At 38.6% G+C, this 141,686-nt stretch overlaps 5 protein-coding genes across 5 annotated transcripts in view; all 5 read left to right on the top strand.

Moving 5' to 3' along the window:
* LOC102802590 (alpha-amylase 2-like) overlaps positions 1-17,919 on the top strand; it is a 23,447-nt gene extending 5,528 nt beyond the window's left edge. Inside the window, exons 3-4 of the mRNA XM_085501609.1 lie at positions 16,290-16,522; positions 16,671-17,919. Coding sequence (XP_085357735.1) covers positions 16,290-16,522; positions 16,671-17,806 — 1,369 coding nt within the window. The 3' untranslated portion in view covers positions 17,807-17,919. The remainder of the gene's footprint in view (positions 1-16,289; positions 16,523-16,670) is intronic.
* A 7,348-nt stretch (positions 17,920-25,267) lies between these two features.
* On the top strand, positions 25,268-59,115 carry LOC100368608 (mitochondrial amidoxime-reducing component 1-like). Its single transcript, XM_085501642.1, has 7 exons — positions 25,268-25,497; positions 26,855-27,046; positions 27,405-27,576; positions 28,820-28,960; positions 29,049-29,110; positions 58,653-58,727; positions 58,893-59,115. The coding sequence occupies exons 1-7, from the start codon at positions 25,268-25,270 to the stop codon at positions 59,017-59,019; spliced, it is 999 nt and encodes a 332-aa protein (XP_085357768.1). The 3' UTR covers positions 59,020-59,115.
* Positions 59,116-62,570: 3,455 nt separating this feature from the next.
* LOC102809401 (uncharacterized) lies at positions 62,571-83,769 on the top strand. Its single transcript, XM_006825721.3, has 6 exons — positions 62,571-62,842; positions 80,501-80,628; positions 81,039-81,151; positions 81,536-81,745; positions 82,024-82,165; positions 82,912-83,769. The coding sequence occupies exons 1-6, from the start codon at positions 62,592-62,594 to the stop codon at positions 83,019-83,021; spliced, it is 954 nt and encodes a 317-aa protein (XP_006825784.2). The 5' UTR covers positions 62,571-62,591; the 3' UTR covers positions 83,022-83,769.
* A 9,365-nt stretch (positions 83,770-93,134) lies between these two features.
* LOC102809292 (uncharacterized) lies at positions 93,135-128,638 on the top strand. The gene is made up of 5 exons (XM_006825720.2): positions 93,135-93,684; positions 119,968-120,098; positions 125,242-125,354; positions 126,351-126,569; positions 127,209-128,638. Exons 1-5 carry the CDS (start codon positions 93,482-93,484, stop codon positions 127,509-127,511), a joined length of 969 nt encoding a protein of 322 aa, XP_006825783.2. The 5' UTR covers positions 93,135-93,481; the 3' UTR covers positions 127,512-128,638.
* A 2,995-nt stretch (positions 128,639-131,633) lies between these two features.
* LOC144344223 (uncharacterized) lies at positions 131,634-140,491 on the top strand. The gene is made up of 6 exons (XM_078006304.2): positions 131,634-131,827; positions 134,898-135,025; positions 137,542-137,654; positions 139,073-139,279; positions 140,081-140,243; positions 140,400-140,491. Exons 1-6 carry the CDS (start codon positions 131,634-131,636, stop codon positions 140,489-140,491), a joined length of 897 nt encoding a protein of 298 aa, XP_077862430.1.
* Positions 140,492-141,686: the final 1,195 nt, after the last annotated feature.

The following is a 141,686-nucleotide window of genomic DNA, read 5'->3' as shown; positions in this document are numbered from 1 at the left end:
GAGTGAGGTGGGTGGTGATGGAGGAATGGTTGGTAAAAGCGAGGTGGGTGGTGAGAATGAGATGGTAGGTGTGAGTGAGGTGGGTGGTAATGGTGGAATGGTTGGTGAAAGTGAGGTGGGTGGTGGGAATGAGATAGTAGGTGTGGGTGAGGTGGGTGGTGATGGTGGAATGGTTGGTGAAAGTGAGGTGGTTGGTAAGAAAGATATAGTAGGTGTGAGTGAGGTGGGTGGTGATGGAGGAATGGTTGGTAAAAGTGAGGTGGGTGGTGATAATGAGATGGTAGGTGTGAGTGAGGTGGGTGGTGATGGTGGAATGGTTGGTGAAAGTGAGGTGGGTGGTGAGAATGAGATGGTAGGTGTGAGTGAGGTGGGTGGTGATGGTGGAATGGTTGGTGAAAGTGAGGTGGGTGGTGGGAATGAGATAGTAGGTGTGAGTGAGGTGGGTGGTGATGGTGGAATGGTTGGTAAAAGTGAGGTGGGTGGTGCGAATGAGATGGTAGGTGTGAGTGAGGTGGATGGTGATAGTGGAATGGTTGGTGTGAGTGAGGTGGGTGGTGATAGTGGAATGGTTAGTGAAAATGAGGTGGGTGGTGATAGTGGAATGGTTGGTGAAAGTGAGGTGGGTGGTGAGAATGAGATGGTAGGTGTGAGGTGGGTGGTGATGGAGGAATGGTTGGTGAAAGTGAGGTGGGTGGTGGGAATGAGATAGTAGGTGTGAGTGAGGTGGGTGGTGATGGTGGAATGATTGGTAAAAGTGAGGTGGATGGTGAGAATGAGATAGTAGGTGTGAGTGAGGTAGGTGGTGATGGTTGAATGGTTGGTGAAAGTGAGGTGGGTGGTGGGATAAGATAGTAGGTGTGAGTGAGGTAGGTGGTGATGGTTGAATGGTTGGTGAAAGTGAGGTGGGTGGTGAGAATGAGATGGTAGGTGTGAGTGAGGTGGGTGGTGATGGAGGAATGGTTGGTAAAAGTGAGGTGGTTGGTGGGAATGAGATAGTAGGTGTGAGTGAGATGGGTGGCGATAATGGAATGGTTACTGAAAGTGAGGTGAGTTGAGAGAATGAGATGGTAGGTGTGAGTGTGGTGGGTGGTGGTGGTTGAATTGTTGGTAAAGTGAGGTGTGTGGTGAGAATGAGATGGTAGGTGTGAGTGAGGTGAGTGGTGATGGTTGAATGGTTGGGGAAAGTGAGGTGGGTGGTGCGAATGAGATAGTAGGTGTGAGTGAGGTGGGTGGTGATGGTTTAATGGTTGGTGAAAGTGAGGTGGGTGGTGGGAGTAAGATACTAGGTGTGAGTGTGGTGGGTGGTGATGGTTGAATTGTTGGTAAAAGTGAGGTGTGTGGTGAGAATGAGATGGTAGGTGTGAGTGAGGTGGGTGGTGATGGTGGAATGGTTGGTAAAGTGAGGTGAGTTGAGAGAATGAGATGGTAGGTGTGAGTGTGGTGGGTGGTGATGGTTGAATTGTTAGTAAAAGTGAGGTGTGTGGTGAGAATGAGATGGTAGGTGTGAGTGAGGTGAGTGGTGATGGTTGAATGGTTGGTGAAAGTGAGGTGGGTGGTGCGAATGAGATAGTAGGTGTGAGTGAGGTGGGTGGTGATGGTTGAATGGTTGGTGAAAGTGAGGTGGATGGTGGGAATGAGATAGTAGGTGTGAGTGAGGTGGGTGGTGATGGTGGAATGGTTGGTAAAAGTGAGGTGAGTTGAGAGAATGTGATGGTAGGTGTGAGTGTGGTGGGTAGTGATGGTTGAATTGTTGGTAAAAGTGAGGTGTGTGGTGAGAATGAGATGGTAGGTGTGAGTGAGGTGAGTGGTGATGGTTGATGGTTGGTGAAAGTGAGGTGGGTGGTGCGAATGAGATAGTAGGTGTGGTGAGGTGGGTGGTGATGGTTGAATGGTTGGTGAAAGTGAGGTGGGTGGTGGGAATGAGATAGTAGATGTGAGTGAGGTGGGTGGTGATGGTGGAATGGTTGTTGAAAGTGAGGTGGGTGGTGAGAATGAGATAGTAGATGTGAGTGAGGTGGGTGGTGATGGTGGAATGGTTGTTGAAAGTGAGGTGGGTGGTGAGAATGAGATAGTAGGTGTGAGTGAGGTGGGTGGTGATAGTGGAATGGTTGGTGAAAGTGAGATGGGCGGTGAGAATGAGAGGGTAGCTGTGAGTGATGTGGGTGGTGATGGAGGAATGGTTGGTAAAAGTGAGGTGTGTGGTGAGAATGAGATGGTAGATGTGAGTGAGGTGGGTGGTGAGAGTGAGATAGTAGCTGTGAGTGAGGTGGGTGGTGATGGTTGAATGATTGGTGAAAGTGAGGTGGGTGGTGGGAATGAGATGGTAGGTGTGAGTGAGGTGGGTGATGATGGTTGAATGGTTGGTGAAAGTGAGGTGGGTGGTGATGGTGGAATGGTTGGTAAAGGTGAGGTGGGTGGTGAGAATGAGATAGTAGCTGTGAGTGAGGTGGGTGGTGAGAGTGAAATGGTTGGTAAAAGTGAGGTGGGTGGTGAGAATGAGATAGTAGCTGTGAGTGAGGTGGGTGGTGATGGTTGAATGGTTGGTGAAACTGAGATGGGTGGTGGGAATGAGATGGTAGGTGTGAGTGAGGTGGGTGGTGATGGTTGAATGGTTGGTGAAAGTGAGGTGGGTGGCGATGGTGGAATGGTTTTTAAAAGTGAGGTGGTTGGTGAGAATGAGATGGTAGGTGTGAGTGAGGTGGGTGGGTGGTGATGGTTGAATGGTTGGTGATAGTGAGGTGGGTGGTGGGAATGAGATGGTAGGTGTGAGTGAGGTGAGTGATGATGGTTGAATGGTTGGTGAAAGTGAGGTGGGTGGTGGGAATGAGATAGTAGGTGTGAGTGAGGTGGGTGGTGATGGTGGAATGGTTGTTGAAAGTGGGTGGGTGGTGAGAATGAGATGGTAGGTGTGAGTGAGGTGAGTGGTGATAGTGGATGGTTGGTGAAAGTGAGGTGGGTTGTGGGAATGAGATAGTAGGTGTGAGTGCGGTGGATGGTGATGGTGGAATGGTTGATGAAGTGAGGTGGGTGGTGAGAATGAGATGGTAGGTGTGAGTGAGGTGGATGGTGATAGTGGAATGGTTGGTGAAAGTGAGGTGGGTGGTGAGAATGAGATGGTAGGTGTGAGTGAGGTGGGTGGTGATGGTGGAATGGTTGGTAAAAGTGAGGTGGGTGGTGAGTGAGATAGTAGGTGTGAGTGAGGTGGGTGGTGATGGTGGAATGGTTGGTGAAAGTGAGGTGGGTGGTGATAATGAGATGGTAGGTGTGAGTGAGGTAGATGGTGATAGTGGAATAGTTGGTGAAAGTTAGGTGGGTGGTAAGGATGAGATGGTAGGTGTGAGTGAGGTGGGTGGCGATGGTGGAATGGTTGTAAAGTGAGGTGGGTGGTGAGAATGAGATAGTAGGTGTGAGTGAGGTGGGTGGTGATAGTGGAATGGTTGGTAAAAGTGAGGTGGGTGGTGAGAATGAGATGGTAGGTGTGAGGTGGGTGGTGATGGTTGAATGGTTGGTGAAAGTGAGGTGGGTGGTGATGATGAAATGGTTGGTAAAAGTGAGGTGGGTGGTTAGAATGAGATAGTAGCTGTGAGTGAGGTAGGTGGTGATGGAGGAATGGTGGTAAAAGTGAGGTGTGTGGTGAGAATGAGATGGTAGGTGTGAGTGAGGTGGGTGGGTGGTGATGGTTGAATGGTTGGTGAAAGTGAGGTGGGTGGTGGGAATGAGATGGTAGGTGTGAGTGAGGTGAGTGGTGATGGTTGAATGGTTGGTGAAAGTGAGGTGGGTGGTGGGAATGAGATGGTAGGTGTGAGTGAGGTGGGTGGTGATGGTTGAATGGTTGGTGAAAGTGAGGTGGGTGGTGATGGTGGAATGGTTGGTAAAAGTGAGGTGGGTGGTGAGAATGAGATAGTAGCTGTGAGTGAGATAGGTGGTGATGGAGGAATGGTTGGTAAAGTGAGGTGTGTGGTGAGAATGAGATGGTAGGTGTGAGTGAGGTGGGTGGGTGGTGATGGTTGAATGGTTGGTGAAAGTGAGGTGGGTGGTGGGAATGAGATGGTAGGTGTGAGTGAGGTGAGTGGTGATGGTTGAATGGTTGGTGAAAGTGAGGTGGGTGGTGGGAATGAGATAGTAGGTGTGAGTGAGGTGGGTGGTGATGGTGGAATGGTTGTTGAAGTGAGTGAGGTAAGTGGTGAGAATGAGATGGTAGGTGTGAGGTGGGTGGTGATAGTGGAATGGTTGGAGAAAGAAAGGTGGGTGATGAGAATGAGATAGTAGGTGTGAGTGAGATGGGTGGTGTGAGTGGAATGGTTAGTTAAAGTGAAGTGGGTGGTGAGAATGAGATAGTAGGTGTGAGTGAGATGGGTGGTGAGAGTGGTATGTTTGGTGAAGTGAGGTGGGTGGTGAGAGTCTGATTTTAAGTCAGAACAAGATTGCTCTGTAAGAGTGTGATGTGATAGTGGAATGGTTAGTGAAAGTGAGGTGGGTTGTGGGAATGAGATAGTAGGTGTGAGTGCGGTGAGTGGTGATGGTTGAATGGTTGGTGAAAGTGAGGTGGGGTGTGGGAATGAGATAGTAGGTGTGAGTGAGGTGGGTGGTGATGGTTGAATGGTTGGTGAAAGTGAGGTGGATGGTGGGAATGAGATAGTAGGTGTGAGTGAGGTGGGCGGTGATGGTGGAATGGTTGGTAAAAGTGAGGTGAGTTGAGAGAATGAGATGGTAGGTGTGAGTGTGGTGGGTGGTGATGGTTGAATTGTTGGTAAAAGTGAGGTGTGTGGTGAGAATGAGATGGTAGGTGTGAGTGAGGTGAGTGGTGATGGTTGAATGGTTGGTGAAAGTGAGGTGGGTGGTGCGAATGAGATAGTAGGTGTGAGTGAGGTGGGTGGTGATGGTTGAATGGTTGGTGAAAGTGAGGTGGGTGGTGGGAATGAGATAGTAGATGTGAGTGAGGTGGGTGGTGATGGTGGAATGGTTGTTGAAAGTGAGGTGGGTGGTGAGAATGAGATAGTAGATGTGAGTGAGGTGGGTGGTGATGGTGGAATGGTTGTTGAAAGTGAGGTGGGTGGTGAGAATGAGATAGTAGGTGTGAGTGAGGTGGGTGGTGATAGTGGAATGGTTGGTGAAAGTGAGATGGGCGGTGAGAATGAGAGGGTAGCTGTGAGTGAGGTGGGTGGTGATGGAGGAATGGTTGGTAAAAGTGAGGTGTGTGGTGAGAATGAGATGGTAGATGTGAGTGAGGTGGGTGGTGAGAGTGAGATAGTAGCTGTGAGTGAGTTGGGTGGTGATGGTTGAATGGTTGGTGAAAGTGAGGTGGGTGGTGGGAATGAGATGGTAGGTGTGAGTGAGGTGGGTGATGATGGTTGAATGGTTGGTGAAAGTGAGGTGGGTGGTGATGGTGGAATGGTTGGTAAAGGTGAGGTGGGTGGTGAGAATGAGATAGTAGCTGTGAGTGAGGTCGGTGGTGAGAGTGAAATTTTTGGTAAAATTGAGGTGGGTGGTGAGAATGAGATAGTAGCTGTGAGTGAGGTGGGTGGGTGGTGATGGTTGAATGGTTGGTGAAAGTGAGGTGGGTGGTGATGGTGGAATGGTTGGTAAAAGTGAGGTGGGTGGTGAGAATGAGATGGTAGGTGTGAGTGAGGTGGGTGGGTGGTGATGGTTGAATGGTTGGTGAAAGTGAGGTGGGTGGTGGGAATGAGATGGTAGGTGTGAGTGAGGTGAGTGGTGATGGTTGAATGGTTGGTGAAAGTGAGGTGGGTGGTGGGAATGAGATAGTAGGTGTGAGTGGGGTGGGTGGTGATGGTGGAATGGTTGTTGAAAGTGAGGTGGGTGGTGAGAATTAGATGGTAGGTGTGAGTGAGATGAGTGGTGATAGTGGAATGGTTGGTGAAAGTGAGGTGGGTTGTGGGAATGAGATAGTAGGTGTGAGTGCGGTGGATGGTGATGGTGGAATGGTTGGTGAAAGTGAGGTGGGTGGTGAGAATGAGATGGTAGGTGTGAGTGAGGTGGATGGTGATAGTGGAATGGTTGGTGAAAGTGAGGTGGGTGGTGAGAATGAGATGGTAGGTGTGAGTGAGGTGGGTGGTGATGGTGGAATGGTTGGTAAAAGTGAGGTGGGTGGTGAGAATGAGATGGTAGGTGTGAGTGAGGTGGGTGGTGATGGTGGAATGGTTGGTGAAAGTGAGGTGGGTGGTGATAATGAGATGGTAGGTGTGAGTGAGGTAGATGGTGATAGTGGAATAGTTGGTGAAAGTTAGGTGGGTGGTAAGGATGAGATGGTAGGTGTGAGTGAGGTGGGTGGTGATGGTGGAATGGTTGGTAAAAGTGAGGTGGGTTGTGAGAATGAGATAGTAGGTGTGAGTGAGGTGGATGATGATAGTGGAATGGTTGGTGAAGTGAGGTGGGTGGTTAGAATGAGATAGTAGCTGTGAGTGAGGTAGGTGGTGATGGAGGAATGGTTGGTAAAAGTGAGGTGTGTGGTGAGAATGAGATGGTAGGTGTGAGTGAGGTAGGTGGTGATGGAGGAATGGTTGGTGAAAGTGAGGTGGGTGGTGATGATGGAATGGTTGGTAAAAGTGAGGTGGGTGGTTAGAATGAGATAGTAGCTGTGAGTGAGGTAGGTAGTGATGGAGGAATGGTTGGTAAAAGTGAGGTGTGTGGTGAGAATGAGATGGTAGGTGTGAGTGAGGTGGGTGGGTGGTGATGGTTGAATGGTTGGTGAAAGTGAGGTGGGTGGTGGGAATGAGATGGTAGGTGTGAGTGAGGTGAGTGTTGATGGTTGAATGGTTGGTGAAAGTGAGGTGGGTGGTGGGAATGAGATGGTAGTTGTGAGTGAGGTGGGTGGTGATGGTTGAATGGTTGGTGAAAGTGAGGTGGGTTGTGATGGTGGAATGGTTGGTAAAAGTGAGGTGGGTGGTGAGAATGAGATAGTAGCTGTGAGTGAGGTAGGTGGTGATGGAGGAATGGTTGGTAAAAGTGAGGTGTGTGGTGAGAATGAGATGGTAGGTGTGAGTGAGGTGGGTGGGTGGTGATGGTTGAATGGTTGGTGAAAGTGAGGTGGGTGGTGGGAATGAGATGGTAGGTGTGAGTGAGGTGAGTGGTGATGGTTGAATGGTTGGTGAAAGTGAGGTGGGTGGTGGGAATGAGATGGTAGGTGAGTGAGGTGGGTGGTGATGGTTGAATGGTTGGTGAAAGTGAGGTGGGTGGTGATGGTGGAATGGTTGGTAAAAGTGAGGTGGGTGGTGAGAATGAGATAGTAGCTGTGAGTGAGGTAGGTGGTGATGGAGGAATGGTTGGTAAAAGTGAGGTGTGTGGTGAGAATGAGATGGTAGGTGTGAGTGAGGTGGGTGGGTGGTGATGGTTGAATGGTTGGTGAAAGTGAGGTGGGTGGTGGGAATGAGATGGTAGGTGTGAGTGAGGTGAGTGGTGATGGTTGAATGGTTGGTGAAAGTGAGGTGGGTGGTGGGAATGAGATAGTAGGTGTGAGTGAGGTGGGTGGTGATGGGGGAATGGTTGTTGAAAGTGAGGTGGGTGGTGAGAATGAGATGGTAGATGTGAGTGAGGTGAGTGGTGATAGTGGAATGGTTGGTGAAAGTGAGGTGGGTTGTGGGAATGAGATAGTAGGTGTGAGTGCGGTGGATGGTGATGGTGGAATGGTTGGTGAAAGTGAGGTGGGTGGTGAGAATGAGATGGTAGGTGTGAGTGAGGTGGATGGTGATAGTGGAATGGTTGGTGAAAGTGAGGTGGGTGGTGAGAATGAGATGGTAGCTGTGAGTGAGGTGGGTGGTGATGGTGGAATGGTTGGTAAAAGTGAGGTGGGTGGTGAGAATGAGATGGTAGGTGTGAGTGAGGTGGGTGGTGATGGAGGAATGGTTGGTGAAAGTGAGGTGGGTGGTGATAATGAGATGGTAGGTGTGAGTGAGGTGGATGGTGATAGTGGAATAGTTGGTGAAAGTGAGGTGGGTGGTAAGAATGAGATGGTAGGTGTGAGTGAGGTGGGTGGTGATGGTGGAATGGTTGGTAAAAGTGAGGTGGGTGGTGAGAATGAGATAGTAGGTGTGAGTGAGGTGGGTGGTGATAGTGGAATGGTTGGTAAAAGTGAGGTGGGTGGTGAGAATGAGATGGTAGGTGTGAGGTGGGTGGTGATAGTGGAATGGTTGGAGAAAGAAAGGTGGGTGATGAGAATGAGATAGTAGGTGTGAGTGAGATGGGTGGTGAGAGTGGAATGGTTAGTTAAAGTGAAGTGGGTGGTGAGAATGAGATAGTAGGTGTGAGTGAGATGGGTGGTGAGAGTGGAATGTTTGGTGAAAGTGAGGTGGGTGGTGTGAGTCTGATTTTAAGTCAGAACAAGATTGCTCTGTAAGAGTGTGATGTAAAAATTTTCTGACAAAATTGTTTCTCTTTTATTTTAATATTTATTTTATTACATTTCATTTATTTTATTTATTACTTGTTTAATAAAACATGGTTCCATACAATCATGAATGTATCTTGTCTATTATTGTGGTCACATAACATACCGTGGAATGCTTTATTTGCACTGGCATTTTATTTTCCGTGTTTTAGCAAGTCAATTTTCTGCAAAATAAATTCCAGCTTTCTCTATACGTTGCATTGAGTCTTAATACAACATAGTGAAAATTAGATCCACACAATGCCAGAAAGCTGTTTTCAGCAACAATAAATTCAAGAGAAAATAAAGTTGTTTACATTTTCAGCTTTTACACTGATATTCCATGTACTAATTATTCAATTTCAATGAAACTTGGTACATTGATGCTCCAGAACATTGCACAGACCCGTTCAGTTTTGGGTTAAAATCAGATCATAATAATTACCTAAATCATAATTTTTGGTTCTAATCACATTTCAATGAAACTTCGTACATAGATATTCTGTGACAGTACTTATCTTAATTCAATGAATCTTGCTACATATGTACTCTAACACAATGTGATGATCAAATTAATTTTAGGTTTATATACATCTATAATAATTACCTAATTTACATAATAATTTACTTTACAGCTTTGCACTGATTTAGTTTAATCATCACATTATAATGAAACATTGTACAAGTGCACCCTGAAACAATATACAGACCTAAATCTATGCATAATAATGTCAATGTCAACTAGTTGGTCACCAGTTAAACTTAAAGATCATGTTTTCTTTGTTGGAGGTTCGCAATCCATTTCAAAGTCACAACACAGAGAACACAGCGTTCTGGCGTTCGTCCAGGCACCTCAAGGTGTTGAGGGACGGTGGTTTAGGTTTGTGTGGCGAACGACAATCACCAAACGACCGACGCTCACAACTTGGATCCCGCCATTAACAAAAGCAATATTATGGTTATATCATTTTTCAGATGTTTTTAATTCGGTGTTTTTTCAATATTTTTTCGAAATTCAACTACTATATTTCCCTAAAAATCAAATACTTCCGGTTTCATGTATTTCCGTATTAAACCTGTAGTCAATTCATGTTCCTGGGCCACTTGGTTTAGCCGTGCATTATCAGCCAATATACCATTAAGTGCATATGCAAATGTTGTGTATGGACCAATAAAATCGATGGATCAATATGCTGGTATAATATAATAAGTTTTTTTCCAATTCAAATTTTGGTCCAGCAGAACATCAACATATGTAGTACACTCTACCTCACTAATAATTTGGTTTTAATTGTAAAACTTGCAAAAGTCGCTATTTTTATTTAAATAATATATATTCAATTTTTTTTATTGCCAATTAAATACAGTCGCATCAGTCAACTATTTGATATAACTTTTCATTAACATAATGTAGGTTAATAATGTTCTTAGATTGGAATGTATGAAATAAGCTGGTGCCGTCTGCAAACAGACCTTACGTCAGGTACCAGGGATCGTTACGTTCGCCACCTTTCGACCAAGCAAAACACACAGAATAGAATCGTGTCAACTGCTAATCTCAGTCGCCTTGTGGAGAGCTCGCCGAGGCTGGCTCGCCTTGCCGTAGAACTTACCAAGACTGACCCAGACTCCTTTATTCACTTCTCAAAACCTTAGCCAATTACAGGGGAGTTTAAAAGCTTAAGGCGTGGCCTCCAAACATTCAACTCGCATATAGCCAAGTAAAATTGTCGAATGCCTTTTCTAAGATCTAAACAAAATACATGAACTACATTCCCTTTATCAAATTCATCTAATACCCTTTGTACTAAAATTTTCTCTAAAGCCATACTGTTTGAATTAACAGTTAATTGTTTGTTGATTATTTTTCTCGAATAATGTACTTAGTTGGGGCAGTACTGAGACAGGGTCAAAAGGATTTGGGTAGCCTTTTCTATTTTAAGAGCATTTAGAAACGAGCATGTGCATTGTAAATATCGAACGTACGTGGTGAGATGTCATTTGCAAGATTTATCCCAACTCTGGCAAAAAAGTTATTGAACCCATTCACACTTGCATCTTGGTCATTCAGTATAGTCGTAACGTTGCTCTCAGAGTCATGGACATCCAGGTGGTCCGGTATTTTTGATTTTGTATGTCCTCTTCCTAAATTTCATTTATTATTTCCCAAGTTTTATTCGTTTTTTTCCTTTATATTCAACAAACTGATCTGAATAGAAATTGCGTTTCGCATCTCTTAGGACATTTGTCACATCATTTCTATAGCGTTTATTTTTAGCCACATTTCCCGCATTATAATTACGTTTAACCATTTTATGTTTTTTATTTATTGCCCTTTTTAACTCTATAGTGAGCCAGGGATGTTTGGGATAGTGCGTGAACAAATTTGTTTTGTACTTGGAGAGGCATGTTTCATATACATCATCAACACGGTTACTACCATACACGTTGGCCCAATCCTGACTTTCTAGTTCATTTTTAAATTTGATTATATCAAGATTGGAGTAGTCGTCGACGTGAAACGAGTACGCCCTCAAATAATGTGCCTGTTGTTCCAAATAAGTTGTTTAGTGATATCATTTTCATTTTCAGAAATTATCTTACTCCAAATTTGCAAATTACCTAGAATAACCTGATGGAGAGTACTTTAGGTTCAAAATAATATTGTAATACCTTCTAATGTTTAAACAGTTTTCATAGGTGGTCATGCTCATGACACAACCTTCTTATCCAGTTTATTCTTTGAGATACATATATAGCTTTTGTATCAGGTATCAAGAGTCTGCCACTACCAGTATCACCGGCCATGTTTTTTCTAGCTATCCTGTCAGACCTTTCCATAAGAATTTCTTAAATAACGAGTTAATTTAAGATACGTTAAGACAAGTAGATTTGATTTGATTCCATTTCAGTCCCCCATTTTCCAAAAATGTAGGCTTCTCTTCAGAGCAACAATTACATTACCAATATTACATTTTAAATGCAGCTAGTTGACACGAAAAGTGAATGTTTTTGATCTTTCGAACTTTTCCATACCTTAACATCTTCCCACGGTCTCCAGTCTTTATGAATCTGTCTTTCCCTTATTAGCTCTGCTGTCGACTTTGTCGAGCGGAGCTTATCACATGAGTGATTGTCCGTCGTCGTCCGTCGTCCGTGTCAATGTTTGACTTTTTCGACTTCTTTTTGAAAACTACAAGCCTGAATGCTTTGATACTTGGTGTATATGTACCTTGGGTAGACCTCTCTTAGGTTTGTTCATTTCATGATGATATCTTCAATTGTAATTGCTTTGATATTACATATATAGATACTACATGTGGACCTCTCTCAGATTTGTTAATTTCGTTGTGATATCTTCAATTACTAGTATCTAATTTTTATGAATGATTTTTGTACTTTTTGGTAAAAAGTGATATTTTCGACTTCTTGTTATAAACCACAAGTTCAATTGCTTTGATATTACATATATAGGTACTACATGTGGACCTCTCTCAGATTTGTTAATTTCGTTGTGATATCTTCAATTATCTAATTTTTATGAATGATTTTTGTACTTTTTAGTAAAAAGTGATATTTTCGACTTCTTGTTGAAAACCACAAGTCTAATTGCTTTGATATTACATATATAGGTACTATGTGGACCTCTCTCAGATTTGTTAATTTCGTTGTGATATCGTCAATTATCTAATTTTTATGAATGATTTTTGTACTTTTTGGTAAAAAGTGATATTTTCGACTTCTTGTTATAAACCACAAGTTCAATTGCTTTGATATTACATATATAGGTACTACATGTGGACCACTCTCAGATTTGTTAATTTCATGATGACATCTTCAATTCTCTAATTTTGATGAATATTTTTGGCATTTTTGGTAAAAAGTGATATTTTCGATTTCTTGTTGAAAACAGCAAGTCCGATTGCTTTTATATTACATATATAGGTACTACATGTAGACCTCTTTCAGATTTGTTAATTTTGTGGTGATATCTTCAATTATCTAATGTTGATGATTATTTTTGTCATTTTTGGTGAAAAGTGATATTTTAGAATTCTTGTTGAAAACCACAAGTCTAATTGCTTTGATATTACATATATAGGTACTACATGTGGACCTCTCTCAGATTTGTTAATTTCGTTGTGATATCTTCAATTATCTAATTTTTATGAATGATTTTTGTACTTTTTGGTAAAAAGTGATATTTTCGACTTCTTGTTATAAACCACAAGTTCAATTGCTTTGATATTACATATATAGGTACTACATGTGGACCACTCTCAGATTTGTTAATTTTATGATGACATCTTCAATTCTCTAATTTTGATGAATATTTTTGGCATTTTTGGTAAAAAGTGATATTTTCGATTTCTTGTTGAAAACAGCAAGTCCGATTGCTTTTATATTACATATATAGGTACTACATGTAGACCTCTTTCAGATTTGTTAATTTTGTGGTGATATCTTCAATTATCTAATGTTGATGATTATTTTTGTCATTTTTGGTGAAAAGTGATATTTTAGAATTCTTGTTGAAAACAGAAAGTCCCATTACTTTGATACTATACATATTGTTCATTTTCTAATGATATCTTCTGTTCTTTGATTGAAATGTGCCTTGCTAACAGCAGAGCTATCTCAGCTGACAGGCTGCTTGTTTCTAATAAGTAAGCACCTCTTGTCTCCTTTTTCAAAAGCATCATTGAGAGAATTCTGCTGACAAGCCAACGTTTCCCGGCGTTTTGTTCGCAGGAAAAGACATTACCGCATTATAAGATGCCTTTACATATATCTGACACTTCACCAGTTTTGAAATATTCAGATTTTGAAGAGAACTGTTTTGTGCATTTTTTATTTCATTCAATTTGGATGAATATAGTTGTTCATAAAAGGTCTTGATTTCTTTAGTAATATTTATTACCTTTTGGTTTTCGAGTACAATTTTATTTATTTGAGACTTTTTTTATTATCGTTTTACTCTTTGTAGAAAATACTTGTTTTTCTCTCCTAGTTTGTACCAATTGCATCGTCATCTCACTATACATCCCTCTGTGTTAATAGTATACTCGGTCGGGTTAAATATTAAATTTATTTTCCTCGCCACAAAAAAACGTAATACAATTATTTTGGCCTGACAGTTCATGTTCTTTTCATATTTTCTTGTTCTTTTTCAGTCACTGTAAAATGACATTGTCCTCTGTAAAATGTTATGTAATTACAATGAGTATACCTTGAGGCCGGAGGCCTACGGTATTATGAATAAATTTATTATATTCATAATATTTAATATTTTTACCACCTCGTGTGCAGCTTCTTAACCAATATAAAATTACACAATTCGTGTAACACGACTGGAAATCACGAATTAAAGCGTCGAACTCTTCCTTCGCATCCGTAGCGCCAGGTTTCCTTCTCAGTTGAACTTCAGAATTTGGTGTTAAACGCCGTGTTCGGCTATGGTAGTACATTGATCGCCAGATTTCAGGGTCATGCCAAGCCTAGATCGCCTTTGTTGGCAAGATCTCCACAAACAGCAACAACCCCAGAACCACGCTATCTCGTTTCTTGTAATAAAATCCATAAACCGCGTGACATACTCTTTCTACATCTGTTGAAGTCGGGTTCACACACATCGTTTAATTCTTTTTCTAATTGAGCTATTTCAGACCTGGGATTTTTAGCCTTCTCTTTTCTATATTTAATAGAAGTTAGCTTAATTTTGACCCAATCCACTTCAACCAATTCACAGGAGTTTGGATCGCGTAGTAGACTAGTATTAGTTTTCCAGTACGATGGTCCCCTTTCAATTTTCTTCCCATGGGCATTCCAATATTATAGCAGAATGGTCTGATATTGAACAGAGAAGAATGTAAACATTCTGTGTATTTATTTGTAAGTCATCTCTAATTAAAAAGTAATCAATCCTACTTTGTTTATATCGTTTCGATGTGAATTCAGCATTATCTGGATGTATTACTCCCCAAATATCAATTAATTCATAGATTTCCATGGTTTCATTCAAGATCACCTCCCCATATGATCTGGGAATCTACGTTGTATCCAGTCATATGCGTTCATCGTTTGGGGCATATGTGATTATCAAGGCTGTTTTTCTTTCTGCCACATGGGCATCTACAAATAAATCAACAGCCTCATTATGCACATCGGGACAGACATTCCTAAAAATGATAATAACCCCTCTACTACCAATGAGAAAAATATATATCGCCCTTAAACTGCTATTCCAAAAACGTGGCACATCAACTATTACTATGAGTCTCCTGTAACATTATAATGTTCGATTGTCCTTACCAATTCCCCCTCACAATTAAAGACAGTATTTTCATATTGGACTGCATTTTTGTAGCAATTTAACTTTCAAATTTATATGTAAACCAGGTTCTATTTCTTTTTTGAACGTCAACATTTTCTGAATAAGATAACCAGTAACAATTAAAACCGAAAAAAAGACAGAGGGAATAGCTATGAATTTTAATCAACAAGACGAAATCCACCCACGAGACGAATTGGTAAACTCATCAGACTTGCACATTTGGACACTTCTCATTTTGGTCAAAAACAAGAACAATACAAATGTGTTTTTGTTATTTAAACAGGTTTATTGTGGTCGTTCTATTCCAACTGGTACGCTATCTATGCTTTTATCACAAAAGTAATATAAACGCGTCTATTCATAACTTTAATGCACAAACTACTCATGTGGATATTTCAATCACATATGGAACGTTGCCAAGTTTACTCCAGGTGTTATAAATAGAAACGGTATAACTCTCATACATCTTATTTTAGCCCCTTTTCGGATTCACACTGTAAAAGATCCTCAAGTCATGTATTCAGTATATATGCTATTGTAGTTATTTCTGGATATCAGATTTGTTTAGCAGCTTTTTCCTGTACATACAGTCAAATAAATATCCTCTGTGCATCAAACGATATGCCATAAACTGTGAATCAATGACTTGTATGGACGGTTTGACCTTGGTCATTTCACGTTTAGCTTGGTCGTCTTCGGTATCACAAAATAAAAGTAACTATGCATACAAGTATCGGGTCAGCCTCAGAACTACAGAAACCCGGTTTCATACACTAAAACAGAGTCAAAACATGTGTAGCCCTTGTGATGATAAAATAATATATTTTATTTGTTTGGTTACATAACTTAATTAACCTTTGTTCTATCATTTACAATAGCCATTGTCGTATATGACTCTATATGAACATATTCGCCTGCATTGATGCCCAATCCTAACAATGTATAGAGTCAATTAAGCACGTGAACATGTCACTAATAACGCATAACTCAATACTGCATTGTCTTCACGTGACTCGCAGCATGAATTGACTCTAATTATCACTAATTATCAACATGAGTTTTGGTATTAGCAGACTTCAGTGTTCAGTGGAAATGTAACCGGTTAGTGACAGTCACGCCTACTAATTCACAAACAAACGTGTGTCTCTCAAGTTTCAACTCTGTGGTTAGTGGTGAATAAAACATTGTAACCAATTTAAATCTTCTGTTATGCTTTGATTAAAACTATCTCACATATGATATGAGTACTTATCTCACATATGATGAGTACTTTCCTCACATATGACGAGTACTTTATGGCCAAATTTTAGCTGTATGTTTAATCAAAATATGCAAATTTCTGAACACAGCCTCATATTCACGAATACCACGGAAATGTCAAATACATCGACATTAAAATGACATTACAAGTATTTCCAATTAAACCTAATTTTGTGGTTCATAGTAATACAAATTACATAAAAAAATATAAATTAAATTATACAATAATACAGTCTAGGTTTTTCATGTCACAACACCTGATCATATGCTTGATCATTACTGTTCATAATAGATGGTATCGGATCATATTTTCAGGTTCTTTGCACCATATTGGTTAGGTGGTGTACAGGTATCCCCTGCCAATGAACATCGTGTTGTAACAGAAGAGCAATGGCGACCATGGTGGGAACGCTACCAGCCTGTAAGTTATTCAGTGGTTAGTAGAAGTGGTGATCGAGCTGAATTCATTGATATGGTAAATCGATGCAACGCTGTAAACATCAATATTTATGTAGATGTTATATTCAATCACATGTGCGGAGATCACAGTAAGTTTGTTAATTTTTCGTGTCAATTTGTAACATTTATTAAATGATATGCAATAGTATTTAAAACATGCAAATAAAGACATAGTTTATGTGAAAACATGATGAATATACATAACAGTTTGTCAGTGGTTTATTCCTTCATTTTCAGTAAGTGGGTATGGTATCGATGGTAATTGGTATGATACGACCAACGATGCCCGCGATTTCCCAGCCGTGCCCTACTCTGAGTGGGATTTCAATGATGATATTTGCGACAAAAATATTGAGAATTATAATGATGAATGGGAAGTTCGCAACTGTCGATTAGTGGGTCTAGTTGATCTAAAACTCAGTAAAACGTATGTGCGCGATAAAGTAGTGGAATTCCTAAATGATCTGATTTCTCTTGGAGTCGCTGGTTTCCGTGTAGATGCGTGTAAACACATGTATCCCGAGGATTTAGAAGTCATTTATGGGCAATTGAACGACCTTGTCACACCGACATTCCCTTCTGGCAGTCGACCGTTTATTGTTCAAGAGGTGATAGATTACGGCGGTGAAGCAATTTCAGCAACAGAATACACTCACTTAGGTCGTGTGACTGAATTCAAATATGGTCAAGAGCTGTCAAACTGTTTCAGGGGCAATAATGATCTAAAATGGTTAGTCAGCTGGGGAGAACCTTGGGGACTTTTACCAAGAGGTGTCGCACTTTCTTTCATCGATAATCATGACACACAACGAAGCCATGGAGGAGGAGGCAATCCACTAACATATAAGGAACCCCGTGAATACAAGATGGCAGTTTCATTCATGTTAGCTCATGATTATGGTGTACCCAGAATAATGAGTAGTTACTATTTTACCGATAATGAGGCAGGACCGCCTTCACATCCAGATGGATCCACAAAAGATGTGACATGTTTCGATGAATGGGTATGTGAACACCGGTGGAGACAGATCACTGGTTCTTCGTGGTTCCGCAAGGTTACCCATGGTACTGGTGTTGACAATTGGTGGGACAATAATAGTAACCAGATTGCCTTTTCTCGTGGTAACCTGGGATGGTATGCTGTGAACAATGATGCATATGCCATGGACGCAACTATATACACTGGATTACCTGCTGGTACATATTGTAACCTGTATGTCTCATCCTACGATAAAGACACCAAAGCCTGCGTCGATAAGGAAAATGTTGGTACACCGTCTACTGTTACTGTGAAAAGTAATGGCGATGCCTCGGTTTATATACCCAATAACAGCAATCCTGTCATTGTAATACACGTTGATGCCACTGTATAATGAATGACCTGTAACATTATTGAGAGAACATATTTCGTAATCATTTATGGACATAAATAGATTATGTACGAAATATATGGTATCATGATGGTAATAAAAAAAGTCCAAACAGATCAATCGAATTGTGATTTTCCATGTCCATTCACATGATTGAACATATTGTATCTGTGTTAGTTCCACAGGTCGTAATCATAGGCAGCAGGCGCCCAGTTTTGTCATGCAAGTGAGAGGGCACCCACATAACTCACACTGGACAGGGGGTTCTTTCACTGCTATTATGGGGTAGACAAGGCAATAGTACTGGAAATGAAATACAAATACTCCAAAATATCGAGTTAAAGCTCCTGGCTTTAATACCTCTCTAAATAATTACAAGAAATAAAGCACAGAAAAATGCAATGAATAAAGGCACTAAAATAGGGGATTGCTTAGGGAAGTGTGTATTCATGATAACTCACAGTTCAAGGATGTAGAAATGGATGACAGCCAATGGCTTCTGCAACACAACAACGAAGAAATACAGGAGTCTTGCTTGCAGAGGAACGCTGGTGTTCTGGAGGGTACCACTGGAAGCAGGAGATCGCAGAGCAGGTCATACAAGTCTCACAGAATGATTGTTGAAACCTGTATCACTTGTCTCACAATAAACTAATATACACACAGGATACTAAGTTAAAATGATGGGCCCCATCTGTCCTCAGTCTGCCTAATTTATAGGCATGAATGGCCCAAATTCAGTGACACCACCTGGGATTCCACATGAGCCAATCAGAACGTGATCCTACTAGCAGCTGTGTCACGTAGGCAACTCAGTAGATCATAACCATCTTTTGTTATTCAAATAACAGAACACCTGGTAGATTCCAATTGTCCTTTCAAAGTTGTAAACACCCTTTGTTATGTAAATCACAAGCACACTTGATAGATTCCAACTGTCCTTCCAGAGTTAAAAACAAGTATGACCTGTCAATCACCTTTATGACAGTTATCATACGGCAATGCACACCGTTTCTTCCCATGATTCCATGCACATTTCTATTTGCAGGGTTTGAGATAATATGACAAAAATGATGCTGACAGTAACTGTGTACTACGTGCATACAAGGTAAAATAACCATACAATACAACCTGCTGATAATATTCCTCCATAACAGTAGTCATATCCAGGAAATAGTTGGGGCTGCAGTGCATCAGACTCGTTCTTTGTGCCCTTCATAAAATCCCGTGGCAAGAATATAATAACCTTCGGAAGTCTGGATATTCGATTTTCGAATATTAAAATAATGGCGATCCCATGATTCAATTCTGCGATGCCAGTTATCAACATTATTCAACATTTACGTACACCACCAATTAACAATAATATGCGATTTAAAAGTATCTCCAGTTATCGTCAGGAAGATTAGAGAATTGGGTCAAATTCTACACACCTCGTTACTAACAGCGCTATGACATGACTGAGCTAAAAAATAATTTACCTATGGTGTGTTTATGTGTTTGAGATTGCTAGACAAAACGAGTCGAGACTTTTCTGAGCACGTGGCTACCTACCAAATTTATTTTGTTTTAGTTATTAGAAAACAAATTATATTGTTTACATTCAAGCGAAAGGAATCCCGTCTTTGCTAGTCTAACTGCTGCAGAATGGTAGCTTACGTTACGGTAGCTTAAGTTAACGAACTGTCACAGTGCGTCCCTATTTGTCTATTCTCTGTAGAGATTTCATAAATTCAAGCAACTACATTTAGAACATGGGACTGCCAGACCAGAAGCTCAACTATGACAATAACATTTCTATGTGAGGACGTTGGATTTTTATATTCGGTCATATCGTTTCCAGAATAAATTCCAGCTCATTTCATTCCTATTTTAGCACATTCTGTTTAAATGTTACCCCAATTTCACTCCTATCACTATCCGTACTATTCCTATGTGTACTCATTCCACTATCCATACACGCATTCCTATGTGAGCTCATTCCACTATCCCTACAGCCATTTCTATGTGAGCTCATTCCACTATCCCTACAGCCATTCCTATGTGAGCTCATTCCACTATCCCTACAGCCATTCCTATGTGAGCTCATTTCACTATCCGTACACGCATTACTATGTGAACTCATTCCACTATCCCTATAGCCATTCCTATGTGAGCTCATGCCACTATCACTACAGCCATTCCTATGTGAACTCATTCCACTATTCGTATACGCATTCCTATGTGAGCTCATTCCACTATTCGTACAGGCATTCCTATGTGAGCTAATTCCACTATTCGTACAAACATTCCTATGTGACCTCTTTCCACTGTCCGTACACGCATTCCTATGTGACATCATTCCACTATCCCTGTAGCCATTCCTATGTGAGCTCATGCCACTATAACTACAGCCATTCCTATGTGAGCTCATTCCACTATCCGTACACGCATTCCTATGTGAACTCATTCCACTATCCGTACACGCATTCCTATGTGAACTCATTCCACTATTCGTATACGCATTCCTATGTGAGCTCATTCCACTATTCGTACAGGCATTCCTATGAGAGCTCATTCCACTATTCGTACAGGCATTCCTATGTGAGCTCATTCCACTATTCGTACACGCATTCCTATGTGAGCTCATTCCACTATTCGTACACGCATTCCTATGTGAGCTCATTCCACTATTCGTACACGCATTCCTATGTGAGCTCATTCCACTATTCGTACACGCATTCCTATGTGAGCTCATTCCACTATTCGTACAGGCATTCCTATGTGAGCTCATTCCACTATTCGTACACGCATTCCTATGTGAGCTCATTCCACTATTCGTACAGGCATTCCTATGTGAGCTCATTCCACTATTCGTACAGGCATTCCTATGTGAGCTCATTCCACTATTCGTACACGCATTCCTATGTGAGCTCATTCCACTATTCGTACAGGCATTCCTATGTGAGCTCATTCTACTATTCGTACAGGCATTCCTATGTGAGCTCATTCCACTATTCGTACAGGCATTCCTATGTGAGCTCATTCCACTATTCGTACAGGCATTCCTATGTGAGCTCATTCCACTATTCGTACAGGCATTCCTATGTGAGCTCATTCCACTATTCGTACACGCATTCCTATGTGAGCTCATTCCGCTATTCGTACAGGCATTCCTATGTGAGCTCATTCCACTATTCGTACACGCATTCCTATGTGAGCTCATTCCACTATTCGTACACGCATTCCTATGTGAGCTCATTCCACTATTCGTACACGCATTCCTATGTGAGCTCATTCCACTATTCGTACAGGCATTCCTATGTGAGCTCATTCCACTATTCGTACACGCATTCCTATGTGACCTCATTCCACTATTCGTACACGCATTCCTATGTGAGCTCATTCCACTATTCGTACAAACATTCCTATGTGACCTCATTCCACTGTCCGTACACGCATTCCTATGTGACCTCATTCCACTATCCCTGTAGCCATTCCTATGTGAGCTCATGCCACTATCACTACAGCCATTCCTATGTGAGCTCATTCCACTATCCGTACACGCATTCCTATGTGAACTCATTCCACTATCCGTACACGCATTCCTATGTGAGCTCATTCCACTATTCGTACACGCATTCCTATGTGAGCTCATTCCACTATTCGTACACGCATTCCTATGTGAGCTCATTCCACTATTCGTACACGCATTCCTATGTGAGCTCATTCCACTATTCGTACAAACATTCCTATGTGAGCTCATTCCACTATTCGTACACGCATTCCTATGTGACCTCATTCCACTATCCCTGTAGCCATTCCTATGTGAGCTCATGCCACTATCACTACAGCCATTCCTATGTGAGCTCATTCCACTATCCGTACACGCATTCCTATGTGAACTCATTCCACTATCCGTACACGCATTCCTATGTGAACTCATTCCACTATTCGTATACGCATTCCTATGTGAGCTCATTCCACTATTCGTACAGGCATTCCTATGAGAGCTCATTCCACTATTCGTACAGGCATTCCTATGTGAGCTCATTCCACTATTCGTACACGCATTCCTATGTGAGCTCATTCCACTATTCGTACACGCATTCCTATGTGAGCTCATTCCACTATTCGTACACGCATTCCTATGTGAGCTCATTCCACTATTCGTACACGCATTCCTATGTGAGCTCATTCCACTATTCGTACACGCATTCCTATGTGAGCTCATTCCACTATTCGTACACGCATTCCTATGTGAGCTCATTCCACTATTCGTACAGGCATTCCTATGTGAGCTCATTCCACTATTCGTACACGCATTCCTATGTGAGCTCATTCCACTATTCGTACACGCATTCCTATGTGAGCTCATTCCACTATTCGTACACGCATTCCTATGTGAGCTCATTCCACTATTCGTATACGCATTCCTATGTGAGCTCATTCCACTATTCGTACACGCATTCCTATGTGAGCTCATTCCACTATTCGTACACGCATTCCTATGTGAGCTCATTCCATTATTCGTACACGCATTCCTATGTGAGCTCATTCCACTATTCGTACACGCATTCCTATGTGAGCTCATTCCACTATTCGTACAGGCATTCCTATGTGAGCTCATTCCACTATTCGTACAGGCATTCCTATGTGAGCTCATTCCACTATTCGTACAGGCATTCCTATGTGAGCTCATTCCACTATTCGTACACGCATTCCTATGTGAGCTCATTCCACTATTCGTACAGGCATTCCTATGTGAGCTCATTCCACTATTCGTACACGTATTTCTATGTGAGCTCATTCCACTATTCGAACACGCATTCCTATGTGAGCTCATTCCACTATTCGTACAGGCATTCCTATGTGAGCTCATTCCACTATTCGAGCACGCATTCCTATGTGAGCTCATTCCACTGTCCGTACACGCATTCCTATGTGAGCTCATTCCACTATTCGTAGACGCATTCCTATGTGAGCTCATTCCACTATTCGTACACGCATTCCTATGTGAGCTCATTCCACTATCCGTACAAGCATTTCTATGTCAACTCATTCCACTATCCGTATACGCATTCCTATGTGAGCTCATTCCACTATACGTACACGCATTCATATGTGAACTCATTCCACTATCCGTACACGCATTCCTATATGAACTCGTTTCACTATACGTACACGCATTCCTATGTGAGCTCATTTCACTATACGTACACCTATGTGAACTCATTCCACTATACGTACACGAATTCCCATGTGAGCTCATTCCACTATCTGTACAGTCATTCCGCGTCCTTGGTGCTGAACCTCATTGTGAAGGTGAGAAATGAGTGACACATGACGCAGCTATCTATATGCACAATAGCTGGGTGCTCCATCATGTCTGGAATCTTCACTTTGCTTAAACAAACTCTCAGAACCCCATCATTATCTAGAAATTGGTTTAACTTACAAATGCTGCTATTTCCCTTTACCTTTGCTGATGTGTTCGTTTTATGAATTTCCTCAGCGAAGACTTCAGCTTGAATCAATTCTATGGTTATCTATCTTCTTCCTGTCCTTCTACCGTCCTTATTTTTCAACTTATGTGTGACTACGGTTGTAGTCCAACTCTAGTGATGAAGTAGTTGAAAATATTGTCACATGGGTTGGCTGATCGGGTAATTTCAGCACACTTTCCCACAAGTCTGAACCAATGTGAAGCTCATTTATGAAGGTTCTTCTATGCACAGAAGCCTGATTGTTTGGATCTTGTTGGCAATGTACACCAAGATAACTTGAGAATCTGTCTAGAAGGACTTTGAACATATTTGCAGAGACTAGTGCTGCTGTTAGCTATGAAGCTGGAATGATAATTAATTTGACTTTGACCTTCCATCAATTGAGGGATATTAACTACATTCCTGCACATCTCTCTGAGAATAAAAAGGGCAAGAAATACTAGTGAATCATGGATTCAACTATGGACAGGATATTCCGACGTGTACGCAATCGCTCTTTGTCTGTTTCTACACCCAACTGGATTCCTAAAGCTCTTTTTATTAATTTGTTACTTTGTTGATATTGCTGTTTTCTCACCATAAAAACCTTAAGTAGAAGTGATCATGTTCATGAACAAGAAACTATAGAAACATCTTCCATTTGTGACACATTATTATAGGTTATTTCTAAACCTGCACAGTACACCAAATAGTTGGGTAAGTCTGGTTAAGTCAGGATTATTATAGTTATTCAGTGAGATGTCAGTATGACGTGCAGAACAAACACTACTCTCCGCATACATCGTGGTGTGGCATGTATCAGATATTTTCTTTATCGCCCTGGCCAACAACCTCCACCACATCACTCTACTCTATATTATCGTCCATGAACTTCTTGTAGTCTGAGTAGAACTTGGGGTCAGTGGTAAATTTCTCTTGTTGGCGATTTATATGTATCACTGCTATTCACCTGTTATTAGGCATTGTTGGTCTTTCAAATTTAAAGGGAGCTGGCATACTGTTGTGACCATTTGTTCCTGGATACTGAACAGAATGTTCAGAAACAGAAGATCATCTTGAGAAATAGCTTTCTCTCCCTCGGCATTTTCTGAAAGGTTAGCCTCTTGGGCGTGTGCTAGGGACCTCCATCACTGTTACGCATACAAATTATCCATCAGGTAGTTTTAAATAATAATGTTTCTATTCACTACACATACATAGTACTTGGACATGATTCTACCTACTTAAAAAGAAGAAAAATGCAAATATTTAGTGTTTAATGACTCGAAATTATATACATTTGGATAATGATAAATGAAATTATTCTTGCAAAGTGTTGATCAGTTAGCATGCACTGATTGTTTCAAACAATAAGTGATTGGTAAGGAAAGGAATGCTTAGTACTACTACTAATCGAGTTATATTATGCACGTTATTTAAGAATATAAAATGCAACACTGATGTCTCATAGTTGCATCTGAAAAATAGAGTTATTTAATTTTTATTATTTAATATTCTATATTTCATCAACCTTTCACCTGATATTAAATACAATATAACTAATGATTGTACAACTAAGACAGGGTGTATATTCTATACCAAATAATGTGATAATAAATCGTACGACCTTGAACAGGGTGATCCAAATCGCGCATGAATCTGACTATTATTAAAATTGTTGACTAATATTATCAAGTAGTGGGATCTACCCAAAACAAAAAAAGGGAACAAATAAACCACGAATATGGGTCTCGTTTTATTAACTGGCAAACATTTTTACAGATAAACATTAAATCATCGATCATTGCAAATGCGTAACGCCCATTTATGAAAGAAACTTGAAAACTTATTAAATATATACTTCTAATTATTTACTCTACTTGATTAATGGGCCGACTATGAGTAGCGAATTTTCACCGATGACCTAACCTATAATTTACCTTTGAACCCGATAACTAAACACATGACCAATTTAGAACATATAGATCCGTAACTCACGATGTCCCATAGTTTTTTTAGTCGAGAAGTAGTGTTGGGAGTGTTGGCTACATGTGCAGGTATAACAGTTGGAGCGATACTTTATAAATCAGTCCATCGAAAAAGAGTTTACAAGTCTGTGGGCACGTTATCGAGAATTTTTGTACATCCCGTGAAATCGTGCCGTGGTTTACAGCTCCAGAATGCGTACTGCAGTAAAGTGGGACTGGTATGTGGCGTGCTCAAGGACAGGTAAGTGCGCAGGTCTGTGTTTCAGAGTAGGTCAAAAGTACATATGCAACGAACACAGAGGCGGCGGCACGAAATTTGGCATTGGGTGAGATCTGCTCACCAACCTTGCGCCGGGGGACATGCTCCCCCTTATCACCTTAAAAATTGAAATATAGACCCTCTGAAACGTTATTTCCTGCATTTTGAGGGACAAATTTCGCTGACACAAAGGGTTTCAGCTTGATTTTGGAAGGGCAACGCCGCCAATAGAACATAAGATATATTCACACACATATACATTTGCACTTAATTTATCTCTTGTGAAGCGGAGTTTGAATCAAAAATCTCCTTGGGAATATTTCTGATTGAGCAATTTATCGATATGCACACTCGTCTGAGGTGGTGGACTTTGATCATAATGTAAGGTTAATATTGCACCTGTTTATGTTCAGTAAGTGTAGTGCTGATAATAAATTACCGTGCTGCAATACACTATCAGGGGAAATTCTTTTTCCTCTCTGGGTTCTCCACACTTGCCAGGGGTGAATCTCGTCTCGTCTCTCTATCACGTCCCCTTGAGGTACGGGATCGGGAACGTCACTTAAACCTTACAGTCAAATAAGACACACACAACGAAATACGTTTCAACTCTCGTCTTAGTCGGTCAGTCGAGCACTATATAAGACACAGCGCCCTGGGGAAAAGTCCCCAAGACTATCGCAAGACTGACCCAAGACTCTCTGCTAGACTGCGTCAAGACTCTCCCCAAGACTCTCCAGGACTGCGTCTGTTCTCGTGTACTCGCCAAGACCAACTAAAACAACTTTATTCATTTTCAAAACCTTAACCAATTACAAAGCAGTAAAAAGACTCTAGGGCGTAACCTTCAATCATACAGCCAATCAAACTAAGTACTGAACACGTCATATCTTTTGATTAATCGTTCACTACATTAATAACTACGAATACTAAACGTCAGAAATAGTAGTCCGAATAGCGACGGTTATCTCGTAATTAGTTCCAAATCACTGAACCAAGTTCCGTCCAGAACCTCAAATGGCCTAAACGGTGCCAGATATAACACATCCATTCACTAGTAATCTAATTAAGTCGATTAACAGATACACAAAAACAAATTCATCACAACACCATTAAGTAAACCTATTTCAAGATAAATTTGAAAATTTGCAATATGAATACGGTGGTTCAAAAATGTATTAAGGGGTAACAGAAACTTCTAATCCTAATCTTACAGCGAATTAACTGGCTTTTCAGTTTCCCACTTTAAGAATTGGAAATATGTTTGTGTTATTCACACTGCAATCACAATGTGTGTATGGTTATAATGATTTACAAATAATAACCGTGTTTTATACAGGCATTGGATTATTCTGAATGAAGAGAATCAATTTCGGGGCATTAGCCACGAGCCAACCATGGCCTTAATATCACCGACCGCTTCCGAAGATGGCCGATATTTACTATTGGACGCCCCAAATATGTCGAGGCTTGAGGTGCCTATTGATACCAACACACTACCAGAACACGAAAGGAAAACTATTAGCTTCAGGTACTACATATCACATAGCTATACTGTTTGGCTATTAATTAAATCTATAGTCTTATATTTAATGGTCAATTTCCAAATGGCGAACTACGCAATCCACAACCGAATCATGTAAGTTGTTGCAATAGTCTACAATGCTTCGTCCAACAATGCGGGTGTTTACGTCACAGAGTCACAAATTATTACTGTAAAGGTTTGTAGGACACTCGTAAGAACATTCCCACATCGTGTTTTTAAGCAGGTCAAATATATGATTTCGAGAACCCTGATTTGTAAAACCAGACATCAGTCCGAAGATTACACAGACTACAAACAACATTCAACATTATTAAATAAGTAATAATTACTTCGTCAACGACAGGTTGTGGAGACAGAATGCTCAAGGTAAATACTGTGGGGCGAAAGCAGAGCAATGGTTGACGCAATATTTTGGGAAGCCGATGAAACTAGTACATGGTGACGATGATAATCTTATACGGCGCGAAATAGGGAAGGCTAGGCCTCCTATACAACTTGGAGAGGAGGGTGACTGCGTAAGTAAATTTTCCACAAAGATTGTCAATCTTGTTATTGTATTATTTTAAATGTTTTTTTTTTTTTTTTTTTTGGTGTGGTTTATTTTATTCAGTTGTTTCTGGTTTATTTTACTTTATTTAGTTATATTATTGTTGTTGTTGTTGTTGTTGTTTTTATTATTACATGGAAGAATTAATGTATCAATAGTTATAAACAAACACACCTTAACGATACTCGTTTTTTCTCACAGTTTTATTTAAGTTGTTAACAATGTATCAATAATTAAAGATTATGTTTTATACCATGTGCTGTAATTATTAATTAATTAATTAATGTGTCAAATTATAATCATTTTTTATGTGGGTTTGTGAAATTGTAACAGAGTGCCACGTTTCGTTCTGTAACAAGTGCAATAAAAAATGAAAACTAAAAATGTAAGCAATAATTTAATTAAATTAAGTTTTTCGAGATTGGGTTGTGTCAATGTGAATCCGACTGTGATGGCACAATATCGGCGGACTCAATTTCAAAACTAGGTTTTTGGACTTTATTTACTCCGAGATGTATTCGTACCCGAGTCAATAGCTATGTTATTTCCACGAACCCGGAAAACAACTACTCTGGCACAGGTAACCACGCAAATTGAAAAAAAGCGTAAGACGCAGGTTTCAAAGCTTCTCACGCGATGACAACCTTGTAGAGTTGAGTTAGTAATTATTTTGACACCATATCAAACTATATTTTTTATATTTTATAAATTCACTCTAATTGAAAATTGACGTTACGTAGATACAACCTTTATGTAGTCATGTGACTGTAAATACCTCCTTCACTGAAGATACAAATGAGTACTGTGGAGAAAGTGAAAGGGATACCACAATATTCTTTTCTTGATAATGTAGAATAAAACACGAAAAACATAACAGTCACAGCCATTTGGGTAAACTATTTTTTCTTTTTAAATTATATTGTTTTTTTTCATTTTCACCATAATTTCATTATTTCGTTTTCACATTTAAATAGTGAAATCTTTAGAATGCGTAAATTTGAAAAAAAAAACATATCCCTGTGACTGTTATGTTATATCAATTCTACAATCTCTGTGAAGAATGAAAAGATCTGTCTGCTGAGTAGTATTCATTTGATTCATCATTTTCATCAGAAATAAAACAAAGATATACAGTAATTTGCATATGAATAGAATAATGGTGTGAATGAGTGGCTACATTGATTATACAATTCTCTATTTTTATAATGTAGATGGTGTATCAAGAAGACGCCAGTTATATGCTGCACAGCCAGGCGTCTTTGGCAGACCTCAATAGCAAAATGCAAGAACCAATCACTGACAGAAATCTGAGACCCAACTTTGTTGTATCCGGAAGAGATGCGTATGATGAGGTAAGGTCTCAGGGCAACATTGTATTGTATTGATTATGATTGCCCGGGAAAGATGACATTAACCATGTTAAATTCCTGTCTATTGTAGGATAAATGGAAGTACGTGAAGATTGGCGAAGTCGTGTTGAGACGAGTGAAACTGGATGAACGGTAACCGTATTAATACGATAAACATAGCTGTGGGTCCATAGCTCGTTTTGTGTCGGTCCTTCGTCTTTGTGGTGGCTTTTCAGTCATTTCTGGTACATTTGGTGTCCTTGATTTTGTTAATTTTGGATATTGAAATGTTATCGACACAGAAGAGGTGTGGCTCCTTACAATGTTTTGAATAACATAAACGTGCAACGCCAAATGGCGTCGCAAATAATGTCGACAAAAGTACACCATTTCCTCATATCACGTGATCGAAACTGATACCAATCGATAGCATGTTTATTAAACACTCACCGACGCGAACATCGCGACAAAAATTCTTTTTCTGAAGTGGTTTTTCACGGGATTCAGGTCGCTAAACCGTACGTAACTCGTGTAACAGCCATTTTCTTGTTGTTGAACTCCCCACGCCAGGAAATCAGGTAGCCGGGTCCACTAACTTCCAAAGTGCTGTGGACCTCTTGGTATTTACTGTTGTTGTTCCTTACATCCTACATGCATAGAAAAACATGTATTGTACATTTCTCTTAAAAGACTGTGGACAGTATCTGAAGCAGGCATGTTCATTTTACGGGAATATCCATCGGGAATACCTATTCCAGTGACGTCATATTGTCCTCTTCGACCTGAAGAAAATCCCTGCCACCGGAGATATGTTTGATGTGAAACCCTGCATCGCGGAAAAAAGAACATCAAACTAATTGCTTCTGTCACGGTTTGACGAGAGTTAAATAAACATAACATCGACTGGCGATTGGTAATACGATCGATGGTGTGATTAATAATCTGTTTTTGTCGAATTTTATTTGCAATACCATTATTTGCGATACTTTTATTTGTTCCAACTCACTTATTAACATAGATAAATTTGAATAGTTGTTTTATGAATGTCGCGAACTATTATTGTGTCCCGTCAGTGTGTCTTCGCTTATCATGGGACACCGTGATGTAATGTTGCGACACCCAATGCTGCTTGTGATATCATGTCATAATGTTGCAACACTCCATGGTGCTTGTGACGTCAGGTTGTAATGTTGCGACACTCCATGATGCTTGTGACATCGTGTTGTAATGTTGCGACATTCCATTATGCTTGTGACATCGTGTCGTAATGTTACGACACTCCATGATGCTTGTGCCATCGTGTCGGAATGTTGCGACACTCCATGATGCTTGTGACATCGTGTCGTGATGATGCGACACTCCATAATACTTGTGATATCATGTTGTAATGTTGCGACACTCGATTATGCTTGTGACATTGTTTCGTAATGTTGCGACCATCGATGATGCTAATGACATCGTGCCGTAATGTTGCGACACTCCATGATGCATGTGACATCGTGCTGTAATGATGCGACACTCCATGATGCTTGTGACATTGTGTCGTAGTGTTGCGACACTCCATAATGCTTGTGACATTTTGTCGTAATGTTGCGACACTCCATAATGCTTGTGACATCGTGTTGCAATGTTGCGACGCACCATGATGCTTGTGATATCATGTCGTAATGTTGCGACACTCAATGAAGCTTGTGACATCGTGACATAATGATGCAACACTCTATGATGCAACACTCCATGATGCTTGTGGCATCATGTTGTAATGATGCGACACTCCATGGTGCTTGTAATATCATGTCGTAATGTTGCGACATTCAATGAAGCTTGTGACATCATGTCGTAATGTTGTGACACTCCATGATGCTTGTGACATCGTGTGGTAATGTTGCGACACTCCATGATGCTTGTGCCATCGTGTCGTAATGTTGCGACACTCCATGATGCTTGTGACATCGTGTCGTAATGTTGCGACACTCCATAATGCTTGTGACATTGTGTCGTGATGATGCGACACTCCATAATGCTTGTGACATCGTGTTGTAATGTTGCGACACACCATGATGCTTGTGATATCATGTCGTAATGTTGCGACACTCAATGAAGCTTGTGACATCGTGACATAATGATGCAACACTCTATGATGCAACACTCCATGATGCTTGTGACATCATGTTGTAATGATGCGACACTCCATGGTGCTTGTAATATCATGTCGTAATGTTGCGACATTCAATGAAGCTTGTAACATCATGTCGTAATGTTGTGACACTCCATGATGCTTGTGACATCGTGTGGTAATGTTGCGACACTCCATGATGCTTGTGACATCGTGTCGTAATGTTACAACACTCCATGGTGCTTGTGATATCATGTCATAATGTTGCGACACTCCATGGTGCTTGTGACATCGTGTAGTAATGTTACGACACTCCATGATGCTTGTGCCATCGTGTCGTAATGTTGCGACACTCCATGATGCTTGTGACATCGTGTCGTAATGTTGCGACACTCCATAATGCTTGTGACATTGTGTCGTGATGATGCGACACTCCATAATGCTTGTGATATCATGTCGTAATGTTGTGTCACTCGATTATGCTTGTGACATTGTGTCATAATGTTGCGACCCTCGATGATGCTTGTGACATTGTGTCGTAATGTTGCAACACTCCATGATGCTAATGACATCGTGCCGTAATGTTGCCACACTCCATGATGCCTGTGACATTGTGTCGTAAAGTTGCGACACTCCATGGTGCTTGTGACATTGTGTCGTAATGTTGCCACACTCCATGATGCTTGTGACATTGTGTCGTAATGTTGTGACACTCCATGATGCTTGTGACATCGTGCTGTAATGATGCGACACTCCATGATGCTAATGACATCGTGCCGTAATGTTGTGACACTCCATAATGTTTGTGACATTGTGTCGTGATGATGCGACACTCCATAATGCTTGTGATATCATGTCGTAATGTTGCATCACTCGATTATGCTTGTGACATTGTGTCGTAATGTTGCGACCCTCGATGATGCTAATGACATCGTGCCGTAATGTTGCGACACTCCATGATGCTTATGACATTGTGTTGTAATGTTGCAACACTCCATGATGCTTGTGACATCGTGCTGTAATGATGCGACACTCCATGATGCTTGTGACATTGTGTCGTAGTGTTGCGACACTCAATGATACTTGTGATATCATGTCGTAGTGTTGCGACACTCAATGATACTTGTGATATCATGTCGTAATGTTGCGTCAGTCGATTATGCTTGTGACATCGTGCCGTAATGTTGCGACACTCCATGATGCTTTTGACATTGTGTCGTAATGTTGCAACACTCCATGATGCTTGTGACATCGTGCTGTAATGATGCGACACTCCATGATGCTTGTGACATTGTATCGTAATGTTGCGACACTCCATAACGCTTGTGACATCATGTCGAAATGTTGCGACACTCAATGAAGCTTGTGACATCATGTCGCAATGTTGTGACACTCCACGATGCTTGTGATATCATGTCGTAATGTTGCGACACTCCATAATGCTTGTGACATTGTGTCGTAATGTTGCGACACACTATGGTGCTTGTGACATTGTGTCGTAATGTTGCGACACTTCATGATGCTTGTGACATCGTGCTGTAATGATGCGACACTCCATGATGCTTGTGACATTGTGTCGTAGTGTTGCGACACTCAATGATACTTGTGATATCATGTCGTAATGTTGCGTCACTCGATTATGCTTGTGACATTGTGTCGTAATGTTGCGACCCTCGATGATGCTAATGACATCGTGCCGTAATGTTGCAACACTCCATGATGCTTTTGACATTGTGTCGTAATGTTGCAACACTCCATGATGCTTGTGACTTCGTGCTGTAATGATGCGACACTCCATGGTGCTTGTGACATTGTGTCGTAGTGTTGCGACACTCAATGATACTTGTGATATCATGTCGTAATGTTGCGTCAGTCGATGATGCTTGTGATATGATGTCGTAATGTTGCGACACTCAATGAAGCTTGTGACATCGTGTCATAATGATGCAACACTCCATGATGATTGTGACATCGTGCTGTGATGATGCGACACTCCATGATGCTTGTAATATTATGTCGTAATGTTGCAACACTCAATGGAGCTTGTGACATCATGTCGAAATGTTGCGACACTCAATGAAGCTTGTGACATCATGTCGCAATGTTGTGACACTCCACGATGCTTGTGATATCATGTCGTAATGTTGCGACACTCCATAATGCTTGTGACATTGTGTCGTAATGTTGCGACACACTATGGTGCTTGTGACATTGTGTCGTAATGTTGCGACACTTCATGATGCTTGTGACATCAAGTCGTGATGGTGCGACACTCCATGATGCTTGTGATATCTTGTCGTAATGTTGCGACACTCAATGAAGCTTGTGACATCATGTCATAATGATGCAATACTGCATGATGCTTGTGACACCGTGTCGTAATGTTGCGACACTCGATGATGCTTGTGAAATCGTGTCGTAATGTTGCGACACTCCATGATGCTTGTGACATTGTATCGTAATGTTGCGACACTCCATAACGCTTGTGACATCATGTCGAAATGTTGCGACACTCAATGAAGCTTGTGACATCATGTCGCAATGTTGTGACACTCCACGATGCTTGTGATATCATGTCGTAATGTTGCGACACTCCATAATGCTTGTGACATTGTGTCGTAATGTTGCGACACACTATGGTGCTTGTGACATTGTGTCGTAATGTTGCGACACTTCATGATGCTTGTGACATCGTGCTGTAATGATGCGACACTCCATGATGCTTGTGACATTGTGTCGTAGTGTTGCGACACTCAATGATACTTGTGATATCATGTCGTAATGTTGCGTCACTCGATTATGCTTGTGACATTGTGTCGTAATGTTGCGACCCTCGATGATGCTAATGACATTGTGCCGTAATGTTGCAACACTCCATGATGCTTTTGACATTGTGTCGTAATGTTGCAACACTCCATGATGCTTGTGACTTCGTGCTGTAATGATGCGACACTCCATGGTGCTTGTGACATTGTGTCGTAGTGTTGCGACACTCAATGATACTTGTGATATCATGTCGTAATGTTGCGTCAGTCGATGATGCTTGTGATATGATGTCGTAATGTTGCGACACTCAATGAAGCTTGTGACATCGTGTCATAATGATGCAACACTCCATGATGATTGTGACATCGTGCTGTGATGATGCGACACTCCATGATGCTTGTAATATTATGTCGTAATGTTGCAACACTCAATGGAGCTTGTGACATCATGTCGAAATGTTGCGACACTCAATGAAGCTTGTGACATCATGTCGCAATGTTGTGACACTCCACGATGCTTGTGATATCATGTCGTAATGTTGCGACACTCCATAATGCTTGTGACATTGTGTCGTAATGTTGCGACACACTATGGTGCTTGTGACATTGTGTCGTAATGTTGCGACACTTCATGATGCTTGTGACATCAAGTCGTGATGGTGCGACACTCCATGATGCTTGTGATATCTTGTCGTAATGTTGCGACACTCAATGAAGCTTGTGACATCATGTCATAATGATGCAATACTGCATGATGCTTGTGACACCGTGTCGTAATGTTGCGACACTCGATGATGCTTGTGAAATCGTGTCGTAATGTTGCGACACTCCATTTTGCTTGTGACATCGTGCTGTAGTGATGCGACACTCGATGATGCTTGTGACATCATGTCGTAACGTTGTGACACTCCATGATGCTTGTGACATTGTGTCTTAATGTTGGGACACTCCATGATGCTTGTGTGTCGTAATGTTGCAACACTCCATGATTCTTGTGACATCGTGTTGTAATGTTGCTACACTTCATAATGCTTGTGACATTGTGTCGTCATGTTGCGACCCTCGATGACGCTAATGACATCGTGCCGTAATGTTGCGACACTCCATAATGCTTGTGACATCGTGCTGTAGTGTTGCGACACTCAATGATACTTGTGATATCATGTCGTAATGTTGCGTCACTCGATTATGCTTGTGACATTGTGTCGTAATGTTGCGACCCTCGATGACGCTAATGACATCGTGCCGTAATGTTGCGACACTCCATGATGCTTGTGACATTGTGTCGTAGTGTTGCGACACTCAATGATACTTGTGATATCATGTCGTAATGTTGCGTCACTCGATTATGCTTGTGACATTGTGTCGTCATGTTGCGACCCTCGATGACGCTAATGACATCGTGCCGTAATGTTGCGACACTCCATGATGCTTGTGACATTGTGTCGTAGTGTTGCGACACTCAATGATACTTGTGATATCATGTCGTAATGTTGCGTCACTCGATTATGCTTGTGACATTGTGTCGTAATGTTGCGACCCTCGATGATGCTAATGACATCGTGCCGTAATGTTGCAACACTCCATGATGCTTTTGACATTGTGTCGTAATGTTGCAACACTCCATGATGCTTGTGACTTCGTGCTGTAATGATGCGACACTCCATGGTGCTTGTGACATTGTGTCGTAGTGTTGCGACACTCAATGATACTTGTGATATCGTGTCATAATGATGCAACACTCCATGATGATTGTGACATCGTGCTGTGATGATGCGACACTCCATGATGCTTGTAATATTATGTCGTAATGTTGCAACACTCAATGGAGCTTGTGACATCATGTCGAAATGTTGCGACACTCAATGAAGCTTGTGACATCATGTCGCAATGTTGTGACACTCCACGATGCTTGTGATATCATGTCGTAATGTTGCGACACTCCATAATGCTTGTGACATTGTGTCGTAATGTTGCGACACACTATGGTGCTTGTGACATTGTGTCGTAATGTTGCGACACTTCATGATGCTTGTGACATCAAGTCGTGATGGTGCGACACTCCATGATGCTTGTGATATCTTGTCGTAATGTTGCGACACTCAATGAAGCTTGTGACATCATGTCATAATGATGCAATACTGCATGATGCTTGTGACACCGTGTCGTAATGTTGCGACACTCGATGATGCTTGTGAAATCGTGTCGTAATGTTGTGACACTCCATGATGCTTGTGACATTGTGTCTTAATGTTGGGACACTCCATGATGCTTGTGTGTCGTAATGTTGCAACACTCCATGATTCTTGTGACATCGTGTTGTAATGTTGCTACACTTCATAATGCTTGTGACATTGTGTCGTCATGTTGCGACCCTCGATGACGCTAATGACATCGTGCCGTAATGTTGCGACACTCCATAATGCTTGTGACATCGTGCTGTAGTGATGCAACACTCCGTGATGCTTGTGACATTGTGTCGTAATGTTGCAACACTCGATGATGCTTGTGACATCGTGTCGTAATGTTGGGATACTCCATAATGCTTGTGTGTCGTAATGTTGCGACACTCGATGATGCTTGTGACATCGTGTCGTAATGTTGGGACACTCCATGATGCTTGTGACATTGTGTCGTAATGTTGCAACACTCGATTATGCTTGTGACATCGTGTCGTAATGTTGGGACACTCCATGATGCTTGTGACATTGTGTCGTAATGTTGCAACACTCGATTATGCTTGTGACATCGTGTCGTAATGTTGCAACACTCCATGATGCTTGTGACATTGTGTCGTAAAGTTGCAACACTCGATTATGCTTGTGACATCGTGTCGTAATGTTGGGACACTCCATGATGCTTGTGTGTCGTAATGTTGCAACACTCCATGATGCTTGTGACATTGTGTCGGAATGTTGCGACCCTCGATGATGCTAATGACATCGTGTCGTAATGTTGCGACACTCCATGATGCTTGTGACATCGTGCTGTAATGTTGCAACACTCCATGATGCTTGTGACATTGTGTCGTAATGTTGCGACACTTTATGATGCTAGTGACATTGTGTTGTAATGTTGCGACACTCCATAATGCTTGTGACATCGTGTTGTAATGTTGCGACACTCCATGATGCTTGTGATATCATGTCGTAATGTTGCGACACTCAATGAAGCTTGTGACGTCATGTCATAATGATGCAACACTCCATGATGCTTGTGACATCGTGCTGTAATGATGAGACACTCCATGATGCTTGTAATATCATGTCGTAATATTGCAACACTCAATGAAGCTTGTGACATCATGTCGTACTGTTGCGACACTCAATGAAGCTTGTGATATCATGTCGTAATGTTGCGTCACTCGATTATGCTTGTGACATTGTGTCGTAATGTTGCGACCCTCGATGATGCTAATGACATCGTGCCGTAATGTTGCGAGACTCCATGATGCTTTTGACATTGTGTCGTAATGTTGGAACACTCCATGATGCTTGTGACATCGTGCTGTAATGATGCGACACTCCATGATGCTTGTGACATTGTGTCGTAGTGTTGCGACACTCAATGATACTTGTGATATCATGTCGTAATGTTGCGTCACTCGATTATGCTTGTGACATTGTGTTGTAATGTTGCGACCCTCGATGATGCTAATGACATCGTGCCGTAATGTTGCGACACTCCATGATGCTTGTGACATCGTGCTGTAATGATGAGACACTCCATGATGCTTGTAATATCATGTCGTAATATTGCAACACTCAATGAAGCTTGTGACATCATGTCATACTGTTGCGACACTCAATGAAGCTTGTGACATCATGTCGTAATGTTGTGACACTCCATGATGCTTGTGACATCGTGTCGTAATGTTGCGACACTCCATGATGCTTGTGTGTCGTAATGTTGCAACACTCCATGATGCTTGTGACATTGTGTCGGAATGTTGCGACCCTCGATGATGCTAATGACATCGTGTCGTAATGTTGCGACACTCCATGATGCTTGTGACATCGTGCTGTAATGTTGCAACACTCCATGATGCTTGTGACATTGTGTCGTAATGTTGCGACACTCAATGAAGCTTGTGACATCATGTCGTAATGTTGTGACACTCCATGATGCTTGTGACATCGTGTCGTAATGTTGCGACACTCCATAACGCTTGTGACATTGTGTCATAATGTTGCGACACTCAATGATACTTGTGATATCATGTCGTAATGTTGCGTCACTCGATTATGTTTGTGACATTGTGTCGTAATGTTGCGACCCTCGATGATGCTAATGACATCGTGCCGTAATGTTGCGAGACTCCATGATGCTTTTGACATTGTGTCGTAATGTTGGAACACTCCATGATGCTTGTGACATCGTGCTGTAATGATGCGACACTCCATGATGCTTGTGACATTGTGTCGTAGTGTTGCGACACTCGATGATACTTGTGATATCATGTCGTAATGTTGCGTCACTCGATTATGCTTGTGACATTGTGTCGTAATGTTGCAACCCTCGATGATGCTAATGACATCGTGCCATAATGTTGCGACACTCCATGATGCTTTTGACATTGTGTCATAATGTTGCAACACTCCATGATGCTTGTGACATCATGCTGTAATGATGCAACACTCCATGATGCTTGTGACATTGTATCGTAATGTTGCGACACTCCATAACGCTTGTGACATTGTGTCATAATGTTGCGACACTCAATGATACTTGTGATATCATGTCGTAATGTTGCGTCACTCGATTATGCTTGTGACATCGTGCCGTAATGTTGCGACACTCCATGATGCTTTTGACATTGTGTCGTAATGTTGCAACACTCCATGATGCTTGTGACATCGTGCTGTAATGATGCGACACTCCATGATGCTTGTGACATTGTATCGTAATGTTGCGACACTCCATAACGCTTGTGACATTGTGTCATAATGTTGCGACACTCAATGATACTTGTGATATCATGTCATAATGTTGCGTCACTCGATTATGCTTGTGACATTGTGTCGTAATGTTGCGACCCTCGATGATGCTAATGACATCGTGCCGTAATGTTGCGACACTCCATGATGCTTTTGACATTGTGTCGTAATGTTGCAACACTCCATGATGCTTGTGACATCGTGCTGTAATGATGCGACACTCCATGATGCTTGTGACATTGTATCGTAGTGTTGCGACACTCCATGGTGCTTGTGACATCGTGTCGTAATGTTGCGACACTCAATGAAGCTTGTGACATCGTGTCATAATGATGCAACACTCCATGATGCTTGTGACATCGTGATGTAATGTTGCGACACTCCATGATGCTTGTGATATCATGTCGTAATGTTGCGACACTCAATGAAGCTTGTGACATCATGTCGTAATGTTGTGACACTCTATGATGCTTGTGACATCGTGTCGTAATGTTGCGACACTCCATAACGCTTGTGACATTGTGTCATAATGTTGCGACACTCAATGATACTTGTGATATCATGTCGTAATGTTGCATCACTCGATTATGCTTGTGCCATTGTGTCGTAATGTTGCGACCCTCGATGATGCTAATGACATCGTGCCGTAATGTTGCGACACTCCATGATGCTTTTGACATTGTGTCGTAATGTTGCAACACTCCATGATGCTTGTGACATCGTGCTGTAATGATGCGACACTCCATGATGCTTGTGACATTGTGTCGTAGTGTTGCGACACTCAATGATACTTGTGATATCATGTCGTAATGTTGCGTCACTCGATTATGCTTGTGACATTGTGTCGTAATGTTGCGACCCTCGATGATGCTAATGACATCGTGCCGTAATGTTGCGACACTCCATGATGCTTTTGACATTGTGTCGTAATGTTGCAACACTCCATGATGCTTGTGACATCGTGCTGTAATTATGCGACACTCCATGATGCTTGTGACATTGTATCGTAATGTTGCGACACTCCATAACGCTTGTGACATTGTGTCATAATGTTGCGACACTCAATGATACTTGTGGTATCATGTCGTAATGTTGCGTCACTCGATTATGCTTGTGACATTGTGTCGTAATGTTGCGACCCTCGATGATGCTAATGACATCGTGCCATAATGTTGCGACACTCCATGATGCTTTTGACATTGTGTCGTAATGTTGCAACACTCCATGATGCTTGTGACTTCGTGCTGTAATGATGCGACACTCCATGATGCTTGTGACATTGTGTCGTAGTGTTGCGACACTCAATGATACTTGTGATATCATGTCGTAATGTTGCGTCAGTCGATTATGCTTGTGACATCGTACCGTAATGTTGCGACACTCCATGATGCTTTTGACATTGTGTCGTAATGTTGCAACACTCCATGATGCTTGTGACATCGTGCTGTAATGATGCGACACTCCATGATGCTTGTGACATTGTGTCGTAGTGTTGCAACACTCAATGATACTTGTGATATCATGTCGTAATGTTGCGTCACTCGATTATGCTTGTGACATTGTGTCGTAATGTTGCGACCCTCGATGATGCTAATGACATCGTGCCGTAATGTTGCGACACTCCATGATGCTTGTGACATTGTATCGTAATGTTGCGACACTCCATAACGCTTGTGACATTGTGTCATAATGATGAGACACTCCATGATGCTTGTGATATCATGTCGTAATGTTGCGTCACTCGATTATGCTTGTGACATTGTGTCGTAATGTTGCGACCCTCGATGATGCTAATGACATCGTGCCGTAATGTTGCGAGACTCCATGATGCTTTTGACATTGTGTCGTAATGTTGGAACACTCCATGATGCTTGTGACATCGTGCTGTAATGATGCGACACTCCATGATGCTTGTGACATTGTGTCGTAGTGTTGTGACACTCAATGATATTTGTGATATCATGTCGTAATGTTGCGTCACTCGATTATGCTTGTGACATTGTGTCGTAATGTTGCGACCCTCGATGATGCTAATGACATCGTGCCGTAATGATGCAACACTCCATGATGCTTGTGACATTGTATCGTAATGTTGCGACACTCCATAACGCTTGTGACATTGTGTCATAATGTTGCGACACTCAATGATACTTGTGATATCATGTCGTAATGTTGCGTCACTCGATTATGCTTGTGACATTGTGTCGTAATGTTGCGACCCTCGATGATGCTAATGACATCGTGCCGTAATGTTGCGACACTCCATGATGCTTTTGACATTGTGTCGTAATGTTGCAACACTCCATGATGCTTGTGACTTCGTGCTGTAATGATGCGACACTCCATGGTGCTTGTGACATTGTGTCGTAGTGTTGCGACACTCAATGATACTTGTGATATCATGTCGTAATGTTGCGTCAGTCGATTATGCTTGTGACATCGTGCCGTAATGTTGCGACACTCCATGATGCTTTTGACATTGTGTCGTAATGTTGCAACACTCCATGATGCTTGTGACATCGTGCTGTAATGATGCGACACTCCATGATGCTTGTGACATTGTATCGTAATGTTGCGACACTCCATAACGCTTGTGACATTGTGTCATAATGTTACGACACTCAATGATACTTGTGATATCATGTCATAATGTTGCGTCACTCGATTATGCTTGTGACATTGTGTCGTAATGTTGCGACCCTCGATGATGCTAATGACATCGTGCCGTAATGTTGCGACACTCCATGATGCTTTTGACAAATTGTCGTAATGTTGCAACACTCCATGATGCTTGTGACATCGTGCTGTAATGATGCGACACTCCATGATGCTTGTGACATTGTATCGTAATGTTGCGACACTCCATAACGCTTGTGACATTGTGTCATAATGTTGCGACACTCAATGATACTTGTGGTATCATGTCGTAATGTTGCGTCACTCGATTATGCTTGTGACATTGTGTCGTAATGTTGCGACCCTCGATGATGCTAATGACATCGTGCCATAATGTTGCGACACTCCATGATGCTTTTGACATTGTGTCGTAATGTTGCAACACTCCATGATGCTTGTGACTTCGTGCTGTAATGATGCGACACTCCATGATGCTTGTGACATTGTGTCGTAGTGTTGCGACACTCAATGATACTTGTGATATCATGTCGTAATGTTGCGTCAGTCGATTATGCTTGTGACATCGTACCGTAATGTTGCGACACTCCATGATGCTTTTGACATTGTGTCGTAATGTTGCAACACTCCATGATGCTTGTGACATCGTGCTGTAATGATGCGACACTCCATGATGCTTGTGACATTGTGTCGTAGTGTTGCGACACTCAATGATACTTGTGATATCATGTCGTAATGTTGCGTCACTCGATTATGCTTGTGACATTGTGTCGTAATGTTGCGACCCTCGATGATGCTAATGACATCGTGCCGTAATGTTGCGACACTCCATGATGCTTGTGACATTGTATCGTAATGTTGCGACACTCCATAACGCTTGTGACATTGTGTCATAATGATGAGACACTCCATGATGCTTGTGATATCATGTCGTAATGTTGCGTCACTCGATTATGCTTGTGACATTGTGTCGTAATGTTGCGACCCTCGATGATGCTAATGACATCGTGCCGTAATGTTGCGAGACTCCATGATGCTTTTGACATTGTGTCGTAATGTTGGAACACTCCATGATGCTTGTGACATCGTGCTGTAATGATGCGACACTCCATGATGCTTGTGACATTGTGTCGTAGTGTTGTGACACTCAATGATATTTGTGATATCATGTCGTAATGTTGCGTCACTCGATTATGCTTGTGACATTGTGTCGTAATGTTGCGACCCTCGATGATGCTAATGACATCGTGCCGTAATGATGCAACACTCCATGATGCTTGTGACATTGTATCGTAATGTTGCGACACTCCATAACGCTTGTGACATTGTGTCATAATGTTGCGACACTCAATGATACTTGTGATATCATGTCGTAATGTTGCGTCACTCGATTATGCTTGTGACATTGTGTCGTAATGTTGCGACCCTCGATGATGCTAATGACATCGTGCCGTAATGTTGCGACACTCCATGATGCTTTTGACATTGTGTCGTAATGTTGCAACACTCCATGATGCTTGTGACTTCGTGCTGTAATGATGCGACACTCCATGGTGCTTGTGACATTGTGTCGTAGTGTTGCGACACTCAATGATACTTGTGATATCATGTCGTAATGTTGCGTCAGTCGATTATGCTTGTGACATCGTGCCGTAATGTTGCGACACTCCATGATGCTTTTGACATTGTGTCGTAATGTTGCAACACTCCATGATGCTTGTGACATCGTGCTGTAATGATGCGACACTCCATGATGCTTGTGACATTGTATCGTAATGTTGCGACACTCCATAACGCTTGTGACATTGTGTCATAATGTTACGACACTCAATGATACTTGTGATATCATGTCATAATGTTGCGTCACTCGATTATGCTTGTGACATTGTGTCGTAATGTTGCGACCCTCGATGATGCTAATGACATCGTGCCGTAATGTTGCGACACTCCATGATGCTTTTGACAAATTGTCGTAATGTTGCAACACTCCATGATGCTTGTGACATCGTGCTGTAATGATGCGACACTCCATGATGCTTGTGACATTGTATCGTAGTGTTGCGACACTCCATGGTGCTTGTGACATCGTGTCGTAATGTTGCGACACTCAATGAAGCTTGTGACATCGTGTCATAATGATGCAACACTCCATGATGCTTGTGACATCGTGATGTAATGTTGCGACACTCCATGATGCTTGTGATATCATGTCGTAATGTTGCGACACTCAATGAAGCTTGTGACATCGTGTCATAATGATGCAACACTCCATGATGCTTGTGACATTGTGCTGTAATGATGAGACACTCCATGATGCTTGTAATATCATGTCGTAATGTTGCAACACTCAATGAAGCTTGTGACATCATGTCGTACTGTTTTGACACTCCATGAAGCTTGTGACATCATGTCGTAATGTTGTGACACTCAATGAAGCTTGTGACATCATGTCGTAATGTTGTGACACTCCATGATGCTTGTGACATCGTGTCGTAATGTTGCGACACTCCATAACGCTTGTGACATTGTGTCATAATGTTGCGACACTCAATGATACTTGTGATATCATGTCGTAATGTTGCATCACTCGATTATGCTTGTGCCATTGTGTCGTAATGTTGCGACTCTCGATGATGCTAATGACATCGTGCCGTAATGTTGCGACACTCCATGATGCTTTTGACATTGTGTCGTAATGTTGCAACACTCCATGATGCTTGTGACATCGTGCTGTAATGATGCGACACTCCATGATGCTTGTGACATTGTGTCGTAGTGTTGCGACACTCAATGATACTTGTGATATCATGTCGTAATGTTGCGTCACTCGATTATGCTTGTGACATTGCGTCGTAATGTTGCGACCCTCGATGATGCTAATGACATCGTGCCGTAATGTTGCGACACTCCATGATGCTTTTGACATTGTGTCGTAATGTTGCAACACTCCATGATGCTTGTGACATCGTGCTGTAATTATGCGACACTCCATGATGCATGTGACATTGTATCGTAATGCTGCGACACTCCATAACGCTTGTGACATTGTGTCATAATGTTGCGACACTCAATGATACTTGTGGTATCATGTCGTAATGTTGCGTCACTCGATTATGCTTGTGACATTGTGTCGTAATGTTGCGACCCTCGATGATGCTAATGACATCGTGCCATAATGTTGCGACACTCCATGATGCTTTTGACATTGTGTCGTAATGTTGCAACACTCCATGATGCTTGTGACTTCATGCTGTAATGATGCGACACTCCATGATGCTTGTGACATTGTGTTGTAGTGTTGCGACACTCAATGATACTTGTGATATCATGTCGTAATGTTGCGTCAGTCGATTATGCTTGTGACATCGTACCGTAATGTTGCGACACTCCATGATGCTTTTGACATTGTGTCGTAATGTTGCAACACTCCATGATGCTTGTGACATCGTGCTGTAATGATGCGACACTCCATGATGCTTGTGACATTGTGTCGTAGTGTTGCGACACTCAATGATACTTGTGATATCATGTCGTAATGTTGCGACCCTCGATGATGCTAATGACATCGTGCCGTAATGTTGCGAGACTCCATGATGCTTTTGACATTGTGTCGTAATGTTGGAACACTCCATGATGCTTGTGACATCGTGCTGTAATGATGCGACACTCCATGATGCTTGTGACATTGTGTCGTAGTGTTGCGACACTCGATGATACTTGTGATATCATGTCGTAATGTTGCGTCACTCGATTATGCTTGTGACATTGTGTCGTAATGTTGCAACCCTCGATGATGCTAATGACATCGTGCCATAATGTTGCGACACTCCATGATGCTTTTGACATTGTGTCATAATGTTGCAACACTCCATGATGCTTGTGACATCATGCTGTAATGATGCAACACTCCATGATGCTTGTGACATTGTATCGTAATGTTGCGACACTCCATAACGCTTGTGACATTGTGTCATAATGTTGCGACACTCAATGATACTTGTGATATCATGTCATAATGTTGCGTCACTCGATTATGCTTGTGACATCGTGCCGTAATGTTGCGACACTCCATGATGCTTTTGACATTGTGTCGTAATGTTGCAACACTCCATGATGCTTGTGACATCGTGCTGTAATGATGCGACACTCCATGATGCTTGTGACATTGTATCTTAATGTTGCGACACTCCATAACGCTTGTGACATTGTGTCATAATGTTGCGACACTCAATGATACTTGTGATATCATGTCATAATGTTGCGTCACTCGATTATGCTTGTGACATTGTGTCGTAATGTTGCGACCCTCGATGATGCTAATGACATCGTGCCGTAATGTTGCGACACTCCATGATGCTTTTGACATTGTGTCGTAATGTTGCAACACTCCATGATGCTTGTGACATCGTGCTGTAATGATGCGACACTCCATGATGCTTGTGACATTGTATCGTAGTGTTGCGACACTCCATGGTGCTTGTGACATCGTGTCGTAATGTTGCGACACTCAATGAAGCTTGTGACATCGTGTCATAATGATGCAACACTCCATGATGCTTGTGACATCGTGATGTAATGTTGCGACACTCCATGATGCTTGTGATATCATGTCGTAATGTTGCGACACTCAATGAAGCTTGTGACATCATGTCGTAATGTTGTGACACTCCATGATGCTTGTGACATCGTGTCGTAATGTTGCGACACTCCATAACGCTTGTGACATTATGTCATAATGTTGCGACACTCAATGATACTTGTGATATCATGTCGTAATGTTGCATCACTCGATTATGCTTGTGCCATTGTGTCGTAATGTTGCGACCCTCGATGATGCTAATGACATCGTGCCGTAATGTTGCGACACTCCATGATGCTTTTGACATTGTGTCGTAATGTTGCAACACTCCATGATGCTTGTGACATCGTGCTGTAATGATGCGACACTCCATGATGCTTGTGACATTGTGTCGTAGTGTTGCGACACTCAATGATACTTGTGATATCATGTCGTAATGTTGCGTCACTCGATTATGCTTGTGACATTGTGTCGTAATGTTGCAACCCTCGATGATGCTAATGACATCGTGCCGTAATGTTGCGACACTCCATGATGCTTTTGACATTGTGTCGTAATGTTGCAACACTCCATGATGCTTGTGACATCGTGCTGTAATTATGCGACACTCCATGATGCTTGTGACATTGTATCGTAATGTTGCGACACTCCATAACGCTTGTGACATTGTGTCATAATGTTGCGACACTCAATGATACTTGTGGTATCATGTCGTAATGTTGCGTCACTCGATTATGCTTGTGACATTGTGTCGTAATGTTGCGACCCTCGATGATGCTAATGACATCGTGCCATAATGTTGCGACACTCCATGATGCTTTTGACATTGTGTCGTAAGGTTGCAACACTCCATGATGCTTGTGACTTCGTGCTGTAATGATGCGACACTCCATGATGCTTGTGACATTGTGTCGTAGTGTTGCGACACTCAATGATACTTGTGATATCATGTCGTAATGTTGCGTCAGTCGATTATGCTTGTGACATCGTACCGTAATGTTGCGACACTCCATGATGCTTTTGACATTGTGTCGTAATGTTGCAACACTCCATGATGCTTGTGACATCGTGCTGTAATGATGCGACACTCCATGATGCTTGTGACATTGTGTCGTAGTGTTGCGACACTCAATGATACTTGTGATATCATGTCGTAATGTTGCGTCACTCGATTATGCTTGTGACATTGTGTCGTAATGTTGCGACCCTCGATGATGCTAATGACATCGTGCCGTAATGTTGCGACACTCCATGATGCTTGTGACATTGTATCGTAATGTTGCGACACTCCATAACGCTTGTGACATTGTGTCATAATGATGAGACACTCCATGATGCTTGTGATATCATGTCGTAATGTTGCGTCACTCGATTATGCTTGTGACATTGTGTCGTAATGTTGCGACCCTCGATGATGCTAATGACATCGTGCCGTAATGTTGCGAGACTCCATGATGCTTTTGACATTGTGTCGTAATGTTGGAACACTCCTTGATGCTTGTGACATCGTGCTGTAATGATGCGACACTCCATGATGCTTGTGACATTGTGTCGTAGTGTTGTGACACTCAATGATACTTGTGATATCATGTCGTAATGTTGCGTCACTCGATTATGCTTGTGACATTGTGTCGTAATGTTGCGACCCTCGATGATGCTAATGACATCGTGCCGTAATGATGCAACACTCCATGATGCTTGTGACATTGTATCGTAATGTTGCGACACTCCATAACGCTTGTGACATTGTGTCATAATGTTGCGACACTCAATGATACTTGTGATATCATGTCGTAATGTTGCGTCACTCGATTATGCTTGTGACATTGTGTCGTAATGTTGCGACCCTCGATGATGCTAATGACATCGTGCCGTAATGTTGCGACACTCCATGATGCTTTTGACATTGTGTCGTAATGTTGCAACACTCCATGATGCTTGTGACTTTGTGCTGTAATGATGCGACACTCCATGGTGCTTGTGACATTGTGTCGTAGTGTTGCGACACTCAATGATACTTGTGATATCATGTCGTAATGTTGCGTCAGTCGATTATGCTTGTGACATCGTGCCGTAATGTTGCGACACTCCATGATGCTTTTGACATTGTGTCGTAATGTTGCAACACTCCATGATGCTTGTGACATCGTGCTGTAATGATGCGACACTCCATGATGCTTGTGACATTGTATCGTAATGTTGCGACACTCCATAACGCTTGTGACATTGTGTCATAATGTTACGACACTCAATGATACTTGTGATATCATGTCATAATGTTGCGTCACTCGATTATGCTTGTGACATTGTGTCGTAATGTTGCGACCCTCGATGATGCTAATGACATCGTGCCGTAATGTTGCGACACTCCATGATGCTTTTGACAAATTGTCATAATGTTGCAACACTCCATGATGCTTGTGACATCGTGCTGTAATGATGCGACACTCCATGATGCTTGTGACATTGTATCGTAGTGTTGCGACACTCCATGGTGCTTGTGACATCGTGTCGTAATGTTGCGACACTCAATGAAGCTTGTGACATCGTGTCATAATGATGCAACACTCCATGATGCTTGTGACATCGTGATGTAATGTTGCGACACTCCATGATGCTTGTGATATCATGTCGTAATGTTGCGACACTCAATGAAGCTTGTGACATCGTGTCATAATGATGCAACACTCCATGATGCTTGTGACATTGTGCTGTAATGATGAGACACTCCATGATGCTTGTAATATCATGTCGTAATGTTGCAACACTCAATGAAGCTTGTGACATCATGTCGTACTGTTTTGACACTCCATGAAGCTTGTGACATCATGTCGTAATGTTGCGACACTCAATGAAGCTTGTGACATCATGTCGTAATGTTGTGACACTCCATGATGCTTGTGACATCGTGTCGTAATGTTGCGACACTCCATAACGCTTGTGACATTGTGTCATAATGTTGCGACACTCAATGATACTTGTGATATCATGTCGTAATGTTGCATCACTCGATTATGCTTGTGCCATTGTGTCGTAATGTTGCGACTCTCGATGATGCTAATGACATCGTGCCGTAATGTTGCGACACTCCATGATGCTTTTGACATTGTGTCGTAATGTTGCAACACTCCATGATGCTTGTGACATCGTGCTGTAATGATGCGACACTCCATGATGCTTGTGACATTGTGTCGTAGTGTTGCGACACTCAATGATACTTGTGATATCATGTCGTAATGTTGCGTCACTCGATTATGCTTGTGACATTGTGTCGTAATGTTGCGACCCTCGATGATGCTAATGACATCGTGCCGTAATGTTGCGACACTCCATGATGCTTTTGACATTGTGTCGTAATGTTGCAACACTCCATGATGCTTGTGACATCGTGCTGTAATTATGCGACACTCCATGATGCATGTGACATTGTATCGTAATGCTGCGACACTCCATAACGCTTGTGACATTGTGTCATAATGTTGCGACACTCAATGATACTTGTGGTATCATGTCGTAATGTTGCGTCACTCGATTATGCTTGTGACATTGTGTCGTAATGTTGCGACCCTCGATGATGCTAATGACATCGTGCCATAATGTTGCGACACTCCATGATGCTTTTGACATTGTGTCGTAATGTTGCAACACTCCATGATGCTTGTGATTTCATGCTGTAATGATGCGACACTCCATGATGCTTGTGACATTGTGTCGTAGTGTTGCGACACTCAATGATACTTGTGATATCATGTCGTAATGTTGCGTCAGTCGATTATGCTTGTGACATCGTACCGTAATGTTGCGACACTCCATGATGCTTTTGACATTGTGTCGTAATGTTGCAACACTCCATGATGCTTGTGACATCGTGCTGTAATGATGCGACACTCCATGATGCTTGTGACATTGTGTCGTAGTGTTGCGACACTCAATGATACTTGTGATATCATGTCGTAATGTTGCGTCACTCCATTATGCTTGTGACATTGTGTCGTAATGTTGCGACCCTCGATGATGCTAATGACATCGTGCCGTAATGTTGCGACACTCCATGATGCTTGTGACATTGTATCGTAATGTTGCGACACTCCATAACGCTTGTGACATTGTGTCATAATGTTGCGACACTCAATGATACTTGTGATATCATGTCGTAATGTTGCGTCACTCGATTATGCTTGTGACATTGTGTCGTAATGTTGCGACCCTCGATGATGCTAATGACATCGTGCCGTAATGTTGACACTCCATGATGCTTTTGACATTGTGTCGTAATGTTGCAACACTCCATGATGCTTGTGACATCGTGCTGTAATGATGCGACACTCCATGATGCTTGTGACATTGTGTCGTAGTGTTGCGACACTCAATGATACTTGTGATATCATGTCGTAATGTTGCGTCACTCGATTATGCTTGTGACATTGTGTCGTAATGTTGCGACCCTCGATGATGCTAATGACGTCGTGCCGTAATGTTGCGACACTCCATGATTCTTTTGACATTGTGTCGTAATGTTGCAACACTCCATGATGCTTGTGACATCGTGCTGTAATGATGCGACACTCCATAACGCTTGTGACATTGTGTCGTAATGTTGCGACCCTCGATGATGCTAATGACATCGTGCCGTAATGTTGCGACACTCCATGATGCTTGTGACATTGTATCGTAATGTTGCGACACTCCATAACGCTTGTGACATTGTGTCATAATGTTGCGACACTCAATGATACTTGTGATATCATGTCGTAATGTTGCGTCACTCGATTATGCTTGTGACATTGTGTCGTAATGTTGCGACCCTCGATGATGCTAATGACATCGTGCCGTAATGTTGACACTCCATGATGCTTTTGACATTGTGTCGTAATGTTGCAACACTCCATGATGCTTGTGACATCGTGCTGTAATGATGCGACACTCCATGATGCTTGTGACATTGTGTCGTAGTGTTGCGACACTCAATGATACTTGTGATATCATGTCGTAATGTTGCGTCACTCGATTATGCTTGTGACATTGTGTCGTAATGTTGCGACCCTCGATGATGCTAATGACGTCGTGCCGTAATGTTGCGACACTCCATGATTCTTTTGACATTGTGTCGTAATGTTGCAACACTCCATGATGCTTGTGACATCGTGCTGTAATGATGCGACACTCCATAACGCTTGTGACATTGTGTCATAATGTTGCGACACTCAATGATACTTGTGATATCATGTCGTAATGTTGCGTCACTCGATTATGCTTGTGACATTGTGTCGTAATGTTGCGACCCTCGATGATGCTAATGACATCGTGCCGTAATGTTGCGACACTCCATGATGCTTTTGACAAATTGTCGTAATGTTGCAACACTCCATGATGCTTGTGACATCGTGCTGTAATGATGCGACACTCCATGATGCTTGTGACATTGTATCGTAGTGTTGCGACACTCCATGGTGCTTGTGACATCGTGTCGTAATGTTGCGACACTCAATGAAGCTTGTGACATCGTGTCATAATGATGCAACACTCCATGATGCTTGTGACATCGTGATGTAATGTTGCGACACTCCATGATGCTTGTGATATCATGTCGTAATGTTGCGACACTCAATGAAGCTTGTGACATCGTGTCATAATGATGCAACACTCCATGATGCTTGTGACATTGTGCTGTAATGATGAGACAATCCATGTTGCTTGTAATATCATGTCGTAATGTTGCAACACTCAATGAAGCTTGTGACATCATGTCGTACTGTTTTGACACTCCATGAAGCTTGTGACATCATGTCGTAATGTTGTGACACTCAATGAAGCTTGTGACATCATGTCGTAATGTTGTGACACTCCATGATGCTTGTGACATCGTGTCGTAATGTTGCGACACTCCATAACGCTTGTGACATTGTGTCATAATGTTGCGACACTCAATGATACTTGTGATATCATGTCGTAATGTTGCATCACTCGATTATGCTTGTGCCATTGTGTCGTAATGTTGCGACTCTCGATGATGCTAATGACATCGTGCCGTAATGTTGCGACACTCCATGATGCTTTTGACATTGTGTCGTAATGTTGCAACACTCCATGATGCTTGTGACATCGTGCTGTAATGATGCGACACTCCATGATGCTTGTGACATTGTGTCGTAGTGTTGCGACACTCAATGATACTTGTGATATCATGTCGTAATGTTGCGTCACTCGATTATGCTTGTGACATTGCGTCGTAATGTTGCGACCCTCGATGATGCTAATGACATCGTGCCGTAATGTTGCGACACTCCATGATGCTTTTGACATTGTGTCGTAATGTTGCAACACTCCATGATGCTTGTGACATCGTGCTGTAATTATGCGACACTCCATGATGCATGTGACATTGTATCGTAATGCTGCGACACTCCATAACGCTTGTGACATTGTGTCATAATGTTGCGACACTCAATGATACTTGTGGTATCATGTCGTAATGTTGCGTCACTCGATTATGCTTGTGACATTGTGTCGTAATGTTGCGACCCTCGATGATGCTAATGACATCGTGCCATAATGTTGCGACACTCCATGATGCTTTTGACATTGTGTCGTAATGTTGCAACACTCCATGATGCTTGTGACTTCATGCTGTAATGATGCAACACTCCATGATGCTTGTGACATTGTGTCGTAGTGTTGCGACACTCAATGATACTTGTGATATCATCTCGTAATGTTGCGTCAGTCGATTATGCTTGTGACATCGTACCGTAATGTTGCGACACTCCATGATGCTTTTGACATTGTGTCGTAATGTTGCAACACTCCATGATGCTTGTGACATCGTGCTGTAATGATGCGACACTCCATGATGCTTGTGACATTGTGTCGTAGTGTTGCGACACTCAATGATACTTGTGATATCATGTCGTAATGTTGCGACCCTCGATGATGCTAATGACATCGTGCCGTAATGTTGCGAGACTCCATGATGCTTTTGACATTGTGTCGTAATGTTGGAACACTCCATGATGCTTGTGACATCGTGCTGTAATGATGCGACACTCCATGATGCTTGTGACATTGTGTCGTAGTGTTGCGACACTCGATGATACTTGTGATATCATGTCGTAATGTTGCGTCACTCGATTATGCTTGTGACATTGTGTCGTAATGTTGCAACCCTCGATGATGCTAATGACATCGTGCCATAATGTTGCGACACTCCATGATGCTTTTGACATTGTGTCATAATGTTGCAACACTCCATGATGCTTGTGACATCATGCTGTAATGATGCAACACTCCATGATGCTTGTGACATTGTATCGTAATGTTGCGACACTCCATAACGCTTGTGACATTGTGTCATAATGTTGCGACACTCAATGATACTTGTGATATCATGTCGTAATGTTGCGTCACTCGATTATGCTTGTGACATCGTGCCGTAATGTTGCGACACTCCATGATGCTTTTGACATTGTGTCGTAATGTTGCAACACTCCATGATGCTTGTGACATCGTGCTGTAATGATGCGACACTCCATGATGCTTGTGACATTGTATCTTAATGTTGCGACACTCCATAACGCTTGTGACATTGTGTCATAATGTTGCGACACTCAATGATACTTGTGATATCATGTCATAATGTTGCGTCACTCGATTATGCTTGTGACATTGTGTCGTAATGTTGCGACCCTCGATGATGCTAATGACATCGTGCCGTAATGTTGCGACACTCCATGATGCTTTTGACATTGTGTCGTAATGTTGCAACACTCCATGATGCTTGTGACATCGTGCTGTAATGATGCGACACTCCATGATGCTTGTGACATTGTATCGTAGTGTTGCGACACTCCATGGTGCTTGTGACATCGTGTCGTAATGTTGCGACACTCAATGAAGCTTGTGACATCGTGTCATAATGATGCAACACTCCATGATGCTTGTGACATCGTGATGTAATGTTGCGACACTCCATGATGCTTGTGATATCATGTCGTAATGTTGCGACACTCAATGAAGCTTGTGACATCATGTCGTAATGTTGTGACACTCCATGATGCTTGTGACATCGTGTCGTAATGTTGCGACACTCCATAACGCTTGTGACATTGTGTCATAATGTTGCGACACTCAATGATACTTGTGATATCATGTCGTAATGTTGCATCACTCGATTATGCTTGTGCCATTGTGTCGTAATGTTGCGACCCTCGATGATGCTAATGACATCGTGCCGTAATGTTGCGACACTCCATGATGCTTTTGACATTGTGTCGTAATGTTGCAACACTCCATGATGCTTGTGACATCGTGCTGTAATGATGCGACACTCCATGATGCTTGTGACATTGTGTCGTAGTGTTGCGACACTCAATGATACTTGTGATATCATGTCGTAATGTTGCGTCACTCGATTATGCTTGTGACATTGTGTCGTAATGTTGCAACCCTCGATGATGCTAATGACATCGTGCCGTAATGTTGCGACACTCCATGATGCTTTTGACATTGTGTCGTAATGTTGCAACACTCCATGATGCTTGTGACATCGTGCTGTAATTATGCGACACTCCATGATGCTTGTGACATTGTATCGTAATGTTGCGACACTCCATAACGCTTGTGACATTGTGTCATAATGTTGCGACACTCAATGATACTTGTGGTATCATGTCGTAATGTTGCGTCACTCGATTATGCTTGTGACATTGTGTCGTAATGTTGCGACCCTCGATGATGCTAATGACATCGTGCCATAATGTTGCGACACTCCATGATGCTTTTGACATTGTGTCGTAAGGTTGCAACACTCCATGATGCTTGTGACTTCGTGCTGTAATGATGCGACACTCCATGATGCTTGTGACATTGTGTCGTAGTGTTGCGACACTCAATGATACTTGTGATATCATGTCGTAATGTTGCGTCAGTCGATTATGCTTGTGACATCGTACCGTAATGTTGCGACACTCCATGATGCTTTTGACATTGTGTCGTAATGTTGCAACACTCCATGATGCTTGTGACATCGTGCTGTAATGATGCGACACTCCATGATGCTTGTGACATTGTGTCGTAGTGTTGCGACACTCAATGATACTTGTGATATCATGTCGTAATGTTGCGTCACTCGATTATGCTTGTGACATTGTGTCGTAATGTTGCGACCCTCGATGATGCTAATGACATCGTGCCGTAATGTTGCGACACTCCATGATGCTTGTGACATTGTATCGTAATGTTGCGACACTCCATAACGCTTGTGACATTGTGTCATAATGATGAGACACTCCATGATGCTTGTGATATCATGTCGTAATGTTGCGTCACTCGATTATGCTTGTGACATTGTGTCGTAATGTTGCGACCCTCGATGATGCTAATGACATCGTGCCGTAATGTTGCGAGACTCCATGATGCTTTTGACATTGTGTCGTAATGTTGGAACACTCCTTGATGCTTGTGACATCGTGCTGTAATGATGCGACACTCCATGATGCTTGTGACATTGTGTCGTAGTGTTGTGACACTCAATGATACTTGTGATATCATGTCGTAATGTTGCGTCACTCGATTATGCTTGTGACATTGTGTCGTAATGTTGCGACCCTCGATGATGCTAATGACATCGTGCCGTAATGATGCAACACTCCATGATGCTTGTGACATTGTATCGTAATGTTGCGACACTCCATAACGCTTGTGACATTGTGTCATAATGTTGCGACACTCAATGATACTTGTGATATCATGTCGTAATGTTGCGTCACTCGATTATGCTTGTGACATTGTGTCGTAATGTTGCGACCCTCGATGATGCTAATGACATCGTGCCGTAATGTTGCGACACTCCATGATGCTTTTGACATTGTGTCGTAATGTTGCAACACTCCATGATGCTTGTGACTTTGTGCTGTAATGATGCGACACTCCATGGTGCTTGTGACATTGTGTCGTAGTGTTGCGACACTCAATGATACTTGTGATATCATGTCGTAATGTTGCGTCAGTCGATTATGCTTGTGACATCGTGCCGTAATGTTGCGACACTCCATGATGCTTTTGACATTGTGTCGTAATGTTGCAACACTCCATGATGCTTGTGACATCGTGCTGTAATGATGCGACACTCCATGATGCTTGTGACATTGTATCGTAATGTTGCGACACTCCATAACGCTTGTGACATTGTGTCATAATGTTACGACACTCAATGATACTTGTGATATCATGTCATAATGTTGCGTCACTCGATTATGCTTGTGACATTGTGTCGTAATGTTGCGACCCTCGATGATGCTAATGACATCGTGCCGTAATGTTGCGACACTCCATGATGCTTTTGACAAATTGTCGTAATGTTGCAACACTCCATGATGCTTGTGACATCGTGCTGTAATGATGCGACACTCCATGATGCTTGTGACATTGTATCGTAGTGTTGCGACACTCCATGGTGCTTGTGACATCGTGTCGTAATGTTGCGACACTCAATGAAGCTTGTGACATCGTGTCATAATGATGCAACACTCCATGATGCTTGTGACATCGTGATGTAATGTTGCGACACTCCATGATGCTTGTGATATCATGTCGTAATGTTGCGACACTCAATGAAGCTTGTGACATCGTGTCATAATGATGCAACACTCCATGATGCTTGTGACATTGTGCTGTAATGATGAGACACTCCATGATGCTTGTAATATCATGTCGTAATGTTGCAACACTCAATGAAGCTTGTGACATCATGTCGTACTGTTTTGACACTCCATGAAGCTTGTGACATCATGTCGTAATGTTGCGACACTCAATGAAGCTTGTGACATCATGTCGTAATGTTGTGACACTCCATGATGCTTGTGACATCGTGTCGTAATGTTGCGACACTCCATAACGCTTGTGACATTGTGTCATAATGTTGCGACACTCAATGATACTTGTGATATCATGTCGTAATGTTGCATCACTCGATTATGCTTGTGCCATTGTGTCGTAATGTTGCGACTCTCGATGATGCTAATGACATCGTGCCGTAATGTTGCGACACTCCATGATGCTTTTGACATTGTGTCGTAATGTTGCAACACTCCATGATGCTTGTGACATCGTGCTGTAATGATGCGACACTCCATGATGCTTGTGACATTGTGTCGTAGTGTTGCGACACTCAATGATACTTGTGATATCATGTCGTAATGTTGCGTCACTCGATTATGCTTGTGACATTGTGTCGTAATGTTGCGACCCTCGATGATGCTAATGACATCATGCCGTAATGTTGCGACACTCCATGATGCTTTTGACATTGTGTCGTAATGTTGCAACACTCCATGATGCTTGTGACATCGTGCTGTAATTATGCGACACTCCATGATGCATGTGACATTGTATCGTAATGCTGCGACACTCCATAACGCTTGTGACATTGTGTCATAATGTTGCGACACTCAATGATACTTGTGGTATCATGTCGTAATGTTGCGTCACTCGATTATGCTTGTGACATTGTGTCGTAATGTTGCGACCCTCGATGATGCTAATGACATCGTGCCATAATGTTGCGACACTCCATGATGCTTTTGACATTGTGTCGTAATGTTGCAACACTCCATGATGCTTGTGACTTCATGCTGTAATGATGCGACACTCCATGATGCTTGTGACATTGTGTCGTAGTGTTGCGACACTCAATGATACTTGTGATATCATGTCGTAATGTTGCGTCAGTCGATTATGCTTGTGACATCGTACCGTAATGTTGCGACACTCCATAATGCTTTTGACATTGTGTCGTAATGTTGCAACACTCCATGATGCTTGTGACATCGTGCTGTAATGATGCGACACTCCATGATGCTTGTGACATTGTGTCGTAGTGTTGCGACACTCAATGATACTTGTGATATCATGTCGTAATGTTGCGTCACTCGATTATGCTTGTGACATTGTGTCGTAATGTTGCGACCCTCGATGATGCTAATGACATCGTGCCGTAATGTTGCGACACTCCATGATGCTTGTGACATTGTATCGTAATGTTGCGACACTCCATAACGCTTGTGACATTGTGTCATAATGTTGCGACACTCAATGATACTTGTGATATCATGTCGTAATGTTGCGTCACTCGATTATGCTTGTGACATTGTGTCGTAATGTTGCGACCCTCGATGATGCTAATGACATCGTGCCGTAATGTTGACACTCCATGATGCTTTTGACATTGTGTCGTAATGTTGCAACACTCCATGATGCTTGTGACATCGTGCTGTAATGATGCGACACTCCATGATGCTTGTGACATTGTGTCGTAGTGTTGCGACACTCAATGATACTTGTGATATCATGTCGTAATGTTGCGTCACTCGATTATGCTTGTGACATTGTGTCGTAATGTTGCGACCCTCGATGATGCTAATGACGTCGTGCCGTAATGTTGCGACACTCCATGATTCTTTTGACATTGTGTCGTAATGTTGCAACACTCCATGATGCTTGTGACATCGTGCTGTAATGATGCGACACTCCATGATGCTTGTGACATTGTATCGTAGTGTTGCGACACTCCATGGTGCTTGTGACATCGTGTCGTAATATTGCAACACTCAGTATCTTTATAACATTACCTCATATTATCAATGGCAGTGGCGTTTATTTTCAATTTCAGTTGTAAAGTTACTACTGTCGACCCGGAGACTGGGATAGTGTCCGAAAAGAACGAGCCCATTGCCACGCTGAAAACGTAAATACCGCCACCAACTTCTATGTCATTTTCAGCCAAGTATTTTCACTCGGACACATCTAACTTTATATGTTCGAATTGATAACTACTTAGATACAAATTTATAGTAGTGCAAACTGCTTTCCATTGCCTATGTATTAATGTGAGTTATATTGTATTCCACAGATACCGTATGTGTAAAGAGGAAGACCGTCCATTGTACCATAACTGTCCTTTATTTGGTGTTCACTATGCCATTGATGTTGTTGGAAGAGTCAACATAGGCGACACAGTTTATGTCGTATATGGATAACGTCTCTGTGATGTTATAATACAGACGATGTATCATTCATTGAAATTAGAAATATTGTAACACATTTGATTATGTAAATAATTAAGTAAAAATTGTTTACTGCGTTGAATATATGGCGAACCGCAGTTTCACGCTGTCTGAAATAATTTCAAGATATACACATTTCTGTGTAACATTGCATACCATTTAAAAATGACAAGTTTAAGCGTATGGGACAGATCGAGTCAGCAATACTATGAGGTTATTACGAGGATACCTCAAAGTATGCGCGAAGACAGTACAGTGGGAGTATGCGCGGAGGGCGATGCGACCACGTACTGTCTGAGTGCATACTTTGAGATATCCTCGTAATAACGTTATTATTATACATCTTTTCCTTCCAAGGATACATCATGGCAATGCCGAAATTCAAAAAGTTTAGAACATAATCAGCAAACTTCTTTGTATGGAGTCCGTCAAACTCTGGTGGCAGCCATGTATGTTTTTATTATTAGAGGACGTTTACGCGCGTAATCATTCCATATTTGGAATTCGCATTTCCTTATATGGTAGGATGAAAAAACCCCGGAAAATGCCGCAAAATTACGACAAGTTGTAACTTATGGCGTTACGGTGACAGATGTATAATAATATTTAATATGGCTACCAAGACGGGATGCCACTATTAAAATTCAACGATATTGGTCATTGTTTTCCCAGAGTTCAAACCAAGCGCACGGGACATTTTACAACAACAGAAAAGAAATATTTTGGCACTTTGGATTAGTTTGGTCAATTTTCTATTCCACACTATGGTCCAAGGGAGACATTTATATAAACTTGATGACACTGTCATCCGAGTAATCTACATTATCAATGAACGATGCCGTGTTGCATACGTCAATTAGTTGCTGGGCATATTGGTTAAATTGACTATCGCGACTGTTTCTAATCTGTTCAATAGTACATTTTGCATGATATCTGATTTCATTTGGCAGGTGAGCAGTGTTATCAAATGGAATTATATAAACTAATGAAGTTTTGCAATAGTATGGGGGGCAAGGGTCACTTTCGTTCAACGCAATTGCAATATTTTTTGGTTCGTACAACGTAAATTGAAAAAATAAATTCCCTAATTCTGTAATCACAGGCTAGACGTACAACGTAAAAATGTGTCATTTTTCTCTGTACGTACAAGAATTTACATCCAAATAAAAAAGTCGTACAGAATACCCAGGGAAATTACATTTTCGAAACTGTAAAACGACTAGATGACACAATTCACTGCAACATTCCATTTTCACTGTAAACTGTAAAAACGTCTTTTTTTCCTTGTAAATTGTGAAAAGTCCTTTTTATTTCCCGTAAAACTGTACCAGATACCCCGCTTGCCCCCCACATAGTATTTTCTAGAATGAAGGCACATTGACAGATCATTCAAAGTTCAAAGTTGCGTTGGGATTACGTTGATACAGTGTAACAATGTCGGCGTCGATGATCTCTTACCAGTTTCCAACGTAGCCAAAATAAAAAGCATGATCATTTGAACACTCCTATTACAAAACTGGTAGGAGGTAATACATTTGGGGTGAGAGTATTCAAAAATCAGTTTTTGATGTTGCAATGGTAGTGGTGGGGCGAGATTTTTTTCCAATCAGTGACGGTACGACCTACCTGCGAAGTATGAACAAAATCAGCCGAGCCGAAAAAATCACAGAAGTTTTAAAAGCCGTTGCTAGTGAAAAGTTACCCCAACTTTGGGGTCAAAATTTCTCGGTAATGAAAAAAGATATCAAAAATTCAAATAGTAACTTTGTGCCGACACTCAAGCTGAGTAGAATGAGCTATATCTGAAGTGTTTTATCCTAAATTTGTGGGAGCAGATACATTTGGCGCGAAGCTATCCAAAAATCAGTTTTTTGACTGTTACTATGGCAACGGTGCGCCAAAACAAATTTGAAGATTTTTCCTAATAATTAAGATGTAGGTGTGACCTACCTGCCAAGTTTGAGAAAAATCGGCCAAGCCAAACAAATCACCGAAGAGATAATACGTGAAAACACTCGAAATCACACACACAACGACAAAAGTGATTATAAGGGCAATCCTAGCGGAGCGGATCGCCAATAAGGGCAATCCTATTGGAGCGGATCGCCAATAAAGCGAAAGACAATGTTACAGGTATAGCAACAGCCAAAAAAATGTTTTTTGAATACTTTCGCCCCAAATGTATTACCTCCTACCAGTTTTGTAATAGCAGTGTTCAGATGATCATGCATTTTATTTTGGCTCAGATGATCATGCTTTTTATTTTGGCTACGTTGCCACTGGTAAAAGATCACACGGCGACTTTGTTACACTGTATCAACGTAATCACAACGCAACTTTGAACTTTGAATGAACTGTAAATGCTGCCTTCATTCTAGAAAATACTATCGCAAAACGGTTGGAAATATAACAGCAGAATACGTCCTAGTAATAAACTAAGTGACTTCTAAAGACTGAATGTTTTTTGCGAAATTCGTACTATACAGAGCCCATTTAGTTATAAACTGACGTTAGCTTCACGTTCATGTCCTACCATGGAAAAGGCCAAAAACAGCGGATCGTCAACCAGCCTACCGGCATGTATTGACTATGTCCCGGACTGTTTACTAGTACTCACTTACTTGTTAGTGTATGACTGTTATATACAGCCCAAAACACATCAGAATAGTAAAAAAAGTCAGGAAATGTCAGGTGCCCGTGCCTTGAGAGTCGTCGAACCAAAACAATCTGTCACCCTTTGCCGCCCACAGCATCGATATGATTTTATATTGCATAGAAAAGAACACTAAACGCAGCTATCCCGGTCACCAATCGAATCATCAATCTTCATGATTTATGCAACTGGTATGCATTTATTTGCTTAATGGTCTGAACTTTAAAATTGTCAAGTTCGAGAGTGTGTATTTACGTACAGTTACGCGAACATTCTACAACGTGTTGAACAGGAAGTCCATCTTGGGCTAGTGGCATTGTTAAATTTTATAAATTTCATTAAGGAATTGTTGTGCATATCAAAATCCTTTATTGGAACAGAACAAGTTATATATTCACCAAAAACAAAGTTGCCATGTTTCTAGGCGTACAACGAATTGAAAACAAAAGAAATCGTCTGATCCAAACCACTTGCAGCCATTCCTGTACTTGAACTCTTTTGGTCTTCCTCAAATTCCTGATTAGTTCAATCAGAGTTTTAGATATTGTGCCAAAGCAATTGTTAAGTTATTATTTGAAATTATTTTCATGAATTTATTTTTAGGTGCCAGATTTATAAAGTCAGTGATAATCTATTCAGTTTCATATTCAAATTCTTTCTTTATTACACATTATAAGGAAGTGGTGTTCATCTTCATTATCATATTTGTTACACAATTTGCAGATTCTGTGGCTACTTTTGATTCTGTTGTTTCTTCCTCTTTCAATTTCTAGACTAATGATTGCGTTAATATAACCGAAATCGAGGCTCATGCGGGGTGTACTGAAGGTCACAATGTAAACTACCACACGTATCACGCAACCGCGCAGATAAAAATGCGCATGTGCGGATAATGCGGAAACAAGGAGAATTAACCCAGAGTAAAACCTATTCCGAAAAAAATAGCAAGTCGTGGTTTTACAAAATGGGTTCATCTATGCCTGAAGATGCTATGATAACGGTGGCATCGATGCCAGACTTTTTAAATAGTCTGCCAAGCTGTTTTCAGGTGTTACCTGACGGGATATATCATGACCCACACAGAGTTAACGTGTTTCTGCATTCCGATCAGCACAAGGGAACATTCAGAAGCACACATGGCGGGTAAGAATTGTATCTATGCCGTATTATTTCATGTATGTTCATAATGACGCGAATTACCGGTACCTTGTCGCCTACTATATGCCGCAGTGCCAGTTGTATATAACCCGCGTCGTAATTAATGGTTGATAGCTGGGTCAAAGGTCATATCAATATTTGCTGCAGTGTCCACCTGGAGACTGACTATAAACTTAATTATTAAACCTATATTTATTATAAAATCTGCACACATGCATTTGATTACAACAGTAAAACTCACTTCAATTGAGTGACTAACATTCGCCTCGCAACGTAGGGTTCGATATGGGTCCCATGCGACGACGTATTCAATGCGTGTGAAATAAGTTGTTCTTTTTCATGAAAATCTAACATGCACTATATGACAACCATGTCACCTTGAAGTGGAGGAAAGAAATACATAGTTCATGTCCCCTACCATCGTTTCTATTTTAACGCATTGTTAATCAAATACAAATACCCTATGTACACGTCACGTATCACGTATTATTATTTTTATAAAACTGCAAACGACAGTTGAATTAATGCTGTAATAATAATGCAATGTGCTATAATAATAAAAGAATGTGGTGTAATAATAACACATCGAGCTGTAATTTTAATAAAATATGATGTAACAATAACACAATGTGCTGTAATGAGTATTATGTGATGTAATAGTAATGTATTGATCACCACGGGGTGGGGATGAATGGATATTATATGATGTAATAGTAATGTATTGATCACCACGGGTGGGGATGAATGGGTATTATTTTATGTAATAGTAATGTATTGATCACCACGGGGTGGGAATAGATGGTTATTATGTGATGTAATAGTAATGTATTGATCCCCACAGGGTGGGATTGAATGGGTATTATGTGATGTAATAGTAATGTATTGATCACCACGGGGTGGGGATGAATGGGTATTATGTGAAGTAATAGTAATGTATTGATCACCACGGGGTGGGGATGAATGGGTATTATGTGATGTAATAGTAATGTATTGATCACCACAGGGTGGGGATGAATGGATATTATGTGATTTAATAGTAATGTATTGATCACCACGGGGCGGGGATGAATGGGTATTATGTGATGTAATAGCAATGTATCGATCACCACGGGGTGGGGATGAATGGGTATTATGTGATGTAATAGTAATGTATTGATCACCACGGGGTGGGAATGAATGGGTATTATGTGATGTAATAGTAATGTATTGATCACCACAGGGTGGGGATGGATGGATATTATATGATGTAATAGTAATGTATTGATCACCACGGGGTGGGGATGAATGGGTATTATGTGATGCAATAGTAGTGTATTAATCACCACGGGGTGGGGATGAATGGATATTATATGATGTAATAGTAATGTATTGATCACCTCGGGGTGGGGATGAATGGGTATTATGTGATGTAATAGTAATGTATTGATCACCACGGGGTGGGGATGAATGAGTATCATGTGATGTAATAGTAATGTATTAATCACCACGGGGTGGGGATGAATGGTTAATATGTGATATAATAGTAATGTATTGATCACCACGGTGTGGGTTGAATAGGTAATATGTGATGTAATAGTAGTGTATTAATCACCACGGGGCGGGGATGAATGGATATTATATGATGTAATAGTAATGTATTAATCACCACGGGGCGGGGATGAATGGATATTATATGATGCAATAGGAATGTATTGATCACCACGGGGTGGGGATGAATGGGTATTATGTGATGCAATAGTAGTGTATTAATCACCACGGGGTGGGGATGAATGGTTAATATGTGATATAATAGTAATGTATTGATCACCACGGGGTGGGGATGAATAGGTAATATGTGATGTGTGATGTAATAGTAATGTATTAATCACCACGGGGCGGGCATGAATGGATATTATATGATGTAATAGTAATGTATTGATCACCACGGGGTGGGGATGAATGGGAATTATGTGATGCAATAGTAATGTATTAATCACCACGGGGTGGGGATGAATGGATATTATATGATGTAATAGTAATGTATCGATCACCATGGGGTGGGGATGAATGGGTATTATGTGATGTAATAGTAATGTATCGATCACCACGGGGTGGGGATGAATGGGTTCTATGAGATGTAATAGTAACGTATTGATCACCACGGGGTGGGGATGAATGGGTATTATGTGATGTAATAGTAATGTATTGATCACCACGGGCTGGGGATGAGTGGGTATTATGTGATGCACTAGTAATGTATTGATCACGACGGGTGGGGATGAATGGGTATTATGTGATGTAATAGTAATGTATTGATCACCACGGGGTGGGAATGAATGGGTATTATGTGATGTAATAGTAATGTATTAATCACCACGGGGCGGGGATGAATGGATATTATATGATGCAATAGGAATGTATTGATCACCACGGGGTGGGGATGAATGGTTAATATGTGATATAATAGTAATGTATTGATCACCACGGGGTGGGGATGAATATGTAATATGTGATGTGTGATGTAATAGTAATGTATTAATCACCACGGGGCGGGCATGAATGGATATTATATGATGTAATAGTAATGTATTGATCACCACGGGGTGGGGATGAATGGATATTATATGATGTAATAGTAATGTATTGATCACCACGGGGTGGGGATGAATGGGAATTATGTGATGCAATAGTAATGTATTAATCACCACGGGGTGGGGATGAATGGATATTATATGATGTAATAATAATGTATCGATCACCATGGGGTGGGGATGAATGGGTATTATGCGATGTAATAGTAATGTATCGATCACCACGGGGTGGGGATGAATGGGTTCTATGAGATGTAATAGTAACGTATTGATCACCACGGGGTGGGGATGAATGGGTATTATGTGATGTAATAGTAATGTATTGATCACCACGGGCTGGGGATGAGTGGGTATTATGTGATGCACTAGTAATATATTGCTCACGACGGGTGGGGATGAATGGGTATTATGTGATGTAATAGTAATGTATTGATCACCACGGGGTTGGGATGAATGGGTATTATGTGATGTAACAGTAATGTATTGATCACCACGGGGTGGGGATGAATGGGTATTATGTGATGTAATAATAATGTATTGATCACCACGGGGCGGGGATGAATGAATATTATATGATGCAATAGTAATGTATTGATCACCACGGGTGGGGATGAATGGGTATTATGTGATTTAATAGTAATGTATTGATCACCACGGGGCGGGGATGAATGGGTATTATGTGATGTAATAGCAATGTATCGATCACCACGGGGTGGGGATGAATGGGTATTATGTGATGTAATAGTAATGTATCGATCACCACGGGGTGGGGATAAATGGGTTCTATGAGATGTAATAGTAAGGTATTGATCACCACGGGGTGGGGATGAATGGGTATTATGTGATGTAATAGTAATGTATTGATCACCACGGGCTGGGGATGAGTGGGTATTATGTGATGCACTAGTAATGTATTGATCACGACGGGTGGGGATGAATGGGTATTATGTGATGTAATAGTAATGTATTGATCACCACGGGTGGGGATGAATGGGTATTATGTGATGTAATAGTAATGTATTGATCACCACGGGGTGGGAATGAATGGGTATTATGTGATGTAATAGTAATGTATTGATCACCACAGGGTGGGGATGGATGGATATTATATGATGTAATAGTAATGTATTGATCACCACGGGGTGGGGATGAATGGGTATTATGTGATGCAATAGTAGTGTATTAATCACCACGGGGTGGGGATGAATGGATATTATATGATGTAATAGTAATGTATTGATCACCTCGGGGTGGGGATGAATGGGTATTATGTGATGTAATAGTAATGTATTGATCACCACGGGGTGGGGATGAATGAGTATCATGTGATGTAATAGTAATGTATTAATCACCACGGGGTGGGGATGAATGGTTAATATGTGATATAATAGTAATGTATTGATCACCACGGTGTGGGTTGAATAGGTAATATGTGATGTAATAGTAGTGTATTAATCACCACGGGGCGGGGATGAATGGATATTATATGATGTAATAGTAATGTATTAATCACCACGGGGCGGGGATGAATGGATATTATATGATGCAATAGGAATGTATTGATCACCACGGGGTGGGGATGAATGGGTATTATGTGATGCAATAGTAGTGTATTAATCACCACGGGGTGGGGATGAATGGTTAATATGTGATATAATAGTAATGTATTGATCACCACGGGGTGGGGATGAATAGGTAATATGTGATGTGTGATGTAATAGTAATGTATTAATCACCACGGGGCGGGCATGAATGGATATTATATGATGTAATAGTAATGTATTGATCACCACGGGGTGGGGATGAATGGGAATTATGTGATGCAATAGTAATGTATTAATCACCACGGGGTGGGGATGAATGGATATTATATGATGTAATAGTAATGTATCGATCACCATGGGGTGGGGATGAATGGGTATTATGTGATGTAATAGTAATGTATCGATCACCACGGGGTGGGGATGAATGGGTTCTATGAGATGTAATAGTAACGTATTGATCACCACGGGGTGGGGATGAATGGGTATTATGTGATGTAATAGTAATGTATTGATCACCACGGGCTGGGGATGAGTGGGTATTATGTGATGCACTAGTAATGTATTGATCACGACGGGTGGGGATGAATGGGTATTATGTGATGTAATAGTAATGTATTGATCACCACGGGGTGGGAATGAATGGGTATTATGTGATGTAATAGTAATGTATTAATCACCACGGGGCGGGGATGAATGGATATTATATGATGCAATAGGAATGTATTGATCACCACGGGGTGGGGATGAATGGGTATTATGTGATGCAATAGTAGTGTATTAATCACCACGGGGTGGGGATGAATGGTTAATATGTGATATAATAGTAATGTATTGATCACCACGGGGTGGGGATGAATATGTAATATGTGATGTGTGATGTAATAGTAATGTATTAATCACCACGGGGCGGGCATGAATGGATATTATATGATGTAATAGTAATGTATTGATCACCACGGGGTGGGGATGAATGGATATTATATGATGTAATAGTAATGTATTGATCACCACGGGGTGGGGATGAATGGGAATTATGTGATGCAATAGTAATGTATTAATCACCACGGGGTGGGGATGAATGGATATTATATGATGTAATAATAATGTATCGATCACCATGGGGTGGGGATGAATGGGTATTATGCGATGTAATAGTAATGTATCGATCACCACGGGGTGGGGATGAATGGGTTCTATGAGATGTAATAGTAACGTATTGATCACCACGGGGTGGGGATGAATGGGTATTATGTGATGTAATAGTAATGTATTGATCACCACGGGCTGGGGATGAGTGGGTATTATGTGATGCACTAGTAATATATTGCTCACGACGGGTGGGGATGAATGGGTATTATGTGATGTAATAGTAATGTATTGATCACCACGGGGTTGGGATGAATGGGTATTATGTGATGTAACAGTAATGTATTGATCACCACGGGGTGGGGATGAATGGGTATTATGTGATGTAATAATAATGTATTGATCACCACGGGGCGGGGATGAATGAATATTATATGATGCAATAGTAATGTATTGATCACCACGAGGTGGGGATGAATGGGTATTATGTGATACAATAGTAGTGTAGTAATCACCACGGAGGTGGGGATGAATGGTTAATATGTGATATAATAGTAATGTATTGATCACCACGGGGCGTGGATGAATGGATATTATGTGATGTAGTAGTAATGTATTAATCACCACGGGGTGGGGATGAATGGTTAATATGTGATATAATAGTAATGTATTGATCACCACGGTGTGGGTTGAATAGGTAATATGTGATGTAATAGTAGTGTATTAATCACCACGGGGCGGGGATGAATGGATATTATATGATGTAATAGTAATGTATTGATCACCACGGGTTGGGGATGAATGGATATTATATGATGTAATAGTAATGTATTGATCACCACGGGGTGAGGATGAATGGGAATTATGTGATGCAATAGTAATGTATTAATCACCACGGGGTGGGGATGAATGGATATTATATGATGTAATAGTAATGTATTGATCACCACGGGGTGGGGATGAATGGATATTATGTGATGTAATAGTAATGTATTAATCTTCACGGGCGGGGATAAATGGACATTATATGATTTAATAGTAATGTATTGATCACCACGAGGTGGGGATGAATGAATATTATATGATGCAATAGTAATGTATTGATCACCATGGGTGGGGATGAATGGGTATTATGTGATGCAATAGTAGTGTATTAATCACCACGGGGTGGGGATGAATGGTTAATATGTGATATAATAGTAATGTATTGATCACCACGGTGTGGGTTGAATAGGTAATATGTGATGTAATAGTAATGTATTAATCACCACGGGGCGGGGATGAATGGATATTATATGATGTAATAGTAATGTATTGATCACCACGGGTTGGGGATGAATGGATATTATATGATGCAATAGTAATGTATTGATCACCACGGGTGGGGATGAATGGGTATTATGTGATGTAATAGTAATGTATTGATCACCACGGGCTGGGGATGAGTGGGTATTATGTGATGCACTAGTAATATATTGCTCACGACGGGTGGGGATGAATGGGTATTATGTGATGTAATAGTAATGTATTGATCACCACGGGGTTGGGATGAATGGGTATTATGTGATGTAACAGTAATGTATTGATCACCACGGGGTGGGGATGAATGGGTATTATGTGATGTAATAATAATGTATTGATCACCACGGGGCGGGGATGAATGAATATTATATGATGCAATAGTAATGTATTGATCACCACGGGTGGGGATGAATGGGTATTATGTGATGTAATAGTAATGTATTGATCACCACGAGGTGGGGATGAATGGGTATTATGTGATACAATAGTAGTGTAGTAATCACCACGGAGGTGGGGATGAATGGTTAATATGTGATATAATAGTAATGTATTGATCACCACGGGGCGTGGATGAATGGATATTATGTGATGCAATAGTAATGTATTGATCACCACGGGGTGGGTGTGAATGGATATTATGTTATGTAGTAGTAATGTATTAATCACCACGGGGTGGGGATGAATGGTTAATATGTGATATAATAGTAATGTATTGATCACCACGGTGTGGGTTGAATAGGTAATATGTGATGTAATAGTAGTGTATTAATCACCACGGGGCGGGGATGAATGGATATTATATGATGTAATAGTAATGTATTGATCACCACGGGTTGGGGATGAATGGATATTATATGATGTAATAGTAATGTATTGATCACCACGGGGTGAGGATGAATGGGAATTATGTGATGCAATAGTAATGTATTAATCACCACGGGGTGGGGATGAATGGATATTATATGATGTAATAGTAATGTATTGATCACCACGGGGTGGGGATGAATGGATATTATGTGATGTAATAGTAATGTATTAATCTTCACGGGCGGGGATAAATGGACATTATATGATTTAATAGTAATGTATTGATCACCACGAGGTGGGGATGAATGAATATTATATGATGCAATAGTAATGTATTGATCACCACGGGTGGGGATGAATGGGTATTATGAGATGCAATAGTAGTGTATTAATCACCACGGGGTGGGGATGAATGGTTAATATGTGATATAATAGTAATGTATTGATCACCACGGTGTGGGTTGAATAGGTAATATGTGATGTAATAGTAATGTATTAATCACCACGGGGCGGGGATGAATGGATATTATATGATGTAATAGTAATGTATTGATCACCACGGGTTGGGGATGAATGGATATTATATGATGCAATAGTAATGTATTGATCACCACGGGTGGGGATGAATGGGTATTATGTGATGTAATAATAATGTATTGATCACCACGGGCTGGGGATGAGTGGGTATTATGTGATGCACTAGTAATATATTGCTCACGACGGGTGGGGATGAATGGGTATTATGTGATGTAATAGTAATGTATTGATCACCACGGGGTTGGGATGAATGGGTATTATGTGATGTAACAGTAATGTATTGATCACCACGGGGTGGGGATGAATGGGTATTATGTGATGTAATAATAATGTATTGATCACCACGGGGCGGGGATGAATGAATATTATATGATGCAATAGTAATGTATTGATCACCACGGGTGGGGATGAATGGGTATTATGTGATGTAATAGTAATGTATTGATCACCACGAGGTGGGGATGAATGGGTTTTATGTGATACAATAGTAGTGTAGTAATCACCACGGAGGTGGGGATGAATGGTTAATATGTGATATAATAGTAATGTATTGATCACCACGGGGCGTGGATGAATGGATATTATGTGATGCAATAGTAATGTATTGATCACCACGGGGTGGGTGTGAATGGATATTATGTGATGTAGTAGTAATGTATTAATCACCACGGGGTGGGGATGAATGGTTAATATGTGATATAATAGTAATGTATTGATCACCACGGTGTGGGTTGAATAGGTAATATGTGATGTAATAGTAGTGTATTAATCACCACGGGGCGGGGATGAATGGATATTATATGATGTAATAGTAATGTATTGATCACCACGGGTTGGGGATGAATGGATATTATATGATGTAATAGTAATGTATTGATCACCACGGGGTGAGGATGAATGGGAATTATGTGATGCAATAGTAATGTATTAATCACCACGGGGTGGGGATGAATGGATATTATATGATGTAATAGTAATGTATTGATCACCACGGGGTGGGGATGAATGGATATTATGTGATGTAATAGTAATGTATTAATCTTCACGGGCGGGGATAAATGGACATTATATGATGTAATAGTAATGTATTGATCACCACGAGGTGGGGATGAATGAATATTATATGATGCAATAGTAATGTATTGATCACCACGGGTGGGGATGAATGGGTATTATGTGATGCAATAGTAGTGTATTAATCACCACGGGGTGGGGATGAATGGTTAATATGTGATATAATAGTAATGTATTGATCACCACGGTGTGGGTTGAATAGGTAATATGTGATGTAATAGTAATGTATTAATCACCACGGGGCGGGGATGAATGGATATTATATGATGTAATAGTAATGTATTGATCACCACGGGTTGGGGATGAATGGATATTATATGATGCAATAGTAATGTATTGATCACCACGGGTGGGGATGAATGGGTATTATGTGATGTAATAGTAATGTATTGATCACCACGGGGTGGGGATGAATGGGAATTATGTGATGCAATAATAATGTATTAATCACCACGGGGTGGGGATGAATGGATATTATATGATGTAATAGTAATGTATCGATCACTATCGGGTGGGGATGAATGGGTTTTATGAGATGTAATAGTAATGTATTGATCACCACAAGGTGGGGATGAATGGGTATTATGTGATGTAATAGTAATGTATTGATCACCACGGGTGGGGATGAATGGGTATTATGTGATGTAATAGTAATGTATTGATCACCACGAGGTGGGGATGAATGGGTATTATGTGATACAATAGTAGTGTAGTAATCACCACGGAGGTGGGGATGAATGGTTAATATGTGATATAATAGTAATGTATTGATCACCACGGGGCGTGGATGAATGGATATTATGTGATGCAATAGTAATGTATTGATCACCACGGGGTGGGTGTGAATGGATATTATGTGATGTAGTAGTAATGTATTAATCACCACGGGGTGGGGATGAATGGTTAATATGTGATATAATAGTAATGTATTGATCACCACGGTGTGGGTTGAATAGGTAATATGTGATGTAATAGTAGTGTATTAATCACCATGGGGCGGGGATGAATGGATATTATATGATGTAATAGTAATGTATTGATCACCACGGGTTGGGGATGAATGGATATTATATGATGTAATAGTAATGTATTGATCACCACGGCGTGAGGATGAATGGGAATTATGTGATGCAATAGTAATGTATTAATCACCACGGGGTGGGGATGAATGGATATTATGTGATGTAATAGTAATGTATTGATCACCACGGGGTGGGGATGAATGGATATTATGTGATGTAATAGTAATGTATTAATCTTCACGGGCGGGGATAAATGGACATTATATGATGTAATAGTAATGTATTGATCACCACGAGGTGGGGATGAATGAATATTATATGATGCAATAGTAATGTATTGATCACCACGGGTGGGGATGAATGGGTATTATGTGATGCAATAGTAGTGTATTAATCACCACGGGGTGGGGATGAATGGTTAATATGTGATATAATAGTAATGTATTGATCACCACGGTGTGGGTTGAATAGGTAATATGTGATGTAATAGTAATGTATTAATCACCACGGGGCGGGGATGAATGGATATTATATGATGTAATAGTAATGTATTGATCACCACGGGTTGGGGATGAATGGATATTATATGATGCAATAGTAATGTATTGATCACCACGGGTGGGGATGAATGGGTATTATGTGATGTAATAGTAATGTATTGATCACCACGGGCTGGGGATGAGTGGGTATTATGTGATGCACTAGTAATATATTGCTCACGACGGGTGGGGATGAATGGGTATTATGTGATGTAATAGTAATGTATTGATCACCACGGGGTTGGGATGAATGGGTATTATGTGATGTAACAGTAATGTATTGATCACCACGGGGTGGGGATGAATGGGTATTATGTGATGTAATAATAATGTATTGATCACCACGGGGCGGGGATGAATGAATATTATATGATGCAATAGTAATGTATTGATCACCACGGGTGGGGATGAATGGGTATTATGTGATGTAATAGTAATGTATTGATCACCACGAGGTGGGGATGAATGGGTATTATGTGATACAATAGTAGTGTAGTAATCACCACGGAGGTGGGGATGAATGGTTAATATGTGATATAATAGTAATGTATTGATCACCACGGGGCGTGGATGAATGGATATTATGTGATGCAATAGTAATGTATTGATCACCACGGGGTGGGTGTGAATGGATATTATGTGATGTAGTAGTAATGTATTAATCACCACGGGGTGGGGATGAATGGTTAATATGTGATATAATAGTAATGTATTGATCACCACGGTGTGGGTTGAATAGGTAATATGTGATGTAATAGTAGTGTATTAATCACCACGGGGCGGGGATGAATGGATATTATATGATGTAATAGTAATGTATTGATCACCACGGGTTGGGGATGAATGGATATTATATGATGTAATAGTAATGTATTGATCACCACGGGGTGAGGATGAATGGGAATTATGTGATGCAATAGTAATGTATTAATCACCACGGGGTGGGGATGAATGGATATTATATGATGTAATAGTAATGTATTGATCACCACGGGGTGGGGATGAATGGATATTATGTGATGTAATAGTAATGTATTAATCTTCACGGGCGGGGATAAATGGACATTATATGATGTAATAGTAATGTATTGATCACCACGAGGTGGGGATGAATGAATATTATATGATGCAATAGTAATGTGTTGATCACCACGGGTGGGGATGAATGGGTATTATGTGATGCAATAGTAGTGTATTGATCACCACGGGTGGGGATGAATGGGTATTATGTGATGTAATAGTAATGTATTGATCACCACGGGGTGGGGATGAATGGGAATTATGTGATGCAATAATAATGTATTAATCACCACGGGGTGGGGATGAATGGATATTATATGATGTAATAGTAATGTATCGATCACTATCGGGTGGGGATGAATGGGTTTTATGAGATGTAATAGTAATGTATTGATCACCACAAGGTGGGGATGAATGGGTATTATGTGATGTAATAGTAATGTATTGATCACCACGGGTGGGGATGAATGGGTATTATGTGATGTAATAGTAATGTATTGATCACCACGAGGTGGGGATGAATGGGTATTATGTGATACAATAGTAGTGTAGTAATCACCACGGAGGTGGGGATGAATGGTTAATATGTGATATAATAGTAATGTATTGATCACCACGGGGCGTGGATGAATGGATATTATGTGATGCAATAGTAATGTATTGATCACCACGGGGTGGGTGTGAATGGATATTATGTGATGTAGTAGTAATGTATTAATCACCACGGGGTGGGGATGAATGGTTAATATGTGATATAATAGTAATGTATTGATCACCACGGTGTGGGTTGAATAGGTAATATGTGATGTAATAGTAGTGTATTAATCACCATGGGGCGGGGATGAATGGATATTATATGATGTAATAGTAATGTATTGATCACCACGGGTTGGGGATGAATGGATATTATATGATGTAATAGTAATGTATTGATCACCACGGGGTGAGGATGAATGGGAATTATGTGATGCAATAGTAATGTATTAATCACCACGGGGTGGGGATGAATGGATATTATATGATGTAATAGTAATGTATTGATCACCACGGGGTGGGGATGAATGGATATTATGTGATGTAATAGTAATGTATTAATCTTCACGGGCGGGGATAAATGGACATTATATGATGTAATAGTAATGTATTGATCACCACGAGGTGGGGATGAATGAATATTATATGATGCAATAGTAATGTATTGATCACCACGGGTGGGGATGAATGGGTATTATGTGATGCAATAGTAGTGTATTAATCACCACGGGGTGGGGATGAATGGTTAATATGTGATATAATAGTAATGTATTGATCACCACGGTGTGGGTTGAATAGGTAATATGTGATGTAATAGTAATGTATTAATCACCACGGGGCGGGGATGAATGGATATTATATGATGTAATAGTAATGTATTGATCACCACGGGTTGGGGATGAATGGATATTATATGATGCAATAGTAATGTATTGATCACCACGGGTGGGGATGAATGGGTATTATGTGATGTAATAGTAATGTATTGATCACCACGGGCTGGGGATGAGTGGGTATTATGTGATGCACTAGTAATATATTGCTCACGACGGGTGGGGATGAATGGGTATTATGTGATGTAATAGTAATGTATTGATCACCACGGGGTTGGGATGAATGGGTATTATGTGATGTAACAGTAATGTATTGATCACCACGGGGTGGGGATGAATGGGTATTATGTGATGTAATAATAATGTATTGATCACCACGGGGCGGGGATGAATGAATATTATATGATGCAATAGTAATGTATTGATCACCACGGGTGGGGATGAATGGGTATTATGTGATGTAATAGTAATGTATTGATCACCACGAGGTGGGGATGAATGGGTATTATGTGATACAATAGTAGTGTAGTAATCACCACGGAGGTGGGGATGAATGGTTAATATGTGATATAATAGTAATGTATTGATCACCACGGGGCGTGGATGAATGGATATTATGTGATGCAATAGTAATGTATTGATCACCACAGGGTGGGTGTGAATGGATATTATGTGATGTAGTAGTAATGTATTAATCACCACGGGGTGGGGATGAATGGTTAATATGTGATATAATAGTAATGTATTGATCACCACGGTGTGGGTTGAATAGGTAATATGTGATGTAATAGTAGTGTATTAATCACCACGGGGCGGGGATGAATGGATATTATATGATGTAATAGTAATGTATTTATCACCACGGGTTGGGGATGAATGGATATTATATGATGTAATAGTAATGTATTGATCACCACGGGGTGAGGATGAATGGGAATTATGTGATGCAATAGTAATGTATTAATCACCACGGGGTGGGGATGAATGGATATTATATGATGTAATAGTAATGTATTGATCACCACGGGGTGGGGATGAATGGATATTATGTGATGTAATAGTAATGTATTAATCGTCACGGGCGGGGATAAATGGACATTATATGATGTAATAGTAATGTATTGATCACCACGAGGTGGGGATGAATGAATATTATATGATGCAATAGTAATGTATTGATCACCACGGGTGGGGATGAATGGGTATTATGTGATGCAATAGTAGTGTATTAATCACCACGGGGTGGGGATGAATGGTTAATATGTGATATAATAGTAATGTATTGATCACCACGGTGTGGGTTGAATAGGTAATATGTGATGTAATAGTAATGTATTAATCACCACGGGGCGGGGATGAATGGATATTATATGATGTAATAGTAATGTATTGATCACCACGGGGTGGAGTGAATGGGTATTATGTGATGTAATAGATGTAATAGTAATGTATTGATAACCACGAGGTGGGGATGAATGGTTAATATGTGATATAATAGTAGTCTATTAATCACCACGGGGTGGGGATGAATGGATAATATATGATGTAATAGTAATGTATTGATCACCACGGGGTGGGGATGAATGGATATTATATGATGTAATAGTAATGTATTGATCACCACGGGGTGGGGATGAATGGGTTTTATGAGATGTAATAGTAATGTATTGATCACCACTGGGTGGGGATGAATGAGTATTATGTGATGTAATAGTAATGTATTGATCACCACGGGGTGGGAATGAATGGGTATTATGTGATGTAATAGTAATGTATTGATCACCACGGGGTGGGATGAATGGGTATTATGTGATGCAATAGTAGTGTATTAATCACCACGGGGTGAGGATGAATGGATATTATATGATGTAATAGTAATGTATTGATCACCACTGGGTGGGGATGAATTGGTTTTATGAGATGTATTAGTAATGTATTGATCACAACGGGGTGGGGATGAATGGGTTTTATGAGATGTAATAGTAATGTATTGATCACCACGGGGTGTGGGATGAATGGGTTTTACGAGATGTAATAGTAATGTATTGATCACCATGGGGTGAGGGATGAATGGGTTTTATGAGATGCAATAGTAATGTATTGATCACCACGAGGTGGGAATGAATGGTTAATATGTGATATAATAGTAGTGTATTGATCACCACTGGGTGGGGATGAATTGGTTTTATGAGATGTATTAGTAATGTATTGATCACAACGGGGTGGGGATGAATGGGTTTTATGAGATGTAATAGTAATGTATTGATCACCACGGGGTGTGGGATGAATGGGTTTTACGAGATGTAATAGTAATGTATTGATCACCATGGGGTGAGGGATGAATGGGTTTTACGAGATGTAATAGTAATGTATCGATCATCACGGGGTGGGGATGAATGGGTTTCATGAGATGTAATAGTAATATATTGATCTCCACGGAGTGGGGATGAATGTGTATTATGTGATGCAATAGTAGTGTATTAATCACCACGGGGTGGGGATGAATGGATATTATATGATGTAATAGTAATGTATTGATCACCACGGGGTGGGGATGAATGGGAATTATGTGATGCAATAGTAATGTATTAATCACCACGGGGTGGGGATGAACTGATATTATATGATGTAATAGTAATGTATTGATCACCACGGGGTGGGGATGAATGGGTATTATGTGATGCAATAGTAGTGTATTAATCACCACGGGGTGGGGATGAATGGATATTATATGATGTAATAGTAATGTATTGATCACCTCGGGGTGGGGATGAATGGGTATTATGTGATGTAATAGTAATGTATTGATCACCACGGGGTGGGGATGAATGGGTTTTATGAGATGTAATAGTAATGTATTAATCACCACGGGGCGGGGATGAATGGATATTATATGATGTAATAGTAATGTATTGATCACCACGGGGTGGGGATGAATGGGTTTTATGAGATGCAATAATAGTGTATTAATCACCACGGGGTGGGGATGAATGGATATTATATGATGTAATAGTAATGTATCGATCACCACGGGGTGGGGATGAATGGTTTTTATGAGATGCAATAATAGTGTATTAATCACCACAGGGTGGGGATGAATGGATATTATATGATGTAATAGTAATGTATTAATCACCACGGGGCGGGGATGAATGGATATTATATGATGTAATAGTAATGTATTGATCACCACGGGGTGGGGATGAATGGGTTTTATGAGATGCAATAATAGTGTATTAATCACCACGGGGTGGGGATGAATGGATATTATATGATGTAATAGTAATGTATCGATCACCACGGGGTGGGGATGAATGGTTTTTGTGAGATGTAATAGTAATATATTGATCACCACAGGGTGGGAATGAATGGGTATTATGTGATGTAATAGTAATGTATTGATCACCACGGGGTGGGGATGAATGGATATTGTATGATGTAATAGTAATGTATTGATCACCACGGGGTGGGGATGAATGGATATCATATGATGTAATAGTAATGTATCGATCACCACGGGGCGGGGATGAATGGATATTATATGATGTAATAGTAATGTATTGATCACCACGGGGTGGGGATGAATTGGTTTTATGAGATGCAATAATAGTGTATTAATCACCACGCGGTGGGAATGAATGGATATTATATGATGTAATAGTAATGTATCGATCACCACGGGGTGGGGATGAATGGTTTTTATGAGATGTAATAGTAATATATTGATCACCACAGGGTGGGGATGAATGGGTATTATGTGATGTAATAGTAATGTATTGATCACCACGGGGTGGGGATGAATGGATATTGTATGATGTAATAGTAATGTATTGATCACCACGGGGTGGGGATGAATGGATATCATATGATGTAATAGTAATGTATCGATCACCACGGGGTGGGGATGAATTGGTTTTATGAGATGTAATAGTAATGTATTGATCACCACGGTGTGGGGATAAATGGATATTATATGATGTAATAGTAATGTATTGATCACCACGGGGTGGGGATGAATTGGTTTTATGAGATGTAATAGTAATGTATTGATCACCACAGGGTCGGGATGAATGGGTATTATGTGATGTAATAGTAATGTATTGATAACCACGGGGTTGGGATGAATGAGTACTATGTGATGTAATAGTAATGTATTGATCACCACTGGGTGGGGATGAATGGGTATTATGTGATGTAATATTAATGTATTGATCACCACGGGGTGGGGATGAATGGATATTATGTGATTTAATAGTAATGTATCGATCACCACGGGGCGGGGATGAATGGGTATTGTGTGATGTAATAGTAATGTATTAATCACCACGGGTAGGGATTAATGGATATTATGGATATTATGTGATGTACTAGTAATGTATTGATCCCCACGGGATGGGGATGAATGGATATTATGTGATGTAATAGTAATGTATTGATCCCCACGGGGTGGGGATGAATTGGTTTTATGAGATGTAATAGTAATGTATCGATCACCACGGGGTGGGGATGAATGGATATTATGAGATGTAATAGTAATGTAGTGATCACCACGGGGTGGGGATGAATTGGTTTTATGAGATGTAATAGTAATGTATTGATCACTACGGGGTGGGGATGAATGGGTATTATGTGATTTAATAGTAATGTATTGATCATATTCCAAATTTATCATTCCTTATATACAGTACAATAAGTTTTCAATTGATTTAGTTATATGTAAGGCCACCTATTTTTTTCCAAGCCGAAGATGTGACATTTATGTTTGTTTTTTACAGGACCATTTTAGTCAGCAATGAGCAGGAATTAGAAGATTGGAGACAGAATATTCTCAGTAAACCAATGTTTCTTGATGTGTTTTGTAAAAGACGAGTCGCACTTGGAGTGGTTACCATCGTTTACGAAAGTGAGATGTGTTCTTAAATCAATCAATCAATCAATCAATCAATCAATCAATCAATCAATCAATCAATCAATCAATCGCAATCAATATTCGATGAGAATGAAATGTCAGGGAATAATTGTGGAGATACTCATCGCGATATTACATACGAAATACGGACCATAAATCAGTCGGCTGCATGAGACGCACTGAACTGTGGTGGCGCAGTATTTGGCGGTTTACATTTTGCAGTTAGCACAAGACAATATATAAATGGCTTCATTTATTGTGTCCAATATCAGTGCAGTTATCGATTAGATAAATCTACTCTCGTTTGGTATGTTCCACTCTATCTTAGATTGCCCACTAAGTTAATACATATATGCTGGACGAATGTTTTTAGCCATCCTATGCCTTTTTGTTATCATTTGCAGTTTATTTTGCGGTGTTGATCAATACGCGACATCCACATATCAAACAACAAATTGAAAGAGGATTTAATGAAGCAAGAAGATTGGTGTCTGAAGGAAAGAATTACTCAGTAGAGGTAAATTACATACATATACTCTATTGCATCGTGGCTTATGTACTTTGAAACGGGTACTGACACACATATAGCGTAAATAATAATGAATGCGTGCTTATTTTTTGTATGACCATGACAGTTTAACAATTGTAACAACAATTATAAACTGTGACGTCCATGTATGCAGTACTGTACTATCCAAAACAATATGTGATTGTAAGCATATATATATATGTATGATGTCTAAGCCGCAAAACCTGTGTATCATATGATAGTACTTAATACGTTCAATAAATTGATTACATGTCATCACTGAGACAAATGCACTAATTATGCAGCAAAACAACCGTACATGTCCTCCTAAAAAATGCAACTGACCACTAACCAGACTTTACGTGTTCTCAGTTTGATTTCACATCGCCAATAAGAGAGTGGTACTCAGATGCATCTCAACAGATTAATGGCATGTGCGCTGGCAGCATCTTTGGAAAGTACGGCAGGTTATGTATTACAAATACCAGCAAGTTTAAGCCGTGTTTTCGGTGTAACCTCGAAACAACTAGATATTGGATCTTGTGCCTTCCATGTTGTCTTCTTTCCTGCCCTTTTTACTCTGTGAGTATATTACTAAAACAAAAAATATGTATTCACTATAATTATAGATGCAATATAAATATTAACACTGTTGTTTGACACTGTATAATAATAACTTCATTTGGGCTATTATTTATCCTGAATAAGCACGCATAATTATAATATTCATTCAATGAAAATTAAAAAAAAACACGTATGTCTTCAAGTTTTTAATTGTTTTATTAAACCGTAAATCATAATTCAGTTAAAACTATAAAAAATGATTGAATTCTGAATCAGATTTTTGCTGACATTTATAGCTTCATCGACATCTGACCTGTGAGGATGTGAACATTACAATCGGAGCAGAGGTGGCGCTTTTAGTTCCTGAGCATCTTGTTACGCCCTCTCTGGCAGGTGTCGAAATATCAAATGATAGCCAATATGTAGAGCATCCTGCTGGTAAGTGTCGGGAATATTTTCATCGATAGATCATTTGCGGATTTGTGTATGTTTAAACCCAAATTTATTGATGCGTTTGCGAATTAGTGTGTTTTACTCTCGTTTTATTCTTTTTTAAATATGCAATTGTGTATTTTTTATATTTTATTGTACTTTAATTTATCAGTCATACTTTTAAAGTGCTGGAAATCGCAAAAAATCCATGAGATGGCGTTAATAAAAATAATCAAATGAAAATGTATGTAATAAAAACAGATAAAAGCAAATGATAACAAATATAATAAAAATAAAAAATATATGCCACATATCGCTTTTAATGATTTTAATCAGAATCCTATTCCAAATTGTTTATTTTCTTATACCAGCTGTAGTGTTCTACTTGTAATATTTGTATTTTTTGTCAAACTTTTGTTTTTACTTTTTGAAAACAACTACCTCAATTGATTAGATGCTTGATATAATGGGCGCATTTTTTAAGATTTGCCCTTTTTGCGACTATAATTTTAGTAGTTGTGAATCATGAACCCGATTTTTTCGATGTTAGACATTGCGGTGAATCTCTATCAGATTTATACAAGTTTTATGAATATTTTTGTTATTTTCGATAAAAATATGCTACCAACTTCCAGATTGCTGATTATGCAATTAACTTTTTAATTCTGTAAACAAATATAACAGCGAAGCTCAAACGATCAACAGGCAGTTTTCTATAAATTTAAACATTTTATTTCATATTATACTTGCAGCCATTGTTGTCCAACCGCCGCCATCATATGAAGATTGCATTCGTACACAGCCACGAAATACCAGTGATACACAGAGGCTTATCCATGATGACGAAAGCAATGCAATCTAATAACTCCTGTGCATATGTTGAACAACTAATTATAACAAAGGTCAAGATGTGGTCGTTCAGCGTTTACATATTTCTGCCGTCTCTCATTATAATAATGAGACGATGCAGTGACGTCGTGTTTAATGTAATATATACATTACGCATTATTTTTGTATATGGGAATAATAAATTGCCATTGTTTGTTAACTCACTACAAGACGAACGTCGCATTAAGAATATATTGGTATATATTTGACATATTCCTAATTATTAACATAAGTACATTCCAGGTTGTATTAAAATTATGTAAAGCATTTACAAGTAATTAGAAACCTAATTAGTGTTATTATAAACTTATACATATAAGTTTTGATGTAGGAAAACTTAACAGTATGATACATAAATCATAATCCAACAGTGCCTATTGGAAATTATTACCAATTATTACAAATAGTTGTATGGAAATGGACTCTACGAATGATACAAAATGTGTAAATAAAAACGTCCTTCTATTTTTGGGGCCAAGCAAGCTAAATACTCAACTGAAAGTGACATTATTATCTCTTATACATTATCTCATGTGAAAGAAGACCTTACAACTGTGTTGTGTCTTTGTGATTGGCCATCATGACTCACATTATTTACAACGGTCAAGATTGTAATTGCAATCCTTAGTGCGGTGCGATGTCATTCGTACTACCTTTATGTACTATTGCACTGCATATTTTGTTGTTGATTAAAGCATGATACGTGGTTCGTCTTTGTAAAACATCGACATCGATTGAGAAGCGTAATTGTACAATGTGTTGAATGCATGGTGAATTGAAATAATATGCTGGGATGTAGCGGATTCTTAGATTGGTGAAACAAACTACATACCAAAGAAACTGATGTTCGCTTAGCGAACGGGCAGCTAATCATATTACTGAATGTCCGTCGCCGTTGTCGTCCACGTCAACTTTTCCAACTTCTTCTTGAAAACGTAAGGCCGATTGCTTGTTATTATACATGGACCTTTCCCAGATTTCTTTATTTCATGATGATATCTTCAATTTTCTGATTGTGCATTGCTGACAACGGAGCTATCACAGCCGAGAGACTGTTTGTTATAATGTGTGATCACGCTCAATACGGAGAAGAACCTTGATTTAAATGATGACATTCAAAATAACCTTTTTGCTCCAGTGACACTTTGAACTCTCTGTGAGCAAATTATGTTTTCCAATATACCGACAATAGTTTGTCAATCCATATAGAACACGTTTTTTGTATGAATACATGTCATTGAATGATGTGTTCATATATCATATATCATAATTGCACTTCATTGGATTCCAAAACATCATGTACAGATACTTTCTGTGTGTTATCGTTCTTGAATGTGATGAAACATTATTTATGAAATTGGCATATACAGCAATTTGTCCTATTATTGGGTACTATTTTGAATGCTCCATTTTCGTAATGTTTCTATGACGACTTCATTTGTAATTGGTGAACAAGTCACAGTTTAATTCTAAGTAAGAACTCTTATAAATCACGTAGACGTATAAATGTAGAGTACATGTTAGCTAACCATATCATTCAAGTAGTTGGGCTTCGCTCTGTATTTTGATGCCTAAACCTGATGGTTCAATGAGATTCTGCACAGATTTCACAAACGTGGATGCGGTTACTAAATCTGATTCGTACCCTATCCCTAGATTGTAATAATCTGATTGGGAATGCCAAACATATAACAACATGCGACTTATTAAAAGGCTATTGTGGTGTTTCTATAACGGGACCACTATAACGTTTTACCGTATGGTATTTATGGTAAATATTATCGGCTATGGTCCCAGAGGGCGCTGTCTATCATTGGGAGAAAATTTTGAAGACGTTTGGAATATCACAGTTTGTGTATGTAGCAGCCAAGGTTCAAACCCCTAAGACTGTCATTAATGTTTATAGAAATAATTTTAATTCAGAGGGCATTAGAAATCTAAGACATGAGTTTTATGAGAATGTGATAGAAGGAAATATAGATGACGCAGCTACTAATTTAACTAATATTATTTATACTTGTGGAAAAGATATGGTGTGCAAGTCAAAACAGTTAAATGAGTGTTTTCGAAATTTTTGGTTTGATAAAGAATGTTTAGTCACCAAACGTGCTGTCAGTAAAGCGCTTAATCATTATAGACATACAAAAAGTCAGAACAGTCTTGAATATTACCTTCTATCTAAACAATCCTATCAAAAACTCATTAAAGAGAAAAAAGCAGAATTTCAAAAGCTCAGAAGGGATGAACTAATTAACCTGTCTAAACAGAAAAACTCTCATAAATTTTGGCAGAAACTTAAGCAACATACAATTAATGTTTCAGAAAATATTACTATGGAGGAATGGTCACATTATTTCACTAATTTGTTTACCCCGGTTCTTGTGGAAAATGAAAATTACAATGATTTTTACGCTTCAATCGAAGATTATATGACTGATTTAGGTATAGAGAATATTGGTATACCTTATGTAGATTTGGAATTAGCAGCATTTAACCAACCAATTACTATGACAGAGGTGAAGAAAAATTTGGATAAACTGAAGGCTAATAAATCACCTGGCCCAGATGGAATTCCTTCTGAGTTTTGGAAATTTGCACCTTTAGACATCTGTGATCTGTTGTACAGTCTATACAACACAGTTTTTGATCAAGGGGCGTTTCCTATAGAATGGAGCAGGGGATTAATTTCCCCAGTGTACAAAAAGGGTTGCAGGGATGACCCAGCAAACTATCGAAGTATAATGCTTTTGAATACTATAAGTAAAGTATACACAAGTATTCTCAGTGATAGGTTAAGTAATTGGTTGAATTGATATAATAAAATAATTGAGGAACAAAGTGGATTTCAAAAAGGAAAATCAACTTTGAATAATATTTTTGTTCTCTATACCCTTGTAGAAAAATATGTTTATACTCTATTGATTCTATTGTGCCTTTATTGATTATGAAAAGGCATTTGATAGAGTACACCATTGTTCATTATTTTATAAGTTGTCAAAAATTGGGATTAAGGGGAAACTGTTTAAATCACTTTATTCTATGTATCAAAATATTAAGGCTGCTGTGAAATACCCAAAAGGAGTTACTGATTTTTTCCATATTAATGTTGGGCTGCAGCAGGGTTCTGTTATATCACCTTTACTGTTTTGCTTTTACATAAATGACCTTAAGAGTGCCCTCCAACAAGGACGGGAATCAGTTGTGTATATAAAAACTTTTTTATTTGTTATATGCGGATGATTTGGTGTTGTTCAGCAGCACACCTGTTGGATTACAAAGATTACTTAATAACTTAGTGGATTATTGTCTAAAATGGAGACTGAATATTAATCTGAAAAAATCAAAAATAATTGTTTTCCGAAAAGGGGGTCGTCTGAAAAAATATGAAAAATGGTTTCTGAGGGGTAAAGAAATTGAAATTGTAGCAAAATATAATTATTTAGGCATAGTTTTTTCGAGTTCGGAAAAATGGTTTCAAACACAGAAAGATATCTCGGCGCGAGCTAGAAAAGCACTATTTTGTTTGGAAAAAAACATTATGGGGTTGGGGGGACTGCAGCCTGATCTTGCATACAAAGTATTTGACTGTAAAATATTGCCAATTTTGTTATACGGTAGTTGTGTGTGGGGGAATGCGGGGTGTAATAGCTGACATAGAAAAAGTACAAAATAAGTTTTGTAAATTTCTATTGAGAGTTAGTTTCAACGCTTCCAATGCTGCAGTAAGGGATGAATTAGGAAGACACTCAGTTAGAGTTTGTTAATATTGAAATGGTCAGATTTTGGCTGAAACTGATTCAAGAGGACGGCTCAACCATTTTAAAGGAATGTTATAATTATCTATACCATAGAGCAGAAGGGGGGTCTAGGTGTTGGGCTTTAGAGGTAAAAAATATTTTATGTACATCTGGTTATGGACATGTATGGTATGAACAAAGAATTGATAATAGCGAGATGTTCTTCAGTGAATTTAAAAGAAGATGTTTTGATATATCTAGACAGAATTGGTGTGCAGAAATTAATAAAAATGTAAAGCTTCAAACATATTGCATGTTTAAACAAGATTTAATATATGAAAGATATCTTGTTGCTATTTCGTTGGCTACTCCTATCTATTCATGTGCTATTACTAGACTTAGAATTTCCTGTCATCCCCTAGAAATTGAAAATGGTAGAACATTGGGTATTCCACGTGACCAAAGATTATGTCCATTTGGTTGCAGGGTCACAGAGGACGAATATCATTTTACTATGGTTTGTCCAAAATATGAAGCACTTAGACAAAAATTCTTACCAAAATATTATTTTTCACCACCAACCAAGATAAAATTCATTGCATTGCTACAGAGTACTAACACGTTTATTTTACTAAGTTTGGGTAAATATTTGTTTAAGAGTTTTCATTACAGAGAAACTGAAATGGAAGTATGATTTGAAGTATATGTATCTTGTAATTTTAAAGCGACCGTGTGTAATTTAAGTTTTGAAATGTAACAGTACTTTAGGCCGGTGGCCATATAGTGCGGAATAAAGAAATAATAATAAAAGACTGTCATTAAGGAATAGAAACAAATAATAAAAATTGCAGACATTGAAAGGGCTGGGCTGAAGATGATTGAAATTGATTCGTTTCTGAAAGCCAAGAAGTTTAAATGGATCAAAAATGGGAGGTCAAGCTGGATGGCAGGTGATCGTGTTAAGGAATCTGGGAACATACTTTTTCTCTGCACTTACGATGTACAGGAACTGAAAAAAAATTGTCTCGCCATTCTTTCTAGATATCTGCATATAATAGACCATCAATGGCTTTGGAATAACAAATAAAAATATTAATAGAATTGATTTATTCGATAATAAGGGCAATCTTCACAACTGGAATTACTGGCAATCAAATAGATTATCAACTTTGGATTATTTACATATTCAGGGATTATGCAAAAAAAGTGGAAAATTCAAATCCATAATAACAGTCACAAGTGGTTTGAAACATGAAATGTAATTTATTTCAATACATATCAATACATTAACAAGTATATAAGTATATGTGCAATAATATAATATAATCTCCAACAATAAATCTAGACTGGAGGAACTGTATGATGTATCTCCAGTAATTATCAAGAAAATGTTTAGTCTACCTTACACTACTAAAATTTCAACAGATCTTATAGCCTTTCAGTTTCAAATTATCCATAGATACATTCCAACGTTTTCTAAACTTTTTAAATAGAAGTTAGTATCATACAAAAATTGAAACCATAGAGCACTTGTTTGTGGAATGCCATTGTGTATAGTCGTTGTGGGAAAAATTTTAATTTAATCCCAAATACAGTTTGTAACGTACAAAATATTATACTTGGCATTTATGAGGTGAAAAATATTATGTTGAATTATTTTATTTTATTGTTTAAAAAATACCGGTACATGTACAAATGTAGGGGGGACAAACATCTTATCATTTTTTGGTTTCAAGGCATACATTAAAGACCATGAACATATAAAACATCAACTTGCTTTAAATGAAGGCAAAATATTATATCATTATCAGAAATGGGAGCCAGTTTGGTTTTGAATTAACGAGTAGCCACTCATTAAAGACCAGTAGTCAAAGTTGCTCAATTTTATAAATATCAAAAAAAGCTAACTGGTTAAAATGCTATTTTGTAATTGTAAATATTTTTTTATTTTTATTGAAATAGTATAAACAAAATATGGCATTGAAGGGTACAAAATAGAAAACGCTACATTAGCCCACATCTCATTCTTGTTTTCTTTTCAGTTTTTCTGTGTGTGTATGCTTCTGTTTCTGTAAATTATTATAAATATAAAAGAATCTTCCATCGCAGTAAATGTTATTAAATATTTATTTCTATAATAGTTTTGGGGGAAAACTTTGTTTTTAGAATTGAACTACTTTATTGCAAATAACGAAACAGAGAGTGAGACGCGGTTGCTGAACACAGTGATTCGGAGAAGATCAATCAACGGTTGGTATTTATATATATATATTTCATCTGACATCCAAAATATGTTAAAATTGAGATGGGAAATGGTCAATGAAAATTATTTGCATGTGGTCAAATTACATTATCATAGTTTCTTATCATGTCGTTCTGTGGTCATATTTATACTTTTATTTCATCATACGACAGTGCATATTATTTTTAGTACTTATATTCTTTCATCATTATTGTTTCATTATATGAACTTCATTGCGTTTGTGTCTTATTACTATTATAGCATGTCTAAATTGTTATATTCTTATTACGTAAGTATTTGTCATTTTTTATATTATTATTTCATTTATTGAACGTTATTATATCATTCTTTTACTGACAATATTATATCATTATTGGGTCATTATTTTGCAAGTTTATTTTAATTATCGGTTAGAAGAGTAGTCGGCTATTGCATCTATGCCATCAATTTTAGTGATTGTAGTCATTTTAAACTATCAACCGTGAAATTATTTTGACTTGGTTTATTAGCAACATCAACAAGTTTCTAATTTCAATTTGATTTTACATCGTTAGTCGTGAACTGGTACGCTGCAATCTTTCGTACAATGGAAGGAGTCGTCAGTTGATATCATTGCGAAGAAGCGATAAATCGATATGGGCGACTATGCATCACCAACCGTGGTAAACACTGTGCATGTTATAGATATAATGGTTACACCTGTAATTATTGATGTACGTGTCTTCCATGTTGTTTAGTGACGCGAGTATGATGGCCATATTTAGGACAGGCAAATATTGAACTAGAAATAATACTTGAACGGGTTTGATTGTATTCGTATGTAGAGTCAAATTGAACCTAAATCGATTAACATTTAGTTATTCGATAACTAGGTCAGATATTGAATGTTGTCAGTGGTTGCTTCACCTTCACGAGGTCGAACATACGTGTCTGAAAAGTAACATTTTTTCTTCTAAATGTGTTGAATGTCACTGTTGTCTCTAGTAAATATCATGTGTTCTGTTTCAGGCGTATCGCAAAATAACGGACGTCTACTGGCAAGGTTGTATTCTTAGTCTGGGATTTCTTTGTGTGTAAATTGGCATTACAATCTGTTATACATGATAATGACATGAATGAGTAGTACATCAGTGCTGTAGGTTCACATCAAGGGGCAGTGATATGTTCCGGTATCCACCATTCGTATGCCCTGCTCTACATGTCCGATTCAATCCAATGAAGACCCTTCTAACATGCTAGCTAAGCTATTAACATGAGAAGTATTTTATTGTAGCCCTACCTACGATCACCATGACACTTGACCAATAAAAGAACAGAATCCACTGTGTTGGTAATATTTTATCACTACTAAGGTATGAAGAATATGTAATATATGTAATTATCTGCAGTATTACTTGTATACTAATTTTATGAAATATTATGAAAGTACTAAATAATTCGTCAAAAGTATGTTAACGTTACATTTATTATAGCACATTCGATTGTGTTCACTTAACTATCATGCGACGTTATTCAGTATTCCAATTAGAACACTTTTCATGAATAGAATGCCCTGAGTGCTACAATAACACAAGATATCAATGGTTCACGTCTATTTTATAGCACTTTTACACACGATTTACGCATTGCGACCGACTTACAGCATTTGGAGAAGAACTTAATTTCCAATAGCTTAACATTTTGTGGAAGGGACCAAATATTGTATATTGAACTGCGACGTTTTTGTAATCTAATATTATACCTAAAATAAACTCGCCTAAATAAATTCAACTTGAACAAGTTGAAGCACATTGAAGACTTGGCAACTTGTTCACATTGTATGGCTGATCAGACGTTATCAAAAGATTGTTGCGGAAATGATGCTATGTATATTATATTATATAATTATTGTAGTAATACATGTATAGAGTTTTGTATGTCAGTGAAATGTAAATGTTTATACGTATAAGGTCGAACCCGGTACCAAGACCCTAGTTAAGATGTGAGCATTTCCAAGGCTGAATTAGATAACACTCACAATTCAAATGTGATACCAGCCAGCGCTAGATTACTTAAATATTCATAACAACAACACTCAGAGCCACAGTTTAGACCGTATGACCTGTGTTACCTTGACCTTAGACGTTAATGCGCCCAGGTGCTATGAGTCGTATGGGGAACACGTTTGCTAAGTTTGAAGGTCTTGACTTCTGAACTGTCACAGAAACTAGTTTGCGACAAAATATAGACGAACTTATTGTCATCTTGTATGTCTCATAATTGTATATGCTGCCCCCGAAATTGAGGTTGTGAGTGTGTGTGGGGGGGGGGGGTCTTTATACAACTACACTAACCCAATAGATACACGTCTGCTCATGTAATTTGGCAGTCTAAAGTGAATCCCTGCATTATATCATGATGCACTTCCAAATAAGGCACACAATTGTCAGAGTAATTTGTTTAGATATTAATTTAACTGTATATTGGTGAATCTGTCCAGTGGCAGTTCAGAGTATATGTTTGGCTCACAGGATATGGAAATCCGTAATACGGTTAGATAATATAACGGCTACGATGAGTCAGATTACATTAGTAAGTTCATTTAAAAAATCTACGATTGATTTACTTGCTGAATTTTTGTTAACTTTCGGCAAACTAATTACGACCAAGTTTCTATTTCAAAAACAACGCTCTGTTGTGTGAATTTATAGCCAGTTCGTAGACAATTCTCTATTCCACCGACTCCCCGTGATGAAATATTAAATACTCATTGTAGTTCCCAAGGTCTGATTCAGAGACGAATGACCGGGTAATTGACAAGGTCGACGATAATGTGTTCGTTACATAATTGCGACTATTCAGTCGTAGACCCGAAGAAATAAATCGGGTTACTTTTAGTTCTCATTAAAATAGAAGCGAGACATGCAGTGCCATGGGCTAATCAGAATAAACTATCTACTCGCCTTGTGAGTTGTGGAAGATTAATTTACTGATGTCCCGAAGTAATTCTACAAAATGACCAGCTGGGTATGTAATTGACTCCCTCCCCATTAACAGATATTATATTGCAATCTCTGTCCCTGCATGTAATTGCTCCGCGAGGAGACCTCGTACCTTTGACAGTATTTTGTCGCAGCTTGATAATAAGGAAAACGTGTATTTCGTGCAGGTAAACGACATAAACGTACTTACTGTGCTAAATGAGTGTCTCTAGGGGCTCTTGTAATGAGGACGAAATAGTGTTCATGTGTGTAAACAGGATCTTTCAGTAATGAAAACATGTTAGGGGCAGATCGGGTTGAGTGTTTGCACCATTAGTGTACGGATCACAGAAAACAAGTAACGTTCACCGTATCGAATTCAAACAAAATTAATAATTTGCTTCTGTTTTCAATAATTTTTGAACGTAATTACAATTTATAATTACAACGTAATTACAATTTAGTATAACTAGTATGGCAATCCATACTATTGTAAATCAGTTTAATAATATCAAATCATGTTAAAAAATACATGTATGTGATTATTAAAAATTATACCCCGTTTTGACAGTGGCACCGCGATCAATGGCTTCTGATGGACCGCTAAAATTAAAGCATGGTATAATGTTAGTCAAACTGTAAAAGAACAAAACATTTAGATGTTGGTGAACGCCGTAAATAAACAATAAATTCGCCCGGTGGTTAAGTGTTGGCAGGAGGTCTCGTTAAACTATATTTGAATTGAGCAAAAGGATGAACGCAGTGTTTAGAAGCTAATGGGCAGTAGGCGTGGTTGTAGCAAATAGCTACATTATTATATTCCATTTATTGATCTATTCACCTACTAGTAGTGCACGCATAACGAATGTCGATGTAGTACGTTATTTGAATGAAAGCTAAGGCTCTCATCCTTCTCTCTATTTGAGAAAGCTTTATTTCGAGGTATAGTGAGAGGTATAACAATCATTCATTGTCACTTCCGTTCCCATAGTGATCGATTATATATGTAACCCCCACTTAGCAGAATCGCATACAACGACACTCTCGTTTGATATGCACCATAAATTTCGGTGACGTTGCAATGACGTCAGCGACGCCCTCATGTGTCGACAAGAATGAATAGCTGAAAGCGATCGAGACAATGAGAGTTCGCGTATAAGCTCGAGACATTCATTGGCTTTGCTGTGGCAATACTGTTTCACGACTCCCTACACTCTCGCTGTCTGACCCACTTAAATCCATCTATCTATCGGTCTGACTGTTGTGGAAAATATAAATAATTAATCGGACGCCAAGTGACGTGTACCAATAAGCCGAGAGATATCATTTCATTTGCAAAGCTATCTTTGCTAGATCTCCTCGACACCGGGAATATACAAGTTTAATCATCGATCAGTACAGCATAAAGTAAGCGGACTAGTGGACGCAAACAACGTTCCAGCGTACACATAGCAAACCACTCGTATAGGGAAAGCACTACCGTAACAACTAGGCCATGGAAGACATTGCCCTCGGTGTTATGCACGACTGTGTACCAGATAGAAGCAACAATCAGAGAGCATCGGGTATTGGCAGCGTTACAACCCCGCTGATCAGCGATACTCTCCGACATGAGAACGAGAAATCTACTTTTAACGATGTCCGCCTTTTTATGCGTTCCAAACTACATAGACAAAAATTTCCATCTTCATCAAAAACGTAAGTATTTTTTTCTCACACGTTTGTCGTGAAGACGATTCTGTACCTAAAAATACTAGTACACAGTGGCATTTTTGGCAAAACCGTGTTTGTGTTCCCCACGGCTTACCAGTGTACTTACCTGCTTTGTTGTTTTCATAGTATTAATTTGGTACGCGACTATTGACACATATTTCAGGTCGTTCCCCGATCGATGGCACACGGTACTCATCAATGGGAAGTGGGCCTTTATGGTAACTCGGGAGAAATCGTATTCAGTGTGAACTTCACCTTGCGTTCGTCATCAATATATAATAAATAATATAAAAGAAGTAATTGTAATGAACTTTGAAAAAAGAAAATTGAATTATGTTCAACCCATGACATGCTGAAATCAATTTACAGGTGTGTGATGCGTGCGACACATACGTTCATATTGGCATGCTCACACTGTACTAAAAACGCACCTTGCGTGGACTATATCACCATGGGATAGACGGCTCTCTGTATTAAGCGTATATTCTTCATTTTATCTCCATGTATTCATTATTATTATTATTATTATTAGCATGATCTGGTATTTATAACATTCGCCAGTTCAGGGACTTGAGATAGTGTGTATTTGCCGGTGATCTTCATACTTCATTTACACTCATTTAAAGCCCGCTTTTTACTGTGTAAACATGTCTAGTATTTTTTTAGTCCTGCGCATAGTTAACCTGCGTAATATGTACTAAATGCCTTACTAAAAAGAATATGATGTCTAGAAATCACCTTACACTATGACATGCAGGAAGAATGTGATGTCTAGAAATCCCCTCACACTATGACATGAAGGAAAAATATGATGTCTAGAAATCACCTCACACTATGACATGCAGGAAAAATATGATGTCTAGAAATCACCTTACACTATGACATGAAGAAAAAATATGATGTCTAGAAATCACCTTACACTATGACATGCAGGAAGAATATGATGTCTAGAAATCACCTCACACTATGACATGAAGGAAAAATATGATGTCTAGAAATCACCTTACACTATGACATGCAGGAAAAATATGATGTCTAGAAATCACCTCACACTATGACATGAAGGAAAAATATGATGTCTAGAAATCACCTCACACTATGACATGCAGGAAAAATATGATGTCTAGAAATCACCTTACACTATGACATGAAGGAAAAATATGATGTCTAAAAATCACCTTACACTATGACATGAAGGAAAAATATGATGTCTAGAAATCACCTTACACTATGACATGAAGGAAAAATATGATGTCTAGAAATCACCTCACACTATGACATGCAGGAAGAATATGATGTCTAGAAATCACCTTACACTATGACATGAAGGAAAAATATGATGTCTAGAAATCACCTTACACTATGACATGAAGGAAAAATATGATGTCTAGAAATCACCTTACACTATGACATGCAGGAAGAATATGATGTCTAGAAATCACTTTACACTATGACATACGGGACGAATATGATGTCTAGAAATCAACTTACATTATAACATGCAAGAAGAATATAATGTCTAGAAATCACCTTACACTATGACATGAAGGAAGAATATGATGTCTAGAAATCACCTCACACTATGCATGCAGGAAGAATATGATGTCTAGAAATCACCTCACACTATGACATGAAAGACGAATATGATATCTAGAAATCACCTCACACTATGACATGAAGGAAAAATATGATGTCTAGAAATCACCTTACACTATGACATGCAGGAAGAATATGATGTCTAGAAATCACCTTACACTATGACATACAGGACGAATATGATGTCTAGAAATCAACTTACATTATAACATGCAAGAAGAATATCATGTCTAGAAATCACCTTACACTATGACATGAAGGAAGAATATGATGTCTAGAAATCACCTCACACTATGACATGCAGGAAGAATATGATGTCTAGAAATCACCTTACACTATGACATGAAGGAAGAATATGATGTCTAGAAATCACCTCACACTATGACATGCAGGAATAATATGATGTCTAGAAATCACCTTACACTATGACATGCAGGAAGAATATGATGTCTAGAAATCACCTCACACTATGACATGCAGGAAGTATATGATGTCTAGAAATCACCTTACACTATGACATGCAGGAAGAATATGATGTCTAGAAATCACCTCACACTATGACATGCAGGAAGAATATGATGTCTAGATATCACCATACACTATGACATGCAGGAAGAATATGATGTCTAGATATCACCATACACTATGACATGCAGGAAGAATATGATGTCTAGATATCACTTTACACTATGACATGAAGGAAAAATATGATGTCTAGATATCACTTTACATTATGACATGCAGGAAGAATATGATGTCTAGAAATCACCTTACACTATGACATGAAGGAAGAATATAATGTCTAGATATCACTTTGCATTATGACATGCAGGAAGAATATGATGTCTAGAAATCACCTCACACTATGACATGAAGGAAGAATATGATGTCTAGATATCACTTTACACTATGACATGAAGGAAGAATATGATGTCTAGAAATCACCTTACACTATGACATGCAGGAAGAATATGATGTCTAGAAATCACCTTACACTATGACATGCAGGAAGAATATGATGTCTAGAAATCACCTTACACTATGACATGCAGGAAGAATATGATGTCTAGAAATCACCTTACACTATGACATGCAGGAAGAATATGATATATAGAAATCACCTTACACTATGACATGCAGGAAGAATATGATGTCTAGAAATCACCTTACACTATGACATGCAGGAAGAATATGATGTATAGAAATCACCTTACACTATGACATGCAGGAAGAATATGATGTATAGAAATCACCTTACACTATGACATGCATGAAGCATATGATGTATAGATATCACTGTGCACTGTTGGTTCATATAAACCCCAATAATGCTCCATGTTGAATGCCTTACTTGGCACTGTTGGTACATATAAACCCCAATAATGCTCCCTGTTGAATGACTTTCTTGACACTGTTGATACATATAAACCCAATAATGTTCCCTGTTGAGTGCCTTACTTAGCACTGTTGGTACATTAAAACCCCAATAATGCTCCCCGTTGAATGCCTTATTTGGCACTGTTGATACATATAAACCCCCAATAATGCTCCCTGTTGAATGCATTACTGGGCACAGTTGGTACATATAAACCCCAATAATGTTCCCTGTGGAATTCCTTACTTAGCACTGTTGGTACATTAAAACCCCAATAATGCTCCCCGTTGAATGCCTTATTTGGCACTGTTGATACATATAAACCCCAATAATGCTCCCTGTCGAATGCCTTACTTGGCACTGTTGGTACATATAAACCCCAATAATGCTCCCTGTTGAATGCCATTACTTGGCACTGTTGGTTCATATTAAACCCAATAATGTTCTCTGTTGAGTGCCTTACTTAGCACTGTTGGTACATTAAAACCCCAATAATGCTCCCCGTTGAATGCCTTATTTGGCACTGTTGATACATATAAACCCCCAATAATGCTCCCTGTTGAATGCATTACTGGGCACAGTTGGTACATATAAACCCCAATAATGTTCCCTGTGGAATTCCTTACTTAGCACTGTTGGTACATTAAAACCCCAATAATGCTCCCCATTGAATGCCTTATTTGGCACTGTTGATACATATAAACCCCAATAATGCTCCCTGTCGAATGCCTTACTTGGCACTGTTGGTACATATAAACCCCAATAAGGTTCCCTGTTGAATGCCTTACTTGGCACTGTTGGTACATATTAAACCCAATAATGTTCCTTGTGGAATGCCTTACTTAGCACTGTTGGTGCATTAAAACCCCAATAATGCTCCCCGTTGAATGCCTTATTTGGCACTGTTGATACATATAAACCCCAATAATGCTCCATGTTGAATGCCTTACTTGGCACTGTTGGTACATATAAACCCCAATAAGGTTCCCTGTTGAATGCCTTACTTGGCACTGTTGGTACATATAAACCCCAATAATGTTCCCTGTTGAATGCCTTACCTGGCACTGTTGGTTCATATTAAACCAATAATGCTCCCTGTGGAATGCCTTACTTAGCACTGTTGGTACATTAAAACCCCAATACTGCTCTCCGTTGAATGCCTTATTTGGCACTGTTGATACATATAAACCCCAATAATGCTCCCTGTTGAATGCCTTACTTGGCACTGTTGGTTCATATTAAACCCAATAATGTTCCCTGTTGAATGCCTTAAGTGGCACTGTTGGTTCATATTAAACCCAATAATGTTCCCTGTGGAATGCCTTACTTAGCACTGTTGGTACATATAAACCCCAATAATGCTCCCTGTGGAATGCCTTACTTGGCACTGTTGGTACATATAAACCCCAATAATGCTCCCTGTTGAATGACTTACTTGGCACTGTTGGTTCATATAAACTCCAATAATGCTCCCTGTTGAATGACTTACTTGGCACTGTTGGTACATATAAACCCCAATAATGCTCCCTGTCGAATGCCTTACTTGGCACTGTTGGTACATATAAACCCCAATAATGCTCCCTGTGGAATGCCTTACTTGGCACTGTTGGTACATATAAACCCCAATAATACTCCCTGTTGAATGACTTACTTGGCACTGTTGGTACATATAAACCCCAATAATGTTCCCTGTTGAATGCCTTACCTGGCACTGTTGGTTCATATTAAACCCAATAATGTTCCCTGTGGAATGCCTTACTTGGCACTGTTGATACATATAAACCCCAATAATGCTCCCTGTTGAATGCCTTAATTGGCACTGTTGGTACATATAAACCCCAATAATGCTCTCTGTGGAATGCCTTACTTGGCACTGTTGGTACATATAAACCCCAATAATGCTCCCTGTTGAATGCCTTATTTGACACTGTTGGTACATATAAACCCCAATAATGTTCCCTGTTGAATGCATTACTGGGCACAGTTGGTACATATAAGCCCCATCAACGTTCATGAATGACGTAACGCAATATTCATATTAGGTCAAAGGCGAGATATGACTTTGGTAGCATAACACACATAATAAATTCAAATGATGATTGACACCAAGACAAACGTCGTGTGATTTTCAGTGTCTTCACGTATTAATTCTTCTGTGATAGTTTGGCTAGGTTGATGGCCTTCAATCGTGTTAAATGGTAAAATCTTAATAAAAATTCCTGGCCCATCGTGGCCATGGCAACGGCCAAAAAACTGATTTTGAATAGCTTCGCGCCAAATGTATGTCGTCCTACAAATTTAAGAGTATTATGATGCCAAGCTTAGCTTGAGTGTGGGCACAAAGTTACTATTTGTTCATTAATATCATTCTTAATTACCGAGAAATTTTTACCTCAAAGTTGGGGTAAAGGTAATTTTTAGCCGGAAACGGATTTTAACTCCTCTGTGATTATTTTAGTTGCTCCTATTTCGTTTATACTTTCTTTCACTGTAGTTGAGCGGTAATAGCAGTATTCAAATGATGAAGCTTTTTACTTTGGCTAATTTGCGCATAGAAGAGACCACCGGCGCCGACACAGTATCAGCAAAGTCGCAGCGCGACTTTGAACTTTGTAAATGCTGCATTCAATCAAAAAATCTAGAAAACACAATCGCAAAACGGTCGCACACGCGATATTTGTAATTTAATTCAGATATGTGTGATATTTCAAACTAAAAACCAGAGGCAGAATATTTTGTACAAATGTATGAACGCAGTCCATAATCAGTCAATAAATGAACCAGTGGTTGAAACATACGCAGTGGCGGATCTAGGGGATGGGTTCTTGGAGTCTGGAGGGCCCCCCCCCCGTTGAAAAAAATATTCAATTTGTTTTTGTATGATGAAAAAAATCCTGTATCCGCCCCTGATACGACATAAAAAATAATGATCTGTGAAACTATCTGAGAAATAGACATCGCACACCAATATTTAAATATTCCGATCGTCCTTATTTGGAAGTTGCCAGATGACGTCAGCGACAGAAACATTTTAATGAAAAAATACGTGGAACGTACAAAGGATTGCATGAGGTAGGTTTATCAATGCATTGTAATAAACGCGGTCCTTGGATAATTATTATAGAAAACCAAACGCAACATACTGGGGATGGACGCACGGCAACTAACATTTAGAAACCATGTCAAGGTAAAAAAAACAGCAAAATAGTTTTATATTTCACAATGGACTATTGCATAAATAAAAAAGGTTGTCATCTTTTCAAAATATAGGTCAAAGGGCCACTTTGCGCGAATATAATATTGATAACATCAAATGGCGCGCTAGTAATACAGGTAAAGTGACTTCTGAGACTGAATGCTCTTTGCAAACATGGGACTCAAGTTTTAATAATAAACCGACGTTATCTTCACGTTCGTTTTCTACGTGTTGTTCTTAGTGGAGTAAATTGCCAATCAGCCTACCGGCTAGTATATTTATTATTTACTATTAACTATCGATCAGCATTCACCTTTACAAACCATGTAATGGATTAAACTGATATTGAAATGGCTGAAACTCTTATAACGATGTGTTGCAACACGCATCGCAAATGAGCTTGATAACTGGCAGTTACATCACAGTAGAAAAATTATCTAAACTACTGCACTCGTAGTGTATCTGTTTAGTCAACATTTCTATGCGAGGCACGTAAAGGTGAATGTTATAATTGGATCGCCATGTCGCCGTGTTATGTTAGATTTGCATCGAGCCTGCTCGTTAAGTGATTTGCATTTTACAAACCCTAATTTACTAATGGCGTGACAGAAATACTAAAACATGCGTATTAGAAACAAAGTACCATTTCATCGCATATCCACGTGAAGTGATTTTTGATGCACGTCACTTTATACAGACACATTACACAGATTATTAGCGTAAGTTGGAATGAAAAGGTTGTGTGTTGGGCCATCTGAATACACAAAGTAATACACTTAAAGGGAAACAACCCCTATTAAGCTTACACAAGCAATTAAGATAGTTGTTTCAATAAATGCCGTCACTACGTGTAATAATTCCACGATATGAACTATGATTGATTATTGACTGCGATAATTGGAACATTCCCCAACATTCTGTGTAACTATTTAAACGCCAGTAACACCATAAGTGAAATAGAAGGATATGTAAAAGCACGTGAAAGAAGTACAGTGCGGGGCATAAGTATAATGATTGTTTAGAATAGGTCGGTGGTGCATTTATCTAGAAACTAGCGTCCAGGTGTTTTATGCAGTGTTTGTTCTCAAATACAGATTCTTTAAGTGGTAAATGCTTGAACAGGCTTGGTTGAGTGGCTACCACCATGTTAGACACATTGTTACAAAAAAAGACTTGTAGATAAACAAGATACCAGCATAGTTTTAAAGACTGGTCAACTATAAAACACAAGTTGGGAGAGTTTGCATAATCATTCACCCGGAGCACATTTTAGAGACACTTTTACCGTGTGACAAGAGATCTGCCAATCCAAGCGTTTCACCGTTTGACAAGAGACCTGCCAATCCAAGCGTTTTACCATGTGACAATAGACCTGCCAATCCAAGCGTTTTACCATGTGACAAGATACCTGCCAATCCAAGCGTTTTACCATGTGACAATAGACCTGCCAATCCAAGCGTTTTACCTTGTGATAAGAGACCTGCCAATCCAAGTGTTTTACCATGTGACAAGAGACCTGCCAATCCAAGCGTTTTACCATGTGACAAGAGATCTGCCAATCAAAGCGTTTTACCATGTGACAAGAGACCTGCAAATCCAAGCGTTTTACGATGTGACAATAGACCTGCCAATCCAAGTGTTTTACTATGTGACATAGGCCTGCCAATCCAAGCGTTTTACCGTGTGACAAGAGACCTGCCAAGCCAAGCGTTTAACCATGCGTTAAGACATGCCAATCTAAGCGTTGTACCTTGTGATAAGAGACATGCCAATCCAAGCGTTTTACCATGTGACAAAAGACCTGCAAATCCAAGTGTTTTAGCATGTGACAAAAGACCTATCAATCCAAGCGTTTTACCGTGTGACAAGAGACCTGCCAAGCCAAGTGTTTTAGCATGTGACAAAAGACCTATCAATCCAAGCGTTTTACCATGTGACAAGATACCTGCCAATCCAAGTGTTTTAGCATGTGACAAAAGACCTACCAATCCAAGCGTTTTACCGTGTGACAAGAGACCTGCCAAGCCAAGCGTTTAACCATGCGTTAAGACATGCCAATCTAAGCGTTGTACCTTGTGATAAGAGACATGCCAATCCAAGCGTTTTACCATGTGACAAAAGACCTGCAAATCCAAGTGTTTTAGCATGTGACAAAAGACCTATCAATCCAAGCGTTTTACCGTGTGACAAGAGACCTGCCAATCCAAGCGTTTTACCATGTGAAAATAGACCTGCCAATCTAAGCGTGTCACCGTGCGACAAGAGACCTGCCAATCCAAGCGTTTTACCATGTGACAAGAGACCTACAAATCCATGCGTTTTACCGTGCGACAAGAGACCTGCCAATCTAAGCGTGTCACCGTGCGACAAGAGACCTGCCAATCCAAGCGTTTTACCATGTGACAAGAGACCTACAAATCCATGCGTTTTACCATGTGACAAGAGACCTGCCAATCCAAGCGTTTTACCATGTGACAATAGACCTGCCAATCCAAGCGTTTTACCATGTGACAAGAGACCTGCCAATCCAAGTGTTTTACTATGTGATAAGAGACCTGCCAATCCAAGCGTTTTACCATGTGACAAGAGACCTGCCTATCCAAGCGTTTTACCATGTGACAAGAGACCTGCCAATCCAAGTGTTTTACTATGTGACAAGAGACCTGCCTATCCAAGCGTTTTACCATGTGACAAGAGACCTGCCAATCCAAGCGTTTTACGATGTGACAAGAGACCTGCCAATCCAAGTGTTTTACTAAGTGACAATAGACCTGCCTATCCAAGCGTTTTACCATGTGTTAAGAAACCTGCCAATCCAAGTGTTTTAGCATGTGACAAAAGACCTACCAATCCAAGCGTTTTACCGTGTGACAAGAGACCTGCCAAGCCAAGCGTTTAACCATGCGTTAAGAGACATGCCAATCTAAGCGTTGTACCTTGTGATAAGAGACATGCCAATCCAAGCGTTTTACCATGTGACAAAAGACCTGCAAATCCAAGTGTTTTAGCATGTGACAAAAAACCTACCAATCCAAGCGTTTTACCGTGTGACAAGAGACCTGCCAATCCAAGCGTTTTACCATGTGAAAATAGACCTGCCAATCTAAGCGTTTTACCATGTGACAATAGACCTGTGAATCTATGCGTTTTACCATGTGAAAAGAGACCTGCCAATCCAAGCGTTTTACCATGTGACAAGAGACCTGCCAATCCAAGTGTTTTACTATGTGACAAGAGACCTGCCAATCCAAGCGTTGTACCTTGTGATAAGAGACATGCCAATCCAAGCATTTTACCATGTGACAAGAGACCTGCCAATCCAAGTGTTTTAGCATGTGACAAGAGAAATGCTAATCGAATCGTTTTACCATGTGACAAAAGACCTGCCAATCCATGCGTTTTACCGTGTGACAAGAGACCTGCCAATCCAAGTGTTTTAGCATGTGACAAGAGAAATGCTAATCGAATCGTTTTACCATGTGACAAAAGACCTGCCAATCCATGCGTTTTACCGTGTGACAAGAGACATGCCAATCCAAGTGTTTTAGCATGTGACAAGAGAAATGCTAATCGAATCGTTTTACCATGTGACAAAAGACCTGCCAATCCATGCGTTTTACCGTGTGACAAGAGACCTGCCAATCCAAGTGTTTTAGCATGTGACAAGAGAAATGCTAATCGAATCGTTTTACCATGTGACAAAAGACCTGCCAATCCATGCGTTTTACCGTGTGACAAGAGACCTGCCAATCCAAGTGTTTTAGCATGTGACAAGAGAAATGCTAATCGAATCGTTTTACCATGTGACAATAGACCTGCCAATCCAAGCGTTTTACCTTGTGATAAGAGACATGCCAATCCAAGCATTTTACCATATGATAATAGCAAGGCGAATTATTATTATTTGATCAGCCTTAAACTTTCGAATAAAATATTTTTAAATTTTGTTTTACTTACTTATTTCGCATTTTAACGTTTGAGGGCTGTCTACTAATTTTGAACGAAAATTGTCAAAATATATAAATGCAAAATGTTTTTTTCATATTTTCTTTTGTAATTCAACAAGATTACTATGCAATAATTATTTAGTTTCAATGTCTATATAGCATAGTAGCCGATGTTTCAAAAAACACTTGTCCAAAAATCAAAAGTAGCTGGTTATCTTGGCAACATGACATTTACAATTTAAAAAAAGATAAATTTGAAATCAATATGCCATAGGCTATATCGGTTTATATGGATTACTAAATAGCCGTGTTACCATAGAAACAATGTCAAATCTCTGGTTTCACAATGTATGTTATTTTAGTACAATCAAGAGACTGATACTAGAAACTATTTGTATCATATAACAAGTTTGAAAAAAAGTAGTTTTAAATCCAGCAACGTGCTCTGTTTATTATCTCTTGAAATATATATATTTCTCGTCGCATAAATGGTCGGTAGTATATACTGAGCAACATGTTGGAAACGCATCAGTCATCGGGGAAATGTATTTTTAATTAAGTAGTTTATTTTTTGTGGATGTCCGTTTAAGTGAGATAGTATATTATTGACCATAGTTATTATATTGACCATGCTTCCATGCAATTTCTATGTAATTTTCTGTGTAGTTATATTTTCCATAAACGACTTGTATTTAATGTTCTACAGTGGGGTATATTATTACGCATGGACTGTCTTTATAGGGTACAAATATAGTATGAATAAAGCGATTAAAACAACATTGTATTGAATAGGGTTACCACAGAAACATATTTCATGCTGACGGTTAATATGTCTTCTCACAATATGGCATATTATTCTACTGCTATAACATTCGTTGCGGTGTGGTGTATTATTCTATTTATCAAATTGTTATGGTCGATAAGTTCAGGTACTTAAATTGATTTAAAAACTAAAACAACACGAGCAGTAAATTATGATATCACTGGTGATAAAGACAATGTACGCACTGAAGGTTTTTAGAACATGTACAGTGATGATAATCAAACCATGCACGGTGTTTCCGTGGTGTTCATACAATTAAATATACGTGGAATATTTACACTATATTTCCCGAATATGTATTCATTGAAACTAATCATAAATTTAGTGATTGAACTTAACCCAGGGCTAAATCTGTTTTTTGTAAATCCTACCGATGGTGATTTGCAATTGTAAAATGTGCAGCAACAAACGTTAAACAAAAATTATAAAATATCTCACATACCTGGGAAAATCTCACTTAATGATCTGTTCACAAGAACATAAAACTCATTGATATGTATGTGAATAACACGCGAGATATCTCCTGACAAATTTATGTTGCGGAGTCGAAAAAAAATGTGTTAATATTATACTGTCAAGTGTATGCATATCAGCGACGCAGCATGAAATATTATATACCAAGGGCAATTCAGAATTACTTCTAGTAGTCACAGTTGAATACACCAAGGAATATTGCAACATATACAACACCAGATTATTATATAGCTATTGTTTTGATGGCTGCAGTTTAATTAGCTTATATAATAATTTACACCAAAGGACATAATTACGTTAGTACATTAATATCTGCTTTGTATTCGTATATTGAATGTCAGTGATGTACATGAGACTGCTTGTGCACTAATATCAACTACACACTGTTCAACAGATAGAGTAGTAGTACTGAATGTAGTAGGGAATATTCGAAACAAGAAATTACAGAATAATCATTTCACGTATATTATACACAACGCTTTTTACATTTGAATACTGGTATCGATTATTGGCGTACTCCTCTCTTTCTGTAAAGACAAGTAGCTTTATCAATGAGACAATCTATGCAACAGATTTTTTGTGGGAATATAACTAAAAAAATGCATTATGTCATTGAAAATAAATAGAATCCGAGAATCTCTTAATAATTTGTAAAAATCAGAATTACCTATCTCATAACAACATAGTATTGTTTCATTAAATGTCACTGAAGGATAATTTTTAGATATCGAGATCGTTTCCCTGTGTTGTTATGTGTATGTTGTGGGTAACAACATACAACAAAACCGTAGTGTGAACATCCTGAAAATCTGAATATGTGTTCTAATACCAGCCAACGACCTTACCGTGTGTGTCTTCCACTATTTTTAGACATGATGTGGGATGCTTATCATTTAGATGTGTGGGTGAAATTTTGTGGAATACCAAGCAGTATTGTAATTGTGGGCTGACTCATTTCGAGTGAGTGAGCTGATTAAAATGCAGTGAATATCACTCATTGGCTCTATGTGCATCGTGGCAGCAATTTTCTCGTTGCTGTATGCAAGTGTTGTTCGAGGCCAATAGACTTTATTTTTTTATTAACATTATAATACGTCATGGTGGTTATTAGAGTTATTAGTTTATGACAATATACAGGCACTAGTGCAATATGCACCTTACGGCTACGATGTTTAATTTAAATTCTGTTTCCGTACATTATTTCCATAAATATAACACGTCATGTTAAAAAATATAATAATATAAAGAAAAGGAGTGGAACAAAATAGTTCTTTTTATCATCAATGTTATCCTAGCATGTATTCTGTAATCCCATTTCCGAACAGCTCTCGTGATGACATGTTATAATGACCATCCCTGCAGCATTCAATTACACGTTTACATGTGATTCATGTCATGGAAAAAAATCAATTATATTTCGAATAATGAATGACAACAGTTGATTCAATCAGGGAAGCATGTTAAATTCACTTTTAAAATACAAACACGAATTAAAACACTGGAAGATAATATATACGGAAATATAAATGTTTCACTAAAGTGTTTACTCATAGACCATATAGATGTTCAATCCTGTAATATCAGCAATACTAACAATTAAATTAAAGACCAGGACTCGAGCTGTGAACTGTTAGGTAAACGACACAGTATATATGCAAACAATCTCATTAGCTGTCAACTAAAGGAGTCAGAATTGCATACATAATGGTATTGTCATGATATTGTATTGTACTTGAATGATTTATGATATTTCAAATTCAATAAACTAAATTTAGTAGTATAGAAGACATCTTACTTTTTCATTTTCCAGTGTGCATAGCGTGTACTTGCCATAAGTTCAGAGGAAATTCAATGAACCCAGATTACAGAGAAGTACACATTTAATTTCCTGTGACATAATGAATGAACTCATTCGCTTCACCTCTAATATTCCATCGGCGGAACATCAATTTTGAATTCCATCTAATAAGATGAATACTATACATTTACGTTGACGTATCAATTTAATAAGCTTCTCTAAGTATTTAATAATATGAGGTTACCACGAAAATATCACATACTAATATACATCAATGAAATACGGTACAACAAATAAAATTGAAAAACACTTTAGATTGTTGCTTTTATAAATGAGGATGTTTTAAGCGACGTAACTTACCTTTCACATGTGCACAGATGAATGTTCGTTACAAAAGCAACAACTCGAACCAAAAGCCTGAATACTTTTACTTTTACAAAAGCCAATCGAATTCAAATCATTCTCCTTCTATGCCATTCAATTGAGGTAAAACAATTCTCCTTCTGTATCATGCAATCAAACTCAAATCATTCTTCTTCTTTACCATGCAATCGAACACAACCAATTCTTTTTTCTGTTCCATGCAATCGAACTCAAACTATTCTCCCTCTGTTCCATACAATCGAACTCAAATCATTCTCCTTCTGTACCATGCAATTGAGGTCAAATAAATCTTCTTCTGTACCATGCAATCGAACTCAAACCATTCTCCTTCTGTACCATGCAATCGAACTCAAACCATTCTCCTACTGTACCATGCAATCAAACTCAAACCATTCTTCTGTGCTATGCCATAGAACACAAACCATTCTCCTTCTGTTCCATGCAATCGAACTCAAACCATTCTTCCTCTGTTCCATGCAATCAAACTCAAACCATTCTCCTTCTGTACCATGCAACCGAACTCAAACCATTCTTCTTCTGTGCCATGCAACTGAACTCAAATCATTCTCCTTCTGTACCATGCAATCGAACTCAAACCATTCATTTAGTGTACCATGCAATTGAACTCAAACCATTCTTCTTCTGTGCCATGCAACTGAACTCAAACCATTCTCCTTCTGTACCATGCAATCAAACTCAAACCATTCATTTAGTGTACCATGCAATTGAACTCAAACCATTCTCCTTCTGTACCATGCAATCGAACTCAAACCATTCTCCTTCTGTTCCATGCAATTGAACTCAAACCATTCTTCCTATGTTCAATGGAATCAAACTCAAACCATTCTCCTTCTGTACCATGCAACCAAACTCAAACCATTCTTCTTCTGTGCCATGCAACTGAACTCAAACCATTCTCCTTCTGTACCATGCAATCGAACTCAAACCATTCATTTAGTGTACCATGCAATTGAACTCAAACCATTCTCCTTCTGTACCATGCAATCGAACTCTAACCATACTCCTTCTGTACCATGCAATTGAACTCAAACCATTCTCCTTCTGTGCTATGCCATAGAACACAGCCAATTCTCCTGTTCCATGCAATGCAGCTCAAACCATTCTTCTTCTGTACCATGCAATTGAACTCAAACCATTCTTTTTCTGTTCCATGCAATGCAGCTTAAACCATTCTCCTTCTGTTCCATGCAATGCAGCTCAAACCATACTCCTTCTGTACCATGCAATTGAACTCAGATCATTCTCCTTCTGTTCCATGCAATGCACCTAAAAATATTCTTCTTCTGTACCAAGCAATGTAGCTCAAACAATTCTCCTTTTGTACCATGCAATCAAACTCAAACCATTCTCCTTCTGTACCATGCAACCGAACTCAAACCATTCTTCTTCTGTGCCATGCAACTGAACTCAAACCATTCTCCTTCTGTACCATGCAATCGAACTCAAACCATTCATTTAGTGTACCATGCAATTGAACTCAAACCATTCTTCTTCTGTGCCATGCAACTGAACTCAAACCATTCTCCTTCTGTACCATGCAATCGAACTCAAACCATTCTCCTTCTGTTCCATGCAATCGAATTCAAACCATTCTTCCTTTGTTCCATGCAATCAAACTCAAACCATTCTCCTTCTGTACCATGCAACCGAACTCAAACCATTCTTCTTCTGTGCCATGCAACTGAACTCAAACCATTCTCCTTCTGTACCATGCAATCGAACTCAAACCATTCATTTAGTGTACCATGCAATTGAACTCAAACCATTCATTTAGTGTACCATGCAATTGAACTCAAACCATTCTTCTTCTGTGCCATGCAACTGAACTCAAACCATTCTCCTTCTGTACCATGCAATCGAACTCAAACCATTCATTTAGTGTACCATGCAATTGAACTCAAACCATTCTCCTTCTGTACCATGCAATCGAACTCTAACCATTCTCCTTCTGTACCATGCAATTGAACTCAAACCATTCTCCTTCTGTGCTATGCCATAGAACACAGCCAATTCTCCTTCTGTTCCATGCAATGCAGCTCAAACCATTCTTCTTCTGTACCATGCAATTGAACTCAAACCATTCTTTTTCTGTTCCATGCAATGCAGCTTAAACCATTCTCCTTCTGTTCCATGCAATGCAGCTCAAACCATACTCCTTCTGTACCATGCAATTGAACTCAGATCATTCTCCTTCTGTTCCATGCAATGCACCTAAAAATATTCTTCTTCTGTACCAAGCAATGTAGCTCAAACAATTCTCCTTTTGTACCATGCAATCAAACTCAAACCATTCTCCTTCTGTACCATGCAACCGAACTCAAACCATTCTTCTTCTGTGCCATGCAACTGAACTCAAACCATTCTCCTTCTGTACCATGCAATCGAACTCAAACCATTCATTTAGTGTACCATGCAATTGAACTCAAACCATTCTCCTTCTGTACCATGCAATCGAACTCAAACCATTCTCCTTCTGTTCCATGCAATCGAATTCAAACCATTCTTCCTTTGTTCCATGCAATCAAACTCAAACCATTCTCCTTCTGTACCATGCAACCGAACTCAAACCATTCTTCTTCTGTGCCATGCAACTGAACTCAAACCATTCTCCTTCTGTACCATGCAATCGAACTCAAACCATTCATTTAGTGTACCATGCAATTGAACTCAAACCATTCTCCTTCTGTACCATGCAATCGAACTCTAACCATTCTCCTTCTGTACCATGCAATTGAACTCAAACCATTCTCCTTCTGTGCTATGCCATAGAACACAGCCAATTCTCCTTCTGTTCCATGCAATGCAGCTCAAACCATTCTTCTTCTGTACCATGCAATTGAACTCAAACCATTCTTTTTCTGTTCCATGCAATGCAGCTTAAACCATTCTCCTTCTGTTCCATGCAATGCAGCTCAAACCATACTCCATGCAATTGAACTCAGATCATTCTCCTTCTGTTCCATGCAATGCACCTAAAAATATTCTTCTTCTGTACCAAGCAATGTAGCTCAAACAATTCTCCTTTTGTACCATGCAATCAAACTCAAACCATTCTCCTTCTGTACCATGCAACCGAACTCAAACCATTCTTCTTCTGTGCCATGCAACTGAACTCAAACCATTCTCCTTCTGTACCATGCAATCGAACTCAAACCATTCATTTAGTGTACCATGCAATTGAACTCAAACCATTCTTCTTCTGTGCCATGCAACTGAACTCAAACCATTCTCCTTCTGTACCATGCAATCGAACTCAAACCATTCTCCTTCTGTTCCATGCAATCGAATTCAAACCATTCTTCCTTTGTTCCATGCAATCAAACTCAAACCATTCTCCTTCTGTACCATGCAACCGAACTCAAACCATTCTTCTTCTGTGCCATGCAACTGAACTCAAACCATTCTCCTTCTGTACCATGCAATCGAACTCAAACCATTCATTTAGTGTACCATGCAATTGAACTCAAACCATTCATTTAGTGTACCATGCAATTGAACTCAAACCATTCTTCTTCTGTGCCATGCAACTGAACTCAAACCATTCTCCTTCTGTACCATGCAATCGAACTCAAACCATTCATTTAGTGTACCATGCAATTGAACTCAAACCATTCTCCTTCTGTACCATGCAATCGAACTCTAACCATTCTCCTTCTGTACCATGCAATTGAACTCAAACCATTCTCCTTCTGTGCTATGCCATAGAACACAGCCAATTCTCCTTCTGTTCCATGCAATGCAGCTCAAACCATTCTTCTTCTGTACCATGCAATTGAACTCAAACCATTCTTTTTCTGTTCCATGCAATGCAGCTTAAACCATTCTCCTTCTGTTCCATGCAATGCAGCTCAAACCATACTCCTTCTGTACCATGCAATTGAACTCAGATCATTCTCCTTCTGTTCCATGCAATGCACCTAAAAATATTCTTCTTCTGTACCAAGCAATGTAGCTCAAACAATTCTCCTTTTGTACCATGCAATCAAACTCAAACCATTCTCCTTCTGTACCATGCAACCGAACTCAAACCATTCTTCTTCTGTGCCATGCAACTGAACTCAAACCATTCTCCTTCTGTACCATGCAATCGAACTCAAACCATTCATTTAGTGTACCATGCAATTGAACTCAAACCATTCTCCTTCTGTACCATGCAATCGAACTCAAACCATTCTCCTTCTGTTCCATGCAATCGAATTCAAACCATTCTTCCTTTGTTCCATGCAATCAAACTCAAACCATTCTCCTTCTGTACCATGCAACCGAACTCAAACCATTCTTCTTCTGTGCCATGCAACTGAACTCAAACCATTCTCCTTCTGTACCATGCAATCGAACTCAAACCATTCATTTAGTGTACCATGCAATTGAACTCAAACCATTCTCCTTCTGTACCATGCAATCGAACTCTAACCATTCTCCTTCTGTACCATGCAATTGAACTCAAACCATTCTCCTTCTGTGCTATGCCATAGAACACAGCCAATTCTCCTTCTGTTCCATGCAATGCAGCTCAAACCATTCTTCTTCTGTACCATGCAATTGAACTCAAACCATTCTTTTTCTGTTCCATGCAATGCAGCTTAAACCATTCTCCTTCTGTTCCATGCAATGCAGCTCAAACCATACTCCATGCAATTGAACTCAGATCATTCTCCTTCTGTTCCATGCAATGCACCTAAAAATATTCTTCTTCTGTACCAAGCAATGTAGCTCAAGCAATCCTTCTTTTGTACCATGCAATCAAACTCAAACCATCCTTCTTCTGTTCCATGCAATGCAGCTCAAACCATTCTCATTCTGTTCCATGCAATGCAGCTCAAACCATACTTCTTCTGTACCATGCAATTGAACTCAAACCATTCTCCTTCTGTGCTATGCCATAGAACACAACCAATTCTCTCTCTGTTCCATGCAATGCAGCTCAAACCATTCTTCTTCTGTACCATGCAATTGGACTCAAACCATTCTTCTTCTGTTCCATGCAATGCAGCTCAAAATATTCTCTTTCTGTACCAAGCAATGTAGCTCAAACAATTCCCTTTCTGTACCATGCAATCGAACTCAAACCATTCTTCTGTGCTATGCCATAGAACACAACCAATTCTCCTTCTGTTCCATGCAATCGAACCCAAACCATTCTCGCTCTGTTCCATGCAATCAAACTCAAACCATTCTCCTTCTGTATAATGCAATTGAGGTCAAATAAATCTTCTTCTGTACCATGCAATCGAACTCAAACCATCTCCTTCTGTACCATGCAATCGAACTCAAAACATTCTCCTTCTGTACCGTTCAATTGAACTCAAACCATTCTCTTTCTGTTCCATGCAATGCAGGTCAATCAATTCTTCTTCTGTACCATGCAATCGAACACAGACCATTTTTCGTCTGTAGCATGCACCTCAAACGAATCCTCTCCTGCATCATGCAATGGAGCTCAAACAAATCATTCGTCTGTAACATACAATCGGAAGGAACAGTCATAATGATATATGATACAGAATGTTGTAATTGAAAACATGCAAATTCGCTCATTAGTGATTCAGTTCGTGATACAAAATGCATACTCAATATACCATTTATGCGAGTGCTCGATGAAGCAAAACGTTTTGCTAAAGAATATTTAGATAACGTGGAATGAGGATTACATACAGGCTTTTCCTGTTTGCAGGGAAATTAGATGCATTGAAGCAGTCAAGCGAGCCTGATTTCAGATCTATAACTAATGGAGTCTGTTTAATGTTTATGAATTTTAAATCACCTCCACTGAGTTAATAACAGTGTATGATAATCTGCTTCCAGATAACCTTGATTGCCACGTCATCACAATGAATTAATCACCAATGTTATTGTAGAAAGTATGATTGTAGTTAAGCATGTTGAAGTGGTTTTCTAATTCCAAGGCGACACAATGATGTACCCAACAAAAGCAAACAGTACAACCTCTGCAATACAACTACACCAGACTACCTTGAGTGAAGTCCAATCATACAAATATATTTAATTAATCACATGAGGCAACTTACGAGGATTTATGATAAGTACATGTGGAAATATACAGTGGCATATATGTGTTACGTACTGTATTTACAGTAACAGAATAGTATGTTGGATTGTCACGTGGCAATATTCAACAAATCATGTATAGACAATGAAATCATTCTAATTGAGCAACTTACTCGGCATTGATACAACATTATTAATGTTAGGTAATCGCTGATAGTTTTTCGTTTTTCACAAATTATATATGTTCATTTTATGAACACGCGTCTAATGTATCACATTAAGATTAAATGCTGCCAATTAAATTAATTGGAATCTAACTGACGCTTCTTTAACTTATATCTGTATACACACGTTGTGTCACATTTGTTTACTGATACATGTCACATTTGTTTACTGATACATGTCACATTTGTTTACTGATACATGCCAGTGATCCATAGTGAGTCTCGATAAAGAATTCTTAGTTTTCAAGTCACGTTTATTTGCTTGAAGGTGAATGATTTAGGAAATAAATCTAATGATCCTATTCTGTGTGTATTCGTTATATTCCTAGCGTTAACTTAATATGACCTTTGAGCTTTAAAATGGTTTATTACCATCAGATTATCTGGTGATCTATTGCATAGAAACTTTCTTCTTTTACGTCAAGTATGTGTGCAGTGTTATTACTTGCATTGATTTTGCCAGTCGAGTGTGTTATCAGCCTACAATGCTGTATTGCACGCCATTGTGGGTGAATTTATTCAAATCGTTTTGTGTTTCATACGTTGCATATAATCTACTATCATTGTGCATGTATGGGTATAACGCGCTGAATACTCTATCCATACAACCCGTAAGTAATTTGCGTTCGTGAAGATGGCCTAATTTACATATCTGGATGTTGATTGAATGGTCATTACTTCCACCAGACCCTTCACATGTGCATTGAGTGATACATTGTTTATCAGTATTCATTAGCGTACTTTATGTATTTACAAACTAGTAATAACAAAACGAGCTATCAAATCAACTATGATGTATGTACTAAGTTACTACATTACATAACACTAACAATAACACATCGTTTAAGACTTTGGTTTATCACATCTATTATCGAAAATTTAATCTCAAATTTCGGATTAAGTTACAAATAATTAATTTCGGAATTTAGGAAGCCCGGACATTATTAAGAAATGCAAACGTATGGTTTTGGATATACAGGACCATCATATCTATTGATTTCATTGGTTTTATCCGTATTGTAAAGTATTTATCATGATTTTGGGCAATAATTTTTTTTACTAGTCAGGATTTAGTATTTTGTTCTTCTTTTATTTATTAATTTCGGTCTTATATGTCCCTCACGATGTCATGTATGTTAGCGTCTACATAGCGTTGCCTGCACACAGGGGCAAGCGGGATACAGGATGTTAACACTAATAAGTTAATAAAAACAAAATACGTGTCAGGTAAGAGACAATGTGACATACAACTATCCCGTTGTAAAAATAATTAAAAAAAAAAAACTATACTGTATTTTTGACGATATTGTGATTTTTCTTTAACTGTATTATTAGGTTTGTTTTATTACAATGTTCAATTTAGTTGGTAAAAACTCTTTTTTCTTATATCACTTTATTTTATATGTCGATGTCCGATTTGTAAGTGCGGAATGGTGGACGAGAAAGAGATAATTGAAATACCTACAGTAAAAAAAATGTAGATAGTAAATACAGTTGTTGCTCATTTCAGGGTTATATTTTCAGGGACTAATATAACATTCTGTTTATATTAAACAGGTTTTGAACTTGGTTCTCGGGGCTATTGTCTAGTGGGCATGCGCTGGCCACTGCCAACTAGCGATTACAGACTCATTGTCTAATGATCATTGTCACTGTGCACGTTGTGGTAGAATGGGCTCCAGACCACTGGTCTACTGATGATTTGCTGGTAAAATGAGTCCCGTTGCCACTGTCTACTGTGTACGTGAAGCGTTTGTATATATATGCGACGTACATCGTGCAAAAAGAAAGAAGTCACAGTTAAGCCATATTCTAATTTGAAAAAAAAAGAAAATTATTAGGAGAGAACAAAACTTTGTCATGCAGATGGTTTTGTTCCATTCCATTTGAAGCAATTGCAATGATCATGAATTAATCCTCGGCGACTGACTGCTGTACCATTTGTAAAGTTTCAGCAACTGAATTTTCTCAACCATTCAAAGTATAGAGATTCGTATTGTCACAGCGTTAACATTGAAACGTGTAGTTTTTATCTGTGATCAAAATGTTTAATTTTCTGGTCACTGACATACGTAAATGGCATCCTGCATTTGTGAAGCGAAAATAACTTAACCAAATGTAGATCTCTAATCAAAAGTCGTACAGAAAATGTACACTAAAAAACCATTAACACAAAATTTGCAAAATATTCTACTGTAAATTTTCGCTACTTTCGCTGAAAGAATGATTTAGTCAGTGTAATCAGAGAAAATAAATTCCATACAAAACACCCTTTTCAGCGAAAATTTATTCCAGCTAAAATAAAGCATTTTACAGTATATGAACAAATACACTTCAGCGCATGTTAGAGAAAGATATATGGACTCCATGATAACATGAAGTGACGTCAGGAATTTCGAAAAGTGTGAGCACATCCTGATTTACATACATCCACCATGCATCATTTTGAGTCGTAATTAATTGCTTCCTTCTGTGTGAGAAACCGGATGTCTACATCAGACAAATGACATTTACGCTATCTGAGATCATTCATCTTTAACTTTAACTTTTTGTACTTAACTACAAGCTCAATATATCTGCAAACAATATTTAATGTTAAGGCCAGTCATTCTTGTCAAAACCCTCGGTTTAATAGTTTGGACGAAGGAAGACAATGTTTGCGTATTTACTACAGGCTCTGACATAACTAATAAGTTGAGAAATTTATACCCCATATGGAGGAGAGGGGGATGTTTCTGCAAAGATTTGGAAAATTGCTGATATTAAAATTAAAATCTGATAGAAAGCTGACCTTTAGAATCAAATTCAAGGAACAGATCTAAGTATGAGGCAGAATGAGCAAAAGCAGTCTTCTTAATTTCAAGTTTAACTGAATATAAACTTTAAATATCGATGGAAAGGATTTGGCTTTTCGTACTTTTTTAAAACTTTATGCAAATAGGAAATCAGCCAGCAAGCTTTAAGGTAGTACAATTTGTTTCCATTGGAATACCGAAAATATATCCTCCTAACTCGGCTACTATGCTGTTTATAAAAATTCTAGCATCTTCAGTGTGAAAAGATTTTTCATCAGTCGTCTTTTTAACAAAGTAACTAGAATGATATTCAACTATGATGTATCAAGAAGACCACGTGTCGTTCTGTTTTACGGTCCAATGAGATGTAGGCTGTGAGGAAGACCACGTGTCGTTCTGTTTTACGATCCAATGAGATGTAGGCTGTGAGGAAGACCACGTGTCGTTCTGTTTTACGATCCAATGAGATGTAGGCTGTGAGGAAGACCACGTGTCGTTCTGTTTTACGATCTAATGAGATGTAGGCTGCGAGGAAGACCACGTGTCGTTCTGTTTTACGATGCAATGAGATGTAGGCTGCGAGGAAGACCACGTGTCGTTCTGTGTTAACTCATAATTTTCGTTACCAAGTATATTTTGAATGTGTCGGTGCCTTTGTGTATTAACGATGACGTCAAATTACTTAACGACGGACCCCAATGTTTCTATATGAGTACATGAAAAAATTCAGTCTCAGTAGTTGCCTTGTGAGCATGAAATCTAATTTGAGAATTAGCATAAACTATCAAATCCTCGGGCTACACTTCCAATTTGTCATTCTAACTATGTTTGTTCAATTAAGTGATTTGTTCAGCTATCGCAGGGCATATCACGTTTGGCGACTAGTAAATATTTACACATAGTAACTATATATAATATCGATTGTGGCTAATGAACCGAAATCCGGGAGCGTTTCCTGTAAACACTGTGGAAAACTAATGCATAGGTATGATAATCATCAATTTATGATAATCATCAAACACAACCCGGTTCTCAGAATCCGGATTGAAAACATATTATATGAATCTATTGATAAGCTGTCTATTCCACTCCCGGCGTCTCTGGGAAAGATAAAAATAGATTATGACAAGTAAATATCGCTGAATAATTTAATAATCATTTTAATCTCATAAAAATATGTGTGTTCTCAAAGCAAGCTAAACAATAGAAGAATCATAGTTATTTGCACTCGACTCATTCAATGTACATGAAATAACAAAGAAAGACGTACTTGATGTTTTTTGTCAATGAAACTGCTTTAGTTAGGGAACAGATTGATAAATGGCAAAATTTTAACATTTTGCATATCGTACAAACGTCGTTGACCATGTAGCGAAAATAATTGTGCATAATATATAATACCTTTTCTGTACCCCATTAAGAAGCATTTCCTAGCGTGCCTCATATGCACTTAATTACAATGAGAGATTGTAAAATGTCAATCTGAAAATAATATATGCAGACTAATGCCTGATATATTTGCCAATGCATATCATGTAAGTACGTACATGTCTTGAACACACTCAATACCCATACACTCTATTGACATTTGTACGAATATCTGGTAGCACAAATACGAATTTGTAATTAAAATTAATGGGTGATCAATTAAAATGGTAGAAATACACTTAGAAGGTGCACGGATTATTTGCTTTTAAATCTAAAACTAAAAAGAACAAAATTAATTGCTGTATGTATGGTGTCGGTAGGTCTTGATACAAAAATGAGGAGCAAACATGGTTTGCATGGAAGGCATCCTTAATTCTACAAACCACCATTCTGGTGACCAAACGAAAATTAGTCGGATTACAATACAAATACGAAATTCCAGTCGCAACCAAATGATAAATGCAAATCGGTCAGTTATTTTTTTTCATTAGGAATGCATTAACTCATTTATAATGTGATATTAAATCAGCACGAACAAATACCGGCTGGAATTGGACAACAAATGTCTCCAACGTTAGTCTTTTGTGACATAGCATACATTTGCCTATAGCCTAGCTACGTGCCAACTCGCTCTTTTTACCACAGGTAATTCTTACTGGAATCACGATTTGCTTCATGATAAAGCAATACTATCACGATTCAACGAACGAAGTATTACTTGAACTTTTCACAGAAATCATCCGTCCGTGCATTGTATGTGAAAACGTATTTGCAGATGCATCATTAATACAAATTAAAACAATCTTTGAAATATCTTTAAACAATAGAATATACCGTATATTGATTTCATTTTGCATTTAATGTAATAAATCAATTTTAAAATCAAATTGTGCATATTAAGGGAGAAGCATCTTGAAATGGGTAATGTCAACATCTACGGACTAAATAGTCCCATCCAGCCTATGGACTATTTAGGGTGTGTGTGGGTGGGTGGTATTTTAGTCCCGTCCATACTATGGATTATTTATGGTGCGGGGTAGTTTTAGTCCCATCCAGCCTATGTACTATGTAGGTTGTGGGAGTATTACTTTAGTCCTGTCCAGCCTATGGATTATTTAGGGTGTGGACGGGTTGTATTAGTACCGTCCAGGCTATGAACTATTTCGTACATATTACCTGTAATTTGACAACCACGTTCTGCTAAAAGAATTTTAAAAAATCAGGAAATAAACTTTTGTGTAACGCTGCGTAATGTTGTTTACTAACATTGATAATAACGCCGTGCATATTAAATGTCACCTGTTACTGAACTCATGACGTGTGCAGGATATGTACATACACAAAATAGAAATACAAGTGACATAACAAAGTGCAGTTTATGTCTGCCTACAATGATGACGTATGTGGGCTTTTTTTCAAATTATCTAATAGATAAGCGCAAGACGTCGACAATATTCATTGTTGTTATTATGATACATACAATAGTGTTCTGTACCACTTTATCAATAATTAATAGTCTGATGTATTGTTACATTGAAACAATGTACGTGTGGTATCTTTCATATGTGAATAAAATTAAACAGTGTTTGTTCATAATCTGGTGCTTGAGTTCTATCGACATGCTGCCGATTGTCACACTGATGAAGTATTTGCATTTGAAGAAGTTGGAACACCATGAAACATCATTTGGTGACCCGCGGAATACTTGTAGCGAAATGTGGCATAAACACTAACGATGACATGTTTATGTCCAGGGCTTTATTTTTGAAAAAAAGTGTATTTAATTTTTAAAACGAATTTAATTACTTTCAAAAAAAATAAACCACTATTGAAAAGGTGTTTCGTTTAAACTATTTTAAACTATAGCAGTTTGTTTTATATTGAAAAAAAACATGAACATGCTTCCTGATTAACAATGTACCGCTTTATGTCGTGTTTCCAGTGTTACATTCTAATCACACCTCTCTGAGTTCTACAATACATTAGGGCAGCATCGCATTAATAATAGAAGAAATATTGATTAGCGCTGTCGGTCTGTTTTTTGTTGAATGCAAACATCACCTGAGTCTATGTTGTTTCTACATATTTCATCCATTATTGACGTATTTCTGATTGTAAGCCATGACCTTTGATCCCGGAAGTCGTTCTAAGTTTGTAATAATTATACCAATAGTGCCACGTCTCTTTAATATTTTCAGAACTATCAGAGTTCGATCAGAAGAGGAATTAAATGATGTTGCACACATGTTATTGGACAAACCATTTCTGACTGATATTAGATGGGAAAAAGTGGAAGTCTGTTTTCCTGCCAGAGTTTACACAGCTGAGGGTAGGTACACATATGACTAGATTAACGTTAGAATGTGGCTGAGTCTATACGGATTTATTCGCAGTTCTCCCATTGGACTAAAATAAACAAGCTGGAAGTGATATAGTTTTTCAAGTGCGAACGGCATATAATGTCATGTCGAAAGTCGAACAGTTGCAGTTATTAAAGTGTCATTGTAGCTATATTAAACGCTGTTCAAGAATGTTACGTAATAAACCGTACGTGAATAAAAACAGATGTTTATAGAGATTTGCTATAAATATAAAAACGGCATTGCACTTGAACCGTTTGCTGTAAAATACTTTACTGGAATTATTTTTTGCTAAAAAGATTTTTCACTGAAAATAGCGAAGATAACGGAAATAAATACCAAGCGAAAAGAAAGTATTTTACAGTATTTCATGCTGACGTCACACAGGGATTTCGTGGCTAGATTACGCGTGAAGTGTGTACAGCTTGTTTGACAACTTATGTACAATTACAGTAACACATGATATTTCATCTTCTTCCTACTGTTTCACAAATATTTACAGTTTGCATTTCTATAGTTCTGTACAACCCAAACGTCTATAAAAATGGTTAATTATAGATTAACATTGGTGTATTAATGTTTTGTTCAACGAATAGGGTTCTTGTATTAGTCAGATTTAAACGGGTTCTGTAATGTGAGCCATTTGATATAAGTGGAGTAAATCAAAGCTAGAGTCTGACAGCATGATAAATAACGCAAACACAACTATCACTAATACTAAGAATAATAGCCTAACTCTACACAGCTTATCGGTTGTGTGAGTTTCCCATAGGGAAATTAAAGAAACTATTCAATCATGCAATCATGGCAGGTCACACCGAGGGGATTACACAGTTTTTAAATTCTCGACACATTGACAAGATTCTCTAAAAATTCAGATAAGCATAATTTACTACACATTCCCATCAATAAAGGGAGGTGAAAACACAGCGGGAGTAGCCCACTTATATCCAATTAGAATAAGGCTAGGATATATAATTCATAGCAAAATGTATTAATTAACATCAGCTCTGAAATATTTCAGGTTTATACTAAAATAAAATAGTTAGAATCTTCTTCAATGTAAATGATTTAGTATACAAATGTATTTGTTTTTGAACGACGCCATTTAAATAAACAACATCTCATTCTCATACATGAAATCACGTACATACCAGTTATGTTCATATTTGCAATTACATACATGACCGTTATGCTCATATAAATCACATACATAACAGTTATGTTCATGCATGAAATCACATACATAACAGTTATGTTCATGCATGAAATCACATACAAAACAGTTATGTTCATGCATGAAATCACATACATAACAGTTATGTTCATACATGGAATCACATACATAACAGTTATGTTCATACATGGAATCACATACATAACAATTATGTTCATGCATGAAATCACATACATAACAGTTATGTTCATGCATGGAATCACATACAAAAGTGTGCGCATACTCACAATATTAATATACCTCATGAGCAAAGAAACACTTTATATATATATAGTTTTTTTTCAAATGTTGGAATTAGAATATAGAATGTTTGATTGAATGTAACCTGTAATGGTGGTTATAATCCCTTGGTTAGCATAATACTTTATCACATTGATGGATACCGCTCTCGTTACTTTCCATTGCATATGGTGATCAATGTGATTATAATTCGATGCAGCTATAGTCTTTAAGTTTTTTTTTATATTTATATTTTTAATTTATATATTTTTTTATTGTTATTTTTGATTATTTATGAATATTTTTTTTGGTTTTACTTGCCGTTATTAAGTTTTTTATATATCGTATTTCGGTCGTCGTGACTGCAGCTTACTCAATGTAATAGGAAATCTCGTGCACTGAGACTTGTTTTTTATGAGATTTGAACACAAACATTGTAAAATGCTTCTGAGCCATGTTGAGACAATCAGTTTACAACATTATTTAAATTTATAAATGCATTTGAATGTCAATCACCCACCTCATTTATTTGTGTTTTGTGATAATCTTGGGGAAAATTCATAGCAGGTTTTTGTGTGAAAGCTTGGTTTCCGCGAATTTGAGTGTAAACCAATCGTACCGTAATTATATCCTGATATGTCATTGTTGTAATACATGTATGCGGTGTCCTCTTTTATCAAATACTTTTTTGAGGCACTAGACGGGGTTTCGAATTTGGAAAGGAAATAACTGTGCATTGTTATGTCCATTAGAAATGTATGTACTAGTACGAGTTGTTTGGCGCAAATGTCATTTGTGTTGCTTTTTTCCCGTGATGCAGTGTGTTGAACAATGAATACGTCATTATATTGAGAATCGGTCAGAGGAACATATGTGCTGATTTTTCACTATACTTACTATTCTATCATCTTACAGACTACTTATAACAAGTACTAAATAATGAGAATTGCCCATACCTGCAGTTGCATGTAATTATTCCCAAAGATTATTTATTATTTGATAATAACTCGCAATATATAATGTTCTTGGTTGAAGAAAATAAACAAATAATATTGTACCGAAACACCAGGCGGACAGATGTCTCCGGCATTGTTGGCAACAAGGTCGGCACGTTGATATCCTGAGAGTTTTGAATTACAGCTAAGCGAAACGATTTAAATACGAAACGTAGAATTGTTGGTTTAGCAATTTGAAATACAATGTGTCAACATTGAAGTCATTTGATCATTTGGATCTTTCTTGAACGTTTGGAAATGATTGTAGACACGGACAGTGATAAGAAGATTGCACGGTGTCACATCTTGTTTCCTAGCAACCATGCAAATTGTATTGCACTAGTACACTCTTTGCAATGTTATTACCTCGGGGCAGAAGGTTGCCGTGTTTTAGATTGAAGTATGTGATAGCGATTTCACTAAGACGGTAAGATCAGTCTCTTATCCTTTACCTTGGTGCTAGTAAAGTTAATACTGCATAGATGAGAGGCCATATCGCATTAGGCTCGACATGACAAACCCTTCCTCATTACTAGAAGACTGTGTGGCGCGTATACGGAATAGAACAACTACTAGGACATGGAATAAAAAAATAATATCCAATAATACCCACTGTTACCTCAATTTAATGATAAAGCACTTTTACGGATTACGTGATATAAATGCTCAGTCTCAGAGTCAAGGTCAATTAATCGTGTTTTAGGCCCGGATCACGCGAACTGCCATTACTGAAATGAAAAACGCAACCTTTGGAAATGCGCGTTTTTAATTTTACACTTACATCCGGTAGTGACACTATAATTAAAGACAACAACTCGCTATGGTATGATACACCATTATCTGACGTAATTGCTGACGTAATTGCTGCATATTAACCGTCAGAGGATTACTCAATTGGCTCCTAAATGATGTGACGTTAATTTTGTTATCGTATAAGCATGTTAAATTTTATGTGCTACGAAAATTGAGAATTATAACTGAAAACGTAGTCTGAACGAATTGACATTTATACAAAGGCGGCGTTCATCGTAGAATAAAGCATTCCATGACTGAAGGCTTGGGCAAAGCAATCTCCCACGGTATAATACACAAGCCCAAACCCAATTAGGTGGTTTCTCGCCGAATAAAACCCCCAGTTATATTGATGATATAACATAATAATAACAAGTCATTAGGTCAATGACAAAGCCCCACATACATCTGTTTTTGTATCTGTGTATGTTAAGTGTCTTTTGGAGTTCAAAATTGTCATTTTTATCCACAAAATCTAAAAAATATTTGCTGCGTCATAACTCTGAAACGCTTTGACCGTTTTTTCACGAAATTTACTACTAAGGTGTATCAATAGACCATACAGTTGTGCGTACATTTTGTTTTTGATTCTGAGCATGGTAAGGGTGACTTTGGGGTCAAACAGTGTCATTTTACTCTGTTTTTTTTTAAAGTAAATATGTATGAATTATATGTAAAGTTTGAATGAAAATAAAGCCCGTTATGTTGCCATGTAGTCCCAAACATGAATTACGATAATTAAGTTTCTGTAACAAACTTAATGTCAGCACTTGCAATTTGAACATGAAAAATAGGAGAGACTGCAGTGGCATTCAATGTCCGCAACTGTCGTCTGACACAAAAATATTTTTAAAATGTTGGAAATTATTCAATGCATTTGTATCTGTATTTGTTTTCGCCCTCACCATGCATCAACGCAAATACCTGATTGATCGGATATTCATCCAGTGATGTCCAAGCATCTGGAGCCTCATCTGGACATCTGGACATCTGGAGCCTCATCCACTTTCAGATATATGTTATCTAGCGTGAAATGCGCCTGAGTTATTAGCAGCTGGCCTGTTTCCTGTTTATTGAAAACACATTCAGCTCACGAAAAATATATTATGAGCATTTTGGGGGTTTCATATGAATTGTGACTCTTGTATGTTTTTTTCAGTAAAATAGTTCAAAGCTAACATTCACAAATTATTGACTTTTAACAATGACTATGTCACAAGAATTGTATATAACACTGTTAATGAACTGATAAGACAAATAACCGATAACAATGTGTGCCGTCAAAACGTCACAAATAACATTGAGTCAAAGAAAGAGGTGGGTTTGTCAAATACTAATCACTAGCCTATGTATTTTTAACTTTATGATGTGTCTTTCGAGCATTCTAGGATATGTTACCTAAGAAAATGTCAACCTAGTCCCCAAGCAACTGCGTGTCGATTGCCTCTCATGACATTTAGCTTTCTCATCAATGTTTTAAAAAGACGAGTTAAACAAATGCCGCGATCTCATCACGTGTTTAATGGTGTTAGTAAGGCTAGGCAATTAATGACTATACGTTTGCTGTGCCATATATATAAAACAATACTGTGTTACTTTGATTTCACCTACAATTTAACTTTTGACAGCGGTCATTATTCCTAAACGTGCTTGGTAATAACAGGCAAGAATTAGTAGATCGGATACTTTCATCTGATTCATCATATACAATGAAAACCTCATTAGCTCTGTAATAAAACCAGCTGGATACATGGTTAGTTTTAAAGGTGTATGCTTGGTGAATAGCAATTAGTTTAGTAGGCACAGTAATGCCATGGTACATTAACCAATCTAAGTATTTCAATATGATTCGTCTTTGCTCGTTTCCAGGAAATGCGTTTGTTTACGTCAACACTTTACACAGAACCATTCGTGATCAAATAAATGAGGGACTCGATGAAGCCAAAAGACTCATGCGAGATGACAAGAAATTCTTCCTTCAGGTAAGAGCAATATTGTGATTTATTTATTTATTCAGCCATTTCAAATTCCAGAATCTATATAAATGCAGTTTAAAACACAGTATTATAAACAAATTGGCATGGCAGAACAAGAGAAAGACATAGTTTACGACTAAAACATGAATTCTGGGTTCAATTTATCCTGCCTTCTCGGTTTGTTTATAAAACAAATCGTTTGCTTGCCATGTTGATATGCTACAATTATACAAACTATAATCCGTTGACAATTACAAATTAGAAAGAAATAGCATGTCAAAATAGTAAGCTAAAAAGACAGATTAAATTTGTTACACATATTAATATACCTTTAAAGTCAGTAAAAACTAGTTTTTTGTGAACATATCATCATATTTTATGATTACGATAGAGAATTTGTCATTTATCTGAATTTTGTTTCACACAATTATTATTAAACTTTCATCACGACACCAACAATTTTCAAAATCGTTTCAACACGCCAGGCAAGCTTGTACTGTTAGAAAATATGTATTCATTGATATTAGGTAATCTTTCTATTAAATCAAAGAAAACACCGTTTGTACAAAGTTGTGTTCCCTTTCTTTAAACGTGTAAATCAAAAATCAATGCCAATTTGCAGCATTGAACAATATTTTGAATTACACGTACAAGCAATTTTGTACAATTGAAGGTCATTAGCAAAACCCAATGGATTGCAATTAATAATAAATCACAGTAATGTGTGTACAAAACTCGGCGAAAAAACGTATTTGTCATAGTAATTGACAGGAGAGTCGCAGTTGGGGGGGGGGGGTACATATGTAATAAGTCCTACACTGTGTACGTATGTATTGCACTGGATTCGGATGTGTATATTCTAATGTGTCCCAAATTGAGAATCCCTTAACAGGTCAATGAAATTGTGGGTCCCTTTAACTGGTCAATGAAATGGGAGTTCCTTTACCTGGTCAATGAACTGTTATTTAAGTATATAACAATGTGCATATTAATTTGTTGCAGTTTGACTTCAAAAAATCAATGTCAGCGTATTTCTGTGAAAAAATCCAAATTCGAGATGACGAGGATCACGATAGGTTAGAAGACTGCAGATGTGGATACGGAAAGATCGCTATCACAAACTGCAGCAAATATTCCCCGTTGTTCAAATTTGAAGATAAGGTGTGCCCTCTGTGGGTTATTTGTTCACCGCTGTGTTTGCTGACACTTCCTTGTTACCTGGTAAGCACCCATGCCCCAAACCAATTAAATGGGATCTAAGGTCTCATTACATCGGCGTTTGTTCCATTAAAACAAGTCCTATACGTTTATATCGAAGCATCAATTTGTCCAATGCCTGGGTCAGTGGTGTGTATATTCGCTTAAAGATTACACTACAAACACCGTGGAGGGAGTAAGATACATTCTTATGTACAGTCATACTTGAATGGTAAACACAATGGCCCCCTCTATCAAAGGTCTTATACATACCGTAATATAAAGATATGTACAATAATTTGAATACAAGCATTCTAGCATTGGATATATGTATTTTATTTTGCGTGCTTTAAAATGCTGAATTTTCCAGTACATTTATTTATTTTTTCACTAGTTTATCATTTATCTGTTCAAATACAAGTACTTAAAATTGTCATTGTTTTCTAGCAACTGCAATTTACGTAAGATTTATTTGTTTGGAGCTTCGTCTAGTCAACTGGAAATTAAAACTGAAATGACAGCTCATATGCTATTTGAGTCAGCGCTGACAGTGAAACACAGCAGTTTTAATTTGAACACAACTAAGGAAACTATCCGTCGCACATACGAAGTGCAACCGACGGTGATTTTATTTCATTGTGTTTCTTCTATTTTACTCCTCAGATCTACAGAAAACTGACATGTAATGACATGCACTGCGACGTCAAATCAAAACCACTGCCAATTCCATATGACCTAGAAGAGGACATTGTTAACAAATACTATAAGAATAAACCTGTGAAAAATGAAACGCCGACGACAATCGTGACCGAGCCAGACAGCAGTTACACCAGTGCGGTTACTCACGCAAAATTGTCAAATACCAAAATAACAAGGCGACGTGTCAAGAAATGGGTACAGGCTATTGCGGGGAAGAAAAAGGAAAAATGCATCGATGACAAAGAAGGCTTAGTGCATATTCTGTAGGACTTTTTTGTGCTGAAGAAGAGACGGAAATGTTCTAATTCGATCTACTTATTCTTTGTCAATAATTCCCACCCCGCACACATCTCACCACAGATTTCCCGGTTAAAAACATCACCAGGAATAGTTACGGAGAAAAGTGTACATACATGGTAAAATGTCTGATGGATATAAACTTGTAATGGCAGTCACAGTACGTGTTTATAGAGAAGCGTGTGAGTGTGAAGGTAGAATGCCCATTCAGATTTACAATCTTATGTTGCATTTGAGAATCGATAAAAAATATAATTACATTTCAAAATAATCGTAATCGTAATAACGTGTATACTGCGAAACGAGATTTTTCTCAGCCAATAAGATTCGGTATATTGTTACATATAACTTGAGTTATCACAATATAAACATGACACATACAGTGTTGTCAAGAATTGTGTCTTGACAAGATGGTTTTCAGATAAATTATGTATTATTCTTCATTATATTATTCTCATATTATTAATAATATTTATGTTATTCCACTACTACGATTATTGTAAGTTTTGGTAATAAGTCGTATTCTCCCAAAAATAATAATATGCTAACGGCTGACAAAAAAAAACGTTTTATTTTTCCACTACTATATCCGAAAACAGTTATTTTTAAAGATTTAATCGAGTCTAAATGTCACATTGAGAGTTGTTCGTACTTCAGCTATTTTAGAAAGTTTAAATGCTATTTGTAAGGGTACAACAAATATAACCTTTTACATTTATTCGGAGGGTCAACACTTTTTGCTTTATTCACTGTGCTTATTTATTTGAACATTACAGTTACTGACTTTGACGAAACCAAACATTTTTGTATGTGATAATAACGAAAACAGAATTGTATAACAAATATGGTAATATAAAGGTTCACAATGTGACTTGCAGCAACTATAAAGGTGACGTGAACCTCTTTAAACAGCAATTACTCGCTATTGCGCTAACCTTATTCGTGTAAGCTATGTTTAAAGTGCATTCAAGAGCTATATCAGACGCAGATAAGATCAGTGATATTCGATATAGACCGTGTAGTACTTAAAGAGGCTTTGATCTGTTATTGTAATATATATCCATTCCTCTGAATAAATGCATTATAAATGTAAATAATCATGCATTATTTATTTTTTACAAATGGCTTCGTTGTTTTAAATACTTTATATGTAACCTGTATTACTGTAATATTGCAGCGCCCAAAACATGTACATTGATGCTTAGTTCATCATATACTGTTGATCATTCTCTCCCACTCTCCCCGATTATTTCCAATAAGTATTACAATTAATTTAATATGTAAATATTAATATGTACTTGGATGCATTGCTGAGTCCAGGTAGCGTTGTGTGTGAAAAAACATTATCTTATAATTAACCCAACTCAATAGTTTCTACTATATTCATGTAGCTAAAACAAACGAAATTGCTACAATATTGTGTCATCGACGATTTGTAATAAAATTTTGAATAATTGTAATCTCTGAGTTCCCTAAAATCATAACATTTAAATATCGTAATATTAAATCAACTCCGATGTACAGCTGTTAATACATTGTCAGTATAAAATTCCCCGAGATTACGAATACAGTAAACACTTGGTATTTCACGAATGAGTTGATGTGTATATGTTCGGTATACGAGGACGTGGGTGAAAAGACATGTCCTCTCGATTCATATATAAATATACAAGAAGCCACTTTACATTTACCGTGCGTATCCAGTTGAATAGGGCAAACTAAACACGTCTATATAAATTGCCGATGTTTTGTGTAGATATGAAAAACGTGACAATGTTATCGCCTGAGATTACGTTGATATGAACGTATACTTTTCTGTCGTGATGAGTGTACATTAGCGAAGTGGTAATGTTCAATTACACATCCGCTTCTGTGGTCATTCGACAATTGTGTGTAATTTGCAATAACACGCGTAGCTGCGGCGTTTTATAGTATCTGTCGCCCATGAAATGAAGTTTGCCAGAAGATTTATAAATAACTCGTTTATATGATTAGTGATACAGTGCTCCGATTATTTTCTAATTAAAATGATCATCACTGCATATACATTGTTGCGTATATGAATTCGAATAATCCATTAAACTGATTATTAATCTATGGTTCTGTCTAGGAATGCATGCTTAATAAGATCAGTCAACTCGCAATGACACTCACCAATAAAGAGTCACGATCAATGGACAATTATTGTAAGAGAGTGATTATTTTAGTTCTGGTAGGCATATTTTAAGTTCTAGTAGGCATATTTTCAGTTTCGGAAAGCTTAATTCGTAACACATGTGCTTCTGAACCTGAACTTTGTATGAATCGGTAAACATTTTTTGATGACTTTTATATGAAGAAATTAAATATTTTACTAGTTTCAACAACTACCACAGCCACGATACATCATACAGTTCCTCCAGTCTAGACTTAATTGTTGGGGATCCTATTATATACTCGCGTACTTGTTAATGAATTGATATGTATATATGATGAATTGAAATAAATTACATTTTCTGGTTCATCGCAATTATGACTGTTATTATGAATTTTAGTTTTCCAATTTTTTGGGATTGCAGAATTTAATCCATGAATATGTAGTAATCTATAGTTGACAATTTCTTTGTTTTCCAGTAATTCCAGTCCCACAGGTTGCCCCTTTGTCGCATGAATCAATATTCTATTAACATTTTTAATTGCCAGAGATTTAAAATAATCTGAATGATACCCAATGTTTATATATTTGTTATTCCGAAGCCATTGATGGTCTATTATATTAGGTGAGTCAGGGACAACTTGTGCAAATGTTTCCCATTCAAGGCAGATATCTAACAAGAATGGCAAAACAATTTCTTTCAGTTCCTGTACAAAGTAAGTGCAGAGAATTAAAGTACGTTACCACCAAAATTACTTAACACATCTTGCCTGGCCTTCCATGGTAAACTTTTTAATCCATTGAAACTTTTGGGCTTTTAGTCCACTCCTTTCAATGTCTGCAATTATCATAATACTTTATCTTTAACTTTATCTTTACCGTTTCAAATAAAATTAAACATTGATTGACGTTTTGATTCCTCAATAAAAGTCTTAAAGGTTTGAACCATTGTTGCTATATGTACAACCTGTGATATCCCAATTCAAAATGACTATTCTCCTGATGATAGACAGCGCCCTCTGGAACCATAATTCACAGATTTGTTTTTAATTTACTCTTACAATTTATACTGTCTTGCCGACAGTTTGCTATTTTCCTGTTCAGCTGTGCTGCGTTCTGAATCAGTTGATAACCATTCCACGAGATTATCCGTCTCTATTCTTCAGACAGGCTAGTAACCACGGTGCTTCAATGTAGCGTTGTCTTAGTTACCAGTAGCTTCATATCCCATCCTGCAGTGACACTATTATTACTCACAAAAAAGAGAACTTTCAACACTGAAACTGTTATTCGAATATGTTAAATATACATGCAACTTAACGTTGGTTGAATACTTGTACTAAATCGAGCAGTTCTGTACGAAAATGTCCTATGATTATTTGTGGATTTTGGCTTCATTATAGACTGTCGACAGTCCTCAGTCTAATTTATTCACAGTTGAGAGTCGCGTAATATACCCATATATGACTGAAAACTGTTTGAATTGAACACAGATGCATACACACATTGTTAATTTTGTTCTGTACTACTTGAAAAAAAAAAAACGATATTGGAAAATTATACATTATTAAAGCAAATATAAGTTTTTTTCATCCCTCATCGCTTCGGTTGGCTGTACAATTATTCAAGTTTGTGTTTGCTGTCCCAACGATATTTGCTTGCGGGCGCCCGTGGTACTGGAACGGAACATATGTACAATCAAAGATTTATAAAATAAAGATAACAGGTGGTGCAATATGAGATGGAGATCTCACGACAAGTGGCGAAACGTCAGGCGAATTTCCGAGTTAAGGGTTTACCCGTTCTACCCCAGTTATAAGTTACCAAATAACAACACATGCGCAGTGCATAATCATTGGGGTATTCTTAATCGGACCAATATTACTACGAACGGACATTTTCCAACACCACACAACGCTTTTAACAATTCGCATTTTTCCAACCAACCGATCAATGGAATGGATGGTCCTGCTGAACAACCAATGATAGGGATATCGCTAATGGAAGACTTTTTGAACGGTCTGCCTAGCATGTTTGAAATAAGGTGGAACGATGAAAGGGGTCATTCCGAAGTCCACCAAGATCCCAGTCGAGTTAACGTTTTTGTTCACTCAGATAGACACGCACCAGACTTTCCGAATACACAGGGAGGGTAAGTACTAGAATTGTAAAGTCATTACCTAGTGACTTGTATCTATACATTGGGTTTACATAAAAGTTAAACACAGTTTCAATGTACGTTGTGCAGTAGGCGTAATGTCATCGTCTAAAAGGTCAACTCGATCGTCACGAGATTGTCACCACGAACCTGCTCTACCCCGAACTAAAAAAATACAGTTTTCGTTAATATTAATGGTGAATGACACTTACAGGGTATTCATTAAAATATGTAATTATTGTACAGTAGAATATATAATTAAACATACATGTAAGCAGGGTTCGAATAATGGCGGATTAACCCACCAATGACTACACTAAGCATGACAAGAGCCGGAACCACACACACATATACTATATACACGAATAAAACAAATTAGATAACATGTTCATTACATGTGTGTGTTTAGACTTAAATATTTGAATATTCATTTCAACTTCATTTCATATGTTCTATTCAAAGATCTGAAGAGGTGGCGCTGTCCTTGTCAACCGCTAATTAGCCAATCAACATTCGGATATCGCCGTAACATAACATTGTTACAATCACCAACACTGTGCCAAGTGTGTTACATTTTAACCAAAACATCTATAATAATTTCTTCTTATAGTTGCACAAACGTTGTCCGCTATTGTGTGCTATATTTCTTGTCCATGGCTATATTGGTGTCTGCAAAAAATTAAATATTTACTTTACTTCAATACTCAATCGCGTTAGTTTAAATATATGCGCATTTGGGAAACACACAAGAATTTATGATTCCTTTTAAAATTTAAAGATCTAAACTTAGCGGACGGATCTCGTCGAGTAACGGGAAGTTTGTGTTTCACATCACTGTTTCCAATTCGATGAAATTATCTTGAAGCAGCGAGCGCCGATAGAATTAACATTTAAGAACAATACCAAATGCGTTATTAATACGACCTGGAGGTAATTTACGTATAAATGTGACTGTCTTAAAGATACATCATGGATCACTTTTAGCACTTTTTAAATACTTTTCATCTCCTCGCAAATTGATGTTCGTACATAATTGACCGTAAACTAGAGTCGTTAGTTTTATATAATGTAAAATGTACTATTCGTTCGGTGCAATAACGTAATGACACCAATATAATATACAATGCGCGGCCCATTATTGAACCGCCTTGTTCTCATTGGTTGATCGGTGCCACGGGCAGCCTGTTATCGGACGATAAGTGGGCAGTGCTAGAGGTCAAAGCACTAACATACAAACAAGATGTGTCACATTTGTGTATAACGTATACTCAGTAGAATGATGTTTTTTCTAAATTATTTTGCATGACGATTTTCAGTTTATTTGTTAATAATTGCCAACCCATATCATACAGATAACGGAATAATGTGTTTATAGTTTATGTATCGGTCACGTGTTTGTGTTATGACGTAGTCTTCTAAAAAGGTGATATACGGATATAAAGATAAGATAGGTCTAAATGCGCATGCGTCGCGCTGAAGAGTAATCAAGTGCGCGTGTGTAAACTGAATGGAACAGTCATTTTATATTTACTGAACTATCAACAACAGTGAACTAACACATACGTTTTTTTGGTGTTTCATTGCGCCCCCTATGTTACATAAAGATACATCATGATATATTTTACTTATTCGCTGGTTGAAGGTGCATCATGGATGAGAACGTGTATTTTTTAATGTTGTTGTTTGATGTATGTTGTGGTGGTGCGCATCTGAGTTTTCGTTTGATTTTCCCAGGTTTGATGAGGTTTGATGTGGGCACGGCCTGTACTAATTACCGCCGATGACTCCTTCGATACCTTCCAATCACCTAAAAATTACCTAATCAAAGCTTGGTAACGTCTCAGTTTGTACTGGTTTATCTGTTCATCTTTGTTTATATGAGACCCATATATCTCGCGCATGGGTGACGCGACGACTACCGTCAAATTTGAAAGACTTGATCAAATCTCAATAGGAAGTGATATATGCAAACATATTGGAATCATAAACTGATAAATATATCATGAACTTTCATCGAGATGCAAAATAGAAAAGCAGTGCAGGGCAGAAATTGGAACAATGTTAGTACAGAACGCCGCTGAACGGATGACAACTGTAACAGACTTATATTTTGAACTGTTGAGGGTAGTGGTGATATAATCAGGATATTTATTCGTGGAGACATCAGATACAGTGATAATACAGTGAAGTGTAAACTTGGTTTCCAGGCGATGGCTTTACAGCCACGCCTAGAGACAGACCTCCCGTATAACCTCCGCTCCCGTATAACCTCAGCTATCGTATAACCTCCGCTCCCGTATAACCTCCGCTCCCTCTTTCTCATCAGTCCCCCTATTTATAAGTGAAACCACGTGATATCGTGACGTCACTACGACGCCTAGCACAAGTCAACGTGATTGGTTAGAACTTACTAACATGCCAAATAAGGAGTACTAGACAGTCATGGTGACGTTTGACACGGCGTGTATAAAAGTGTTAATATGGTTTAGGCTTTAAACAATACATTAGATATTACATATAGGTGTAGGAATGTGAACATTAAAGTAATAAGCATGGGAAAGTTAACACGTATTGACATAGACAATTGAATGCAATTGTCATGTCATACGTGTATGCGGGTACCACATCAGATTGGTGACACAACTCTCATGTGAACAGTTTGCTAATTTTATTTAATTTGATAGTTATAACAAACATAATTGAAAAACAACAACCAAGTCCATTGAGTAAATTGCTGTGTTTTTTTTCCCACTAAAATTAGTAGTAAGTGTGATTTATATTAACAGAACTTGTCAAATTTGTGAACAATGAGATATTGAAAGAGAATCAGGGAAAAACAATGATTCAAAAATAGAAATAATAAACCAGTTGATTTGTTTTGTTTTTGTGGGAGAAGAACGCCTATGTTTGAGGAGTCATCCATTTTCGCACTTTGACTGTAGATACTGGCGGTCCACTTCTGAGGTAGTCTCCACCAATCACATCCCAGTCCGCGGGTTACTGAAAGTAGACGCGTATGTCACAAGCCAAGTGTGTATATTTAATTGGTCTCCATTTATTTCAGACTCATTCAAATAGAGACGGAAGATGAATTTGAAGTGTTCGCAACTAGTTTTGTGGCTAAACCGTTGTTTTTAGACGTATTTTCACAAAACAGAAAGCGTTCTGGTAATTTTAGAGTGATAACTTCAGGTAAGGTGGTTAGTGTCTATGGTTGTGAATTATTTGAAGAAACAGTCTTTGTATTGTTCACACTTCACATCGATTCTATATCTCAGGAGTTCAATTTTTATTGGAGCTAATCTGTTCACAGTATCTATGCATGTGACCCCGAAATTGTAGCTTGGAGTGGTAATGATTCGGTGGGGTGGACGGTTCTACGTTCCAGTAAACAAGGTGACTAACTGGTATATGTGCCGAATGAATTTCTGACTGAATATAAGTACACTGGGAACACGCATATTTACTCGGTGTTTTCTGTTCTTGTTTTACAACCATAAAATTACTCTCTGTAGTAGATTTTCGTGTTGAATAAAATTATTATTATTATATATGGTAATTAGTTCAAGCTTAATTACATGTTCACGTTACATAACAGTGGAAAAAACAGTGCTTTATGGAAAGACTAAACGATGTTGTACATGTGATCACATACTAGTATTTTGCTGGAGATGGTGCGCCGTGTGTTCAGAGAACTGTAGCGTTCCGATCAAACTATTAGAAGTATAGTTTGCGAAATTACGAGGCCCCCGGCAAGTGAGGTGCAGTATGGGAAATTCCCTGGTTAGAAGGTAGACAGACCGGGCTGAAGCCAGCCGCAAGTCACGTGACGCCAGTCGAACTGTCACTTGCCGCCAGTTAAATTTTTAATTACAAGTTATTGAAGTTTAATGTTCAAAAAATTATGAATTAATTATGAATCATTATGTTACAATATAATTATCATCGATCCAAATTTACGGTGTGCAATGTATTCGGTGCGTAATTTCATAACATAGTGCGTACATTTATGTAATCATTCTGAGCTACGGATCAACGACGATGGATTGAAGATACTGATTGAAGAGGGTCTTGAATAAATTTCATACCTGACACGTCATCTTGTTCTTGGTAGCATTTACTGCTGATGACATTTTTTCAGATTTTTCCGTATTTTCCAGACGATCTTTTACAGAATAACTGTCTTCCGTTCGTAGATAAAACAATCATACATTCGGTTACCATAGCATTAAAATAACATCAGCATACAGCTACTATGCCTCAAATTTGAACAAAACCACCCAATTTGGGACCAAAAAGCCGAAAATTTTGAACATACTAAAATTACGCATAGTAGCAAAAGTAAATTAACAGGGTATATACAATTAATAGTTATTCAAATATTAATTCGATAACCATTGAGATAACAAGGGCACAAAATAGTTTGACCAAAAACTCACAATTTTGCACAATTTTTGTTAAAGTTGTAGATGTCATCAGCAGTTTTTGCTAACCTGAACAAGATGGCGTATTAGGTATGATATCTAAGGCTGGGTGTTTGAAACCGGAGTTGTCATCTAAGTGTAAGGCCGTCGCTGATTGGCTGCTATGCTAGAATGCTAATTTTTTGTTTCAAATACCCCAGGAAAGTGTTCCAGGTTCTTCGTGTAATTTGGTGTTCGTATGCAAGGGATTTTCCACACAAAAACGACGAATTCGGCCGAATTTTGTTATCGGTTGGCTTAATATAACACCAACGGACCATATTTTTTCGAAAGATTGGTATTTTGTCCTGATTTGTAGGAATCTAAAAAACGCGTTTCACAACTTGTCACTTAAATAGTTTTATGCGTCATTATTTTATTATATCAGATGTGCGCCAGCTGACTGTGCTTGCAGGGGGAACTTACGGTGCGTTTGGGGAGGGGGAGGGGGGGTATTCCGTCATTGACAATAAGTGGGTGCGGTAGAGGGAAATTCCCTCGGTGTGTATGGTTCAAAAGGGGGAAATCCCCCCCCCCCCCAGTGCACATCTTGAATTTTCAAGGTGAATGTTCAGGCGAAGCACTCCACTGGGGAGGAATGTTCACAGTCACTAAATACTAATTTTTTTTAAAAAAATCATTCGCTATACGTTTATTTATATACGTATAGCGGATGTTTTTTTGTTTTTTTAAATTAGTATTTATTGATTTTCAGCCTCCAATTGTGGGAATGTTCGAATGGAACAACACCGTGCAGGCGGACGATGCAAGTGCGTGGCTGTGGTCGGAGGAATTCCCCGGTTGGTTGGTTGGTTGGTTGGTTGTTGTAGGGGCGTGGGGTGCGGTAGGGGGAAATTCCCCGGTGTGTGTGTGTGTGTGGTTGGGTTTTATTTGAAAGATATTTAGAGGTGTGCGGCCAAAAGCAATCGCAATTTGGATGGAGACGGTTATATAAAAAACGGTATAAAACAAATGACAACAAAAACATCGTGGTAGTGGTCTATCCCCCATGTATCATTTTGCAGACTAACAATTACCTGTATTTGTAGAAGCGATAAAATCCTGTAAACAACACATATTGTGTTGCATGAAAACATAGCTTTACGTGAAATAGGTAACAACGAGCCGAATCTCCAGACATGACCACAAGTATCCGAAATACATATATTATTATGCTTTTATTATTCTGTAATGTGCGTATATATTATTTTTTTCCGAGTTGCATGATATATTCTCTCCCTCCAGCCTATTTTGCCGTTCTAGTCAACACAAAGCATCCGCACATCAAGGAACAACTGCAAAGAGGTATTGACGAAGCCAGAAAATATATAAGTAATGGGGAAAAATTTGCATTAGAGGCAAGTGGTGCAAACTAGCAAAAGTTAAAATACATAAAGGGTTTTGTCACTTTCAAATAGAACACTGCGATTACGACTTTCCGTTTCGACATTGTGAAATTCTTTCGTTTTTTATGCAGAAATTTTGTTTACCAAGCCATATTTATTAAAGTAAGTTGGTAATCACACTACACAGTTTGTAATATCATTCAGCTTCATAATTCATAGTCATAATTCAAGACAAATAAAAGGCAAAAATATAGAGAATATAGCAAATTATCTTTTTTTCTTTAATATTCTTGTGTAATTGTAATTATGAAAATTATTTATGGGTGCATAGGGAATGCATTTCGTTATGAATTATTCTCAATAAAAATTTCTAAATTATCTTGTCAAAATCAGTTTTTTTCAGTTTTTTTTTTCTCCAAAAAACGAAAGAATTCTACAATGTCGATACCGAAAGTCTTTGTCGTAGTGTTTAAATTAGCCAGACATGTGGAACATTTAGTCGTATCTATCCTTAAAGTATTATAGTACTCGTGAGTTATTTTTACATGTGTGTATATTTTAGCGCATATAGCAGTAACAACATTTCGTATCAAACTCTGTCTACAATTATTCAACAGTATATGTATTTTTTTCAGTTTTTTGGTTCACTGTAAATCTGTTTATGAGAAAAACTGTAAAATAATATGTTATAAAATGTCATTTTAGCAGCGATTTCCATAGATCGCATTTCCTCGTTAAAAACCCACTATTTTTTGTAATACTATATATCTTTTTTTTATATGTATCCATTTCATTTTATACATCACTACGTATTAGGTGTGTTTATATCCCAATTCACACACCTGGAATTCAAATGTCATATTTTCAAACTTTCTATTTATTTTCTGATTCCTGCAAAATACAAAAAAGTAAAAACAGTTACTGTAATACTGGACAGTTTTTTTTTATAAACGATTTAGAATATTATAACGAAATTCTATATTGTTACGTCTATTTTGTATTGGTCTATGTATATATGTACATATTTCTTCATGTCACATTTTGTTTCGATTACATGGTTGTATTTATCATTTTACTCCATTTTATTATCTTTAATGAGAATTCCTCCCTTAGGGCATTGCTCAGTAATCCGAAATCTGAATTAGGTTCGATCTTTGTCGATTATTTGTATATCTTGGCTACTTGTTGAGGTTACTCAATACACTTATAGTATTGTGATATTTAGTAGATAATATTTGGTAATCGTAGTCCTAAGTAACTATTAAAAATAGCTAGACGTTTCGAGCAATGGCTCTTCATCGATAGCATAGATAGTGTTCTCATAACATATCGTCACTTAGTGTTATTTCATCTGCAACTATCATATTCACGCACCACAGAAGTATCATAGTATAAATGACACTACCTAATTACTCTGTTATTAATTACAGTTCGACTTCAGTGATTTGATCAAGGAATGGTTCGCCGACACATTGGGCGGAGACACTCTTTGCCAGGGAAGCTATTACAGCAAGTATGGTAGAATTTGTATCACGAATCACACTAAGTATCACCATTGTTTTGATTGCTCTCCGGAAACTGTCGACTTGTGGATTTGTTGTCTACCCTGTTGTTTAGTTATGTGTCCAGCTTATACGGTGAGTGCAATGATATAATACGGTTAGGTTTAACCCTTTGAGCGACACATTTCCTCTCCAAACTGTCTGTTTTATGTGTATGTATGCATGTATGTATGTATTTTGCTGTAGTTTGTTTGATAATTGTGCACTACAATATATAATTGCGATTGCGGTCTATTTTAGGGTGATTTGATAGTTTCGTCACATTGGCAGAAAGGTACAAGGCCTCAAGCTGATTATCGATATGTGACTGAAGATCGGCCATCGTCGTATAACACGTCGTGTAATCAATGATTTTACACGTGTTGTATAACGTAGCATGAAACCTAACGATCGCATCCTCACAATTGTATCTTCAATGCAATGTATTTGCACACTGGGCTCCATTAATATAATTCGGTGTTATTTTGGGAAACATGATCACCTTTAACGACCGACGGCCGAGGCTTACGGGCAACTCAATGAATATCAGATGAGATCACAGAGAACAAATTCAATTTTAGCTAACCTGGATATTAGTCCTACTGAACAACTAGGATTCTTTCCGTGAAATCTGAAATCTAAAATTTAACAGATCATTCAAAAAATATTGGTGTTATAAGTACGTGAGCGTCGTTTTAGTACTTCTCACTTCGAGACCATGGTTGCGTATACTTGCTGTATTCCCTGGTCACATCAGCTAGTATTAGCTGTGTATAGTGATATTAGTATTTAATTTGATTTGCCCCGAATGTGTTCAAATCTACAAAAGAATAAAACAGTTTATCACCGCAATTCCTATTTCACATTATTATATTCATGTTTATGTATTTTATTTAGGCATATCGTAAATTCACATGTAAAGATATTGGTATTAGTATGACGGGTACTATCTGTGCTCTAGCATTGGGTAATAACACGGCGAGGCGTTCTAATAATAGCACGGATATTGAAGTGCCTACACGAGTCATCCTCACACCACCTACCTATGAACAAACAACAGGTAAGTACAGCGACCTTTAAGAATGTTCAGCTCTCAGCATCTCATCCATCTTATACAGTGACCTCACTTACTTATACGTATAAACATGTAGGTACACTATCGTTTCGTATATACCGGCGTAATACAGTTTTTTTATTTTTTTATCAGGCACCGGAGGTCAAGAAAGCGTCGTCTTGCCAACTTGTGCACCGCCCTCATACGATGACATTACGAAGGAGACTACGTCGGACACCTCTCAATTGATCTAATAGATATTATTATACATCTGTCACCGTAACGCCATAAGTTACAGCGTGCCGTAATGTAATATTTTCATCAGGCAGTACGCGTCGGTCGATACTCCCGATTGTACTGTCTTCGTGCATATTTTGAGGTATCCTCTAATAACCTCATACTATTTAATACACGATTTCCTAAATAACGATTCAAAATAGTTAGATATTTCGAGAAATAGTTCTTCTACGACAGCATTTAAGATCAAAGAAACCTTAAAAACAACTCAAGTGTGCTAAGCGTATTCGAGGCATGAAGTACAACTATGCCTTATTTCGACCACAGACTTGCCTTTGTCATTTACATTTAAGCACATGCACTTCTAATGGAGATAATATGGTGTTTAAAATCATAAGTGCAAGCAGTTATCAGGATGGTTCCAAGTGACCAATATAAATAAATATATAATGTATTGATATTTTTCATAATATATTTTGCCTGACATAAGTATTGATTGCATGTCACAATCTGCAATAGTACTTGAGATATTAGTTATGGAGGTATGTACGACCTAGAAAATGTTATGTTCTAAAGTAACATGACCATATATGGTGATATGATACATTAGCTAGATTTTTGTGTTCCAATACCTTCACTACAGCACTGGATGCAAGCCCCTATTCTCACAACAATGCTTCATATATTACAGTTATGCATATTAATGAGGTTACATGACCATATATGGTTAGCAATTTCTCATGTTGCATGTGCCTGCACATAACAATGGGTAACATCAGATTACTGCATGTAGGGATAGTTATGCAATGTTGGGTAGCAGCAGATTAATTTAACTGACATTTAAAAAAAAAAAAGGTTTCACTTTGTCGAAAATTTATATTTAATAGTTTTAGTTCCTAAACGCAAATTCTCACAGTGAATTTAAAAATACCATACATGTATAACCATTCATCTTTACTCATCTAAACCAAACATTATATTGCAATGTTAGAATTCAACATTTTACTACCAGTAGATATAATCATGAAATGAGGCTGCAGTCTTTATGAACATTGCAAATGATAAAAAATCAATGTCAATGAGTATTGTAACTAATGCATACAATCTCTTTATCTGTCTAATCCTATCATTCTAACTCTTTTAACATAGGAAAGTATTTTACCAATTACAGATAATTATATAAATATGTGAAAAATGAGGGTCACCAAATAC

This window comes from Saccoglossus kowalevskii, chromosome 7 (assembly GCF_978046115.1).
Source record: "Saccoglossus kowalevskii chromosome 7, keSacKowa6.1, whole genome shotgun sequence".
Taxonomy (NCBI): domain Eukaryota; kingdom Metazoa; phylum Hemichordata; class Enteropneusta; family Harrimaniidae; genus Saccoglossus; species Saccoglossus kowalevskii.
The sequence above is the reverse complement of the archived record's forward strand: the minus strand, read 5'-3'. Positions and strand labels throughout refer to the sequence as shown.

What these genes read in the sequence shown, in the direction of transcription:
- LOC100368608 (XM_085501642.1), top strand. Translation starts at nt 25,268, where the DNA reads ATGTCCCATAGTTTTTTTAGTCGAGAAGTAGTGTTGGGAGTGTTGGCT. An exon ending in TGTGGCGTGCTCAAGGACAG is followed by an intron (nt 25,498 to 26,854) that starts GTAAGTGCGCAG and finishes TGTTTTATACAG; the next exon opens with GCATTGGATTATTCTGAATG. An exon ending in TTGGAGAGGAGGGTGACTGC is followed by an intron (nt 27,577 to 28,819) that starts GTAAGTAAATTT and finishes TTTATAATGTAG; the next exon opens with ATGGTGTATCAAGAAGACGC.
- LOC102809401 (XM_006825721.3), top strand. Translation starts at nt 62,592, where the DNA reads ATGCGGAAACAAGGAGAATTAACCCAGAGTAAAACCTATTCCGAAAAA. An exon ending in TTCAGAAGCACACATGGCGG is followed by an intron (nt 62,843 to 80,500) that starts GTAAGAATTGTA and finishes TGTTTTTTACAG; the next exon opens with GACCATTTTAGTCAGCAATG. An exon ending in ATATGTAGAGCATCCTGCTG is followed by an intron (nt 82,166 to 82,911) that starts GTAAGTGTCGGG and finishes TTATACTTGCAG; the next exon opens with CCATTGTTGTCCAACCGCCG.
- LOC102809292 (XM_006825720.2), top strand. Translation starts at nt 93,482, where the DNA reads ATGGAAGACATTGCCCTCGGTGTTATGCACGACTGTGTACCAGATAGA. An exon ending in TTTCCATCTTCATCAAAAAC is followed by an intron (nt 93,685 to 119,967) that starts GTAAGTATTTTT and finishes TAATATTTTCAG; the next exon opens with AACTATCAGAGTTCGATCAG. An exon ending in ACAAGAAATTCTTCCTTCAG is followed by an intron (nt 125,355 to 126,350) that starts GTAAGAGCAATA and finishes AATTTGTTGCAG; the next exon opens with TTTGACTTCAAAAAATCAAT.
- LOC144344223 (XM_078006304.2), top strand. Translation starts at nt 131,634, where the DNA reads ATGGATGGTCCTGCTGAACAACCAATGATAGGGATATCGCTAATGGAA. An exon ending in TTTTAGAGTGATAACTTCAG is followed by an intron (nt 135,026 to 137,541) that starts GTAAGGTGGTTA and finishes CTCTCCCTCCAG; the next exon opens with CCTATTTTGCCGTTCTAGTC. An exon ending in TTATGTGTCCAGCTTATACG is followed by an intron (nt 139,280 to 140,080) that starts GTGAGTGCAATG and finishes TATTTTATTTAG; the next exon opens with GCATATCGTAAATTCACATG.